Raw genomic sequence first — 144,179 nt, forward strand, 5'->3', positions numbered from 1 at the left:
ATATATTTCTCCATAGCCTCCCTTTCAGGAACCGAAAGTGAATATAACTTGCCTTTAGGCGGAGACTTTCCTGGCAATAAGTCTATAGCACAGTCGTAGGGACGGTGCGGAGGAAGAGAAGCAGCCCTAGACTTACTGAACACCTCCTTCAGGTCAAGGTACTCAACGGGCACGTTAGACAGATCCACTGCTTCCTCCTGTAAAACAGAAACAGAAACGGACGGACAGGCAGAGACAAGACAAGACTTATGACACTGCTCGCTCCAGGCCACGATGGAGTTCTGGATCCAGTCTACCCGGGGGTTGTGTCTGGTGAGCCATGGGTGGCCAAGGAAAACGGGGGTCTGAGGGGAATCAAAAATGAAAAAAGAAGTCTGTTCTGTGTGATTTCCGGCGGTGATCAGGGTGACGTTCTCTGTGCTGTAAAAAATAGTGGGGAGAATCTGTCCATTGAGTGCATGCACGGCGATACTGTTGGTGAGAGGTTTGAAAGGAATGTGAAGTCTTATGGCGAGAGATTTATCCAAAAAGTTACCCTCAGCACCGGAATCCAGGAGTGCACTGCAGTCGTGAAGATGATTGGACCATCCCAGTCTCACCGGGAGGAGGGTGGATGTGGTTGAGGGCTTTCCGGCGGAGATCCCACCCGACAGTAGCCTCAAACTTACTGCCGGGCTTGCCCCTTTTAATGGGCAGTTGTAGGCGAAATGACCGGCTCCACCACAGTACAAACACAGTCCTTGGGACCTCCGCCTCTCCCGCTCCTCCCGGGAAAGCCGAGCTCGACCCACCTGCATGGGCTCATGATCTTGAATGGGGCTGACCGTGTCCGCGCTGCTGGAGCGAATCCCCTCCGCGCTCCTCTGGGCTGGAATCCTTCGCTCGACCCTGGTCAGCCGAGCGTCCACCCTGAGCGCCAGGTCAATGAGTTCATTAAACGTAGCCGGAAGGTCCAGTGTGTAGATCTCCCGCTGAACACGGTCAGCCAGCCCATGAAGGAACATGTCCCACTGCGCCTCCTCGTTCCAGTGGCACTCAGCCGCTAGTGTACGAAATTCGATGGAATAGTCAGACACCGACCTCTCTCCTTGACGAAGTTCCGCCAACTGCCTGGCGGCTTCTCTCCCAGCGACCGACCGGTCGAACACCCTCTTCATTTCCGCGGCGAGTGACTGGAACGAGGCGCAGCATGGGTCTTGATTCTCCCACACCGCCGTCCCCCAAAGAGAAGCCCTCCCCGTAAGGAGAGTGAGCACAAAAGCCACCTTACTCTGTTCCGTATTAAATGTGCGGGGCTGTAGAGCGAAATGCATAGAACAACGTGTCAGAAATGCTCTACAGAAATTAGGTTCACCTGAGTAGGCTTCTGGCACCGGAAGACGAGGTTCGGGACTGGCGGCGTTCTCTGGTGTAGGTGGGAGGACGGCCGGTGTGGGCGGCGCAGCGGGACCACGGAGAAGCTGGAGCTGTTGGGTGAGCTCGGACACCTGCGTCACTAAAACCTGCACAGCTCGCCCGGTTTCATTCAGATTTCTCTCCTGGGAATCCATACGACGCATGTTGCTGTTGATAAACTCCTCTAGGGTAGTTTGCTGGGCGCTTGCTGCTTCCGTAGCGTGGTCAGATCGTTCTGTCATGATGAATCACAGGAAGCAATTGCAAGTTATGAAGATTTATTCCACGAGAAACAGAGAGACACAAACAGTCAATGAATAGTGCAGGCTTCCAGTGACGCAGGGACTGAGATGATCCGTAGAAGGTGAATGATAGTGACGAGAAGTGACGTGAAGATTAAATCCAAGGTCCAGACATGGAACGAACAACGTAAACAACCAACTGGAACTGAAGACGAGATGAACAGGAACTCCGGTCAGGAACAGACGAAAAACACTCACGACACAGGACACCAAACAACGATCTGACAATGGAGATGAGAATGAGATGAGTATATATATGGTGAGAGAATGAGTAGCAGGTGATGAGATGATGAGCGGCAGCTGGATCCGCTGATGAGCCGCATGGCCTGGACACGCCCACAAACACACTCACACACACAAGCACAAACACACCCACAGCTGTCACAACACAGAGCACGCGACAAGAAGGAAACAATGTATCTGTGAACCGTGACACATCCAGCCTGCAGCCACCCCCCCCATTTCTGGAGAGGAAATCGGCCACAGCCATCTGAACACCCGGCCTGTGGACCACCTTGAACTTAAAAGGCTGTAAAGCCAGATACCAACGAGTGATCCACGCGTTGGTATCCTTCATGTGGTGGAGCCACTGCAGGGGAGCGTGATCCGAACAGAGGGTGAATTACCGTCCCAGGAGATAATAGCGGAGGGTGAGGACGGCCTACCTGATGGTAAGACACTCTACACTGTACTTAGCTTCTCTCTTAGAGAGCTTACGGCTAATGTACAGCACCGGCTGTTCCTCCCCCTCTATCTCCTGGGACAGGACAGCACCCAGCCCCCTGTCCGACGCATCAGTCTGCAACAAAAAAGGGAGAGAAAAATCAGGAGAGTGAAGCAATGGCCCGCCACATAGAGCAGCCTTCACCTGGGTAAAGACCTGCTGGCACAGCTCCGTCCACTGGACCGTATCTGGTGCCTCCTTTTTAGCTAGATCAGTCAACTGGCTGGTGAGGTCCGAATAATTAGGTACAAACCTTCTATAATATCCCGCCAGCCCGAGGAACTGTCTAACCTCCTTTTTGGTCTTAGGGCGCGGACAGGTCGCAATCGCTGCTGTCTTATCAATTTGGGGACGCACCTGTCCATGTCCCAAATGGAAGCCCAGATACCTTACTTCCACACGCCCAATCGCACACTTCTTCGGGTTGGCCGTGAGCCCGGCCCCCCTCAGCGATCTCAGTGCGGCCCTCAAATGCTGCATATGCCGCTGCCAGTCATTACTGAAGATAATAATATCATCCAGATAAGCAGAAGCATATGCACCATGGGGCCGCTAAATTTTATCCATGAGACGCTGAAAGGTGGCCGGTGCCCCGAACAGCCCGAACGGAAGAGTAACAAATTGGTGTAATCCAAACGGCGTCGTGAAAGCTGTCTTTTCTTTGGATAATGGCGACAAGGGGATCTGCCAATAACCCTTTGTTAAGTCCAATGTCAAATAAAAGCGAGCCGTACCGAGCCGGTCTAGCAATTCGTCCACCCGTGGCATTGGATATGCGTCGAATTTCGACACAGCGTTCACCTTGCGGTAATCCACACAGAACTGAACTGAGCAGTCCGTTTTGGGAACCACAACTATCGGGCTCGCCCAGTTACTGCTGGATTCTTCTATTACCCCCATTTCAAGCATCGCCCCTAATTCTTCCTGAACTACTTTTTTCTTGTGTTCAGGTAAGCGATATGGCCGGCTGCGAACCACCACGCCTGGCTCTGTCTTGATATGGTGCTGAATGAGATTTGTACGACCAGGTAGGGGAGAAAATACGTCAGCAAACTCTGCCTGTAATTTGGTTAAATCAATGAGCTGGGAGGGCGAGAGATGATCTCCCCCTTTGGCCAGTGCGAGAGATTCTTTTTTTATTTTCACCTCTGGCCCAAGATCATCCTCTCCACTAATCACCATCGCCAGCATCACTGATTCTCCCTCATTCCATTTTTTAAGGAGATTGAGGTGGTAAATTTGACGTGCTCCCCTCCTATCTGAGCGTATTACCTCATAATCGAGCTCTCCAACTTGCTGTGTGTCCTCAAAAGTCCTTGCCACTTTGCAAGTAATTTTGAACTTGACGTTGGGAGCAATACAAGCACTTTATCTCCCGGTGCAAAATTACACAAATTGATCCCGCTGTTATACAGCCGGCTCTGTTTGTCCTGGGCCTGTAACAAATTCTCCATAGAAAGCCTCCCCAAAGTGTGGAGTTTTGTTCTCAGGTCCAGCACATACTGAATTTCGTTTTTTGATTGAGACGGTCCATCCTCCCAAGCCTCTCTTATGACATCTAACATCCCCATAGGCTGACGACCATAGAGAAGCTGGAAGGGGGAAAACCCTGTGGAGGCTTGCGGGACCTCTCGCACAGCGAACAACAGAGGTTCCAACCATTTATCCCAATTTTTGGCGTCTTCCTGTACGAATTTACAAATCATTGTTTTAAGCGTGCGATTAAAACGTTCGACCAGCCCATCCGTTTGTAGGTGAAAGTTGCTGGTACAAATCGATTTAATGGCCAATAATTCATAAAGTTTGCATAACGTCAGTGACATAAGCGCCGTGCCCTGATCAGTGAGGATTTCCTTGGGAATCCCCACTCGGGAGATTAAAGAAAACAGTGCTTCAGCAACACTCTTAGCGGAAATGTTGCGGAGAGCCACTGCTTCGGGATATCGTGTTGCATAATCCACAATGACTAATGCAAAATGCGATGTCCTCGTGCTGATCGCTCTAATGGCCCGATGAGGTCCATGCCAATTCTCTCGAAGGGGACGTGCATTAATGGGAGGGAGCGCAAAGGCGCTTTTGGGGTGGCCGGTGGGTTTACCAACTGACATTCACGACTAGCCGCGCACCATCTGCGCACATTCTCGTGAATGCCCGGCCAAAAAAATCGGGTCATGAGGCGATTTAGTGTCGTCACCTGTCCTAAATGACCAGCCATTGGATTAGAATGAGCCGCTTGAAAAAGCATTTCCCTGCGGCTCCTAGGAACTAACAACTGGGTTGTATCTTCTTTTGTCTGAGCATCTTGGGTCACTCGATACAACCTATTTTTTATAATTGCAAAATATGGATAAGTAAGCGGTTGTCCAGGATGGAGAGGCTGACCATCGATGGTGGTGACCTGTTCAAACGCACATTTCAGCGTCTCATCCTGGGACTGCTCCAGGGGAAAATCATCGCGCTCAGAGAGAATAAGTCTCTCGATTTCGCTCTGTTCCCCTGAGGCGGTACCCTGTGGTCCCGGTTCAGTCTCTCCCGCCAACACACTTGCGTTCCTCTCCAGTGCATTTTTTCCCCAAGAGGCATCCATACATAAAGCCCCTAATAATTCAGTAAACGCTGGCCAATTGGTTCCCAAAATTAACGGATGCCGGAGGTGCGGGTTAACTGCCACCTCAACACTATGCTTTTGACACCTGAATTGAATATTATCTGGTACCATAGGATATTCCACCAAATCCCTGTGCACACACCTCACCCTAACCATGCAGCTTGCCCTGGACGAAATCAGGCTTTGATGAACGGAGGTTTGGTTACAACCTGAGTCCACCAAAGCCTGATAGGTACCCTCCTTGATACTCACAGGTATTTGGTACCAGCCAGCTTGACCAGGGGCAGTCTGCGGGTGGTCCGGGACCCGGATCATTGTCCCCACCTCAATGACAGGAGACCTGTCCACGAAATGCTCCGGGTCATGGCAACGCCAACAGACCGGCCCAGACCTACCCGCCGCTCTCGTAGCAGAGAGTGGGTTAAATTGTTGGCGCGGAGAGAGGGGAGAAACAGGAGTGGGGTCCAGCCCGACAGCAGACAGTCCCGCCCCCCTGGGCAGGGCTCTAGGTCCAGAAACTGATCCAAGTTCAATTCCGCCCCGCCCCCGGAACACGAAGCGGGCCGGGCGGACAAGACCTGGGGAGAGGGACGGGTCTAGAGAGAGAGAGGGGAACAGAAGGGAAGAGAGAGATTGATGGTATAAGTTCGCCGATCCCTGGGCATGCCACCATATGGTCCTCTGCCAGATGGACACTGGACCCACTCGGCCGTCTTCTTCGGAAGCCGAGTGGTAAACTATTCCAGTACCACCTGATCGATGACTTGCTCCACGTCGCTTCCGTCGGCCAGCAGCCATTTGCGGCAGGAGTCCCGGAGCTGTTGGGCCATCAGGAATGGCTGGCTGGACTCCCCCAGCCCCAGTGAGCGGAAGCACTGGCGATATTGTTCTGGGGTCCAGCCGACGCGCTGTAGAATAACCCGCTTGAGATCGTCGAAGACCAGGAGGTTCTGTACAGGGAGCTGCTGCACCGCCACCTGCGCTTCTCCTGATAACAGGGGGATCAGGCACACCGGCCACTCCCCCCAGGGCCACCCAAAAGCCTCCGCCGATCTTTCAAATAAGTCCATGAAGGCCTCTGGGTTATCTTGTGGCCCCATTTTATTCAGTGGCAGGTGGGTGGGCGCAGCGAGTGTGCTGGTGGTCTTAGCACGAACCTCCTGGTCAATCCAGCTCTGGAACTTCTCGCGGTCTTCCTGCTGGACCTGTATGATGGTCTCAAAGTGGCGCTTCTGATCTGTACGCAGCAGGGCTTGATGATTTTCCTGTTGCATGACCGCGAGGGATGAGATGATCTCCGCAAACGGCTGGGCAGAGGTCGAGTGCATGGCGGCGGCTCCCTTCTTCCTACCCGGGTTTCGGCACCAGTGTAATAAGTTCAAGTTCGCAGGGAAGGAAGAGGACAGGGTTGACTTTGACTGCTGACTGAGTTTTTATTTCAATAACAAGATGTCCAAACAAAAGTCTGTGCAACGCACAATAATAAATCCACATCCACAGACGGGCTTCACTCCAGTAGTGCTCTCCAGCTCAGTCCCAGTGTCTCTCAGTCAGCAGTCCCTCTCTCTCTCACACACTCCTGCTTCTCCTGGTGTTTTATCCTGTCTCCGTGCCAATTACTGGAATTAGAAACAGGTATTCGTGATTTACAATTAAACCACTCACTCACCACGCGTCTCCCGACTCTCTCTCCTGCTGCAGACTTCACTGAACCACGCCCTCCCTGCCACACATATTTTTGTTGATCACAGAGCTTATTTTCTGTAAACAGCCCAATGGAAAAAATCCTTGGGATTTTGGGATTATGGGATTGGGTTTTGCTGATGCTAGCATCCAAGTTGTCCAACAAAAATATGTCACCACTGCAGCACACATTCTCTTCTCACCCTATCATGGATTTCGCTCTTTCTAACCAATTGAGGAAGCCAACGCATCTTGGCAATGATTTCCAATCCTGCTCCTGGAGGACAACTTTCCTGCAGAGTTTATTAGAGTTTAGCTCCAACAAAAAACTGCCTGGAAATTTCTAGTAATCCTGAAGACCTTGACTATGTGGTTCAGATGTTTTGAATTAGGGCTGCCAGAAAGTGGCCCTCAGGAACACAGTCACGGTTCATGAATCTGCTGTCTCATTCTGGTGTCTGTGTGATGGTGTGGGTGTGTCACCTGATTGTTTTGTGTGGGCGTCGCCGCTGATTGTTGATCAGCGGCAGCTGTGAGCTATTACCATCTGCCTATATAATGCCTTGTCTTTCGTCTCTTGTTTGTCAGATCATTGTGTGGTGTCCGCGTGTTGTTTCCCGTGTTGCTTGTTGTGTGTTTCCATGGACTTTGATTCGTTGCTTCCTGGTTTTCGTGTTCTCATTGGATTACTCTCTGGACTTCACACACGGATTATTACACGGACACTTCTCTTCGGTCACCACTCATCACGGATCTTCACCGCCCATCAACGTCCCTGTGTTACCACTCTCCTGCTGACTGCTATATGTTTTTGTGTATGTTGTATCTGACTACCTTCAGTGTGAAGCTCTATTAAAGAGATTTAACTTGCATCTGCATCCTCCCTTCATTCCGTGACAGAACGATCTGACCAACATGGATGCAGCGAGTTCAGCAGCTTTAACGGAGTTCATCAACCACAGCGTCTCCCGCATGGACCAGCAGCAGGAGAGCATCACTTCCACCGGACGCGCTCTCCAAGCGCTGGTAACACAGGTGTCCGAGCTCTCCCGGGAACTTCAACAACTTCGCGCTCCCACTGCGCCACCTACACCGCTTGTTCCCCCCGCGTCGCTGGAGCGACGTGATCTGCCGGAGCCCCGCCTTCCTGTGCCCCAGAGTTACGCCGGTGAGCCTGAGTTTTGCAGAGCCTTTTTGAATAAATGTTCCTTGCATTTTTCACTGCAGTCTCGCACCTTCGAACATGAGGAATCCAAGGTGGCGTTCGTCCTTACCCTCCTGACCGGGAAGGCGGCCTTATGGGGAACGGCGGTGTGGGAGAATCAAGACCCGTGCTGCACCTCGTTCCTGGCACTCTCCACGGAGATGAAGAGGGTGTTCGACCGTGCGGTTGCGGGCAAGGAGGCCGCTCGTCAGCTCACCGAACTCAAGCAGGGCAGCCGCACGGTCACGGACTACGCCATCCAGTTCCGCACCCTCGCGGCAGAGTGCCGATGGAACGAGGAGGCGCAGTGGGATGTGTTCCTGCATGGGCTGGCCGACCGTATCCATCGCAAGATTTACGCCCTAGATCTTCCTCAAACCTTCAACGGGCTAGTCGACCTCGCTTTACGGGTGGATTCCCGTCTCCAGAGACTGAAGTCCTTGGAAGCTCCCAGCACTAGAGCGCTGGGAGCGGAGGGCCGTACGGCCAGTGTTGCTGATACGGTCGGTCCCACGTCAGATCCTGAGCCCATGCAGGTAGGGAGAGCTCGGCTTTCCCGGGAGGAGAGAGAAAGGCGGAGATCCCTGGGCTTATGCCTTTACTGCGGTTCATCGGGACACTTCCTCAGGTCTTGCCCTGTAAAAGACCAAGCCCGATAGTAAACTTGAGGCTACTATCGGGCGGGATCTCCGCTGAGAAGTCCTCACCATCCACCCTTCTCCCGGTAAGACTGAGATGGGCGACTCACAACGTCACCTGCGATGCACGATTCCGGGGCTGAGGGGAACTTTATGGATACCATCTTTGCACGACAGCACGAACTACCCATCTCTTCACTCCCTCACCTGATTACAGTCAACGCACTCAATGGTCAACGTCTCCCTAACATCTCTCAGACTACGGATTATGTCACCCTCATCACCTCCGGTAACCACAATGAAAGGATTCAATTCATGCTCATGGACTCACCACACGCACCTGTAGTTCTTGGACATCCCTGGCTCACTAAGCACAATCCCCGGATCAACTGGCAGCTCAACACCATCACTGAATGGAGCACTTTGTGTCACAGGTCTTGTCTTTTGTCTGCTTGTCCCACGGTGTCTGTTTCTGTGTTACAGGAGAAGGCAGCGGATTTGTCTAACATGCCCGAGGAGTATCTGGATCTGAAGGAGGTGTTCAGTAAGTCTCGCGCTGCTTCTCTCCCTCCACACCGTCCCTATGACTGTGCCATAGACTTAGTTCCGGGTAAGTCTCCACCTAAGGGCAAATTATACTCTCTATCTGTTCCCGAGAGGGAGGCCATGGAGAAATACATTTCTGATTCTCTAGCAGCGAAGTTCATCCGCCCTTCCTCTTCTCCAGCGGGGGCGGGGTTCTTTTTTGTGGGGAAGAAGGACGGATCTCTGCGACCTTGTATTGATTACCGAGGGCTGAACAACATCACGGTAAAGAATACTTATCCTTTGCCGTTGATGTCCTCAGTCTTTGAGAGGTTGCAGGGACCGTCCGTTTTCACTAAATTGGACTTGAGGAACGCTTATCACTTGGTCCGCATTAGGAAGGGGGATGAATGGAAGACCGCTTTTAACACCCCCAGAGGGCACTTTGAATACTTGGTCATGCCTTTCGGGCTGTCCAACTCGCCTGCGGTCTTCCAGGCACTCGTTAATGACGTGTTGAGAGACATGGTTGATCAGTTCATATATGTTTACCTGGATGACATATTGATATTTTCGTCGTCTCTCCAGGAACATGTTCAACACGTCAGACGAGTGCTCCAGCGTCTGTTAGAGAATGGGCTTTTTGTCAAGGCGGAGAAATGCGAATTTCATGCACAGTCTGTTTCCTTCCTAGGGTACATCGTTTCGTCTGAGGGAATTCGCATGGATCCTGACAAGGTTAAGGCTGTGGTGGATTGGCCAAGTCCAGATTCCCGTAAGGCCCTACAGCGGTTTCTGGGATTCGCCAATTTTTACCGGCGTTTTATTCGCAATTTCAGCCAACTAGCCGCACCTCTGACCGCCTTGACCTCCCCCAGAACGACCTTCAGGTGGTCAGATGCAGCTGAGGCTGCATTTGCCAAACTGAAGGGCCGCTTCGTTTCGGCCCCCATTCTCATTGCCCCTGATCCTTTGCGTCAGTTCATGGTGGAGGTCGATGCGTCAGAGGTGGGGGTAGGCGCAGTTCTATCCCAGCGGGCGCCCTCAGACGATAAGATGCATCCCTGCGCGTACTTTTCTCATCGTTTGTCTCCCGCTGAACGCAATTATGACATTGGTAACAGAGAGTTGTTGGCAGTCAAATTAGCGTTGGAAGAATGGCGTCATTGGTTGGAGGGGTCGGGGGTACCCTTCATCGTTTGGACTGATCACAAGAACCTAGAATATATTCGATCGGCTAAAAGACTCAACTCCAGGCAGGCTCGGTGGGCACTTTTTTTCGGACATTTTGATTTTGCTCTATCGTACCGCCCGGGCTCCAAAAACATCAAGCCCGATTCTTTATCTCGTATTTTTGATCCATCCGAGCGCCCGTCTACTCCCGAGTGTATTCTTCCTGAGACATTAGTAGTCTCCACTCTTACATGGGAGGTCGAATCGAAGGTCCTGGCGGCCTTAGAAGGGGTAACGCCTCCGCCCGGGTGCCCACCGAAACGTTTGTTTGTGCCGGAGGGGTTAAGGTCCTGCATCATCAAGTGGGGTCATTGTTCCAACGTGGCTTGTCATCCAGGGGTTAATCGAACCAGATTTTTGGTTAAGCAACGATTCTGGTGGCCTGCTATGTCTCGGGACATCCGCAGTTTTGTTTTGGCTTGCTCGTTTTGTGCCACTGTTAAGACGTCCAACCGCCCTCCAGATGGGTTACTCCAACCGCTGTCGGTCCCTTCGAGACCCTGGTCCCACATCGCTCTAGATTTTGTCACCGCCCTCCCACCCTCCAAGGGGTACACGGTCGTTTTGACCATAGTGGACCGGTTCTCGAAGGCGACCCATTTCATTCCCTTGACCAAATTGTTACATGACCTCCCGTTAGATGTGGTGTCCGACAGGGGTCCCCAGTTTGTGTCCAAATTTTGGCAGGAGTTTTGTAGACTGCTGGGTGCGACGGCTAGTCTTTCCTCTGGGTTCCATCCCCAGACCAATGGACAGACCGAGAGAGCCAACCAAGATTTAGAGCGTATGTTGCGATGTTTGGCGTCCAAGAATCCTTCCTCCTGGAGCCAACAACTCTCTATGATTGAGTACGCACACAATTCGTTACCAGTGTCTTCTACGGGCCTCTCTCCGTTCGAATGCAGTTTAGGTTACCAGCCACCTGTGTTTCCCAGTCTGGAATCCGAAGTCGCGGTCCCCTCTGCTCACGCCTTTGTCCAGAGGTGCCACCGCACTTGGAACAGAGCCCGCGAGACTCTGTTGCAAGTGAGGGCGCGCACCAAGGCTAAGACTGATCGCCACCGGTCAAAGCCTCCCGTATACGTCGTGGGTCAAAAAGTGTGGCTTTCTACCAAGAACATTCCGCTCCGTTCCGTTGCCAATAAGTTAGCTCCCAAATTCATTGGCCCGTTTCCTGTCACTAAAATTATTAGCCCTGTGGCAGTCCGACTCAAATTGCCTCCGGCGTACAGGAGGATTCATCCCGCCTTCCATGTTTCCAAAATTAAGCCTGTTTTTCACTCACATCTTAATCCGCCTACTCCGGTTCCCCCGAAGCCGCGGCTCGTAGACGGGGAACCAACCTATTCGGTTAATCGCATTCTGGACTCGAGGCGGAGGGGACGCGGATTCCAGTACTTGGTGGACTGGGAAGGTTACGGTCCGGAGGAGAGAAGTTGGGTTCCTGCTAGAGACATTCTGGATCACTCCCTTATCGATGATTACAATCGACAGGTAAGGAGTTCTGGGAACACCGTGAGGCGTTCCTAGGAGAGGGGGTACTGTCACGGTTCATGAATCCGCTGTCTCATTCTGGTGTCTGTGTGATGGTGTGGGTGTGTCACCTGATTGTTTTGTGTGGGCGTCGCCGCTGATTGTTGATATATATAATGCCTTGTCTTTCGTCTCTTGTTTGTCAGATCGTTGTGTGGTGTCCGCGTGTTGTTTCCCGTGTTGCTTGTTGTGTGTTTCCCTGGACTGGACTTTGATTCGTTGCTTCCTGGTTTTCGTGTTCTCAATGGATTACTCTCTGGACTTCACTCACGGATTACTACACGGACACTTCTCTTCGGTCACCACTCATCACGGATCTTCACCACCCATTGACGTCCCTGTGTTACCACTCTCCTGCTGACTGTTATATGTTTTTGTGTATGTTGTATCTGACTACCTTCGGTGTGAAGCTCTATTAAAGAGATTGAACTTGCATCTGCATCCTCCCTTCATTCCGTGACAAATTGGACACCCCTGCCCTACAACATGAAAAGTGTTGTTGTATTTCAAGCAAACAAAGAAAGGTGCACTAAGTATCTTGCAATCCACATACATTGATGTCCATTGCTAGGCAGTATAGCTCACAGGAAGCTGGAAGTGACTTCTGAGGTCAGAGAGGAGGACCTACTAGATCTAGAACTCCTTTTCTATAGAGTAGGGGTGTCCCTGAATACGAATCGAATCAGATTGCCTGTATTTGACTGATAGTTGAATCATATATGTGTGAGCGGGGGGATGCTTGAAAAACAGCAGTCCACTAGATAGCGTGCACAAACTCTTTCCAAGCTTAATGCCATAGGAGTAGGCTATACTTTGAAAGGTTTGTGCGCTCAAATTTCACATAATATATGTGAAAATGCTTTAAAGATGCCTGTAAGAATATGAAGAAAGAGTTTGACAAATGTTTTGTGAATTTATTTTATTTCTGAAAGTTTGTGTATGAGCCAATCACAGGTGAGGTCAAGATACAAGGAAGTGAGAGACGAAAGCGGGTGGTTTGCGGAAAAAAAAAATACGGTTACTGTTAATGTAATGCACCAGACAAGGAAAGTGTTCAATAAGGAGTCTTATACAAGACATTAATGGTGATATATCTGTCTGTGTGAGTGGTAAACTCATCACAGTAAGACAGACATAAGTTTAACTTATCCGCTGATTTAGTGGCTAGTGTTTTGCATGGACTTGGCTAACAAGCTAGCGGTCAGCGACCTCGATTAGTTAAGCCTGTGTGGAAATGTGAGACCGACGATGATCAAAGACCCTGACGGAGCCGGATAGCATTATCGAGTGGTGGACTTTGCTGAGATCGTCAACCATGTGTATCTTTTCTTCAACCGTCTTCTCTTTATCGCAAATCCTCTTGTCCTGTCTTCTGCTGCTGACACCTTTGATCCTGTGCACGTGAGGTTACATTCACATTGAGTAAAGGTACCATTTTTTGTTTGGCCTGTGTGGTGAAGCAGCCATTTGATTTAAAGGGTCATGAAACCCCAGAACACATTTTTTGAATTGTGAACAGATATGTATAGGCTGCACATCATTGAAAACACTAAAGGTACTCATTAATTTTATTTATAATTTGAAATTAGTTAATTTTGCATTTTTCTTAGCAATTTCTGTCTTCCGGTTTGAAAAGCAAAGTCAGAGCAACGTCACAAAATCTGACGTCATCGTTTACCACCGGCAAGATCCGGAGTGCTGATTGGCACATGCACACGCGAGCCGTGTGTATGTTTCCCTCAGCACAGAAAGCACATGAGTGTTGTTTGTATTTTGCCCGCGATGAGGTCAGAACTGGAGTTTGAATACGAACACATCTAAAATACAATTTTTATGCTATACACGCGGAGCGCGCATATGATCGGTTTCAGCGCGGAGCTTCGCGTTGTGTTTAACAACACTAGCCATGCGGATCGTAGCTCATATACAGAATAAAGTATCCATGTTTAAAGTTTTTTATGGACATATTTCACACATTCTCCTGCACCAAACATGAACCAGCATGGTGTATGCACACATATTTCATCAAGTCTTCTTCAAATGAATTATATGTGCAAACTGGACACTGATACAGTGGTCTATCTAAAATTAAACTATGTCTTTATTCTTTCTCTGTTAAACTGTGTGTCATTTATCATGAGACTGCAGCGCTCGTAAACGTAATGAAAGTATTATTAGCCCTATTATTCCTTCGCATTTCTCTTTTGTGCTTCATAGACTGTGTTCCAAATTATTATGCGTGACATATCAGTAAGATTTCAGTACAATAAACATTCAGATTTTAGGTTTTCTAAAAAAAAAGTTTGTTGATTTATCCATGTCTTTTTAGATAACTGGTATCAGTCTAGAGGTTGTTCCACATTATTAAGCAAGTCACAGTTCTCATGCAATATGTACTATGCACTATCCTCCTTTTTATAACAAAGCTGAAAATGGCAAGTTATGCACTCCACATATCTTGCAAAAGTCATTTTAATACCCTCCATCTCACTTCCCAGTATTCCAGCCCAAATCATCACCCACCAGCTCCTTGCTGACGTCGCAGTCTTGTTGGAACGTGGTGGCCATTCACCAACCATCCAGAAATCCATCTATTTAGACCATCCACTGTAGTACGGCATTAGTAAGTGAATAAAACTATTTAAAAATTACTCTTCATGTATTTCTACACCCACTGTAAATGTTTCTCTTTGTGAGGTTTGGTTTGGAGTGGCTGAAATGCATCTTTACGCACAACTGCCAGCCTGCATGGAGAGCTTCTTGAGACTCCAGAGACACCAGAAGCTTCAAATACCTGTTTGCTGCACAACACTGGCTTTTTTATAGCTGCCCTTTTAATACAATTACTTTTTGACAGGAACTTTCCTCAATAAGCCTTTATCTGACTGAGTTCTGCTGTGCTCTAAATCTCCATTCAGTTTCACACAATATTAGTTGTTTTCATGCCTTTTGCACATCATTGCACCATTTCATGCTTTTCATCTTCAGAAAGATCTTTCTTCCTCCCCATATTTCATGATAACTGTGACTTGCTTAATAATGACGAACAACTTCTAAGTAGGGTTTCCATAGATCTGGCAAATTATTTTGATTGATACCAGTTATCTAAAAAGACATGGATAAATAAACAAACAAACATTTTCTTAGAAAAAATAAAATCTGAATATTTACTGTACAGAAATCTTACTGATTTGTCTTTTGCATAATAATTTTGAACACAGTGTAGTTTGTTGTCATTTTTGTGTATAATGAGTGTGTTGTACAGTATGTCTCTGTTTCATTGGTTGTTCTCTCCCCTCTTCCCCCCCTCTACACTCCTACTTTTCCAGAGCTTTACACGCCCATTTTTACAGACTTTTTCCAGCTCAGAGGTGTGAATGACCAGGCTAAACAGGGGAGTTTCATGACCCTTTAATGCTACAACGTACCTGAGCTACATTCAGGCCTGCATCATTTGAATATTTGAAGGCTATTCCACATTAATTTCACATTGCCGGCTGTTTTATTTTCTTGGGCCCTTATGTGTTAAAGGTGAATTTGAATGCATTTGTGATCTGAAAGTGAGTTTGACCAGACATTTAATTTCTGACGTTCCTTTTCTAAGTAAATCTGGTATACTTTTTATAAAACCGTTGTGGTAACTGACTCTTTTGAGTAATTTCAAGACATTTCATTTCCTGTTAAAGAGTAAATATTACTGCTTAAATAGTGATTTAAAAGTATTTAATTTGATAAGTTTTTAATTACGCTCACACATGCAAGTTAAACACTGATAAGTTTATTAGTGAAACCTCACATATTTGATTGGATAGATATTTAAAGAACTCAGGATAGCCACCTCTAGATAGCCACGCTAGAGAGGCGCTACGTAATAAAGCGACCAAACTGCCTTTCATGTGATAGACGCAACTGAAAATGATTTTTTTTTTTTTTTTAAACTGAAATGAAAGGCAATGTGGATAAACATTCACAGCCACAATGTACAAAACACCACACAAAGATATAGAAGAAAAACATTTTGGATCAATAAACCTTAAAAATATGCATAAATTGCAGAAAGGCCACAGTCAAAAAATCAATTTACAGAATTGAATAAGAACAGAATATACCATTCTAATAAATAAAATTATTATTATTATTATTATTATTATTATTATTATTATTATTATTAATAATATATATATATATATATATATATATATATATATATATATATATATATATATATATATAATTTATATATAATTTATATATAATTTATAATAATAAAATAGTAATAATCAAGTCACAAATGCTAAATGCCTGAAGTGCAGGGGAACATAGGCTATATTCAAAATACATATATTAAATTAGATAACCCAGAGTGATCAATAAATAAATTAACAAGGGTCTTACAAGGGTATTTGGGAACTTACAAGGGTAAATAAAGAACTAGTTGTTTCAATAAGTACTGTACAGTGTTTCCTTTACTCCTTATTTTAAAATTACTATGTCTATAATGGGTAATATTTTATGTATTTGAGGTCTGAGATGTGACAAACAGTGCCGTCTAATTGTCTTAAATATCCTGCATAGCACTTCGTCTTTTATAACATGAGATTTTAACCAAATGTTGATTTTGGTAAAATGTTGCAACAATATGTTAAAATTACAGTTTTGGACATGTAGGCTACACTGTAAAAAATGAATGTGATTTTAACAGTAAAATATTGTAAAAACACTACGGAAAAAATTGTAAATAGGTTAACAGTTAGTTAACAGTATTATATACAGGGGAAAAACTGTAAAAGCTCTAACCAGACATTTATGCAATTTTCACAGTAAAATGCTGTAAATTTTACAATTATTATAAGTAAAAAAGACTAAATCAATGTATAATTTACTGTCAAAATCTGTAAACTGATATTCCCACAATTCCCTGTGTGACACTCCACATTTGAAAGTATTTTGTTTAAATAATCATGTTTCTTAATAGTTTTTGTTATCAGTCATGTACATTAGGGTTTTATGTTACATCTTCTGTTGTTTAATGAATGTTTATTGCATTGTTTAAGTGTTGTGGGTTACCATGGTGGTGTTTTGCGTTTGCGTGAATGACTCTTTGCACCTTCTTTATATTAGTATATATACTTCAGTTTGTGGAAAAGCTGCTTGTGATGAACTCTGATTCTTCATGTGGCTTTCTCTTTTACCATCTGCATTATTATGATGCTTGTCAGTATATGTTAAAGGTACAAAACAGATTTTAGTAATGTGCATTGTTGACTTTATTGGTTTACATTCAAATTTTATTAAATTACAGATTTATACTGTAAAATTTACAGTTTGTTCTGTAAATGTTTGCACAGTTTTTGTGTATTTTTTACAAAATTATTCTGACAACCAATTTATTTTGTAAAAACTACGGAATTTTTTTACAGTGTAATAAAACTGATTTATTCACGCACATTAAACATATTTATTATTACTTTTCGCATTATTCTTTACAAAATTATCATAATAGGTTGTATATTAACCTATTGGGAGAGAACCGGTATGTCTATGTAAAATCAGATATTGAGCTGCACCCCCATATCTCGTTTCATAACACCTCTGCGAAGATTCAACTGTGAGATTTATAGTCGAATCAGGCTCCTCCTATCGAATCATCGACTATTCATGGCGACCCCTACTATAGAGCATATGCAGAAAACTTCTTCTGAACTTCTCTCCCACAAAGGCGTACAGCACCGGGTTCACACAGCAATGCAGAAGGCCAAGGTTTTGTGTTGCGAACATGGCGATGTCCACCGATGTCCGTGTCAGACAGTTGAATTGAACCACTTTGGCCCTGAGGAGGGTGTCAACTATCGTGGAAACATGGAAGGGGGTCCAGCACAGAAGAAAAGCCATGACCACAGCTACGATCACCTTCATGGCTCTGTGCTTCTGGAAACCGCGCGTACGCAAGAGCCGCACCACCGTCACGCTGTAGCAGATCAGCATGACCACCAGAGGGAGAAGGAAACCAAGCAGATGCCTCATGATACGTGTGGCCAGTCGCCACTCATCAGCATGGTCCGTCTCGAAGCGTTCTGCACAAATAGTCTGATTAGAAAATTCCTCGTAAAATGCCTCGTTGTAGAATGATGGCAAGGACAGCACACTTCCCAAAAACCACACCAATCCACAGACAACCCAGCTGCACAGTAACCTCTGAGCCTTCCTGGACTCCATAGCCCGTACGATGACCAAGTAACGATCCACGCTGATGCACACCAAAAACAAGATGCTGGTGTAGAAGTTCACTTCCTTCACCAAATCACCAGGCTAACCAACTTGCATAAAACATCACCAAACACCCAACCGTGGATCACAGAAATCGCAGAAAAGGGCAGAATAAGAGCCAGTAATGTGTCGGCCAGCATCAGGTTGAATAGGTAAATATCCGAAGCAGAAAGCGAGCGTCTGTTAGAGCCGATGACCCAGCCGACGATCAGATTCCCAGGAACAGCCATCAGAAAGATGAGCATGTAGAAGACACAGAATGAAATGTTGATGGCTTTCCCCATAGTGATGGAGGAGCAGAGCAGCGTCGTCTCATCCAGAATAAATTCTGTATAGTCGAAATCATTGTCGAATTCGTCCCCGATAGTCTCCATATAATGAGAGGTGTTTGAATCTGTCGAAAAACAAATAGAAATTATTAAAGCAATATGTAATAATATTTATATTATTTATTATTAATAATTTCTGGCAAGAAACATAGTTTAGAAGCTTAACTGTGTTTAAGGTTGAGATGTGTACAGTAGGAAATAAAAATGTCATCAAATTAAGACAAAAGTTTTAGTTCCCCTGTGCATCCCTTTAAGAAAAAAAAAACACCCTTATATTTTTAATATTTTCCATACAGCCATAAATGTTTTTTCTTGCAGTTTTTATTAATGAAATTTGCAATAAAAGTTTTTTTTTTAAATTTCTTAGATCTAAAAAACTCAAAAAAGAAAAAAAAAACACATGAACAAACCAAACAAATAAATAACATAATAAATTAATTAAGATTTTTTGGAGGATTTAACAAATGTAGACATTAACAAGTTTTCCCGCAATGTGAAATGCTATCTCAAACCATTGAAAATATTATAATTAGACTATTTGCTTTTTAGGCCCATTGCATGCAGTATTTATTAGCTCATATTAATATAAGGTCTACATGGAAATATTTGTACTATTTAAAGTAAATAAATAATGGCAAAAGATGATTAAACATTTTGAGGGGAAATTAAAATGGTCTAATATACATTCATATAAATTTGAACTAAAAATCATGATGGACATGAGTTTAATAAATTTGATGTGTCAACTACTTAAAAGCTTTTGATAATCACATTTTCAAACGATTGAATTCTAAGTTAATGATGAAATTAAGATATTCATCGTAACTTTTTAGTGATAGTGATCAAGGCCTGTACACCAAGATGTGTGCTTATCGAGGGTCTGCTAATCGTCACACCTTTAGTACGGTGGAGGAAGTTGTTATTTGGTCAGTTTGCTAACATTTTACATACATGCTGGATACAATTATTGGTCCATCTATTTTGTAACCATTTCAAGTGTAAACATAACCAGTGTAGCGGCAAAACAAGCTTCAAATTTCCAGTTTTGTTCCCCATTTCTTTGCCACTATGAGAGGTGATGGTGCAATCTGTCTGACGCGTGCAAAATAGAATGAATATATCCAACGAGGCTTGTTGATGTTTCCAAATGATAACTGAAGTTTATTAAATCAAAAATAAAGATGCATTGTAGCATAAAACAAACAAACAACTCCCAGGCCGCTTTCCATGTGCACGGTCAAAAACTGTGTGCTCTTGCACCAGCGCCCCCATCCTGTCAGGGGTGGCATTTCCTTTTAAGCATTTCTCTCCTATAGAGGGCATACACACTCAAAGAAATAAACAATTAACGATACAACAACAAAATTATATTTAAATAAACAAATTGATAAAAATTAAATAAACCAGTAACTATGGCTCCTACACCCGGCCCCTAATTGAGGGCTAAAGCATCAATTACAACAAATTAAATGTAAATGGAGCCAAATGTTTCTATACAAGAAAATGAATACTCATCTTTATTCAGCTTTCACTTCTTTGGTTCAGACCTAATCTTTTGCATCTTCTACTAGCAGGCAAAGTTTGGTAATAGGTCTTTCCAAGAAACCAGTCCTTGTCTTAAGTTTAACAGTTCTTATGAGTCCTTTGGAATCAGGTAGAACTTCTGTTACTCTTCCAATAGGCCACGATCCACGAGGTGCTGAACTATCCACGACTAGCACAATATCTCCTTTCTGCAGTCCTCTTTTAACAGTAAACCATCTTTGACGTTCCTGCAGTAATGGTAAGTATTCTTGTGACCACCTCTTCCAAAACAGGTCTGCTAAATATTGTACTTGCCTCCAACGACGTCTGATGTATACATCTGACTTTTGAAATAATCCAGGTGGCAATGTAGGGCTAGACTTTAATAGGAGAATGTGATTTGGTGTTAGAGGTTCCAGATCTTGATGACAATGTGGTAATGGGACGACTATTCAAGATTGCTTCAATCTCACAAAAGAGTGTTTGTAGCTCCTCATCATCCAGGGTGTGTTGTTGTAAAATAGAGCATAAGATCTGCCTCACCATTCGAATGAGTCTCTCCCATACTCCCCCATGATGTGAAGCTGATGGAGGATTGAATGTCCACTGAATTCCTTTCTGGAGCATTGCCTTCTGGATTCTGCTTTGGTTCCATTCTGAAAGTGAATTCTGTAACTCTCTTTTTGCACCCACCAGGTTAGTTCCGTTGTCAGATCGAATATGCAGTACTTGACCTCTTCTGGCTATGAATCGTCTTAAAGCGTCAATGCAGGAATCAGTGTTCAGTGAGTGAGACATTTCAAGGTGAACTGCTCTGCTTGTCATGCAAGTGAAAATGACTCCATACCTTTTTACTTGACTTCTACCTCTTTTTGTCTCGAAAGGTCCAAAGTAGTCAACGCCAACATTGCTGAAAGGTGGAAGATCAGCTCGTAGTCTTTCCTTTGGTAAATCTGCCATCTTTTGTTCTCCAATCTTTCCTCTTACACGGTTGCACACAACACATTTAGAAAGAACTTTGCGGGCTGTAGAATTGGCATTTATAATCCAATATTTCTTTCTCAGGTGTGAGAGAACATGGTTTCTGCCAGCATGTCCAAGCTGTTCGTGTATGTGTTGAAGGATAAGTGTGGAGATGTGAAGATCTTTTGGAAGTATCATTGGTCGCTTTGACTCCTCAGGCATTGCAGACTTATCCAATCTTCCTCCAACCCTCAAAACTCCATCATCCATCACAGGATCTAGCTTGTACAGGCTGCTGCATTTATTCAAGCGCTTTCCAACAAGTGATGCCATTTCAATTCTTGACATTTCCTCTGAATACCTTTGTTTCTGGCAAAACTCCACAGTGGCCTTTTCTGCTTTCAAGAGATCATCCAGGGTTATGGATTGTCCTCCAAGTGATGTCTTGAATGCTTTAATTTCACCACATACCTTGTTTTGGCTCTGAGTGTCCTTATTCATGCAGGTTGCCTGTATTTCTTTTCATTTTGCACTAAGCAAACGAAGGATATTCTTGAACTTCAAGAACCATGCTACCGCCATCTTCAGCTTTGTCCAACTTGAGAAATAGTTGAGCAGTTGGCTGGTAGGATTTTCCTTGTCTTTAATGATAGTGCTATACACAGTGGTGTTCCTTTTAATTTCAAGATCATCGAGAGAGAGAGACATGGGTCCCACGGACTCTTTAGGCCATTCCTCTTCTTTCTTCCATAGAAAGTCTGGTCCATGGATCCACTCCTTGCACTTCACCAATGTGCTGGCACTCACCCCTCTTGATGCTAGGTCAGCAGGGTTCTGCTTTGTTCTGATGAATTTCCACTGTGTTACATCTGTGTTTTCTCTAATAACAGAGATCCTATTAGCTACAAATGTGCGGAATCTTGCATTCTCATTTGCAACATATTTCAGCACTGACTATCAGTCCAAAACGTTGAGTTTTTCAGATTTAGCTCCAATGCCTTCCTTACCATGATGTCCACTCTGACTGCTAGCACTGCGGCTGTAAGTTCTAGACGTGGAATTGTGACTTGCTTAATTGGGGCTACTCTGGCTTTCCCCAACATGAAAGACACATGTACAGTGCGGATATCATCGGTCAGTCTCAAATAACTCACTATGCCGTATCCTTGTTCACTGGCATCGGAGAAATGATGCAGCTCTGCTTGCTTCAACATTCCAAAACCAGTTGGTTTTACACAACGTGCCACACTGAAATCTTGTATCTCGTCAAGATCCTTTATCCACTTTGTCCACTTATCTACTGCAGTCTGTGGCATTTCCTCATCCCAACCACATTTACTCCTACAGAGGTCTTGGAGAAGTAATTTGGCAGGTAGAGTAAAGGGACTCAAAAATCCAAGTGGATCATATATGGAACTCACAACTGATAGTAAATTTCTTCGGGTGTGGGATTTGCACTTGACAGTGATGTTGAACTTAAACACATCATTCTCTACGCACCACAACAATCCAAGAGCTCTTTCAGTGGGAAGCTTTTCCCTGTCGAGATCCAATTCCTTTACATTCAGAGCTCTGTCCTCCTTTGGAATGTGCTCAAGAACAGTGCGACTGTTACCCACTTTGTGAGGTGGAATCCTCCTGTTTGACAGAGAGATGTAAGGTCTTTTACCAGCTCTACTGCTTTATGCTCTGTGGGAAGTGACTTCAAGCAATCATCTACATAGAAGTTGTTCTCAACAGTGCTTATCACCTCAGTTCGAAAACAGTCTTTGTTATCTTTTGCTGTTTGCCTTAGAGCAAAGTTAGCACAACTGGGGGATGAGACCGCCCCAAATAGATGTACCACCATTCGATGTTCCACAGCAGGCATACTGACATCACCACCTGGCCACCAGAGGAATCGCAAGAAGTCAACATTTGATCGTGACACTCTGACCTGGTGGAACATTGCTTTGATATCGGTCATAACCGCTACAGGCTCTTGGCGAAATCTGGTGAGGACATTGAAAAGTGTGCTGGTCAAATCAGGACCCTGAAGAAGTTCTGAGTTGAGGGATTTACCTTGAAAGGTAGCACCGCAGTCAAAGACTACTCTTATGGTCTGTTTTTGTGGATGGTATACACAATGATGTGGGATGTACCACAATTTACTATCTGATCTTTTCAGCTCTTGTTGCGGCATCACTTCAGCATAGCCCTTATTTATGACTTCTGTTAGAAATTCAGTATAGTCTACTCTGAATTGTTCATTCCTTTTGAACTTTCTTTTCAAACTTTGAAGTCTCTGTTCTGCCACTTGATAATTGTTAGGCAGCAATGTGTCATCTTTTCTGAAGGGTAGATCAAGAGTGTAATGTCCATCTTTCAACTTGATTGACTCTTCTGCAATCTTGATGAATCTTTTGTCTTCAACAGACATTTCAACCTTGTCTTCTCTTGACCTCTCGTTAAAATCATGGTTGTATTGTTGCATCAACATTTCTTCCAAGTTTGAGACAGAAATTCTGTTAACGACAACACTATCACAGGTACTCCTTTTTGCTGTGCCTTTGCCTTGTAGGGGACCATTAATAACCCATCCTAGCAGGGTCTTAACTGCGTATGGCCCATCCCCTTGGCTATTAAGGACTTTCCAAGGTTCAATGGCTTTGGGAGAATTGCTTCCAATCAACAACTCCACCTTGGATGGAATCCTAGGAAACTGTACCTGACTCAGGTAAGGCCATTTAGACAGTTCTTTCTTTGTGGGAATGTTACAGGTGTCAACGGGCATGCTCTGTTGTGTGTAGACTTCTGGTAATGGAATAAAGTTATTTTCTTCCAATGAAGAGACTTCCAACTAGGGCTGCACGATATATCGCATGAGATTTTCACGCGCATTTCGTCAGTAAAGCCGGTTCCCTGATTACCGTTAAATCTCCATCACCTGCTTTCAAATGGAGTGGCATTTAATAGACAGAGCCGTAGATCACTGAAAAGCCACGCAATATCGCGTTCATTATCGAAGGCGATTCATCTGCGATATGAACGCGATATTGCGTGGCTTTTCAGTGATCTACGGCTATGTGTATTAAATGCCGCTGCATTTGAAAGCAGGTGATGGCGATTTAGCGGTAATCAGGGAACCGGCTTTATTGATGAAATGCGCGTGACAATCTCATGCGATATATCGTGCAGCCCTACTTCCAACCCACTGACGACGTAAGAGGGCACAGACTTATCCTGGCTCATTGTTCGAAGAAGAATATTGGTCTTTCTTCCAGTGATGTTGAGTTTCCTCATAAGATCCTCTGTGCAGAAGCTTGCCGAGCTACCAGGATCAAGAAAGGCATATGTGTGCAGAATCTTACTTCCTTTAGAACTTTTAACCTGTACTGGTACAATCGACAGCAGACACTCCGTGTAACTGAGTGTTTCTGACTCCAATGTGCTTACCATCTTGAAGGGACACCTGTGTGCTACTCACAGGTGTTTTCTTTAATTGTTTTGATGATTTCAGTGGTTTGATGTGTAACACACTCGGATGCTGTTTGTTGCATATGGTGCAGGTAAGATGTTTAGTGCAGTCTTTACTCACGTTCTTCTTTTGTTAGACACCCGAAACAGATTCCATTCTGTCTTATGAAGTTTAACTTTTCCCTGTGTGGCTGCTTTTCAAACTGTAAGCATGACATCAACTCATGTGCATTATTACAGTAGAGACAACTTGATGATGGCTGTGAGTCCTTAGATGTGGTCTGTGGTGAGTTCACATGCACGTTGGTTGCAAAACTGCCTTTGGATTTGGGCTTCACTAAGACTTTGGGCTTTCCTTTACTTGGGCTTGAGTCTTGGATATCACCAAATATTGGGTCTGAGACAATGTTAGCTTGTTTTTCAATGAAGTTGACCATATCTACCATCTTTACCTTGTTACTCCTTTGTTCTTGTAACTCAAATGCCTTTGTGCGCCACCTCTCTCTGAGCTTGTATGGGAGCTTGAGAGCAATACTCCTCATATTGGAGACTGTGTCCAGTTCTTCCATGAACTCCAAGTTAGGGCTGCAAGGATTAATCGCGATTAATCGTTTGCAAAATAAAGTCTGTGTTTACGTAATATATATGTGTGTGTTCTGTGTATAATAATTATGTATATATAAATACACACACATATATTTATAATACATGCATATATTTCTAAACTCTATACCTGTATGTGTGTGTATTTATATATACATAATTATTATACACAGAACACACACATATATATTACGTAAACAAAGACTTTTATTTTGCAAACGATTAATCGCGATTAATCGTTGCAGCCCTACTCCAAGTCATTCCATACCATTGCAGCAGCTTCTAAGAAACAGTGCAAATGCCTGTAAAGCCTTTGGATCTTCTGATTTTATTGAAGGCCAGGAGAGGCTTTCTCAATATAAGCACATGAAATCCTATATGTATTACCAAAGTGTTCTTTCAATAGCTGCTTTGCCTTTTGGTAACCTCTGCTCAGTGACATGTGTTGGCAACTTCTTACGAGCTCCTGTGGTACTAGCCCCCTTGTGTACTGAATGAGAAAGTGCAGCCTGTCTGCATTATCATCAGTTTTACTCTCAATGAGGTGTTCAAAAGAGTGAAGGAATGACCTGTACTGCAGGATATCTCCATTAAAGATTGGCATTTCTCCTCTTGGTAAGGTGGAAAGAAGTTGTTGTTTCACAAGCATGTCTGTTAAGTTGTTTTGCCTTTGAAGAATTGTAGCAAGATCAGGCCCTTGAATGACATTAGATGAAATTGAGTGTCTACTTTCTAGTGGTCTTGCTTGAGCTGTATGAGAGATTTGTGCAGATGATTTGGAATCAGCAATCATAGAGGTGGGTTGATCAATTGCATTGCTGTTCTGAGGATAAGAATGTCTTGGTGCTGTAGAGAGTTGTGCATGAACAGTCTCTTTTGGACGTACCGCTTGTGTGTTTGTAGCACTGGATGGAGTTTCATTCAACCTCTCCTCACAATACACATTCATGGCATCTTTTGTGACTGCATTTCCATTTGTTACAGAGTTTTCCGCATTCTTGAGATACTCAATTTTTGCTGTGTTGGCTGCAATTTCAGCTTGAACTTCCCACATCTCCTTCATCTTTCTAAGTTCCTCTTTTTTCTCTATAGCATGTTTTTGTTGCAATGCGTTGGTTTTGGCAAGTAAAGCTGCCCTCTCTGCCTCTGCATAGATGCGCGCTGAAGCTGACGTTGACACACTTCATCTGCTTGAATTTGACCTGCCAGATCTACTGCTACGCACAGATGAAACCACTGAGATGTTATCTTCATCATTTAGCTGGTCAGTCACTTTTGAAGCAGAATAAACTTGAGTACTAGTTTGAGAGTCAGGTTCTTGAATGGTAAACATCCACTTCTCAACATTAGAAAAAAACATATCAACTTGGTTCATTTTTGGTTCATACCAGGTTTTCAAGTCTTTAACTTTATCCTCTTCACTTAACACTTGTACATAAGATTCTTGAAGTGACTTGAATTCATTAAGCATTTCATTGAACTTCAACATGTTCCCCTTTACTTTTTCAAGATATTCAACATCAGTCATCAAAGAGTTAACAATATTCATTCGCCTCGTAAGATGTGCCATTTTGCCCGCTCTGGAGGCTTTCAAACGAACAGCGACCTCATTCAAGTCTTTTTGAGCTGAGCTTGGGGATTGTTCTAGATCAGACTCATCCATTTTGTCTCAAACAAGCAAATCCCTTCTTTCCAAAGACAAACCTTTCAAATTTCCTTTGATTCTTCTTTAAAATCACATTAATTAAGACCTTTGAACTCTTCCATCAAATGAATCCTTTCATCCACAGTTTTCAGCAAACTTCTAAGTCTTTCCAGTAACATTCAAATTTAACTCCACATGTTGTTTCCACAAGCACATACCTCTTTAAGAAGTTTCCTTTGTTTGCTGCTTCCAATGCCATGTGGTCTCAAACAGTCCATCCATTTCTGTTCAATTTTAAGGATAATCCTCTTTTTCTCGAACATATTCCATGTTCAAAGCCAGTTTTTGACATTTTGTAGCGGCAAAACAAGCTTCAAATTTCCAGTTGTTCCCCATTTCTTTGCCACTATGAGAGGTGATGGTGCAATCTGTCTGACGAGTGCAAAATAGAATGAATATATCCAACGAGGCTTGTTGATGTTTCCAAATGATAACTGAAGTTTATTAAATCAAAAATAAAGATGCATTGTAGCATAAAACAAACAAACTCCCAGGCCGCTTTCCATGTGCACGGTCAAAAACTGTGTGCTCTTGCACCAGCGCCCCCATCCTGTCAGGGGTGGCATTTCCTTTTAAGCATTTCTCTCCTATAGAGGGCATACACACTCAAAGAAATAAACAATTAACGATACAACAACAAAATTATATTTAAATAAACAAATTGATAAAAATTAAATAAACCAGTAACTATGGCTCCTACAACCAGATATTGTCTTTAAACTCTTTCAATTACAAATGGTGTGCTAACTAGTTTTGATGCGGTATTAACTTTGAAGTGCAACCTTTTGCAATACAATATAGTCACACTATAGCAATGATCTCTCAAATATATTACTATCAACTGCTCTTATTTACACCATTGGTGCAAGTAGTGGATGGTAATTGTTACAGCCACTGCCATAACACAAAAGAGGGTTAACACAACGGCTCGATCAAAAGGGGAATTTATTAATGAAACGAAATATAACAACAAGTGGGAGAAATTAGACAGGAAAAATAAAAGGGATAAACACAAGAAGAGAGCGCAGCTCCGACTCGGGACGGCCGCTCAAGTTCCGCCCCCGAAGTGTGGAAACTTGACTTCCTTTAAGCACGCGTAAATAGTCCACAGGTGTAAAGGATCTGCAGAATCAGGACAGAGGTAAATCATGCTTTTCCTGCCCCTAGAGGGCAGGCAAATACGTAAATACACATGCATGTAACACCTTCATCCCCGAAAGGAAAAACCATCACCACAAGAAAGTGCATCTATTAAAAGACACCTTTCCAAAAACATACGTTACCCACAGGCCTATCCGATCCGGGATAGTGCGTCAGCGACCACGTTGTCCCGACCTCTGACATGTTTAATGTCAAGGTCGTATGGCTGCAGATATAAACTCCAGCGCATGAGACGCTGATTAAAATTGCGCATGGAGTTCAAAAAAGTAAGCAGATTATGATCACAATACACAAGGATCGAATAACAGCTGGACAAATACACCTCGAAATGTTGAATCGCAAGAACTAATGCTAATGCCTCCTTTTCAATAGTAGAATACTTTAGCTGTGCAGCATTAAACTTTTTAGAAAAGTAACACACTGGGTGTTCCACATCATCAGCACCCTTCTGCTGGAGGACAGCTCCCGCCCCAACATCGCTAGCATCCACCACGACACTGAACTGTTGTGAATGGTCAGGTGCGGCCAACACTGGGGATGAAATCAACAGAGATTTAACATTTTCAAACGCACACTGGCATGCATCAGACCACTCAAACCGAACTTTAGGACTCAGCAAGTTGGTGAGAGGAGAAACCACAGTTGCAAAGTTTCTGCAAAACGAACGATAGTAACCCACCATTCCTAAAAAACGTCTCAATTGCTTACGATCCGTTGGAGGTGGAAAGTCACAAATGGCCGCAACCTTTACAGCCACTGGCCGTACTTGACACCAATTCTGATTGCAAATGAATTCTGTGTAACGGAACCTCCTTAACTCCCATTTCAATACCTCGGACTAGAGCAGCACTACCCGTGGCAGTCTCCTGTGACAATGGCAAAATCCCCCCTCCAAATTAAAAGAAAGACTGGCCCCCGTATCCCGAAGAATACGAACAGGTACAGGCTTACACAAACTGGGAATAAACACAGTTCCACAATGCAGGAAAGGTCCATAACCAGTTTTAGGGAGACAGGCATCACCACCAGACTCAGGCGTAATGCAGTCAAATTTCGAACTGGAATCAACGGAGATCAAACCAACAGATTTTGTATAAAACTTCTTTTTAAGAACAGGGCAGTTTGCAATTAAATGACCAGAGGCCTTACAATAAAAGCAATATCACCATTCGAAACAGTAGGCTTACCATTAAACGATCTGCGAGGCGACACAACAGGTGGATCAACAGGAACTATCTCGTGGTTTTTAAACATCCTTAAACGTGACTTTATGCGTTAAAACGAAGTCATCGGCCAGAGTAGCAGCCTTGTGGAGCGTATCTACTTTTTGTTCGTTTACATAAGTAGCAAGGGCGGAAGGTACACAACTCTTAAATTCCTCTATAAGGATTAATTATCTAACCTGCTCTCTACTCTCGGCTTTTTGAGACGCGCACCAACGATCAAACAAAATTTCTTTTTCACGCGCAAACTCAACATAAGTCTGATTCGAAAGTTTCGTGTATTGTCTAAATCGCTGTCTATATGCTTCCGGGACTAACTCGTAGGCTTTTAATATAGCAGCTTTAACAATCGTATAGTCAGCAGATTCTTCAATGGACAACGAAGCATAAACCTCCTGCGCCTTACCGGTTATCACGCATTGCAAGAGCAAAGACCAAACCTTTTCAGGCCACTTTAATGAAGCTGCAACCCTCTCGAAATGACAAAAATACTTCTCAACGTCCTTCTCACAAAAAGGAGGGACCATCCTCCGATTTCGGCCGACATCAAAATCAGAGGCAGCGCGAGCAGCCTTAGAGCTCATCTCTAACTCCATTCGTTTCAGAGCAAACTGATGATCAAGTTCACGCTTTCGCAGCTCTAATTTGGCATTCTCTAACTCCAATTCTTTTTCTTTAACTGCCAACTCTCTCAATCGAATAGCATTCTCACTTACCGAAGGATCAGCCACTTCCTCCACAACACTAACGTTTTCTAATGGCATTTGTAAAACGCCTAACTCCACCAGACAGCCTTTAAGGACGTTTCGCAAAGTTTCCTTCAAAGTCTTATACCTAGGAGCGATTTCAATTTTATAAGACTCTGCAATTTGCAATAACTGCTCTTTTGTGCACGATAAAAGCAGTTCTTCAGAAGGAGACTCCCGAAATACATCAACTACCGAAGTCATTTCAACACATGTAGGCTACTCACCAAAAATAACGAAAATAATGGTTTCAACACAATTCAGAAAAATACTCATAAATGAAACCACTAAATCGTTTTCACAAATCCTAAGTTTTACCTGCCAAAACTAAAGAAAACAAAGTGAATTTGGCCGCTACACGAAGTTACCACGAATGATACGAATTAAGAATAAACTTCACTTACTGATTTAAATTTACGAAGTGAATAACCAAAAGCGATCCCAAAACACACGCGTATTTACCCCATTTAACATTAAATTAATTCCCTAGTCTTCAGTGGCGTTAGGGGCTCGAGGCCACTTTAAACGCTGAAATCATGAACACCTGCACACCGATCCCATTAACAAGATCAGCTGCCGGTGAACTGAAGCGTGCCTCCACTCCGAATAACCACTAAAAATAAAAAAGGCAAAATAACAAAGTGGCAGGTTCAAACCTACCCGACGACTACTTAATAAATAGGGCAAATACTCACCTGGGACGCTCGTAGTTACTCACAACCAAAAAACTAAATCAAACAAACACGACGAAAACACGGCCATACACATTTTCTCCCACACTAAACAGCTGAAAAGAAAAAACGACGGACGAGCCCCCAATTATGTTACAGCCACTGCCATAACCCAAAAGAGGGATAACACAACGGCTCGATCAAAAGGGGAATTTATTAATGAAACGAAATATAACAACAGGTGGGAGAAATTAGACAGGAAAAATAAAAGGGATAAACACAAGAAGAGAGCGCAGCTCCGACTCGGGACGGCCGCTCAAGTTCCGCCCCCGAAGTGTGGAAACTTGACTTCCTTTAAGCACGCGTAAATAGTCCACAGGTGTAAAGGATCTGCAGAATCAGGACAGAGGTAAATCATGCTTTTCCTGCCCCTAGAGGGCAGGCAAATACGTAAATACACATGCATGTAACAGTAATAGACAAAAATGTACAGTTTTATATCATCTTGCTGATAACGTTTCATGCAGCCTGAACCATTGTAGGGAAACCACCCTTACACACACTTCAGAATACTTCTCAGAAGCTGTAGGTCATATAAGCTATTTTTTGCCCACTCTTTTATGAGTAGGTCTACTGTGAATTCAAACATACTTCTTTCGTCACATACTGTTTTTTTTGCCTACTGTATAGTAGGGAAGCATGTGATTTCGGATACAGCCATTGTGTTATGAGACACATGGTTAAGACTGCAGATGCGTGTTGGCTGTTCCAGCCTTTTTTTTGTCATATTTGAGCATTTATAAACAGATCTATGAGACAGCTGCTGTCTGATTTCATTGGTGATTTCAAATATGAAATTTAATTGTAAGCTTGATGAATAGATTTGGTGTTTCTCCATTCGGTGCGAGAAACCAAACAGTATTTATGTCATTTTTTACCTCTAATACACCACTATGTCCAACTGCCTTGAGCATCCGGTGTGTGAGGTCTGAACGCACTCTGACGCCGGAATCTGACTCATTGAAGTATAAGCGCGAGACATCACTTCCTTCAACAGAGCGCGTTTTCAGACCTCACCAACCAGATGCTCAAGATAGTTGGACATAGTGGTGTATTAGAGGTAAAAAAAAAATTATATAAATACTGTTCGGTTTCTCGCACAAACTGATTGTTTCGTGTCTTAGGACATCAATGTGTCGTCACGAGCCGCAGGGTTTAATTTGGATTTGTCTGTGCATGTTTTTTTGACTCTCATAGATTTTGTTCCCATTGACATGCATTTTACGACTGACAGACTGCAACAGTTGGAGTTAAAAATCATCATTTGTGTTCAACTGAAGAAACAAAGTCACCTACATTTTGGATGCCCTGGGGGTAAGCAGATAAACTTCAAATTTTCATTTTTGGGTGAACTATCCCTTAAAAATATGATATTTCTCATTTTAATTCACTCCCACAACAACTCTTTGTTTCCTATAAATAAATACTTGTGGATTCCCACAGTCTTGGAAAACCTTGATGTATGTGGATGTGTGATTTAGACCTGGAATAGTCATAAGTTAATAAAATCTTAAAAAGCCATCAGTATTTTTTATAATGAATACACATTTTACTAGTTATGTGAAGCTCTAAAAGTTTTTTTTTTTTTTTTTTTTTTTAATCCTTGTAAAATTATGAATGATAGGAAAAGATTATAACTGAAGAACATTCAGCTCTTAAACAGGCTCTATGAAAGATTTTTACTGTAATGAAGCATAAAAATACCCCACACTCTAAAAAATGCTGGGTTAAAAACAACCCAATCTGGGTGAAATATGGACAAACCCAGCAGGTTGGGTTAAAAGGCACCTATTATGCCCTCTTTCACATGATGTAATATAAGTCTCTGGTCTGGTCAAGTTTCAGCTTAAAATACCCCACAAATTTGCCCCTATTTGGGGGTGAGTAAAAACACGCCTTTTACTATATTACTATATTGTTGGCTAAAAAAATAAATCGAAAATTGGTTGAAAAAAATGGCTGGGTGAAAAAAACCCAATCCCTGGTTTTGTCCATATTTAACCCAGCAGTTTTTAGAGTGCAATATGTTTGCAGATATTTAGGAAACATGCTAAGTTCACCTACTTGTTTCTCAGAAAGACAATGCTACAGCCAGATATTCTACTTTGAAAATGTGCGTTCCGTGTCGGAATGTCTGTCTTTGTTTTGGTCTGTGCGAAACGTGTGTCAGTTTATCCAATAGTATTTCGACATCACAGGTTGCCAGTTGGCGGAAAACAACGCATACTGCAACCATGGAAACCAGCAAACAAACTGGATCAGAGAATCACAGATTCTACCTAAAAAGCCTCTGCATCCATCTAAAAATCTCTATGAAGAACAGTATATTAACACTTTGGACTGCAGAACCTATTTTGAACACTGGGTGTCATTCCTACATAGAGCCCCTTTAAATTTTTGGAAATCCTGAAATGCAATTATTTTAATTAGAATAAATAGATTAAAAACAAAATTATGGCTAGGGGGTGGCAGAACCTGTTTTCTCCAAGTGCAATGTGTTCATGGATCAACATCTTTGTTGATCCTGGATCAAAATTCCAATCAACCAATCAGATTTGAAGGACAAGTCTACAGTTTATGTCAAGTTCAGGCTTACAGCCAGGGTTAAGTGCTTCTGCATTATAGTGTTATCTATAATTTTCCTCCGATTTACTAAAAAAAAACTATAAGTAACTAAAAATAAAGTCACATGTTTGAACATGTTTAAAATGTCACATATCACATGAAACATGGTAAATAACCCCTATAAAAATACCTATCAAAATAACCCCTAATTAAGAGTGTATTGATTGCCATTTCTGACTTGGCGCTGACTGTATATAAAAGGGACACATACAAAGAGTGTTCATAACATTTTTATTTTTTTTAAACAAGCATGAAAACAGTACATCAATTTTAAGTCCTTGAGAGGTTTTGCTGTCATTGCATTCATTTAAGGCTCATAAACCATTCCACCATACAATAATATAATGTCCCTCTCCAGAATGCCCTGAATAAAACGAAGAATTGTAACTTTCATAGAGTATAGAGGAAAACAGTACAGTAAAATGCATTTTGAAAAGAAGTATAATGCATTTTGATTAAGTGCATTTCAGACTATAATCTCATAAATAGAAAGAAAAAAAACATCTTGCTTACTGACCACATACTGTACAGACCAGCTGCATTGACCAAAAAATGACCATGACAAGCTCTTGAGCAAGCGTGTTGTGTTGAAAGGGGTTTTGCTAACTTCAACCTCTCTCCAATTATGCAATAGCATATTTGCAAATCAAGTTCATCAAAGAGTCTTTATGATATTATGGTTTCTCAGGTGGTTTGGGGTCCATCCTTCAATGTAAGTCTATGGGTTTCTTCACTTGCGTTATCATCCGCCAGGCAAAAATTGCAAAAACTCTGAAAGTACCAGTCCCTTTTATCAAAAAGGTTAGTTGAGGTTTTATTCTTGCCTGTAATGCACAACTTGCATGCCAATGTGGAATACTTAAGGCGCAGTCACATTTATCATTGTTCTGTGAAATTTCTTAGACACAATACAGTAGTTTCAACAGGAATATGCGATTGGAAATTTTGTGTGAGGGTAAAAGATTTCACAACAGATTTTTCGCAAAGATTTTTTCCAAGTTGACCAACAGAAAATTGCTTGGTTTGAAAGTAACTTGACTTCTGCATGAGTAGTGAGTCATACATCTCTAAACTTTTGACAATAGACCTTTTTTGTCTGCGACATTTGACCGCACCTTTAGATTAGGGGTTTTATTCAGATCATTAACCCACCCTATGAGCAATGACGATCCGTATATGATTCTTAAACATTTTGAAGCTCAGCCAAACAATAAACTGCTGCAGGGATGACTATTAATTTTGAAGGCCAAAACCTGGAAATGAGTTGCATTTTAGCACTTCTGCTTCCATTGACCCAAAATCAATTTTTTTTATGTGTTTTTGGTTAAAAGCCTGAAATAAGGTCTGAAGTGAACACAAGCTCAAGATATTTTCATGTTTTACTCTATGACCTAAAATCAGTCAACTTGTGATTTTTTAAAGCCTTTACTTGTCTTGAAAAAGGCGGTTGCTAACAAGTGGCTCAATGGGACTGTAGAGATTGTCGGGGATATTAAATATCATCATGCCTGACATGAAAACTCGTCAACTCACTTGTCAGTGACAACACAGCTTCATTGTGTTTATAGTTCTCACAAACTATTCTAATTCAAACTTTTGAAGAATCTTTAAACAGTTGCCGGAAACTGAATGTTGTAAGTCATGTGACCATAGTGTAGTTCATTAATAGCCTAACTTTAGCTTTTTACTTCTGCTGATTGTATTTAGGCTTCAAAATTCATAACAGTTGAGTTAATTTGTGAAGATTATCATGATGTACAAAACGTGTAAGAATCATATTTTTGTTGATCACAGAGCTTATTTTCTGTAAACAGCCCAATGGAAAAATCCTATTGGGTTTTTGCCGATGCTAGCATCCAAGTTGGCCAACAAAAATATGTCACCACTGCAGCACACATTTTCTTCTCACCTTATCAAGGATTTCACTCTTTCTGACCAATAGAGGGAGCCAACGCATCATGGGAATTAGCGTCTAGAAAAGGGGTTTCCAATCCTGCTCCTGGAGGACAACTTTCCTGCAGAGTTTATTAGAGTTTAGTTCCAATAAAAAACTACCTGGGAATTTCTAGTAATCCTGAAGACCTTGATTATGTGGTTCAGATGTTTTGAATTAGGGCTGCCAGAAAGTGGCCCTCAGGAACATAATTGGACACCCCTTCCCTACAACATGAAAAGTATTTCAAGCAAACAAAGAAAGGTGCACTAAGTATCTTGCAATCCACATACATTGATGTCCATTGCTAGGCAGTATAGCTCACAGGAAGCTGGAAGTGACTTCTGAGGTGAGAGAGGAGGACCTGCTAGATCTGGAGACGGAGAACCGATCCAGAACTCCTTTTCTATAGAGCATATGCAGAAACCTTCTTCTGAACTTCTCTCCCACAAAGGCGTACAGCACCGGGTTCACACAGCAATGCAGAAGGCCAAGGTTTTGTGTTGCGAACATGGCGATGTCCACCGATGTCCGTGTCAGACAGTTGAATTGAACCACTTTGGCCCTGAGGAGGGTGTCAACTATCGTGGAAACATGGAAGGGGGTCCAGCACAGAAGAAAAGCCATGACCACAGCTACGATCACCTTCATGGCTCTGTGCTTCTGGAAACCGCGCGTACGCAAGAGCCGCACCACCGTCACGCTGTAGCAGATCAGCATGACCACCAGAGGGAGAAGGAAACCAAGCAGATGCCTCATGATACGTGTGGCCAGTCGCCACTCATCGGCATGGTCCGTCTCGAAGCGTTCTGCACAAATAGTCTGATTAGAAAATTCCTCGTAAAATGCCTCGTTGTAGAATGATGGCAAGGACAGCACACTTCCCAAAAACCACACCAATCCACAGACAACCCAGCTGCACAGTAACCTCTGAGCCTTCCTGGACTCCATAGCCCGTACGATGACCAAGTAACGATCCACGCTGATGCACACCAAAAACAAGATGCTGGTGTAGAAGTTCACTTCCTTCACCAGGCTAACCAACTTGCATAAAACATCACCAAACACCCAACCGTGGATCACAGAAATCGCAGAAAAGGGCAGAATAAGAGCCAGTAATGTGTCGGCCAGCATCAGGTTGAATAGGTAAATATCCGAAGCAGAAAGCGAGTGTCTGTTAGAGCCGATGACCCAGCCGACGATCAGATTCCCAGGAACAGCCATCAGAAAGATGAGCATGTAGAAGACACAGAATGAAATGTTGATGGCTTTCCCCATAGTGATGGAGGAGCAGAGCAGCGTCGTCTCATCCAGAATAAATTCTGTGTCATTCTGGTATTCTGTATAGTTTAAATCAACGTAGAGTTCATTGTAGAATTCACTGAAGTCACTGATAGTTTCCATATAATGAGAGGTGTTTGAATCTGTAGAAGAACAAATTTATTAAAGCAAAAGAACAAATTTAAAGAACAAATTTATCAAATTTATTAAAATTTATTAAAGCAATATGTAGTAATAATAGTGATATTTATTGTTAATAATTTAAAGAAATTAAGAAAAAAGCTTTAGTTCCCCTGTTATCCTTTAAGAAAAAAAAAAAACTTATATTTTTAAAATTTTTCATACATTCATAAAAAAAATTCTTCACTAGTTTTTATTAATGAAATTTGCAAAAAAAAGTTTTTTTTTTAATTTCTTAGGTCTAAAATAACTCAAATAGAAAAAAAGACACAAGAAAAAACAAACTACCAAACAAATAAATAAACAAAAAATACAATCAGTCAATTAATTGAGATTTTTAGGGAGGATATAACAAATGGGTAGTTGACATTAACAGGTTTTCCCACAATGTGACATGCTATCTCAAACTATTTTACCGTTACCATTAAAAATATTACAATTAGACTATTTGCTTTTTAGGCTCATTGCATGCAGAATTTATTAGCTCATATTAATTGAAGGTCTACATGGAAATATTTGTACTATTAAATGTATTTTTCATGCTGAAGGACTATTTAAAATAAATAAATAATGGCAAAAGATGATTAAACATTTTGAGGGGAAATTAAAATGTTCTCATATACATTCATATACATTTTAACTAAAAATCATGATGGACATAAGTTTTTTAATAAATTTGATGTATAAACTAAAAGCTTTTGATAATCACATTTTCAAATGATTGACCTCTAAATTAATGATAAAATGAAGATATTGGACTTACCATTCATCGTAACTTTGTTTTTGGTCTAGTGCTACGTGAGAATCCACAGGATGAAATGGTAGACTTTTGCGCTGAAGGTTCCTTTATACTCTTTGAAGGGATGTTGATATATCCTGTTTGCCTAAGTCCTAAAAGTTACCTAAAGTGTACCATCTCAACTAAGATGCTCAAATTTTATTTCTCAAAAACTTCTCATGACACATCTGGAATAGTCTTTTCACAGGAGACAAGCGGATACTTACATGTCTGTCTTCGATAACTGAAGGGGATGCAGAAGACGAGGATGTTGGGTGATGTTGCTTTTAAGCGGCTACAAGAAAGCAGAAGATCAGAGATGTTTGGTTGGGGAATTTGAAACATTTGAATGGTCACAAGATACTCACTCGTGTTCACTCTAGGACATAAACATGATCAAAACACCAAAAGTGAAAATAAGTATCATGTGGACCAAAATCATCAACATATTTATGATACAAAGTCATGAGGTCATTTAATAGGAATTCTGAAACTCAGTTTCAAATCATTAATTTGTGTGTGAATATTAATGGGAATATTAACAGGTTTCTACATTTAAATGGCAGAAATAAAATATATTCTGTGATGCATATGCATTGCAAAAGAAACAAACTGATGAACATAAATTAATTTAATTTTAAGAGTAAATCTAAACAAGAAATCAAAAATAGATATAAGCTAATTAATAATTTTATAAGTCATTACATATTGTGTGACAAAAAAACTGTAAAAAGTCTAGTACATAATTTTTGAATTTTAAATTAATTACTGGAAAGTTATTTGGAATTTAAAATGAATTTAAACTCATCTGTACAAAGAACTATAAACTTCATGTAGAAAACCCTATTTTAGGTAATATGGAAGTGATTTTTCAACATCAGAGGAAAGACGTGTCACATGTGAAGAGATGCACTCAAGGAAATTGCGCAACTCTGTCCCACTGAGTTTGTCTCAAAGATACTGAAAACAAGTGTGTTGCTAACATGAGGAGCAACCAGTTTCATTTGATGAGCTATTTTAAAAGGCATGAGCCATTTAGAAAAAGTTACAAAAAATTGTAAACATACTGGATATTTGAGAAAAAATATCTACATATTTAGAACTTCATTTATGTATATTGATGTGTTGTATGTATGGGAATTGTTTTTTTGTAAAAAAAAAAAAAAAAAAACACGCTGAACAATCCTTTAGGGTGTAAATAACAAAATATGTAAACAAAATACAAAATACTCCATGTGGGCTTTCATGTGTCTTGCACTGAGGAGAGGCTTCCGTCGGGCCACTCTGCCATAAAGCCCCGACTGGTGGAGGTCTGCAGTGATGGTTGACTTTCTACAACTTTCTCCCATCTCCCGACTGCATCTCTGGAGCGCAGCCACAAATATTTTTGGGTTCTTCTTTACCTCTCTCACCAAGGCTCTTCTCCCCCGATAGCTCAGTTTGGCCGGACGGCCAGCTCTAGGAAGGGTTCTGGTCATCCCAAAAGTCTTCCATTTAAGGATTATGGAGGCCACTGTGCTCTTAGGAACCTTAAGTGCAGCAGAAATGTTTTTGTAACCTTGGCCAGATCTGAGCCTTGCCACAATTCTGTCTCTGAGCTCTTCAGGCAGTTCCTTTGACCTCATGATTCTCATTTGCTCTGACATGCACTGTGAGCTGTAAGGTCTTATATAGACAGGTGTGTGGCTTTCCTAATCAAGTCCAATCAGTATAATCAAACACAGCTGGACTCAAATGAAGGTGTAGAACCATCTCAAGGATGATCAGAAGAAATGGACAGCAACTGAGTTAAATATATGAGTGTCACAGCAAAGGGTCAGTTTCAGTTTTTCTTTTTTAATAAATCTGCGAAAAAGTCAACAATTCTGTGTTTTTCTGTCAATATTGGGTGCTGTGTGTACATTAATGAGGAAAAAGAATGAACTTTAATGATTTTAGCAAATGGCTGCAATATAACAAAGAGTGAAAAATTTAAGGGGGTCTGAATACTTTCCGTACCCACTGTATATAAATTTAGGTGTAATGGAGGCTAGCTAGTAAGAGCTGTGTGAGTAAACCTCATTCCTCTGGTCTCAAGAGGCTGTGGTATTTTGCGTCCTTTTAGTGCGTCTGCATCCCATGCTGGTCACGCTGGTTGAAATCCCGCTTTGGGCCGTGCTAGTAGAATCGGAGGGGTTACATTGTTGCCGTGACCCCAATGGGAGAGAGGTTTAGGGGTTGAGTGTAACTGAGGCTAGCTAGTAAGTGCTGTGTAAACAAACATCAATCCCCTGGCCTCAAGAGGCACACTAGCATGCTAGAGGCTTCAGTATTTGGTGTCCTTGTTAGTGCGACCGCATCCCATTCCGGTGATGCTGGTTCGAATCCTGCTCGTGATGGTGCAAATAGAACTGGAGGAATTACAATAAGTCTATGTGACGAGCAGGGAGGGTAAGAGCTGTGAGGGAGAGGACTCTTGTCCTTCACTGTCGTCGCTCCTCCTTTTATGCTTCCGGAGCTCCTCCGTGAGAGACTCGAGACCGGTGCAACGCGCAGCTGTTTCCGCACCTCGCGACCCTCAAGGCTTTCACCTGCCCTGCTCGTCACAGTCATTAACAAGAATTATTACATTATATCATTACTTAACTTACATTAAAATTGTTACAAAATCATGAAAGTGATTTGTATATGTGTGTGTGTGTGTATGTGTGTGTGTGTGTGCACGTGTGTATATTCATACATATTTCCCCAGACTTATTTGAATGTAATAAAATGCAAAGTTATTCTAAAATAAGTGTTAGAATTCTGCTTAGATTTATCTTATTATCAACAAGATGGTCAAGTACAATAAAACATGAGCTTAAATTAGATGACTTTGTGAAATTTAAAGCAGCGGGAATCTGGTCCAGCCCCTTTTGACAAAAACCCCTTTCTGTTGTGTTCAAGACAGGAAGAAACACGTCTCTCTGTGAAGAATAAGAAGGTGAGGAATGCAAGATGAGATATAAAGCATTCATATTCAAATATGGTAAGCACAAGATAACCCATATAGGGGAAGAAAATCTCAAATGAGAGATTTCAATATGAACACAAACATTTCTCATCTGACTCTTCTTCATTCTTTTATGTTGAAAGATCAAATATCTTTGTAAACTGTAAATATCTAACCTGTAAATAGAGAAATGTGGTATGTCTACCATTGTAAACCCCATTTCATTCCACGAAAGTACAAACATTTCATAGACAGAGAATGGAAAAAGAGTGTCCTTCTCAGATTACAGTCTGTGTAAATGCCAACAAAAAGAAAGAGGTGAAAATTCTTGCCCACAAACTCAGCCTCAGGCTACTTTCATCAAAGATTCTCCGAAGCTGATGCATGTTTGTGCTACTTGCCAATTAAAAATAAAGATCTCCGCAGTGACACACATAAATGCCAGTGAGCCAAATAAATAGTTTTTTTTTTTTTTTTTTTTTTTTTAAATGGGACTAGATAGAATAACAAAATTAAAATTTTGTAATTATTTACTTTCCCTTATGTTATTCCAAACCCACATGTTGGTATTTTTCCGTAAAACACAGGAATGGAATCTGGTAATCTAGTTAACACATTTTTAAAAATTAGGGTTCCAAAAAGGTGTTTACGCTACCATAGAAGAACCATTTTGGGTTCCACAAAGAACCAGGGGGTAATCAGAGGAACTCTTTTCAACTTTAAAGAACCTTTTGTCCAATGGAATAATTCTAAAGTTGTTAAAGTTCCTTCATGGAACCATCGCTGGCAACAAAGAACCTTTATTTTTAAGAGTGAAGGACACAAAATACACACATACACACACAAAATATTTTTTACTAACACACTGCCTTAACCATATTGGGTAACACTTTACAATATGGGGGCACTAATATGCATTAATTCATGCTTAACTAATGCACAGATAATCATGCGTTAATGTATGACTCATGAAGAACTAAACCATTACAGTTTTTTACAGACGCTAGGACACATTTCTCAATACTTAGGTCACTTTTGCAAAACTCTTCACACAGTGAGCACAACAGAAGTCTATGTGGGCTAAACTGAGGATCAATTATCATTGCTTTGGCACAAAATGCATTCAATGACTACATCTCTCAAATGTCATGAATTCTTTTCTCACTCAGACACAACAACTGCCAAAACTCTTTGTACGTACAGGCCAATTTGCACATGCTTACATACTGTTTTCAAAACTGTTAAACTTATGTTCAAAACAATAACATCATACAAAACTGAATAAGGCAGAAATATGCTGCATTTCTACAGTAATATAGTTATGAAATATATTCTGAATATAAAAATTCAAATGCTATCAGAGGAATTAGATGAAACTGAACACCTACACAAGCATTCGTTTTTCAGTTTCATTACCATACTATCATAGGAATATATTCAATATATACTATCAGAGGAATATATATTCAAAAGGGGAAACTTAGGAATAATTTTGTTCTGTAATGTAAACATGGACCATGTAACATGTACTGCGGTGAATTATAAGCAGTAGAGAGTGTCATTCTTGTTTTATAAAGAAATTTAAAAAAAGAAAACATTGTATAATGCTAACTGATGTTAGTGTTTTTAAGGTCGATGTTTTATGACTGACAAAGTGTGTTTGCTTGGTGAAAACCTTTGCTAGTGCTCTGGAAGAATGAGTTGATTTGAGACATGAATGAAGTGTTTTGGTAGATTTAGTGCATTTTGAATGTGAAATTAACTGCTGTACCAAGATGAAAGTTGGTTAGGAGAACTGTGTGAAGAGTTTTGAAAAAGTGACCTAAGTATTGAGAAATGTGTCCTAGTGATTGTAAAAAACTGTAAGTAATGATTACTGCATCAGCAACTAATAAAGAGTCTGTATGATTAATAAATTACGTAATTTATTAATTGTTAATAATTAAATGTGTCATAATGTATTAATTCCTTAACACATTTTATTAACTAATAGTGTAAGTTAATGTGTTAATTACCACAATGGTTTGAAGCCATGTACTTCAACTTCCAGCTGTCTGCTTTAAAGGTGCAATATGTAAGATTTCTGTCCGCTAGTGGTCGCTAGAGGCCTATTCAAAACAAAGGCGTAGCTTGATGATGGCAAGTTTGAGCGCGGAATCTTGGGACATGTGGTCTTCACATCACAGCCGGTGGAAACAATCGGGATAGGACTCAGGAAGAAATAATGTTCATGGATGTGATTATTAATGTTAATGTAGTATGAAGCAGAGCAGGGCCGAGCGTTGTGGAGCTGAACGAGGCACACTGGAGCGATTGATCAACACACGCCTCACGAGCAGCAGAACTTTTATTATGACACAGTCGCCGGCGCTGCTTCCTCTTTTCCGGTCATGAGTATGAGGTAACACAGCTCTGTTTATCATATTAGATACATTTGAGTGTGTTGAAATTGTTATAATGTTACTCTGTGCGTTCTCTCGGCGGCTGCTGTGAGACTCTGTTACACACTACAGTAAGATAGATCGATTTTAGAATATCATATTAAATGCTGGATGGCTTGTGTTGATAAAAGGCATGAAATTAATTTTAAAACGTATTGTATGATGGAGAAAATTCTGTATTACTGTTACTAAAAATAAAGCTGGATCTGATTATGCTATGTTAGCTACTTCACAAAATAGTGTTTTTCTCCGAGGCATGGTAAAGCATGGTTCCTCGCAAAAAATCAAGAAAATTAGATTTAAACAATAAGAATAAACATGTTGAGCTATATAACAATAATTAGTTTTCTGTCTATAAATATATCAAAACAGTAACATTCCATTGTCTATTAAAACATGTAATATATTAAAGCATCTTTGGTGTTTCCATGGTTTATACAAAATAAAACGGGAAACCGAGGGTAATGCGGGTATGACGCAATCAACAGGCGACTCCTCACAAATATCAATTGTCTCACGATTTAAAATAGTTGCAAAACATTTGGGATGTTGTACTCAAGTGTATATAAAAAAATATATATGACTGCACACTCAACTTGCGAATAGTTTATTTATCAACATTTCGGCAAAGAGCCTTTGTCAAGGTTTGTGTAAGTACTCAAGTGAACAAAATATATAACACTGGCCTAGTGGTTTTTGGATATTTTACTGCAAAAAACTTACATATTGAACTAATTAACTTGCAATGATGATTTGCAAATGTAGCATCATGTTATGACTTTACTTGTTGTTTTAGTTACTAAAATATGTTATTAAGGAATGAATACATTATGACACATTTAATTAATAACAATTCATATATTACTTAATCTATTAATCATATAGACTTTCTATTAGTTGCTGATGCAGTAATCATTACTTAATGGTTTAGTTCTTCATTAGTCATACATTAACGCATGATTATCTATGCATTAGTTAAGCATGAATTAATGCATATTAGTGCACCTGTATTGTAAAGTGCTACCCATAAATATCACTCAAATTGAGTCAATAAAACTGAACTGTTTGTTTTATGCTTATTCAACTTTGCAACTTTATAACAAATACAAACGTCATTGCCTACTATACACTTTATCAGTGTTATAACACAGCTAAAGACCCCATGGGGTAAAATACATTATTTCTCAAAAGACTAAATGACTAAACAATCTCAATAATAATCACTACACTTTCCTAAATTTTCCCCATGAGGTATAAAAGATATAATTTTAGACATATTGTTGCGAAAGATATTTCATTTTCAGTTTTCTTGAATGCGATTAGTTTTTCAGTAACTGGACAGTATAGCTAAAGTAAGGCTATTCGGCCTATCAATATCAATGCACACTCAAAACCTGGAAATATCAGAGAATGGGTGATTTCAATAAACTAGCAAATGTAAATCCTATAATATATCTAAAATATTTCAGAAAGAATGAATAAAGAAGTAGAAATCCCTCTTTGTGAGTGCAATGTTTAAAAAACTCTTTATTTAGTTTCAGTGTTTTGACTAGCTCAAACGAACAGGCAGTGACGCGGGCAGCCCGCGGGTCTTTCGAGTCAATGCGGAAGCGGCCAGAAGTCTAGGAGCAGGAAAACCAAAACGATTGTAGTAGGATTGTAGAAAAGCAACATTTGCTCTTATATTTTTAATTCCACATAGCCATTAAACATTCATTTATATCATCATGATTTTGTTGGAAATCAACAATCGGATCATAGAGGAGACTCTCAGCCTCAAATTCGACAGCGCGAGCAACGGGTAAGATCTTCCTGTCTGAGTCACAACTCGCATCAAACATCGCTCATTTAATGCATGTATGCGTTGACAAGAGCCATATTTTCTTTTGCACGGATAAAATAACATGATAACACATGCGTTTGTGTTTTGTGAGATGATTTGTTGATTGTTCGTGTTCGAGTAATGAAGTGTCCTGTATAATGGGGTGTGTCCAGCAGTTCAGGTCACATAGAAAACCATTAACGATACATTTATGTGTGTTTGTGAACGCGGCATCAACGTAATTGCTTAAACAAGTCTCTTGAGTGATTCTGACCATTGCACACACGTCGCTTTCGGCTGACCCGATTTCTTGAATTGTTTAGTCCCAGTGAAGACTGAAGACACTTCCTGTACATAGCTTCTGCCTAAATCAGTCGGATGCATGTCGCTGCAAGATCAGCGCTTCTTTCAGACCCGTCCATGCAGGATGAAGTAGCTCTGTAGGTTCCTCGGGAATTTCATTTTCCTCCAGTATGTGACTTTGCGCGTGCTTGCGCTCGTGCTGGAACGTCCACGCGCCTGCTGTGACTCATCTTGTATCATTAAAGCATATAAATAAAAATAAATTCTGATCTGTTTCCGCTTTTTAAGTTATTTTACTTTAAATGAGAGTTAATTAAACGGTTCGTTATTGCTTTTAAAGAAACAGTGCGTCAAAACATTAAAGTTATTGTTTACATTATTTACTTAATTCTGATTGGTCAATTACGACATTCAGGTAAAATATTTCTGAATAATGACCGCTGTTAATCACCACACCGTATAAATAACTTATTTTAGTATTATATAAGTTAATAAAATTATTTCAGCAATGAATATTTCATTTATGTATTTATTTATTTGGCGCGTAGGTGTGTAGTAAGTGGAATAATGTACAGTCATTATTGCATAATAATAATAAATCACTTCTGCTTGCAGTCCTAGTCATTTTAGATGACTGTCCATTATCCTTTAGGGTGAATTCAGGGTGATTGGGACACTTTTTGCCATTGAGATGAATTGTAAAAAGTATCCCATTCAACGTGAACCTGGAAGCTTTTTAGTCTATGGGCTTTTTCTAAATCGTCTGAAATAAGGTCTGTGGTTAACAAAGCCTCTAAATACTTTGACGTTTTGATCTATGACATAAAACACACCAGTTATAACCAGTTATAAACCTTTATTATGTCTTTAAAAACGGCGGTTGCTAACAAGTTGCTAAAAGGGACTACTTCCTTTGGCGGGACTTTAGGCGTCATCACGACAAACAGGACATTTGGACAGCATGTCTCATGAAAAAGTGGACAAGTATTCACAGCACAGATCATAATCAGCGAGCATGTTTTTAAATAAAATTGTTTATTAAATAAAGTTTGAGGATGCTTTTGGTGACGTTGATCTGCGACCATGGTGTGCTGTTGTCCATTTATAGCCTAATGTTAGCTTTTTATACATCTGACGGCTTTATTTAGGTTTCAAAATGTATAAATGTTGTGTTAACTTGAAAAGATGATCTTGATAGATAAAACGTGTAAGTGTCATAACCCTTTGTTAAACACAGAGCTTATTTTTTTGCGTTTTTTCCAAAAGTCTTTGGGAAAAATGCATTGGCTTTCGATCGAGGAAACCCGTGCGCCGCTAACTTCCGGGTTGGCGTACAAACACACGTCATCTCTGAGGTACTCTATAGAATAACAAAAGACTCATCACTCGTATTGTTTTGAATGGGAGAAAGTGCAATGCGCAATATGGCGGAATAAGAGCCAATCGCTGACTGGCGAAGTCTTTGCGTCACTGCAGCGGCTGTTAGAGGCTCCGGTTCATATAGAAACAGTCAGACGCGCGCCTCCGAAATGAGGCACAAGAGACGCGCATTTAGTTGTGCGCATGAGCATTAGCTTGATCCAGCCTGGAAAAATACCATTTTCTTGTCATGATTTGAGCGTTTAGAAACAAAATTTATGAGACTGTTGTTGACAGATTTCATTGGTGATTTCAAATATGAAATTTAATCAAAAGCTTGGGGAACAGTTTTGGAGAAATTCATGTTTCCCCATTCAAAGATATACTTTGCCTGAGAGGTGTTTCAAAGATGGCCGCCGAGAATACTGTCAATGGGATGAACTGTTCTTTTAAAGATTAAATCATTCATGTTCCTGCTCAGCCTTAATGAGGCTGAATATTTTGATAATAGCGATTTATTTTCCTCTTATTATTGTCCCGTATTTAAAGTGACTTGATTTTCCTATCTTTGTGCACACACAGCGTATAGAATGTCATTTATTTCCATATAGCAGACTCACAAAATGCTTTTTGTTGTCGTTCAGGAACAAGCCTGAAGCGGTAGACGTTACATTTGCAGGTAAGGTTGAAATATGAATGAGTGGAAGTCTGTGTTTCTATTGTCCAAACTGTGTTATTACTATCATGCACATATTTTAATGTGTTCTCTTGTGCTTGCACATCCACTGTAAAGGATGCTACATTAACAGTAATGTTTATTATTTTACACTGATAAAAGCAAAATGATTGACATTGATTGTTTTTCGATGGTAGACTTCGATGGTGTGCTCTACCACATCTCCAACCCCAATGGAGACAAAACTAAAGTAATGGTCAGCATCTCTCTCAAGTTCTTCAAGGAGCTTCAGGAGCACGGCGCCGATGAGGTACGAGCAGAAAATCACCAAACCTGTCAAGAACATGTCTGGGTTGAATTTCAGTGAGCCTAAAAATTGGCTTTTATCTTTTATCTTTTTTTTTTTTTTTAATTTAACATGTACACTACTGTTCAAAAGTCCAAAAGTCTTATGCTCATTAGGGCTGCACTTATTTGACCGTACAAAACTGTAATATTGTGAAAATTTATTACAGTTTAAAAGAACTGATTTCTATTTTAAAATATAATTTATTGCCATGATGGCAAAGCTGAATTTTCGGTCTTCAGTGTCACATGATCCTTTAGAAATCATTCTGATATGATGATTTGCTGCTCAAGAAACATTTCTTATTATTATCAATGTTGATTTTTTTTTTATGAATAGAAAGTTCAAAAGAACATTATTTATTTGAAATAGAAATCTTTTGTGACATTATAAATGTCTTTTAATCAATTTAATACACCTTTACTGAAAAAAGTATAAATTCCTTAATAAAAATCTCATTGAATCAAAACTTTTGAACGGTAGTGTGTTTTTATTACTTTTTATGAAATATGACCTGGATATGTTGTTGTGAGTTTTACCTTTTTACATTGCCACATTATGTTCAATACAGTTTTTCACAAGAACATCGTCATAGCTTACTGAGCAATAGGACTAGTTGGTTGCAAGATTGCAGCTGTTTTTTTTGTTTGTTTGTTTTTTTTATGTTTGTAGATAGGGCTGGGCGATGTATCGAATGCTTTTGTCACGCGCATTTCTTCAGTAAAGCCGGTTCCCTGATTACCGCTAAATCGCCATCACCTGCCTTCAAATGAAGCGACATTTAATAGACAGAGCCGTAGTTCACTGATAAGACACGCAATATCGCGTTCAATATCGATATGTATCGCCGTCGATATTGAACGCGATATTGCGTGTCTTATCAGTGAACTGCGGCTCTGTCTATTAAATGCCGCTTCATTTGAAAGCAGGTGATGGCGATTTAGCGGCAATCAGGGAACCGGCTTTACTGAAGAAATGCGCGTGACAAAAGCATTCGATACATCGCCCAGCCCTATTTGAAGATTATATATTGTAATTATCACCTGTTATGAAAATACAGTTCAGATTTCCTGTGGACAATTATGCCTGTTTCACACTTGTAGCATTTGTCGCTCGCAGTTGAACCCCGACTTACTGCAAAAACATATTTTATTAACTAAAACAGCAAGTGAAGTCATAACATAATGCTACATTTGCAAATCATCATTGCAAGTTAATGATTAGTGCACTATGTAAGTTTTTTGCTGTAAAATAACTAGGCCAGTGTTATATATTTTGTTCACTTGAGTACTTACAATATCCCAAATGTTTCCAACTATTTGTAAATCGTGAGAAAATTGCAATTTTAAGCAAGGCTCCGGGATGTGTGAGGAGTCGCCTGTCAATGGCGTCATACCCGCGTTACCCTCGGTTTATTTTGTAGAATCCATGGAAACACCAAAGATGCTTTAATATTTACATGTTTTAATTGTATCGTCCATTCTGTCACGTTTTTCAGGTATTCTCCTCCGACCATCATGTCTGTATCATGCTTTGATTTATGATGGCCACTATACTCTGCTGCGATCGACCGTGTTCCCCTCCTACTGTCCCGTACACATCTGCATATGACATGCTGTATAGTTTACATGATGAAAGTAATCTTAAAGTCCCCCTGTGGTGAAAATCAAGTTTTTAATGTTGTTTATATGTCTTTATGGTGTTTTTAATATGCTTTAAGACAAACCATGTGCAAATTCATAAGTCAACACCATTGAGTATTTTCTTTTTAAAACTGCAGTGATCTAAAGACAGTTTCAAAAACGTGGTTTGAAATCGCTGGTGTTTCTGATGTCACAAACTACCTTGTAACCAATCACATCAATGTGCCGGCGGGCTTTGGCATATCATTAACAGTGAACTAGCAGGGGAGTCTCGAGAGAAGCCAGGTTTTCTGTTGATATTAAAAATTGGCTAGATTTAGCAATATAGGGGGTGTATGATGTATATAACGTTGTTATGATGAACTATATGCCTTTCTCCACTGACGTTCTGGCAGTTGTAAGGATAACGATTGTTAGAAGGCAGTTGTCCGACTCTGAGATGGCGAACGGGAACATGGTTTGTGTGTAACATTAGCAACACATGATTAGCTGTTTGATAACAGTCAAGCAAAAGGCTAATCATATGAATTACTGTTATGTGTCCGACGTTGTAAAAAAGCGATACCTCAGTAAGTTGACCGAGTGGATCACTGAGCTGGTCTGAGCGAGTGGAGGCGGGGCTAATTATCATATTCATAGATCTACATATACTAAATGAAGCAAGGGTGTAGAGTTACATTCAAGCTATTTTAAGACATGAAGACATTTTTTTTCAGCAGAAAAAAAGGTTTAAATATGATATTTTAGTGATCAAAGATGAGTTTTAAGGAATAAAAATATTGACTCCGGGGGACTTTAAAGTTAAGATATACCTCTAGTTTTAATTTTAAAGTTTAGGGAAAAACTCATGGCAATGATGTGTTTTCATGTATTTTTATTTATTGTTTCACTGCGCTGAATGTCAAATGGTGATTGTGAACCATTTAATGGTTGAATTAGTAATTTTTTTGTGCTAACTCAAAAAACAAGAACAATGCACCGTGGCTTTAATTCAGCGTGAGCGGTGCAGTAAAAATAAACTTTGCACTAAATGTTCACGGCACCGCCTCTGTTACCATGGGCGGCGAAAAAAATATACGCTGCTTACGTGTGCGGTGTGAAACAGGCCTTATGCAACGTGAAGTTGCAGAAAAGTCACTTTATTTCACTCAGGCTTTTGTGTCATTATCTCTTACTGTCCTTGTCTTGTGATTTTGCATTCAGTCCAGGGTGATCACATTTAATCACCATGTAAGGTTTTAAATGGCTTGTGGTTTCACGATGAAACAGGAAGTGTCTATGACTCACTTTGGATGGAGGAAGTCACGTTGTAAAAAAAGAAACATTGGTTCCTTGTCCTTTTTTTAAGCCAGTGTTCAGTTAATTTAGTGATCTGCTGTTTTCAATTTTAAATTGATATATTTCAAGATCAGTGCAGTTGCTTCTGCAGGAATTTGAATCAGTGCTTTGAGAAAATTAATTGTTTTAGGGCGGGATTATCATGGGTCTGTAGGGTTCACGGAGTTGAGGTTGATGGGTGGCCTTTTCCCTGCCAATGCAAATAAATATTCAAAGTATGTCCCAGCCCCATTCAGGACTGCCAATGTAAATCAATTGAATTACCATTGCAAAATAGAGGAACCAGTAGAAACAGCTCCCGGCTTCCTGTCTGCCCTTGACATCCACACAGAGACAAAATTAAAATGATGATTTTTTTCTTTTTTCAACTCTTTTATCTGTTGAATCTTGACTATATACTGACATTCAGGCTAAAAAAGGTGACAAAATACAGAGAAAGCATGTTAAAAATGCCAAGAATGAAACAAGCCAGTGCCTGTCATTTTATACATGGTTAGTTGACATGAAATAGGTTTTTGGAAGTTAATGTGCCCTGAAATGTATGGAAGCTTGTTTCCGCCATGAGTTTACGTCATTATTCAGTTTTTTTTTTTTCCTTAGAATTGCAAGATAACTTGCATTTCTGACTTTTTCTCACAAATGTGAGAGAGAAGCTCGTAATTGTGAGTTTTAAAGTCCAATTTTGAGGGAAAATGAAGACTTTTTTTTCCTCAGAATTATGAGTTTATATCTCACAATTTTGACTTGCTATTGCGAGGTTTTATTATAATATTTTATAATTCTGAGAAAAAAAGTCAGAATTACCTTTTTTATTTTTTATTCAGTGGCAGAAACAAGCTTCCATAGAAATGTGACATGCTATAGTCTATTAAAACTGCTTCTTATTAATTATTTTACAATTGTTACACCTGCAGATTCGACATTTCAAAGACCTGATGTTTGTATTTTTTAATGAGCTAGTTAAGCCAAAAAGTGGAAAATAGTAACAAGCTGTAGGGCCTAAGATATACACTTTCAAGATTTAATCATCTTTGTTGAAGTTGTTATAATTCTTATAGAATAATTCAGTGTTTTTTTTTTTTTTAAATAGTCATTGACTTAAGATTTAAATTTTTATATTTTTGAATTTAAATTTGTTTGTTGTGTTTCAGTTGCTGAAGCGTGTTTATGGAAATTTGCTCGTGGCACCAGAAGATGGTAAGCCAAATGGCTGCTGTTTTAATTTGTGTTATTTTTACTGTAAGAATTTTGGTTTGATGGTTCGTTGCTGTTCCTCTCTGAAGGGTACAACATTTCGCTGCTCTTTGACCTGGATGCTCTTCCACCGAACAAAGAGGAGATGATCCACCAGGCTGGCATTCTCAAGAGAAACTGCTTTGCTTCTGTCTTCGAGAAGTACTTCAAGTTCCAGGAGGAGGGTCGTGAGGGAGAGAAAAGGGCTGTTGTCCATTACAGGGATGACGAGTCTATGTAAGCTACTTGAACTTTCGTCAATAGGACTGCAATTAACAACTAATCTAGTGATCATTTGTCTGATTAATTGCAATTGCAATTACATTTTTGAATTTAATTGATAAAACATATTATCAATGTGCAATTTTTAGGTGAGGAAAATGTAGAATGCATTGAATGCACGTAACACGTTTCATGTAGAACAATTTAAATTGTTACAATGTAAATGGCAATATATATTTAAATACATTTTCTCACATTATCACAAGTATTGCCACAGCTTGAAATCAGCATGAATAACCAAATAAAGAATCATAACTAGATTTTCACATTTTCTGAAGAAATTTTAAGCGACTCAAATCTTTTTAAATCCAAAATTTGTTAATAATTAATTCAGGTTAATTAGGATAGTTGATAGTTCACCCAAAAATAAAAATTGTTATCATTTACTCACCCTCATGTTGTTTCAAACCTGTATGAGTTTCTTTCTTCTGTTGAACACAAAAGAAGATATTTTAAAGAATGTTGAACAGTCGACGGTAGCCACTGACTTCCATAGTACTTTTTTTTTCCTACTATGGAAGTCAATGGCTACCATCAACTGTTCTTCAACATTCTTTAAAATATCTTCTTTTGTGTTCAACAGAAGAAAGAAACTCATACAGGTTTGGAACAACATGAGGGTGACCATTTTTTTTTTTGGGTGAACTATCCCTTTAAGATATATTCTCTGAAAATACATTTTATTAGACAATTTGATTTAAGGCTTAGTATCTTTTTTCAAACATGTTTTACACACAGTTTGTAATCTAGCTCACATCTCATCTGAATTTGTTTTTGTTTTTTCAGGTATATTGAGGCAAAGAAAGACCGAGTAACTGTTGTGTTCAGCACAGTGTTCAAGGATGACGACGATGTTATCATCGGGAAAGTGTTCATGCAGGTTCGGTCTTTTTGTCCCATTTCTCTGGAATAGTTCTCAGGTTCAATCTTGACCATTTCTGTATTGCCTCACCCTACAGTCGTTTCTGTATGCTTAAAATGTCAAAACACATGCCCTCTCTGTGTTTTGCAATCCATTTTGTGTCATGGTTTCCCATTGAAATAACAAGGTTAAACTACTGTATGTCAACCAAAGCTGTCATTTCTGTATTTACAGAACAAAATGCTGCCACTCTGACCTCAAAACTGACCTCAGAGCTGTACTGTATGCATTTCTCAACATATTGAGTCATTGTATAGCACTGTAACATATGCATTTCTGTAACGTATGCATTTCCCTCCAAAAAAATATTTGGACAAATAAGCCACAATCACATGTTTTTGCTTTATATAAAAAATAACAACGCAAGTGGCGTTTATTTAAAGAAATAAGCAAGCAATAATTTCATTCAAAACAAAATGAAGTTTATATGTAATGTAGCGAACTTTTTAAGTGTCCTGAAGTGTCCAAATATGTTTTGGGGCTATGTATGTATGTGTGTATATATATATATATAATTTATAATATTAGACTCTTTAATGAAATTCAGTCATTTAATAAAATAAAACAATTACACTTTTATTCAAAGTAACACTAAAATTGGACAGAAAATATGTTAATATTAAATATCAGTTATTCTTTATTCAGTTCCATGCAACAATATCAAATTTAACAGATTTATGTATTTATTTATTTATTTATTTTTACCAATGATCCAAATAATGTATAGTCCTACAAAACTATTATTATCTATTACAAAACAATTATTAACACTGGCAAAAAAGAGAGAATTAAATATTAATAACTGATTGTTATTATGTATGCTTTTTTGTGTGCTTTTTGTTTTGCTATGCTTTTTTTTGCATAATAAAATAAAACCTGTAGCTATAGTTTGCCTTTCTTGTCAAAAATTTGTCAGATAAACACCTTAACCAAGTTTAGTGTTTTGTTCCTCCCTCAAATTTCAAATATTTAAAAAAATATATAACATTTTTCTCATAATTTGATTGTTTAATGAAACTTTTTAGGGTCATAAAAATCATCTGGACATCGCTTTAAGCCAATGTAAATTGAAAATGAATAATGAATGGCCATGTAATAATATCTGTTTGGGATAATCCAATGAATGAAATACTTTACAAATGAAAGACACTTCTAATGTAATTGGACAGTCTTCACAAAATCACCTACACATAATGATGTCAGCAGTGCAAACCACCACCAGAACAGCTGCTGTGTTTGTTACAGTGATGTTTGACAGTTGTTACGACGACAGGACAAACCGATGACTGTTTCTCTCTGTGTTCAGGAGTTTAAGGAGGGCAGGAGGGCCAGTCACACGGCTCCGCAGGTGCTGTTCAGTCACAGAGAACCTCCTCTGGAGCTGAAGGACACTGACGCCACAGTGGGAGACAACATCGGCTACATCACTTTTGGTTTGTACCATGAGGTCACATACACGTAAACATAAATTTAGTGTCTCAGAATAATAAGAATGGTTATTTTTCCTCACAAATGACACTTGTTCATTTTAGACACTGGTTGAAAACTATCATCAACCACAACTGCTAGTTGGAACAAAGTTAAATATAGACTTTGGTTAGGTTTACTTTGGTGAAGACTTGTATGTTAATGCGAGGCCAGAACAAAGCACTGCTGCTTACCTGTGACAGGTGCGCTGTTATTTGCATTTGGTTCAAGAGAGCAAACACCCAGCCTTTCTTCATGGCGGTTACACAAACCTCTTAATGAATTAAAAAAGCACCACACCCTTTCATCAAACCCACCAACGTTTGCCAGCGCTACTAAACTTCAGTTTTTCATGCAACCAGGAAGTATTTGGAGACATGCAGTGTTTACTAAGTGCTTATTTAGTTCTGTTTTATTTGTTCATTTTACTCTGGTAGCTTGCAGCAGTAACTGAAAATACTAATCTTGTAGTGTTATCCTATGCAAACCTCATGTTACAGATTATTTTATTCTGTAACAAATGCTTTTAGTTACTCAGATTGATGTAGGATTACACATCAGTTCAGGTTTCAAGTTTTATAGATTTATGTATTTTCCCTCATTGAATTGCAACTACACTGCAAAAATGATATTTCTAACAATTCTTGAAACGGGATAAATTTACTAAGATATTCAGGATAAATAAGCAACACTGCATAAGACTTGGTAGGAAAACAAGTCTGAATATCTTAAGTTTTTTATATATATATATATATATATATATATATATATATATATATATATATATATATATATATATATATATATATATATATATATATATAAAATATATATACAGCTATGGAAAAAAATTAAGAGACCACTTAACATTGATTTCTGAACTTGGAGTGGTCTCTTAATTTTTTCCATAGCTGTATATATATGATTTTGTTTTAAGACATAAAATATGATTTTTTTTTTTTTTGCAGTAATACATAATAAAAACATACTTATTTATATATTTTTATAAATAATAAATATGTATTATTTGTATATTATATTTAGAATAGTTTTAAACAAAATGTTTAGAAGATGATAAATGTTTAGATACCGAAATATGGTAACACTACATTAGTTAACATAACTAACTATGAGCAATATATTATTACAGCATTTATTAACTTTTATTAATGTTTGTTTATAAAAAATAAAATTGTTCATTGATTATTCATGTTAGTTCGCAGTGCATTAACTAACTTTTTAAAAATGTATTAGTAAATGTAGAAATTAACATCTTTAATTCATGTTCACGAATGCATTAACTAATATTAACCAACAAAGTGTAAATCTAAATACTTTTAGAATAATTTTTATTTTTATTTATTTATTTTTTTTGCAGTAATAAAAATTAATTGTATTTTCATAATACACTCTATAGTTCAAAGTTGCTGTTTGGATTTTAATAGGCAAATACTTACGAATCTATGAATGGATCATTATTACAGTGATTATGATGTTTCTAGCATGTTATATGTTTGGCAACGGTTCTTTTAACCCTAAATGATGGAGTGTGTAACTTTTCGTTTCTTAAACAACCAAGTTGTAAGACACATCATGGCCATATTCCAGGATGACAATGTCAAGATTCATCAGGGTTAAGATTGTGAAAGAATGGTTGTGAGGGAGCATGAAGAATCATTTTCACACATGAATTGGCACTGACCTTAACCTCAGTGTAAGTTTTTGGGATGTGCTGGAGGAGACTTTACAGAGTGCTCACCTCTTGCATTGTCAATACAAGATCTTGACCAAAAATTGATGCACTCTTGATGGAAATAACATCACAACATTTATTTCCATCGAGAGGTGCACCATTTTTTTTGGTCAAGATCTTGTATTGACAATGCAAGAGGTGAGCACTCTGTAAAGTCTCCTCCAGCACATCCCAAAAACTTACACTGAGGTTAAGGTCAGTGCCAATTCATGTGTGAAAATGATTCTTCATGCTCCCTCCCAACAATTCTTTCACAATTTGAGCCTGTTGAATCTTGACATTGTCATCCTGGAATATGGCCATGATGCGTCTTCCTACATGGTTGTTTAAGAAATGAAAAGCTACACACTCCATCAGTTAGGGTTAAAAACCATTGCCAAACATATAACATGCTAGAAACATCATAATCACTGTAATAATGATCCATCCATAGACTCTTAAGTATTTGCCTATTAACAGGATTGTTAACATGTTACCTAAATGTCACATTCAAATGTCTTATTCAAGTTCAAATCCTAAAATTATTTGAAATTATTTCCAACCAGTGCTGTTCCCCCGACACACCAATGCCAACACCAGAGACAACACCATCAACCTCATCCACACCTTCCGGGACTATCTGCACTACCACATAAAGTGCTCCAAGGTGAGACCCTCCTCAGAAATGCCTCAGTCGACCCAACAATGAGTCTTTGTGTTGATGAGGGCTCGAGGAAGGCCCTTGAATTTGTAAAAAGCTTTGTAATGGGCTTCTTAGTTTGCATACTTGCCATTCAACCATTCAGCCCTTTGTTTGGTGAGATGAAACAAATATGCTGGGTGGTTTTGACAGCAGGAAGAAAAATGCTTTAAAGTTAATGTATAATCAGCAGAGGTGTAAAGAGTACCTGAAAAACATACTTGATACCTTACAAATGACTCTATTACAAGTTACAATTCACCAATTCCAATACGACTTGAGTAAAAGTCTTAAAGTATCTGATTTTAACAGTACTTAAGTTTACTCATACTGAATGTAGACTCAAGGATGCATTAGTCCTCGACACCTAAGAGACATGCCAGTAAAAAACAAGAAACTGATTTTTTAGGAGAGTAATCATGTTTATTTTCTAAAATCAAAATAAAACTGAACACCTCAAAATTGCCTCTTAAATGTCTACAAACTCTCAAGTCTTAGTTATGCTCAAAAAGGGCAGAAGTAAACCAATATCCTTCAAAAAGGTCTCTTCAATATAACAGATAAACACTTGTGATTCACAACTACCCGCTAACGCACTCAAATTCACATAAAGTTGCCTTGTTGACAAGTTTGGGTGGGTAAGGGCAAAAGGCATTACCTTCAATGCCCTGTAGATGGCGATATCACTTCTTTTGTAGCTGAAATAAGCTGCTGCAGAACAAGTTAGGTGCCATGCAAAATGTAAAGAGTAACTGCATTATTTATAACAAATGTATTGGAGTAAATGGATACTTATTCAAAAATGTAGTCAAGTAGAGAATAAAAGTTGCTAATATCTTTGATACTCAGCTACAAAGTAGCCAAAAAGATACTTAAGTACAGTAACTGATTACTTTTACTCCCTCTGTTTTCTCCCACATTAGGCCTACATCCACACTCGTATGAGGTCCAAGACCTCAGACTTCCTCAAGGTACTCAACCGAGCTCGCCCAGATGCTGAGAAGAAAGAGATGAAAACTATTTCGTAAGTGCTGTTTTCACAACCTTTGGCATTTCACACTTTATATGAAACCGCAGATCAATGTCTTTAAAAAAGAAATCTTTCTCATGGGCTTTTTTCCCAGTGGTGGTGGTTGATTTGTGCTGATGTTGGTGCATGTCTCTGGGTTTTGTTCAATACTAGAGGCACATAGTTGCAAAAGATTAATTTGTGATAATGTGTTTAAAACTGGCTTTGACTCTTCGTTTTTATTAATTACTCCGAGGTGTTGCACCATCCGCTGTCTCTTAGAGGTTGATCTTATCAAAGCAGATTAGCGTGTACTTTTTAAACATGGTTGTTGTTTGAGCTTGTTTAAACTGAAACTTGGCCGAATGTTGCAAATTCTTTTTCTCTGTAATCAAAGGCCATTTCTTGTCTTCTACGACGCTGGTAGGACAGAACCCAAGGAAAATTGATTATCAGTAGCATAAAAACCTTTCAAAACTAACCGACAATGAGCTTTGATTATATTTGTCGGTGTGATTTTAACTAAAAAAAAAAAAAAAAATGTTTAATTGCTGAATTCCTTGTAAAGAATCTGTAAAGTACAGATTTTCATGAAAAAAGATCAATTGGAGTTTGTTACAAAAAACAATCAGAACAAAAATTGTGGCAAAAGAGCTTAGCAGCAACCACTTACTCCCATGAATCATTGCGAATGAAGCTTCTCTCTCAAACTTGTTATATTTGAATGTTTTGCCATAAATCTCTAATAATTATATTTTGTACTTGTATTAATATTGTATAAATCATTCAATTGTGATGCTTCATGGGACAAATAGTTCAGATATTGAGTTTCATCTCAGAGCTGGTTAGTTTGGTTCATGGCTTTGAACTTTGTTCAGTTTTTAGAAATGTAATGTATTTATTTTTTTATAACTTAAAAAAGTGTCACTACAGCGCCCCACATATGATATAGACAAAAATATATATTGTGGCCACAAATTAAGATTTCATTCTCTTCATTCCCTTCATTCTCTTCATTTCATTCCCTATATTTACAAAACTGTGGCCACATTGTTTTAATTTGTTAATTCGTCTTGATTTAATTAAAACAAGAGTACAACTTATTACAATGTGATTTAGTAAAATAAAGGAACAAATTATTATATCTTGCATACGATTTACTTGATGGAATGATTTAGTAAAATGTGCTAACGTATTATTTGGTCCTGGGAACAAATTCTCAATTCGTTGCCACAATGTACACAAACTTTTTTTCCTGCATGTCAAATTAGGGGCTCTATAGTTCATAAAGTTGAACGCAAACAAAAATAATTAACTGAACAGTTAGTACTTGTTTGATACTTTTTTTTTTTTTTAAAGCCAGTAGAGGTGTTTTAATTTTGAATTTTACACATTCAACCCTCAACCCTCATTTGCATTTAATCAGAAAATCATTTGTTTTATTTAAGTCCCCACAAATTCAGAAACTAGATGTTTTCCTCAATCAGACTGTTAATATTTACACAGTAAAAACAACCTCCTTAGTCAAAGAATTCACAATGGCTGCAATGTGAAGTGCTTCCCTTTGTCATCAGACGTTGAGGATTTCTTGGAAACGCTTTTCAATATAGTTTATTTTGTTGACAGTTAAGGCATTAAGTATTTTGAACTAAAAATGAGCACTCATCACAGAATTTATTTATTAGGTTAATTTTTATTTCTTCATAATGTTTATTGTTAATTCAGTGAACTAATGTTAACATATTGAATCTTATTGCAAAGTCTTGTGACATTTACCAGCAAAGTTACTTATAGTCAATGCAGTGTCTGTTAAGGCTGGGTATCGTTCAAAAATGTTCGATACCGAGACGATACCGATACCTTGACTTCGATACCGATACCTAAACGATACCTTTTTCGATACCAATTTTATAAAAAGATTACATAACCTCAAAAAAATCGGTTTTATATTTTAACTTTGTTGACTTTTTTTCAGACTCAAAGACTCATCTCCTGAGCCACTGCGGGGAATAATAAAAAAGCACAAATTAACAAAATTTACCCAACACAATAAATCAGTGCAAATAGTTTTAATAAAGTTTAGTTTTCAATGCAAACATTCAGTATGTGAGGCTCTTTTTAAATCACTCAGCAAATGTTCTTCAAAAAAAATTAATTATTATTAACAAGATCAAAGCGGAAGTAAGAGTGACGCAAGTTCGTTGCGTCTTACCGTGAAATAAGAGTTCTGTGTCTTTAATAAAATCAACACATTAATGATTCATCTCTCATCCACCCGCAATTAATTTGAATGTTATTTTTTTATTACTTGGCCCGACCCGCAGATTTTCCGCGGTATCAGGAGGACGCGGATACCCCTTTTTCAGCAGAATTGTTCGCGTTCTGGAGCCAGAGGCAGAGCCTGTGCTCGTGCAGGCGAACGATCGATCCTGTCACGAACCGGTCGCGTGTTTCCATAGACTTGAGGGAAGAACGCTGATGTAAAGCTGCTGTGTGTTGTACCTGTCCATAACTAGTCTAAAAAACATTGCGCGTTCCGCTGTTTCTGCAGGCAGTGCGACACTTTTGTTTTCTGTTAACAGTATCTGTAGTGAACCGGCTGCTCACATAAACAGCCGTTTCTCACCCGTCCATTCGGAGATAAACTGAAAACGAAACCGTTGATTCACGCGCCCTCTCGCACATAGGGTCTCTCTCGCGCGTATAGTATATATTTAGATTTAAATAATAATGTAGCGCAACGTTTCTTGCTCCTCAACGAGACAGCGAAAGCATTTCTCCGCCCCTCTCCTCGGCTCCATTCTGAGGTACCGAATGACAAGACACTTTTCGATACTCGATAGTATCGAGGCAGTTCGATCGGTACCTAAAAAGTATCGAGTTCGGTACCCAGCCCTAGTGTCTGTTGGGGGAGCATCAAAATAAGGTTTTAGCAGATATTAAGTTGATAGTTTAATAATGAGAGTTAGTTGACATGTAGTTGCCAATTTTCTTATAATTAGTAGAATGCCTGTTGGGGGAGCATCAATATAAGGTTTTAGCAGATATTAACTTGACAGTTTAATAATACTATAATGAGAGTTATTTGACATGTAGTTGCAAAGTTTCTTGTAATTAGTAGAATGTGTTGGAGAAGCATCAAAATAATTGTTAGCAGATATTATGCAGACAGTTTAATATTATAAGGATTTAGTTGATATGTAGTTGCAAAGTTATTTGTAGTTAGTAGAATGTGTTGGGGAGCATAAATTACGTGTTAGCAGATATTATGCAGACAGTTTAATAATATCATAATGAAAGTTAGTTGACATGTAGTTGCAAAGTTACTTGTAGTTAGTAGAATGTGTTGGGGAGCATATAAATAATATGTTAGCAGATATAAAGTTGACAGTTTAATAATACTATAATGAGAGTTAGTTGATATGTAGTTGCAGAGTTACTTTTAGTTAGTAGAATGTCTGTCGGTGGAGCGTCAAAATAAAGTGGTAGTAGATATTAAGCAGTCTACTAATATTTGACATGTAGTTGCAAAGTTGTAGTTGGTAGAATGTCTACAGTGGACTATCGAAATAAAGTGTAACTCTTATTTTTACTATTAGATTGACTATTTTTGTTAAATGTGTATGCACATTTTCTTGGTATCATGTGTCTGTAAATTTTGCCAATATAGAGTATAAAATTATGATTTGAATCTATATTTTATCACATTTATTCCACTGTTTTGACCTGGGAATATGAATCTAACCCTCTCACGATCTTTCCAGGGGCAAGACCTTCTCACGTTAAGGACATGATGTGCAATTACGAGACCAGCATCCGTGGACTCCATTATACACCTCTGGCCAGTGATGTCGATCCTCCACATGGAATTTGCACCTCAACAGGGAGACAAATAAATTCCTCGCTTTGCATTTATAGGATAAATGTTATTTGTATGTTGGATAAACAGATTTTTTGATACACTCTTATGTTTCACTGTGTAGCTCTGTTGTCTGACAGTGTTTTATTGACATAGTCATGCAGTATTTTCCCTTTCCTCTCTTCCTTTTGCCTTCGTTTCGCCAAATGCATCAATAATGGACATCATGAAATGGTCATGAATAAATCAGTCTTCTATACGAGATTTTTTTGTCTGTTCCTTGGGGTAAAATCATTTCATTTGGGGTCTGTAAGATTTTAAAAAAAAAATTGTTTTTGAAAATTTCCATGCTTAAAAAAAAAAAAAAAAAAAAAAGTAAAATTAGTAATATTGTTTTATATATATATATATATATATATATATATATATATATATATATATATATATATATATATATATATATATATATATATTACACTTCAAAATAAATGTTTTTTATTTGAAGATATTTAAAACTGTAATTTATCACTCTGATGTTTTTCAGTATCATTACTCCTCTTCAATGTCACATGATCATTCTAATATGCTGATTTGCTGTTCAGGAAACCTTATCAATGTTGAAAACCCTTGTGCTGTTTCACATTTTTGTAGAACATTTTCCAGGAGATCAAAAGAACAGAAATGTAGATTATGGCAACACTTTATTTAAAGCTTTTATGTATAATGCATTAAAAAGGTATTCATAATGTGCATATATAATGCATTATACAGGCTTTAACTGTTACTGAAATCTTATATAACATTATAAATGTCTTCACTGCTTTGATCAATTTAATCTGCCTCACTGAATACAAGTATTAATTTCTTATATATTTACTGGCCCTAAACTTTTGAACATAAATGTACATTATAAAATAACAACACTGACCAGAAAATGAGTCTCATGTTTTAATGTGGCACAGGAGATTGATAAGGTCTTCACAATGATAAACTGAGCAGGAAGAAGGAAAGAAAGACAGAGATAAAGAATCACTGAGGCTGTAAGATTAGGAAGACAAATGTAGGACATAGCAGTAGAAAGTCACTCGTTCTCCACATTTGGAGAAGCTTCCTCCTCGTCATGTTCCACAGGTTTCTTTCCCTCCACCAACACCTCTTGATCTACTAACTCCTGCTTTTCGGTTATCTGCTCTTCCTCCACAAACTCCAGTTGTTCTGTTATCTTCTTTTCCTCCACAAACTCCAGTTGCTCTGTTATCTTCTCTTCCTCCACAAACTCCAGATGTTCTACTAACTCCTCTTCCCGCCCAAAAATGCCCTGGCCGTTGAGATAAGTAGGATTTTGCTCAAATTCGCTCTGAGAGACCACCTCTCCGTCCACTATTTCTTGGGTGATGATGATGGTTTTCTTAAGATTTACGGAAGACGGAGGAGGAGCTGGAGACAGAACATAAGCTGGATGTTATTGACAGTCTTTAGTAATTTATGACATTTATGTAACATACAAAATGAAATTAGTCATTTTCTCTAAAAACAGATGCAAACAAATCATGCAACATTTGTAATTGGCTAGTTTACATTTGGGTCATTCTATGAATCACGTGCCTACTGCAGTTTGATAAGGTAATTTTGGAAGTGATTTTTTGTAAATTTAAATATAAAAAAATCTGTGCTTTGAGAATTTACTTTTTACTTTTAATTTGAGAATAACTCAACTAAATATTAATTTCTTTTTGTATATACATTTCTCTTCAAACATTTGCGGTCAGTAAGAAATGAATACTTTTATTCAGCAAAAGATGCATTAAATTGATCAAAAATTATTTCTATTTCAAATAAATGCTATTCTTTTGAACTATATATCAAAAGAATTGTGAGGAAAAAATGCATCACGGGAGTTAATTACATTCAAATAAACAACAGTTCTAATTCCAAAGTTATTTGTAGATAGCAGAATGTTGGGGAAGCTTCAAAATAAAGTTTGCAGATAATTTAATAATACTATAATGAGAGTTAGTTGACATGTAGTTACTTGTAGTTAGTAGAATGCCTGTTGGAAGCATCAAAATAAAGTGGTAGCAGATATTAAGTTGACATTTTAATAATACTATGAGTTAGTTGACATAGTTGCAAGTTTTTGTAGTTAGTACAATGTCTGGGGAGCATCAAGATAAAGTGTTAGCAGATAGTTTAATACTATAATGAGAGTTAGTTGACATGTAGTTGCAAAGTTACTTGTAGTCAGTAGAATGTTTGTTGGGAGCATCAAAATAACATGCTAGCAGATATTAAGTTGACATTTTAATACTATAATGAAAGTTAGTTTACATGTAGTTGCAAAGCTACTTGTAGTCGGTAGAATGTTTGTTGGGAGCATCAAAATAACGTGCTAGCAGATATTAAGTTGACATTTTAATACTATAATGAGAGTTAGTTGACATGTAGTTGCAAAGCTACTTGTAGTCGGTAGAATGTTTGTTGGGAGCATCAAAATAACGTGTTAGCAGATATTAAGTTGACATTTTAATACTATAATGAGAGTTAGTTGACATGTAGTTGCAAAGCTACTTGTAGTTGGTAGAATGTCTGCTGGGAGCATCAAAATAACGTGTTAGCAGATATTAAGTTGACATTTTAATACTATAATGAAAGTTAGTTGACATGTAGTTGCAAAGTTACTTGTAGTCAGTAGAATGTTTGTTGGGAGCATCAAAATAACGTGCTAGCAGATATTAAGTTGACATTTTAATACTATAATGAGAGTTAGTTGACATGTAGTTGCGAAGCTACTTGTAGTCTGTAGAATGTCTGTTGGGAGCATCAAAATAACGTGCTAGCAGATATTAAGTTGACATTTTAATATTATAATGACAGTTAGTTGACATGTAGTTGCAAAGCTACTTGTAGTTGGTAGAATGTCTGTTGGGAGCATCAAAATAACGTGTTAGCAGATATTAAGTTGACATTTTAATACTATAATGAGAGTTAGTTGACATGTAGTGCAAAGTTACTTGTAGTTGGTAGAATGTCTATTGGAAGCATCAAAATAACGTGTTAGCAAATATTAAGTTGACATTTTAATACTATAATGAAAGTTAGTTGACATGTAGTTGCAAAGCTACTTGTAGTTGGTAGAATGCCTGTTAGAAGCATCAAAATAACGTGTTAGCAGATATTAAGTTGACATTTTAATACTATAATGAGAGTTAGTTGACATGTAGTTGCAAAGCTACTTGTAGTTGGTAGAATGTCTGTTGGGAGCATCAAAATAATGTGTTAGCAGATATTAAGTTGACATTTTAATACTATAATGAGAGTTAGTTGACATGTAGTTGCAAAGCTACTTGTAGTCGGTAGAATGTTTGTTGGGAGCATCAAAATAACGTGTTAGCAGATATTAAGTTGACATTTTAATACTATAATGAGAGTTAGTTGACATGTAGTTGCAAAGTTACTTGTAGTTGGTAGAATGTCTATTGGAAGCATCAAAATAACGTGTTAGCAGATATTAAGTTGACATTTTAATACTACAATGAAAGTTAGTTGACATGTAGTTGCAATGCTACTTGTAGTTGGTAGAATGCCTGTTAGAAGCATCAAAATAACGTGTTAGCAGATATTAAGTTGACATTTTAATACTGTAATGAGAGTTAGTTGACATGTAGTTGCAAAGTTACTTGTAGTCGGTAGAATGTCTATTGGAAACATCAAAATAACGTGTTAGCTGATATTAAGTTGACATTTTAATACTATAATGAGAGTTAGTTGACATGTAGTTGCAAAGCTACTTGTAGTTGGTAGAATGTTTGTTGGGAGCATCAAAATAATATGTTAGCAGATATTAAGTTGACATTTTAATACTATAATGAGAGTTAGTTGACATGTAGTTGCAAAGCTACTTGTAGTTGGTAGAATGTTTGTTAGAAGCATCAAAATAACGTGTTAGCAGATATTAAGTTGACATTTTAATACTATAATGAGAGTTAGTTGACATGTAGTTGCAAAGCTACTTGTAGTTGGTAGAATGTTTGTTAGAAGCATCAAAATAATATGTTAGCAGATATTAAGTTGACATTTTAATACTATAATGAGAGTTAGTTGACATGTAGTTGCAAAGTTACTTGTAGTCGGTAGAATGTCTTTTGGAAGCATCAAAATAACGTGTTAGCAGATATTACGCAGACAGTCTATTAATACTCTAATGACTGCTAGTTGACATAGTTGCAAGGTACATGTTAGTAGAATGTCTATAGTGGACTATTGAAATAAAGTGTAACTTTCTTTCTATAAATGCTAGTTTTTAACTAATATATATATATATATATATATATATATATATATATATATATATATATATATATATATATATATGAAAATGCATCACTGGAGTAAATTACATTTTAAAATATATTCAAATATAAACAGTTCTTTAAAATTGTAATAATATTTCACAATATTACTTTTTTCACTGCATTTTTGAACAAATAAAAGTCTTGGTGAGCATAAAAGACTTCTTTCAAAAACATCTTACTGAGCACACTTTTGAACAGTATATATATATATATATATATATATATATATATATATATATATATATATATGTATTTGTATGTGTATATATATATATATATATATATATATATAGAAATCAGAGTTCAAAACAGGTGGCTAAAAAAAGGCACATACTGTATGTATATGAAGGGCACAAATGGCACTTGTTTTGTAGAATGACCCCTTTGATTCTTAAACAAATTGTACAGATGATTATCTTCAATCATATTTGCATGAGGTTAGCAGTGAGAAACACAAGCAGTGTGACCGATGCACGTACAGCGAGGGCTCAGGCAGCACAGTTTACTCGTCTGTGTTAGACCGTAGAGCAGTGAGTGATAATTAGTATGAAGACAAACTTGATGTGGGTTAGGCAAGCGTTTGTTAACTCACACCGGACGATGCCTAAAATCTACTCATCACGTACTCACCTGCATACATCGCTTGCTCTAAAGAAAATTCCTCTCTGTGGGAGGGAAGAGAAAACATGAGATAGTGGCACAAATGGAGGTACTAGATGGGAACGGATACAACTATTTAATCAAGACTGGAGTGGATTGAAGTTGAGATTTTAAGAATCGTTCCCATCTGGAATCATTGAAACATTAAGCAACCACTGCATATCAGGGGGCGTGCATCCACCTCATTGTTTATGGTGTTTAAGTGGTGTCTGTTTTAAAGGACAAATGCTTGCTGGGACATGTTTCTCACAAGCCTGTAGGGAAAGAGTTTGTGCCTTGTGTTTGTTGCTATAGCGTGACTTCCTCATGGAAAGCTGTGCTTTGTGCACACTAGATTTGCATGGGCAGCTCACAAGGGAAAATGCTATATGGAAACAGCAATACTGCGTGATGTGCACATTGCAATCTGTGACCAAATGATTCTCAAAATTGAACATGCTTTTTGTATTTGTTCTGAACTACTCCAAATCATTTTAACAAACAGCAATATTTACCTTCGTATACCTTTTAATGAAACATTTTTAGAGAAAGTTAGTTACATCATAGTTTTGAATCGTAATGCACTGATGCATGAAAATGAATCATGAAAATGCACTTTATTCCAAATTTGTCTACATAATCTTATATTATAACAATACTTTTATATCTTTAAAATATAGTGAATCTTTGATATATTGCCTATGACGTCCTAATTTGAACACTCGGCTGCATTGTTTGAAATACATCCACCCTCCATGAGCAGGTCAAGCATCCCAGGCAGGATGCACCCTCCCGGGTAAGATTCGATCTCAGGGGCCCTGGAGGAATGTCATCCTCCAGTCAAAATCGACATATTGGGCCAAACAAAAAAAGGTTCTTTTCCCCCATAGAAAAAACATTTTTGTTTCCACAAAGAACGTTTCTTGGAACCTCTTAAAGAACCATTTTTTTTTTTTTTTTTTAGTGTAAATAACTTTTTTTCCAAGGTAAAGAACCTTTTGTGCAATGGAAAGATTCTAAGGATGTTAAAAGTTTTTCATGGAACTATAAATGGCAATAAAGAACCTTTTATTTTTAAAAGTGTAGTACTGATTCTTTTTAAGGACTTGGTGACAGGCTTCACATTCTCAACATTTCTTTTCTTTTTCTCAATCTGTCACTGGGACTGTACCCTTTCAGAAGGTTGTAATATGTACCATTTAGGTACTAAAATATACACTTTATGTACTAATATGCAAATTTAAGGTACTAATATATACCCTTTAGGGGTAAATAAGGTACAAAGGTGTACCTTTTGAAACCATCCCAGTGACCGCTTTTCTTTTTTTAATTAAAAACAAATGATTCAGCCTATTAAGGACTTAATTAATTACTGTTCACAAACTTTCTTTCATCTTACCTGTTTTTGTCCCCCGCCTTGTCGTCAACAACGCCCTCCAAAAGGCGATGATAGGTGGCGATCTCTGCCTCGAGTTTGGACTTGATGTTGAGCAGCGCCTCGTACTCAGCCGTCTGGCGCTCCACCTGGGCACGCACCTGTCCCAGCTCTCCCTCCAGCTGCATGATTTGAGAGTTGTGTCCGCTGACTTCCTGACCGTAGTGTGCTTCCACTTCATGCAGCGAATCTTCAAGAGAACGAATCTGCAAGGCACCAAGCAGAATAAGTAGTTTGTGGACACTCTTGACAGAATTTATGTTTCTCATGATCTTAACCTTTTGAAATAAGGTTTTTTATTCATTGTATTTTTTTTTTATTATTACCTTTTCATAGATAACTATTATTCTAAAATGTGGGAAATGAAACAGTATTTATGTATGGAACATATTTTCAATGCATTAGTTGAAACTATCAGTTAAAACTGATAAAGAATTAGTAATAAGTGTGTGCGTCAATATTTTTTTTTTAGTTATGCAATCATTTTTGTGCAGAATTGTGCTTCAGCTAAGTGCAAAAAATCATCTTGACAAAAAATATCTTGATGAACCACTGTATAAAAACAGCTTCTATTTTCCCATGGTTAAAAAAAACACTTGGGTGCACAGGAATAATGTGTAAATTCAGATGACATGCATGCATGGAGACAGGCTGGAAACATTTCATAATCGTTTGAAAGTGCTGACTGGGTAGAATGAAGAATGATTTGTCAAGCACATAATCACTGTAATTTGTGTACCATACCATGTTGTGAAGCGCCTGCAGGTCAATTTCTAGAGATTGTCTCTGCCTGCGCAGCTCATTCAGCTCTGTCTTTGCTGTCTGCAGAGCTTCTGTGTTCTGAGTCACCTCAGCTGTGATGTTGTCAAACTGGATGGAGAGGAACAAGATATTCAGGTCTCATGATAATATAGGTCCGCCTTATAATTATGCACAAAGCTCTCCTAAGTAAAGGGCACTTTCCCATAGGGTACAAAAGTAGGGTCACAACTCATGGAGATAAAATGAAAGGGTGCGTTTAAGCTTCATTTCTTTGGAAGTGCAATTTATTTTATGAGATCTGCCATTTTTGCTGAATTTCTAAATATAGTTTAGTACCCTTATTTGTGAGTTTATTTTGCAGCATGGATAAATAATTAAATAATGAATCATTAATAATTAAATAATAAAGTAAAATAATAAATCATTAAAGAATAATATCTTATAAATAAGATTTAAAAAATATTTATTTAAAAAAAATGAAAAATAAATAAATAAATAAATAAATAAATAAATAAATAAATAAATAAATAAATAAATAAATTGGATGGATTGATTGAATTTGAAAAATAAAAAAATAAAAAAAAATCAAAGAAAACTAGGTCAGAAAGGGTAATAAGATTCCAAGTGCTAGTTGGTATGTGAGCAAATGTTTGTTTTGAGATTAATAAGACAGCAAACAGGCCAAAATCTCCAAATGAATGGGAGATACAGACATTTTTTGTGTTGAAAATTATATGACGTTCGTGCCATCTCATCTATCCTCTTCGGTCTCATCCACACTTCCTCCCGCTAACCAATTCTCATCAATGGACACTAACACTGCTACTGACACTCTCTGCACCACTCTATCATCTTGCTTAGACGATTTCTGCCCCCTTTTAACCAGACCAGCCCGCGCCACCCCCTCTGCCCCCTGGCTCTCTGATGTTCTCCGTGAGCATCGGTCTAGACTCAGGGCTGCAGAGAGGAAGTGGTGCAAATCTAAAAATCCTACTGACCTTAGCTTATATCAGTCACTCCTTTCTTCTTTCTCTACTAATGTCACCAATGCTAAAACCTCCTACTATCACACTAAAATTAACAACTCAAATGACTCCCGGACACTTTTCAAAACCTTCTCTTCTCTTCTTTGCCCTCCTCCCCTCCCTCCCACATCAGTTCTTACAGCTGATGACTTTGCCACTTTCTTCACACATAAAATAACAACCATCAGCAGCCAATTCTCCACACCACACACTGACAAGAACATCTTAATTGAAAACACACAAATTCTCCCCTCCTTCTCCATGCTATCTGAGGCAGATGTTTCCAAACTCATTCTTTCCAATCACCCCACTACCTGTCCGCTAGACCCTATCCACACTCATCTTCTTCAGGCCATCTCCTCCTCAATTCTACCTGCACTCACTCACATTATCAATTTCTCCCTTCACACTGGAACATTTCCCACAGCTTTTAAGCAGGCTAGGATTACCCCACTGCTTAAGAAACCCACTCTGAATCCAGCACTTTTAGAAAACTACAGACCAGTATCCCTTCTTCCTTTCATTGCGAAGACACTTGAGAGAGTTGTATTCAACCAACTGTCTACTTATCTCACACAGAACAACCTTCTTGACAACCACCAGTCTGGTTTCAAGAGTGGCCACTCAACTGAGACTGCCCTGCTCTCAGTCACTGAAGCCCTGAGACTGGCACGAGCATCTTCAAAATCATCAGTACTCATCTTGCTGGATCTGTCTGCTGCCTTTGATACAGTGTACCACCAGATCCTCCTGTCTACACTCATGTCGAAGGGCATCACGGGAACTGTGCTCCAGTGGTTCGAGTCTTACCTCTCAGGTAGGTCCTTCAGGGTATCTTGGAGAGGTGAGGTGTCCAAGTCACATCATCTTGCTACTGGGGTACCTCAGGGCTCCGTGCTTGGACCACTTCTCTTCTCCGTCTACATGTCATCACTAGGATCGGTCATTCAGGATCATGGTTTCTCCTATCACTGTTATGCTGATGACACACAACTCTACCTCTCATTCCAACCAGATGATCCGACGGTTGCTGGTCGCATCACAGCCTGCCTGACAGCCATTTCTGCCTGGATGAAGGACCACCACCTCCATCTCAACCTTGCAAAAACGGAACTGCTTGTGATCGGTGCAAACCCAACACTTCATCACAACCTTTCAGTTCAACTTGGGTCTTCAACCATCACTCCTTCCAGGACAGCCAGAAACCTTGGAGTGGTGATGGATGATTGTCTAACTTTCACAGATCATGTTGCAGCAATGACCCGGTCCTGCAGATTTGCCTTGTACAACATCAGGAAGATTAGACCCTTCCTATCGGAACATTCCACACAAATTCTTGTCCAAGCTCTTGTTCTATCCAGACTGGACTACTGTAATGCTCTCTTGGCTGGCCTTCCAGCATGCACTATCAAGCCTCTGCAACTGATCCAGAATGCTGCAGCAAGACTGGTCTTCAACGAACCGAAGAGAGCGCACGTCACTCCTCTCTTCGTCAGTCTGCATTGGCTGCCAGTAGCTGCTCGCATCCAATTCAAGGCTCTGATGTTTGCCTACAGAACGACCGCTGGCTCTGCACCGTTATACCTTAACTCACTACTTCAGACTTACGCACCCTCCAGAAACTTTGTTCTGCAAGTGAACGGCGCCTTGTGGTGCCATCACATAGGGGCACAAAATCACTATCACGGACCTTCTCCGGGACTGTTCCTGGCTGGTGGAATGACCTACCACGCTCTATCCGAGCAGCTGAGTCTCTAGCCGTTTTCAAAAAAATGCTAAAGACGTATCTTTTTCGTCAGCACTTAACCCAGTAGTAGTAGCACTTACCTTGACTAATATTCTTCTCCTATCTATTTGTGTATTAAAAAAAAAAAAAAAAAAAAAAAAAATTCGCTATGAGCACTTTACTGACATAACTGTGACTTCACTCAGCACTTACATATTGTTGTTCTCATGTTGATTTGATTGATTTTACTACTCTCATTTGTAATTCGCTTTGGATAAAAGCGTCTGCTAAATGACTAAATGTAATGCTAGGATCATTTTAATTTTTAAATAATAGTTTAGCTAACAGATCTAATAGTACCAACAAAAAAAGTACCTTGTAATGGGACACCAAAGAGTAGAGTAGCCTATTAATAGAAAGTCGCAACAATTTGGAAAAACAGAGGGAGACAACAAAAGAATGCAAAATACCACTGACTTTGTTTTGGTACCATGCTTCAGTTTCCTCGCGGCTCTTCTGCACAGCTCGTTCGTACTGCGTGCGGATGTTACTAATGGTGTCATTGAGATCTGGACTGTTTTTATTCTCCATCTGCACATTGACTTGACAGTCGCTGATCTGGCTCTTTAGGTTGGCGACATCCTGTGAAATAAAATGATAAAAAACTTTAGTTATATGGTTTATAATAACAGGATCTGGCAACAGTGCGGCTACTAGAGAACTGAGTGTGTTTAACGCTTGCCCCAAAGCGTTGAAAACCAGGTGGGAATATCTGTTGACAGCAGCTGAGATAATAGGTTTGTTTGACTTGAAACGATTCCTCAAATCCAGCCCTGGAGGGCCACTGTCCTGCAGAAATTAGCTCAAACCTTGATCGAACTCACCTAACTGTCATTTTCTAGTAAATATGAGACCTTGACTAGCTTGTTCTGGTGTGTTTGATTAGGGTTGGAAACTCTCCAGGACTGGATTTGAAGGACCCTGGTGTATGACATCAAAGTCCTGTGAGAGTGATTAGAGAGCAGATTGGTCTACGCAGCTATATATTTTACGGTGACCACCCACTTTTTTTTTTTTTTTTTTTTTTTTTACACAGTTTGGAAAGTATTTTATTTCATCAGGAATTTCTACATTTCTAAACAAGAAAAAACAAAAACAAAAAAAAAACAACATTTTAAATAAATACATTTCTAAATAAGTAAATACATTTAAATTAAATATTAAATTAAAGGGCTATATGAAGAATTTTCATGCATGAATCACTTTTTTATGGCCAATGTGTGAACAGCTCGTATTACGGAAGATGATTAGGGCCAAGCAATAATAAAAAAATAAAACCATAACGAGATTATAAAGTTGTTAAATTTAGAGAAAAAACTCGTTACATTTCTAGAAAAAAGTCAAGATAAAATTTTGAGAATAAAGTCATTAAATTACAAGAAAAAAGTCGTTAAATTACGAGAACAAATTCTTTAAATTATGAGAAAAATGTCGTTAAATTTCAAGAAAAAAGTCGAGCTAAAATGCTGAGAATTGTCAATAAATTAATGAATTTATTCTCGTAATTTAACAAATTTGTTCTCGTAATTTAACGATATTTGTCTCATAATTTAATGAGTTTATTCTCATAATTTAATGACTTTATTCTCAACATTTTATCTAGACTTTTTTCTCGAAATTTAACGAGTTTGTTCTCGTAATTTAATGACTGTATTCTCAACATTTTATCTCGAAATTTTTCTCGAAATTTAACGACATTTTTCTCATAATTTAACGACTTTTTTTCTCGTAATTTAATGACTTTATTCTCAACATTTTATCTCGACTTTTTTCTTGAAATTTAACGAGTTTTTTTCTCGTAATTTAACAAGTTTATTCTCAACATTTTATCTTGACCTTTTTCTCGAAATTTAACAAGTTTTTTCTCGTAATTTAACGAGTTTATTCTCAAAATTTAACAACTTTAATCTCGGGATGGTTTTATTTTTTTATTATTGCTTGGCCCTAATCCTCTTCCGTAGGGCTTGTAATTAAAACAAAACAAAACAAAACAAAACAAAATGTTTTTGCCGGGAAACACAAAATGATGTGATTTACGCACACTATGACACATGAAATGAATGCTTCTAATGTTCAGGATAATGCTGAAAGAGCTATTCTGTACTGTCAGTGTGTCATGCAAAGGAAATGGATTAATTTAGTTTCATCACCGCTGTCACTGTTTGTCATGTGTTTATTTTGTTTTGAGAGGAAAGCGCGCACAGCACATATTCATCTAACCGTCGCTCTCAGCAGCGTGGACAGCGTGTGGATGTTCGTTAATAGTTTATTTCCGCAAAGGTATTTCCGACTTCTTTTTACTTCTAAGCAAAAAAAAGAACTTCACAGTGAGTATATCGAGGCATTGAATCACGTTCAGTCGCTACATAAAGTGTGCACGTGTGCACGCACGAGCAATGAGTTGCCGGCTGCAGTTCACTTAACAGCCACCGGTGTCACTAATAACAAGGGTTTTTAAGCTCTACATAGCCTATAACTCCTTTTTAATAGAAGAGCTTAAATGAAGCCTGGGATATACTGCACGATTTTTGGTTGTCCCAGACGAAAGATTGCCATCGTGAAATAATCGCGGCGATTTCTGTGATCGTGGCTCTTAGTCGGTGGTCCTATGTCGTACAGTGAGAGAGGTTCAAATTTGGGCCGTTTTCCCGATCTTGCGACCAAAGATAGCCTACGTCCTGATCATCGCAGTGTGTAACGTCTACTGACCAGCCAATGAAAATGCAACACGAAATCAACGCGACATGGCGCTAAAACTTAAAACTGCTTACCTGAAACTCTTTTCCCTTCTTCTTTCACCGCTTCCTTTTTATTTTCAGCACACATAAAAACTACAACTGTTAAAGTGTGATTCAACATGGTGTTTTGTTTACCACTAGGGCATGCTGATGACGTTTTATTCTTCTATAGAAACTTGCATCGTAGCCTACGAGTCAATAGTTGTCATGATCGTAGTCTACATGCATTTCGTACCCAAGTTAATCCATGTCGCATAGTGTGATAAAGAAATTATCTTATAGGATTGCTAAAATCCTGCAGTGTATCCAGGCAGTGTTGACAAGTCCGCTGTTTTCCCGCAGAATTGGGCTACTTTTACACTGTTGCCACAGTTTTTTTTTAATGTCCGCGAGTTGAATCGACCCAAAATAACGCAATATTTAGTCCCTGGAATGCGAATTTTAGAGGGAAGCCTCACCAAAAAAGCGAATTTTATCCCCCAGAACGCATTTTTACTGTGGGACACCCTTGAAATGAGAGTGGGCTAGTTTTGGGCTAGTTTTGAGGAGCAATTGGGCAGGTTTTGTTGTGAAAACCTGGCAACCCTGTATCCAGGGCTTAAAGGCCTGGTTTCACAGACAGGGTTTAGTCTAAGCCAGATCCGGCCCACATGTAGATCATATGCGGACCAGATGTGGGCCAGATCTGGGCAGACACTATGTTGCTGTCAGAGATTTCAATGCAAGTTGTTTTAAGTTAAAACAGCTCAAACGTGCATTTTAGTCTAGGATTAGATTAAGCTTTGTCCATGAAACTGGGGGAAAGAGTTATTAAATCAAGCCAGATAAATCAACCTTAGATTTGAAACATAAAAGTCAGAAATCAGACAAAAGTAGGCCTAAATGAGTCATATAATGAATCATTGTGAATGACAGATCCTAAAAATGTTGATACAATTTACTTGATTTTTACATATATAAGAATGTATTTTAAGCTTATTAAATATGAATGTTAAATATCTATTAACTACTTACTGCTGCTGCATGTGACTAGAAGGCTGTTGGATTCTCATACAAACACATCAAACAAACCACCATAGGTGTCAGGTGTCATAGTGTTTAATCAGTGTTGAATAGTGTGTTTAAGGCGTGTACCTCATCGTGGCTCTTCTTTAGGAAAGCCAGCTCTTCTCTCATAGACTCGATCTGGCTCTCCAGCTGCATACGGCCCATGTAAGTGTCGTCCAGCATCTTGCGGAGACGTGCCAGATCCTGCTCCACCCCTTGTCGCATACCCTGCTCTGACTCAAACCTGCCCGGACGGGACAGTTCATTTACATGAGAGACTATAGGGCGTATGTCACATTTACAGCATATAGACAGGTTTATTTATTTATTTGTTTTCATGAAATGGACTAAAAGGGAATAAATAAAAATCTCAATGAATGAAAATGAAAGGGAATAAATAGAAATCTCACTTGACTTTGAAATCGTCAGAAGCCAGCCTCGCATTGTCTATCTGTAGAAACAGTCTGGCATTGCCCATAGTCATTTCCTGGATCTACAAACACACTGATATCATTGGCTTGCACTGACTGTCTCAATACAGCAAATATTTTTTATGAAATATTTATGTATCTCTTCCATGAATGCAGTTCCCATAGTAGTTTTTGTGGCTTTCCTTTCAATTTTATGATTAATATTTCTTCCATTTTACAACAATTGTCTTTTGTCTGTCTTTTGGCGAGGCCACTAATGAAAAATATGTCTCTATACCTGGTTAAATAAAGATTACTAACTTTTTTTATTGAACCAATTGAATATTCAATTAAATTAATACATTCTAATTAAAAGTTTAAAGGTAAAAAGTTTAAATGTGAATTTTAATGGATGAGTTGGAGCAGATATAGAAGGAAAAGCATCAACAAGTGTGCAGTATTAACTTGCAACTCATGAAGTTGAGAATATCCAGAGTAAGCAGAGAACAGGGTGGAGCGACTTTGCGCTTTTTTTTGGTCCCACTGTGTTATTTCATAGTTTTGATGACTTTACTATCATTCTAAAATGAGGAAAATAGTCATAATAAAGAATAAGCAGGTGTGTCCAAACATTGGCTATGTACATTATGATAAAAAAGCATGCATGGATACTCAACAAAACCTTTTATTTGCTCACCTGGTTTCTCAGATCAGCGATGATCCTCTCATAGGCGCTCCAGTCTCTGCCGCTCTCAGCTCCTTTTCTCATCAGAGCCTCTTTGATTTGCTGCTCCAGTTTAGTGTTGGACTCCTCCAGCAGTCGCACTTTTGACAGATAATCCCCCAGACGGTCATTCAGACCCTTCATGGTCTCTTTATCATCTACTTGGGGAAAATTGCTGCTGTTGATCTGCACATACGGACGCATTGTGTTTGCCAGATTCCCTATGGCCCCAAACAAATTGCCCCTTGAGCCCATGCTGCTAGACAGACTTGAGCTGGAGAAACTCCTGGAAGCGCCCTTGAACGACATGGTGCGGATTAGAGGTGCCTTTGAAGGTTCTTGCGAGTCACTGTGTTTTGTTTTACCTGCAGCAGGTAGTAGTGCGAGGGGGGTTTGGGAGCAGCTATATATAGACTCAGCTCTCTTCAGTGATTGGTCTGTGGGATGTAAGTCTACACCTGCACCTCTCTCTCATTTGTTTGCAAAATCATATAGACTCTCAAACTAATTTTGTTGCCAAATGAGCAGTGCTGGCTAGAAACTGATGTAATATGTAGGCTATTACATATTCAGATTCCAAAAAATTAAGTAGTTGTAATTATATTACACTCTAAAAATGCTGGTTAAAAACAACCCAAGTTGGGTTAAATATGGACAATCCCAGCGATTGGGTTAAATGTTTGCCCAACCTGCTGAGTAGTTTTATTTAACTCAACTATTGATTAAAAATGACTATACGGCTGACTTAAAATAAACCCAAAATGGGTTGGAAAATTAGACACATAATTACTAGAGGCAACAGTAATAATCAAAAGGTGAAGATTTATTAATAAGCAATTTAATAAATGTTTATTATTTAATCATTATTTATTAAACTCATTAATAAATGATAATTTCCAGCCTATTTTTGGTTCATTTTAGGCCAGCAGTACAGTCATTTTTAAGCAATCATTGAGTTAAATAAAACTACCCAGCAGATTGGGTCAAATACTTAACCCAGCAGCTGGATTTGACCATATTTAACCCAGCTTGGGTTATTTTTGACCCAGCATTTTTAGAGTGTACATTTATAATGCTCATAATCAGATTACAGTTACTTTTTATCAATTACATGTTATTTACGCAATGGCAGCAAATTGTTCATAATTTATTGATTTTCTGTAATTAATCTTTTCTATTTTATACTTTTTTCATTCTAAAAAAGCCTATTGCTTTTATACATACGTTAAAGTGTTTGTTTGTTTGTTTGTTTGTTTTAGATGGGGAAATTGCAGACCAGCCACTAGTTAGTTGACTGTTAATGGTCACATGGTCACATCAGTTTGTATTTTATTTTGATTGTTTTTATTTTTAAATTATTTATTTTTATTTTACATTTTTATGATTTAATTATTAGCTTTATCAACTTACGAATCCCTTGCAGTTCCTTCACGATTCCCAGTTTGACCTGTCTAAAAGTAATCAAAAAGTAGTCAGATTACATTACCTAAAATGTGTTATGTAATTATAATTACTAATTACAGTTTTTGAAATCAGTAACAGGCTACAATTTTTAAGTAATCAGCAGCAGAGTCTGCAAAGCGTCACAAGAGACGGCTTTAAATAACCTCATGTCTCAAAGTACATAACAACAACAACAACAACAACAACAAAAAAACAGTATAACAAAAAGTGTTAATAAATTGCCTACTCTACCTTTAAATTGAAATCTCTCCAGAAATACATAGAGAAATGAATGTAGGCCTAACAAGCTCCTAGTGAACTTATTTCATGAACTTTATGAAAGGGTTAGTTCAACCAAAAATAAAAATTCTGTCATTAATTACTCACCCTAATGTCGTTATTTTTGTTTTGTTTTTGTGCACAAAAAGTATTGTTGCTTCATAAAATTAAGGTTGAACCACTGCAGTCATGTCAACTTTTTTAACAATGTCTTTAGTACCTTTCTGGACCTTGAACGTGTTGGTTATTGCTGTCTATGGAGGAATCAGATACATCTCAGATATCATCAAAAATATCTTAATTTGTGTTCTGAAGATAAACGAAGGTCTTACGGGTGTGGAACGACATGAGGGTGAGTAATAAATGACAGAATTGTCATTTTTGGGTGAACTAACCCCTTAAGGCGGAAAATCTTAATCATAAATGTAAATATTATAAAATGCTCTTTGAAAAGTAAATACAATCATGCTGCTTATCTCACAAAAGCTGTCAAGAAAACGTTTATATAAATATGTAAATAAAGAAGAAATTAGATTTTGCTTCATCTTTTGTGAAAACATCTTGTGGGGTAAGTTGTCACACTGGGAAGCAAACAGCCAATAAGCCTTTCATCAAAATATAAACAGTAAAACAATTATGAAACACAAAACAATTAATTAGCAAAAATCTAAAATGTTAAATATATAAACATTATTTGTTTTGTATATGACAATGACTGTATATTACATTGTCTACAAAAAACTTGACGCATTTACACTGTTATAGCAGGGGGAAGAAGTGTTAACTGAACACACTCTGGCTTTTTGTGAAAACAAGCCCCAATAGCAATAGCTTCTGACATTTATGAAAAATCCTCTTGTCCTTAGTTCAACCATTTAGTTCAATATAAGGCTGACTTGTGTTTCAATGTATATTTATGGCACCTATTCTTTTGTGATTTCAAATAATTCAAGTGCATTTTATATTTCTAATAATCTTTAGAATTATTTGATCAAGATACAAGAATTTCCCAATTCTTTATTGCATCTCTTGAAGTGTGACATTTCTTATTATGGCCACATGAGGGCAGTTAATAGGCCTCATTGACTTTCATAGTATGGAAAAAATACTGTGGAAGTCAATGGGGTCCATCAACAGTTTGGTTTCTGACATTCTTCAAAATATCTTCTTTTCTGTTCAGCAGAAGAAAGAAATTCATGCAGGTTTGAAACAACTTGATGGTGAGTAAATGATGACAGAATATTCATTTTTGGGTGAACTATCCTTTTAAGGTGAAAATTCAAAAATGCTCTTTGAAAAGTTATGGCCACATGAGGGCAGCAGAGACCACTTAATATTTCTTACACAAGCCATGTTCTGCTGGAATCATGTAGACTGTGTAGGGATCATACAGGAACAGGTTCCTACCGGATTCATGTAACATTAGCCTAAATATTCCTACAGGCTCCTTAAAGGGTTAGTTAACCCCAAAATGAAAATAATGTAATTTATTACTCACCCTCATGTCGTTCTACACCCATAAGACCTTCGTTCATCTTCAGAACACAAATTAAGATATTTTTGATGAAATATAAGTCTTTTTTTCAACATATAGGCTATCTAGTGATGGCCGATTTCAAAACACTGCTTCGGAGCTTTACGAATATTTTGTTTCGAATCATGATTCGGATCACGTAACTGCCAAACTGCTGAAATCACGTGACTTTGGTGCTCCGAACAACTGATTCGAAACAAAAGATTCGTAAACCGTACTGGTAAATCCTGGGTTTATATTATATCTATTAGCTACCTGTAGGAAAACTTAGGAACCTGTAGGAATATTTATGTTAAATAGGCTATTTGCTCTGCCTTCATTGTTTTCTTTTACAAGCAGGTATACAGGAATCGATTGTTTTTTAATGAATCGTTTGAACTGGTTCTCAAAAGCGGTCTGAACAATTCGTTCATACTGAATCAGTAAATGCGGTTCTCGAGTCCAAAAAGTCGACTCATTGAACGGAAAACATTTGAAGTCAACCATCCGAGAATTTGACTGACAGGACGAAAAGTAAGTTTTGATAGTACTTTTTAATAGCAAAATAACTAATAAATATTACAAATAAAATATTTCAACAACACGGATAACATTTATTAAACATGCAGAAATCAGCCTTTTCAACCGAGTGATGTAAATGAATGTTAATAGGCTACCGATTAGATCAGACTACGTTACAGATTTTTAACGGTTTTTCAGGGCAGGCCTAATTACTTAATTTGAAATGGCTGACTGATAAGGGAAGGCGCGGCCATTTTCGCGGCATTGCTCATTTATTAAAAGTGTGGAATAATGAAAGAAAGACTTTTCTTTTCTCTTTTCTTTCCAGTAATTCTTTTTTATGCTTTTGTGTTATCTGACCTCAGAGATCCCTAAGATGCAGTCTCACACAGTTTCACAGTTCTTTACAGCTTTCTGACACAGTTCTGTAGCTTCATTATTTTTTACAGTCTATGGTAGCTTCCCATGATTATAAATTAATTTGTAAATATAACAATATATTTTATGAAAAGAGAAGTAGTTTAATGGTATGTAATATGACTACTGAATGCGTGATAAACCATTGTTTGCATCCCATAAAAGCCATAGGTCACAAATCGTTTGTCACAGGTGCGGAAAAATCAGGAGTAAACAAAGCACTGAGACTAAACATTGTGGAGCTTTAGCCTCACAATTTCAACAAAGATTAGTTTGTTATGAACTGACAAACAACATGGAAAGGTCTATGAATACTTATGACAATATTATGGACTTCTGATAAGAACATGGATCAGACTTTCAAACTCCCACAAGCTACTGTTTGAATCAAAAAGCAAAACACATAGTAGTTCATCTATCATGTCTGTGCACATAGAGAGATACTAATGCATGCTCTCCTCAAAATACAGGCTCCATCTATAAGAAAATGCATGATTATCATTTTGGGAAGTTGTCTGTTTTAATACAGATCAATGCAAAGTGCTATCCAGTTCTGCTCAAGCGGGATAAGCTTATCTCAGAGGTGTAGATCCAACAGTTGTAGGCATTTGGTTGTATAAATCTATATCAGACTAGCGTAAATCATTCCGACTCAAAGGATCCCAGATGCACAGGCCAGTCGAGATGTGCTGTTTCTCAGGGAGATAAATCACATCCGACAACTTTTCCACCTGTTGATTCCTCATAATGGCAAAAATCACCATGCACTTTTTTAATGTATATGCAAAACAGCAACTTGAATGTGCACCTAAAGGTTTGGAATGAAATGAGTGTGAGCAAATGAGTGAACTATTTCTGTCTTTAAGCAGAAGATCTGCTGAGTTTCAATCCAGAATGTTCTGAGCATGGAGACCCAGAGACGCAGATAACCAAGAGAGAAAGATAACATCCTGAAACTGACGGCTCAGTATGAGGTTGCTGCCACTTGCAATAAAGATGATGGAGAGCAGAACAAACAGGAAAAAAAGATGAGTATTGCTTTAGTCTGATTTTAATCTAGTTACATTTTCAGTGACAATACACTCATTCTTCTCTGATATGTAAAATCTAATCTTAAATTCTGGTTTGTGGCTACACCTCTGCTGTCACTGATGAAAGCACCTTTACAATATTGGATCTTATTGGATTTGGTTTTCAGAATAACCTCATAGCACAATAGCACAATAAATGGCCTGAATTAACCTGGCTTATAGGATGCACCTGGGGGTGCAGATGGATTTTATGATGCAAGTGTTTATAATATACAGTTCTCAACAGATGAGAGGAAACAGTTGTATTTATGGGGGAATCTTATGAAATCCTTTAAGCTCTCTGGTCACTGACATAAGAAAATCTCACCAGTTTTTATTACCATGATGCAGTGTTTCCCACAGGATTTTGTGAGACTGTGGTGGGTGGACATCGGTTCCTCTAGGGGGGTATATGTAATTATATATATTTTAAATTTAAATGCATAAATCTGGTGCATTCTGAGAGAAAAATTAAGTGACTAGATCAATGAAGAAATTTGTTCTCATGTAAAAAAATGTTGTGCTCTAAAAGTAATTTATTTATTGCTGATGGTAGGGCACAATAGTCACATACACAACATATAGTAGGCTAAATGATAGTTCATAAGTGGTCAAACACGTAGAGTATACATTAAACCATTTAAAATATGTAGCAAAAGAGGTTACCTTTGTTGAATTAATTTATTTCTAGAATAATTACTGGGGGCCTGTATCTATACATCTGTATTTGTGGAACTAATGGTCAATCTTTGATTTATTAAACAATCCAGAATGCACTAAACACACTTCTTCATTATAGAGAAAAACAACAAATGAATAGAAATATATAATCATAAGCTGACCAATAAATAAACTAGGTGAGTATATAATTCAGCATCAAAAAGTATGCTAGGCTAATTCTTGAAAAAAAACTTTACACAGTAATTTTATAAAATCTAAATCTGTTAATAAAAAGTTTAAAATTGCTATTTGTATTCTTATGAAATGAAAATAGCTATTTATATTATATTTATATGTGAATGTAAAGAATTATATGTATTTAAAATAATGGAAGATTAAAAGACGTTTATTTTAGATGTATTGTGCAGCTTTTTAATGGGGCAACAAAATATGATACAACGGAACAAAATAGGCTATTAATAATCTTTCAGTGTGCAAAACCATGATGAACACCTTGCAGAATCTGTGAAAATATGAATAATTTTAACAAAATAAGATGGATCATACAGCAGTATGATACATAAAGTCCCCTGTTTGTCCTGAGCAGTTAAACTGCCCAATATTCTTCAGGAAAATCCTCCAGGTCCCAAAAATTCTTCAGATTTCCACCATCTTTTGCATATTTGAACCCTTTCCAGCAGTGGCTGTATGATTTTGATATTCATCTTTTCACACTGAGGACAATTGAGGGACTCAAACACAACTATTAAAAAAGGTTCAAACATTCACTGATGCTCCAGAAGGAAACACGATGCATTAAGAGCCGAGGGGTGAAAACTTTTGAACAGGATGAAGATGTCCAAATTTTTCTGATTTTGTTTATTTATTTTTTTTTTTTATTTAGTACCTTTAGAAGCAACAGAAGACACTTAAATGTTTACCAGAAGACAAATTAAGTACAATATTCCTTGATCTTCAAATTCAAAATGTTTTCACCCCTCGGCTCTTAATGCATCGTGTTTCCTTCTGGAGCATCAGTGAATGTTTGAACCTTTTTTAATAGTTGTGTTTGAGTCCCTCAATTGTCCTCAGTGTGAAAAGCCGGATCTCAAAATCATACAGTCACTGCTGGAATGGGTTCAAATATGCAAAAGATGCTGGAAAACTGAATAATTTTGGGGACCTGGAGGATTTTTTTGAAGAATTTTGGGCAGTTTTACTGCGACTCATGAACAACCATCACAAAACATAAAAACAGTCGTGGATCATCCAGTTAACCACACACAGTATTAAGAATCAAGGGTTCATGAACTTTTGAATTGGGTCATATTTATAAATTCAGCTATTATTATTATTTTTTTGTCTTCTGGACTTTATGTAAACATCAGTCATGGTCTTTGGGGTCCAACCCCACATTGAAAATGGAAAGCCAGAAAATAAATTTTTCAATAAAATAAAAAAATCTGGCATAAATCTGAAAATGTTCATACAGAAATGAAGGCATCACAGCAAACATTGGTCCCTGGCCAAAAATAGTCGCAGTAGGACAGCATAACATATGTAACAGAACTTTAGTATGTAACATATGTAACAGAACATTTCCTGAAAATGCATTCAGACACATTTGTACATGTCTACAGTTCTTTGGGATGCATGTATTATTGTTACTTTGACTTTTAGCTATGTAGCTATATAATAATTAATTTCATTAATTTTCATTTTGGAACTTTTTTACAACCATAATGGGACGTGTCGGAGGGACGTCTTTTCAACGGACATTAAACATCCAAATGTTTGCTGGTCTGGTAGTAGAGCACAAATGCAATGTGGAACATGTTCACACACACACACACACACACACACACACACACACACACACACACACACACACACACACACACACACACACACACACACACGTGACCGCAACAGAAAGCATTTAGAGTTTGGCAAACAGGATCAGCCACAATTTTTTTTAACATTTCTTTTTCTTTTTTTAAACATTTTTTTACATTTGGTTTATTTAAATAAATAATTTATAAATAATAATAAGTGGCATTTTTGTCATATTTTTGCAAATTTATGTGGGATTATTGCAAAAATATATGCTTAAGAATACAACAACAACAAATTCTAACCTTTCACAAAAATATATAAGGTTTATATATATATATATATATATATATATATATATATATATATATATATATATATATATATATATATATATATATATATATAAAGTTGTGATATGAGCGGTTGGCCACATCCAGAAAAATTAATGGATCTCAATGGCCCTCTGCTGGATATATATGGTCAAAACAACTTCTAAAATGTAATTCCTACAGATTTTCTTCTAACCACGAGATGGCAGGATTCTGCTTATAACACTTAGATCAATATCCATAAACAACTCATATTTAATTTAGATCATCATTAAAGTAATTTTTTTCTGAAAAATATAATATTTCATATGCAAGCTTATGGTGTAGTTGAGCAATTTTGTGGTAAATAGATAAAAAATTGCCACATATTCCCCAAAACACAGCATAAAAAACACAGCCTTCACATGTCACTTTCATAAATGTATAGGTGACAAGTACATAAAAACAGACATTTGTATAAATCATTTGTATAAACTGTAAATGTGACCATGAGGGTAAAGGGGAAATGAGGAGAATATAGGTAAATTCTTTATCATACCATTGTCAGAAATCCAGGTCTGTCTCAATATCCTTTAAATACATTTTAAATAAGCACTGGCAAGGTCCACTACTGTTTATTATAGCTCTTTAAAATGCTTTTAAATTAAAATTTTGAGAAACAGACATAAAATAGTTTTACGCTCATGCATTCTGACATTTGAAATGCAATGCATTTAATGAATCTGAGTGTCTCCCAGATACTGAAACAATGGGGTTGGTGTTTATATGATGCTTTTCTATACTAACATATCTTATGTGCTGTTTATATTTATAAACCTACCATACCTTACACAAACATCCACAAACAAAAGCAGAGTGACTGTCCTCCCTTAGCCCAGAACAGCCACTCTCATCAAAACCTCAGAGACTGAAGGGTCAAAGGCTAAATAGACTATATTAGATTTTTTTATTATTATTTGAACTGTTTGTATTATTTTAGATTTATTTTACATTTGAGTATAGTCTGGACACTGTCCTATAAAGATATTATTTCTTTCATAAAAATGTAATCATATATTGTACTATGTGTGCTTCACATTATATTTGATTTATGAACCAGTAAGTAGGAGCAATAGTAATGATTTGTCTTCTGATAGCTGAACAGAGCGCTCTGTGAGTAGCAAGAAGAAAGAAAGTGTTGGGTATCGAAAGTGCAAGAGATAAATTTGTGCATGAGAGTGTGTGTGGGTGGGGGGAAGAGGGTGTGTTTGTGGTTTTTTACTCTACACTATTGACCTTCCTTAGCTTCTGTTTCAAAACTATGGGGAACAAAGAGTCAGACTTACAAACTAAGAAGTTAATCAAATACTTTCTTCTTTATATAAATGCACATGTGAGTAATGATCAACATTAGAGAGTATTGGCAGTGTTTTTAGTGAAGATGCAGAAATGTTTTCAAGGGACATGTTTCACATTTTACCCTACAACACAAACCATCGGGACAGCTCGATTTGTCTTTATATCTCTTGTTTACAGTTGCTTTGTAATTTTAGTTCTTTGTCTTATGGGTCACACAGACAGTATGCAAACACACAATATTCAAAAGACTTTCTCCAGACTCAGTGTATCATTTAACAATTTCCCACAGTGATGAATTCACTGTTAGTGCATTTGGCAGCGGAAGGACAGTTTCTGGGAATGAGCGTAAGAGTAAGGCCTCTGAAAAACACTTTTATCTCAGTCACAAAAATATCTGACCACATCTATGATACCACTGGTCAGTTTAAAGTTCCCATATTTGTTCATGTTTTTACCCTTATGACGTCAAATGTATGTCATTGTAAATGCTTTATCTCAGTGAGAAATGTTTAGATTAAGAATGGTAAACAAATACATTGTAGCTGTCCTTATTGTCCTCAATTTGTAATATAGATAGATAGATAGATATATAGATGGATAATATAGATAGATAGAAAGATGGACAGCTCAATGATAAAGATTTATTTCTTTTTTCTTTCACACAAAAAACAATACATATTTAGTAATGTATTTCATACCTTTAAAATAATATTTATAGTTTTCATTAAATGTAAATGTATTTATTTTTATTTAATACATGCTATTAATGTTATTTTTAAAAATCCCTCCATACTTAAAAAAAGAAAAGAAAAAAATAGATTAAGAATGTGCTTAAATATACAGCTTTAATATCATTCCGTAAATGTATAAACACATTTATGCTGTGTAAAACATTTACTAGTATGTAGTTTTCAACATTTGTACTGATGCTTCCATCAGTATGACAAGTCATTTTTGCAATTTATGTTATCTTGGTGACAAATCAGCACAATTTGCAACAACATTTGCAAAATTTATGTTTGCAAGGCATAAAAACATATGTACAAGATGAACAAATGTAAAATTCACAGTGGCAACACAAAATTCTCTGTCCTAAACCCCGGGCCAACAAGCCATCCATATTGTTGAGCCTGGGATAGATAGATGTGATTACTAGCTAATGGAGTGTTTTGTTATTTTTGCACTACAGTTCAAAAGTTTGGGGTCTGTAAGACTTTTTAAAAAGAAATTATTACTTTTATTTTGGAACGACATCTTTTGAGCATTTTATTCATCTAAGAAACCTTAAAAAAAATGTAACATGGTTTCCACAAAAATATGAAGCAGCACATCTGTTTTAAACATTGATAATTTTTCTTGAGCAGGAAATCAGCATATTAGAATGATTTTTGAAGGATCATGCGACACTGAAAACTGTAATGATGGAACATGATAATGAATAATGATGCTGAAAATTCAGCTTTGATCACAGGAATAAATTATATTTTAAAATCTATTAAAATAGATATTATATAATTGTAACAGTTCGTATATACGGGAAGAAGGAGGCGGGAACCGGCGAACATTCAACGTAACTTTAATTTAAAATAAACAAAGAACAAAACTAAAGTAATGCCGGCAGACCCTCGCGGACGTCTGCCGGCCACACAAACATAATAAAACATAAAATAAAGTCCAGGCCTGGTCCTCTCTCTTCCTTCACTGACGTCGCTCCTCCTTTTATGCCTCCAGAGCTCCTCCGTGAGAGACTCGAGGCCGGCACGCCTCGCAGGTGATGCTCATTATCACTTGCGTCACCGGCCTCGCGCCGTTCCCTCACGGCTCTCGCCCGCCCTGCTAGTCACAATAAATATTTTAAATAGTAATAATATTACTGTTTTTACTGTATTTTTGATCAAATAAATGCAGGCTTTATGAACATAAGAGACTTCTTTCAAAAACATAAAAAAACTCATTTAGTGTACCGTTTAAAAAACAAATTTTTAAACGGTACACTAAAAAAAATAATTCTGTTAAATTTACAGTAAAAAACTGGCAGCTGTTGTTGCCGAAAAATAAATACAGTAAAGAATATGGTAGCAACATTTTAGGTTTTACAGATTTAACTTAAATTTACAGTAAAATACCATATTTCATTAATTGATATAATGTTAATTTACCAACCTATTGAACTAATATCTATTTTCTACCTGTATAATACACTGACAACTACCAAACATAGTGGATTGCATAAAAAATGCAATAAACATTAATTTAACAACATTAGATGTAACAGAAAACTCTAATGCACATAACTGATTATAAAAAAATAAAAAAATAAGAAGCAGTTATTTGAACAAAAATACACCAAATGTGAAGCTTAATATGGAATTCTGGGAATATCAATTTACTGTAAATTATACAATGACATTCTTTTTCGCTTCCAAAAACTATCAATTTAACGGTATTTTACTGTAAAACTACATCAAATGTATGGCTAAATCTATTACAGTTATTCACTGTATATAGTACAGAAACTTTCTGTTAACCAATTAACAGTTTTTCACTGTAGCATCTTTTACCACTAAAGATGCTAAAGAGGATGTTTTGTTTTATACATTTTTGCAATATTACTTGAAACTGTCTTTACTAACTGATAAAATACTATTTATTAGGTGCACTGAAAGTAATAATATTAATATACATCATCTGTGCACGAGTAGGGCCTTAAAAACATCAGCCAATCGTTTACGCGATCATCGCATAAACGATTGGCCTTCTGGCTTGTCAATCACTGCCGTGACGTTCCTTTTGAGAGATGGCCACAGCTGCGCGCTCCAGTAACTTTCCACACTCCACAGGCGCTGCATGCAATGTTTTTGTCAGGAGACAGGAGTAACAACTGCAGATTATGAGTTACCTGCGGTGAGTCCGACATAATGAATCCACTAACACGACACAGCGAATGCCGGTGGTAAACACTCGTGTTCCAATACTCGTGGCACGAGTTTTGGGAGGCGTTCCCTCGAAAGGAGGGGGCTGTTCTTACGCATGCGCTCATTTCAAAAACTCAGTAACAGTCTTTGGTTTCTCAGTCGACGAAAAGATCCTCTTTATCACCTTTAAAGTTTCAAATCATTTTTACAGTGTAGTGTCAATAAAGAATTTAATGAACAACAGAACTTTTATTCACACATTCAATTTAAACATCCTATGGCTCACTGTCCAAGTGTCAAAGCGTGATATCTCTATTGTTCTGTCCTCCTCTCCAGCGGTTTCTCAGTTTATGGATCACCCTGCGGATGGGCTCAGTGTACTGCTTGTTGGCCAGTCCCAGTATCAGCGGAATGATGGCCATGCTCCCGATTCCCGTACAGGACATGATGATGTACAGAGAGGAGCTTGGCAAGCTCACCCCGCTCTGCAGAGCTGTCACGGACATGAGCTGGTAGATGATGTACGGAACCCAGCAGACCAAGAACGTGAGGGACACAGCGGCCACGCATTTGGCGTAACGCAGGTTAAGCTGCTGCTCGTGGTCGGTCGGCTGCTGTTGAAGACGGTCCACAGCGCGGTGGAGCTTGCAGATGTTCTGCAGCTGCTTGTGTGCGATCCACAACACCCGTCCCGTCATGCCCATGATGGACAGCATGGCCGGCAGCACCAGTCCGCACACTTCCAGATAAATGAAGGCCTTTGGAAAAACCTGTTTGTAGGAGCAAACCTCATCCACTTTGGAGGAGTTACCAACTGTGCTTTGCATCTTATTTGGGTTAGAGCTCTTGTTGGCATTGGGTTCCACCCAATTATTCCATCCAAAGGCAGGAAGTGATGCGTAGAGCAACGGCGGGAGCCAAACTGTTAACAAGGCCAAGGGGAAGCAGCGGTGAACCCAGAACTGACTGTGGTGGAGCGGGCTGACGATGCACAGGTAGCGCTCGTAATGCACCATCACCAGATTGAAGAGGAATGACAAGAACAGAAAGTTGGGGAAGATGTACATCACCAAACAATGTTTGAAGTCCAGCTGCCGGTCGAGTGCCATGCGGGGAATGAAAGGCAGGGTGATGCCGGTGCACAAGTCGGCCACCAGCAGACTCAAGAAGAAGTAGTTTGGAGTGTTGTGCAGCTGCCGGTTGCAGGCGATGCCCACTATAATGAAGAGGTTGGATAAGATGATGATTGAAGACAGTGGAACGGTCAGATAGAAGATCAACTTCTCTCTGCTCGGCTCGTCGAGTGGATCCATGATGGAGAGCTGTTCCCCTCTGGACTAAACCAGACTAAACCTTCTCCATCAACTGTGAGGGTGAGTCCTGAAAACATAAGAAATATGTAGTAAACAGGTCTTGCCTAATATATCAGTTCAGTTGCTTGGAGACATAATCATTCATCTCTGTGCTACCAGTTTGTTTCACTTCCTTTTTATGTGAGATAGAGTGAGAGTTAACATCTGACCCACCCAAAATGAATTAAAGGAATAGGTCACACAAAAACATGAAAACTCTCATGATTTACACACCTTCGTTTCATTCCTAATTTACATGCTTTTATCTATTTCTGTGTTAAATAGATGTTATAACAGCGTTATTTTAGTGTCTTTACAATCAGGGTTTTTTACAACAAAACCCGCCCAATCGTGTTTCCGGGAAGCCCCCAGTAAAAATTGTGTTCCGGGAGATAAAATCAACATTTTTGGCAGGGTTACCCTGGTAAAATTCACATTCCAGGGGCTAAATAACATGTTATTTGGGGTCGCTTCAACCCGCAGACATGAAAAACAACCTGCAGCAAAAGTTTAAAAGTAGCCCAAACTGCAAACTTAGCATCACTGATTACAATACAGTTTTTTTTATAAATATTCTGAATTTTTATATTTTCATTTTAAAATTTTAGTAATTGTGTTGTGTTTGTCATTTATTAGCTTTATTTATTTGGTATTTTTGTTGATTTCATGTCGCATTTTCATTGGTTGGTCAATGAAACATTGATCATGCTGAATTTCTGACACTGTCAGAAAATGATCGTAGGCTATCTTTGGTCGCAAGACCAGGAAAACGGCCGTCTTTGAACCTCTCTCACTGTACGACATAGGACCACTGATTTCACAATGCCAATCTTTCGTCTGGGACAAACAAAAATTGTGCAGTGTATGCTGGGCTTTTAGCAAAACATGGTCAGGTTAAAGTGTCTGAATAATTTTTGGTTCCAAATTTGTTATCAATTTTACTGGTAGTCCACTGTATGAAGAATTTTTGGGTATAATATGAGTACTTTATTTTGCTATCCTCACTTACATGAATGAACTATAGTGTCCTGCACCCACTTTTAAAAATATATCAAAAATATCAATAATGTCTGAATAATTTTTGGTTTGACTGTATAGATTGATTACATTTTTTAAAGTTTTATATAATTTAATATATATTTTTTGTATTTAATAATTTATTCATTTATACATTGTCATGCAATAAATTGGTGTGAAGAACAGAAGATGCTGATAATCTTTCCCACCAGCGAAGCTGTGAAATTGCTAAAAGTTTCTACTAAAACAACAACATGTGGGTTTGGAACAATATGAGGGTCATTACATAATGTTAATTTTCATGCCTTTAACATCTGATTAGTTTGAATCCCATATCTTTAAGCATTTTACCTTTCCACTGGTCAAAACAACTAGTAAATCAGACAGTTTTTTTATCATGACGCACAGATGTCACTCAAAATTACTCTAGCCTCTAATGCTGGATGCTGTGAAGATACAGAATTCGGATTAAAAAACACAACCAGAGCTTCCTGAGTATCACAGAGAACACGTTAAACTTTCTTGTAGGTCTTAATAAGCCAGTGCTTCACAACTGTATCCAGCTAATGTTTAAATATTCATAAAGGTTCATGTTTCCATTTGTATTAAACAATGGTGGCATGACCGCTATCAAATATCCATCACTTGCACCAAGCAAACTTTCCTCCTCATTCAAGGTGTAAATGCACTGAAGCCCAATGATGCTTTCTGTTGAATTTGGTGTTTCATTTTACTTTTCCCTTGAAGATTATGATTCACTCACTGGAAATCAACGCAAACAATCTAATCATATTAACTTGAAATGCTTCGGCAGACTTAAATGAGACAGTCAAACTAAAAGAAACATGTCTGCCAAACACTCACCTTACAAATAAAGTTGTTAATCTTCATACAGTAGACTTGCATAAGATGTTCCAGCCATGTGTGAATCAGTGATCCTGTGAGGTCCCTCTCACATCTGAACTCTTCTGTGTTCCTCTCCTCTCACCAGGATTTTGCGGACGGAGATCGGAGTTCACAGTAGTCAAAGAGCAAGAGCTTGAGCAGGATGCTTCTTAAAGAGACAGTGACCTCATTCTGACTTCGGCCGTGAAGCATCAAGAGAGGTATTTCAACTCAGGAAGCCACAGTTTACACTCAATTTATGAGATAGATGTGGGAGGCTTGGAAACATGCGATGCTGATATCTAATTGTATATTTCTATCATAAAAATGGACAAAGTTTAATTACATTTAAGAGGTAGTTTGTACAACTAGTATAAACTAAAAAGAGTGCTGCACATAACATCTGTACTACTTCTAGGCAGTAGAATATACTATAACATTTCTATTTTTAATGACATTAATGGGTTAGTTCACAAAAAAAGTAGAAGAATTTGTCATTTGCTCATCCTTATGTCATTCCAAACCTGTAATTTCTTCTTTCTTCTTTGAAAAACAAAATGAGATGTTAGGAAAAATGTAAGAGTTGTTCTTTCTGATATTCAATAAAATTATGCTCACTAAGGCTGCATTTGTTTGATCAAAAATACAGTAAAAACAGTAATATTGTGAAAGATGATTAAAATTTGTATATTCAAATATATTTTAAAATATAATTTATTCCTGTGATGCAAAGCTGTATTTTCAGCATCATTACTCCAATCTTCAGTGTCACACAATCCTTAAAAAATCATTCTAATATGCTGCTCTGATGCTCAAGAAACATGTTGAAAACTGCTTAATATTTTTGTGGAAACTGTGATGCACTGTTTTCAGGATTCTTTCATGAGTAGAAAGTTTAAAAGAACAGGTTTTATTTGAAATATAAATCTTTTATAACATTATAATTGTCCTTACTGTCAGTTTAATGCATTCTTGCTGAATGAATATAATAATTTCTTTTAAAAACTAAATCTTACTGACCCCAAATTTTTGAACATTAGTTTATACTTCTAAAAGGGACAAAAATACACTATTAAAGTATCATAAATATAGTTCATATGAGATTATTATATGAAAAATTAGGTCATTGTTCACTTGTTCTATGTGACATGAAAAATGGCAATTGCTGTCAGTGCGTCAAACCTGGTGTGACGTGTCTAAAATCTGTCATTTTGTAATTGAATTTTGGTTTGAATTTAACAAAACAATGGTGGTGAGAAGATGATGACAAAATGTTCATTTTTGGGTGCAATTTGAAATGCACAATCATTACTTACTGTACATATTCAGACTGCACAGCTTCTACTGTACTCTAACAGTAGTGATGCATGAGAACAACATTCAGTTTGCTGAGAAAAAGCAGGCGGTAGTCAGCCTTTCTTTGCCTGGTGCCACAGCAAACACATCTATCAGTCTCTGTGTCATTTTCCAAAGCTTCCCCTTGGATGGCCTCATCCCTGAGATATGCAGCGTCACAAGTGCAGAAACATACAGGACCAGCGTATACACACACTCCTAGGAAAAACACATTAAAAGAAATGCCTGTGTTACGTAATTAAATACGCATTGTGCTAGTTTAGATGCGATGAGGACAGGAAATGGACACTTGGACTTTCTGTGGCTGTTTTCCCGAGTGGTCAGAAGTGAAACAGTTATAGATGGAAGACATCGCTTATCTGATGTCAGACACCTGGACAGAAAGAGTTATGGCCACATAACAAACAGTTTCCAAACTTGCATGATTGTTAGCAGTGTATTTTTGGCCATGTGAGAACATGTAAAGTTCTTAAAGGGACAGTCACCCAAAAATGTAAATATTGTTTTCATTTATGTCTTCTGTGAAACACAAAAGAAGGAAGTTTGAATGCATGTTTGGAATGACATGATGGTGAGTAAATGATCACATAAACTATTTTTTTAAAAGCTTGTTTGTTACTAGATATATTTAAATTAAGTGTTTCTTGTTTGAGGCAAACTTATGCTCACAATTAGGGATGTGCCCTAAGCCAAATACTATGTTCGGAAAGGAAATTATGCAATCTACTGAGCCCTTATGATTCATGATTCTTTGATGAATAGAAAGTTCAAAAGAACAGCATTTATTTGAATGTAGTTAGAAATAGTTGACATTTATAAGAAGTATTTAGTTTTTAAACAGTTAAAAAAATATATGATTTTGTATAGCAAAATTAGTGGAAAAAAAATCAAAACTCAGCACATTTCAGCTTCATGACCTTGTAATGCCAAACTAAACTGTAAATCTTCACCTGAAGACATATCTCAGAATATATTAAAATGTATTGATTCAGCTGGAGATGGTGGAAATAGGCTTTACTGTCACTTTTGAACAATTTGAGTCCTAATTTGAGTCAGTTTGACAATTTGAGTGAATTTGACAATTTGAGTCCTAAATGAACAAAAGTCTTTCTTTCTTTCTTTCTTTCTTTCTTTCTTTCTTTCTTTCTTTCTTTCTTTCTTTCTTTCTTTCTTTCTTTCTTTCTTTCTTTCTTTCTTTCTTTCTTTCTTTCTTTCAAACAAACAAACAAACAAACAAACAAACAAACAAACAAACAAACAGTATTAATAAATAATGTTGCTATATCAAAGTTTAATATTTAGAGTTAGGAGTTTTTAATAGCTAAATGCAACACCACTCAATATAATTTGACATATAGTAATATTCATATGTTACTATAAAACGGCTTTGATCTAATACAAATAACCTACAAAGTGTGAAGATGTCACCTTTTTGACAAGTTGGACAACACAGAGTTACTGTGTATGATTGGCCTCAGAAACGGCAGGAGCACAAAGGTTGATGATCTCATCTCATAAAGCCTATTTTTATTCCCAGTAGTCTTTTCAGTGGACCTCTGTAGATATACGCCCAGGAGCTATAAAATGAGAAAAATGTTTAACCACAAATTTTATACATGCCAAATGCTACAGTGACAAGCATTAAGAGCAGGAAATAGGGTAAAGGCCAATCACTTCATGACAGCCAAATGACTTTACCATGGCTTTTTGCAGTAGGATAAACCCATTTGACAAACACAAAAATAAGTAATTACTATAAAAAACCCATCATATAAAATATCCACAAGTGCAGAAACAATATATCCTACTGTTGTTGTTAAATCACATGCTGGCAGTGTGTACACTGTATGCTTTGATTATTTGTTTACAAGATACTACACTATGATGTCTGTTTGTAGTGGGTTGCATTTGAATGTGAATCTTTACACCAAGGAAATAACAGGAGTTGTTGGCTAGAGGTTGCACAAGTTACAGAATTAACCCCCATTTACCGATAATGATATCACATCTGTGATGTAAGTGATTAAATTATCATCAGGGCACCTTTAACAAACCTTTTTATGTTGGAGATTTTTACTTATAAGTACATTGACTTCATTAGTAAATATTTAGTATTTAGTTTCTAATGGTAGTTATTTAATAGACTTTATACCCAAAGCTTCTGAAAGAACTGATTTTGATGAGTGTACAGCACCATCTAGTGGATAGTTTAATGTTCGATGGTTGAAGGGTGAATAGAATAATGTCATCTCATTGTATCCAGTTATAGAAAATGCTTATTATTGTTGTGTTCATGAAGTGAACCTTTTGCTGATTGTTTACAGTTTCACAGACGTTTCTCCCATAATTCACGCAGAGTGTCATTGGGTGTATAAAGAAGGTGGAAAAGATTGTGGCTTTATCCAAACACTTAAGCAGCTGACTCGTTGCCTTACTGCCTTATGAGCAATGACTTTGCAGGCAGCTTTTACGAACAAAGGTACCTAATGAAAATGATTTCGGACAGACTTCTGAGGTAGCGTAATGGTTTAATGATCTAGAGCAAAGTAAAGCAAAAAAAAAAAAAAAAAAAAAAAATTGGCAAGAGATTACAAGCAATATTATTAATTAAATTTAACAAATAGAATTGAGCTAGAATTAATCAAATTAATTCCTTAAATGATAACCATTTAAAATGAGTAAAATAAAAATATATGAATAACAGACAGACGTCAAAGATGAATTAAGACCTCTTTATTTTTATTGCCAACAGTGAAGACACCTGATGATAACGAATCACTGAAGGAAAGAGAAACACAAGAATTAACAGAGGTTTAGATGTTGATGTTGATTTTATTGAAAATGTTTGGTCACCATTATTGTGATCAGTGTTATATTTAGTTGGCCAGTTTGACTCTTTGCTTTTTATGTCAGTTTGTGTTTTTTATAATGGTGCTTGCTAATTTTACACATTTTAAATGGTTGACTTTTAAAGGTGCCCTCGAATCAAAAATTGAATTTTACTTAGCATAGTTAAATATCAAGAGTTCAGTACATGGAAAATACATGCACTGAGTTTCAAACTCCATTGTTTCCTCCTTCTTATATAAATCTCATTTGTTTAAAATACATCCGGAGAACAGGCGAATCCCAACATAACACCGACTGTTACATAACAGTCGGGGACTCCGCCTCCCATATTTGCATATGCTCATGATCCAGGCCAGGCGGAACCGCCCAGCGGAATCATCGGAAGTTCTGCAGGCAGAGTGAAGAAACAAGCCAAGCGAGGATAACAGCGAAAATGGCAGATCATGAAAATAAATGTTATGTTCCAGGTTGTGCAGGGGATGTGAAAACTTTTCATAGTCTTCCTCCAGAAAAAAACAGTCAAAAGGCATGGCTGATGATGTTTATCTTTAACCGGATACGGAACAATTTAACTCAAAGTTGTTAGTTTGCTCTGCCCATTTCACCGCGGACAGCTTTTCTAACCTGGGACAATATCAAGCAGGCTTCGCTCAGCGTTTGACACTGAAGAAAGGGGCAATTCCAACTATATTCCCGCAAGCAGTAAGTAGTGCTCTTATCCACATCTTGGCTGTAGAAACTATTTCTGATTAAATGTAAAGTTTCTTAGTGAGCTAACAACACGACCATGTACCCAGTGTTGTCTAGATCCAATGCAAGATGCTAGTACAGTAATTACTATTAACGGTGAGGTTAAAATGTAGTACTGTCTTTGTTATATAAATCTATAACATAACCGTAGATACATATGCCAATTCTCTTTTGTCGGATATAATTATAATTTTACCTTTATTTAACCAACAACACATTACACCATAGCTAACTATGTTAGTTTATTTGCTTACAGATAGCTACTCGATCCTTCTAGCTAACTTCCTACACCGTTCAAGCTGAAACGATAGTCATTTGACAAGACATTTAGTCACTTTTTTCAAATATTTTTATTTTTGAGAACTTGTATGACAATTTTGCACGCTTGTATTTCAGACTCAGAGTACATCACCGCGTACAAAGGATGTAGGCTATAATACATAATGGCACTGTTATTTACAGAAACCTTCCATACTACTGAAGTAGCAGAAATCCCACACATAGGTTTAAAAAATTACTATCCAGTGTGGTTTTAAAATACCTGTGGTATTTCCCTGCAACATACTCTCTCTCTCGAGGGCCATACGTGCACAATTTCCACACGTAACGTACACCTGTGGAAAAAGATATTTATAGACGATGTAAGTTTTTGTTACTAATAGCTAAATCGTAATCACACTACAGCAGCTGAGTAGTAAACATGACACTGCCTTTTTGGAATGTCTTCTATGCTTTACTTTGGTTGGCTAAATAAATCAAATTTAAAATCATATCGGTAATGTCAATATATTAGAAACAAATTTTTCGTGCTACACAGTTCGTTGTTTAGAGTTGTTATTGCAAAGTGAAGAAGCTATCATTGTAAAACCATACAGCGACACATTATTACAATTTTTTTTTTTACAATGCTAAAAACAAAGTTGCAAATACTGACGTTATGAGTTATAGTGTAAAGTTAACGCTATATGCTAGTTCCATTGACGTAACAGTTACGTTTTGCAGGTTCATACTGAAAATAAAGACTAACCACTCAGAAACGTCCATGGCCAATCGCAACAAAATTGGTTGTTCCTCTACATCTGCATCTTCTTCAGAAACAGGCTCAAACATATAAGGTTGAATACCAAAACTCTCCATCGTTCACGCCGTACAGTACAGATTTGTTCGCTATCAGTGTGAGCTACTGGAAGGAGTGAAACAGCCAATCAGAGCGGAGCACCATATTACTATTCATGAGCCTTCCAAATAAGGCAAAAACAGACCTTTTCATTCTAGGGGCTATTTGTGGGGTTATAAATGGAGCTATAAAACCATATCTGGACGATTTTCGACCATAAAAAAGCCACATACCTTCTATGTAGATATCAGGGAACAATTTAAAATGTTTTTTCAAATCACTCAAGGGCACCTTTAAGGAATTAATTTGATTAATTCTAACTTAATTCTTATATGTTAAATTTAATTAATAATATTGTGTGTAATCTGTTGCCACAATTTTATTGAGTAGAGCATATTACTTTTTACTAATTTCTCACTAGAAATAATATCAGAAGTGAAAACGTTGGACAAAAATGTACATTTACACACAAACTAATCAGCAACCACAGCTTTTACACACCATATTTATTTGTCTTTATCTTTACTGTCACGAATGGAAAGCACAGGATTGTGGGATATCGAAGGCAGTGAAGGTCATGCCTATCCTGTCATAACAAAAGACAAAAATTCCCCCAAAAATAAATCTTTAAACTGATTATGGTTACGCTTAAAGGGGTCATATAATGGTACATGCACTTTTATAAGTTGATGTGTGTTGGCAGTGCCTGTACACAACCATCCTATAATGATAAAAATCCATCCAGTGTTTTCTACTGAGCCGTCTGACCGTATGATGTCACACGGTCAGACGCCCCTCCCACGATTGTTAATTGACAGTAGTGTTTCAACACAGACCCGCCCTAAGCGAGCCATTGTTGATACGCTGGAGCACAATCCTAAGCGATTGTGGCGTTCTGTTCTTGGGTGTAATAACGAACACAGCAGTCATTTTGATGTTCCTAAATCCAAACCACTGAAGACGAAGTGGCTGAGTTTCGTTTTCGAAGGGAATATTCCCCCCGATCAACGTCAAAGTTTTCATGTTTGCGCGAATCATTTAAACGAGGGTCAGTATAAAGCTGGTTTTGCTAAGAAGCTGCTCCTGAAAAAAGGATCGGTACCAACTATTCGTGTTCCTGCTGCACCTCCAGAAGAAGTGAGTGTAACGTTTTATTAACCTTTATATTAATCTTTGCAAATCGCTTGCACGCTTCATGATGAATGCGGCTAAAGTTTACACTCAGGGTACATTACGGTATGCTTTCTATATACGACGTTCTCAATATAATTCATAATCCCACGTTTATAATGAACATTGCGTTATGGTTATTGTGTTATTACAAACTGTGTACGCAGGTGGTAAAGTTATCGTAGTAACACTACACTAAGCTTACTTTTGTAGATGGTTTGTAATGGTACCTGTTACTGATTAAGAAGTAATGTAAAAAAAAATAAAAATAAATCATGTTGTAACAGTTATTGCTGCATGAATCACTTATCACTGACAAGCCTACATTTACCGAAAAAAGGTTTTCATGACCATTAGCTGTAACATCAATCTGTTACAGTTTTTTCCAATTGCTAACACACAATTTTTCAAACTAGTCTGGTTTTATCAAAACACTTAACACAATTCACAAAACCACACACCCAAACTGCAAAATACCTCATATATCCTGCAAAATGAAGCACTGCAACCGAAACTACACAGAGCATTATCAAAATCAAACTTTTGCATGAAATGGCACACACTTCATTCATATTACCAGATTTTTGCCTAACCACCTACACACTGTTGAGCATAATGAAAAGCACACCCATCTTTAGTATGCTTTGCCATAATACTAAAATATGTATCAGATTGTTCACATGCACAGAAATATTTGCAGATACACACACATGCTGTTGCAACATTTTTATTTTTTTTCCTTCACTACAGTAAACAAGTCAGTACAACATAAGCACAGCAGATATATTTACATGGGACTGAACAAAAATATTCTTACAAAAAAAGTAAACTGAAAAAAAATTTCTGAAAAAAAATATATTACAGTAAAAAAAACAAACAAAAAAAAAAGGCAAGAAAAATAATTAGGCAGAATCTTGCCGCACAGCCGGGTCTGGCCACAACGCCTCGTCAACATCACAGGCAATATCTTCCCTTGCCAGACATCGAGGGAAGAAGCGCCTTGAGTGCCTTATCCATCCCTGAATTGCACCCACATCAATCTCATCACATGCCTCTTCCATGGCCTGCACAAGAGGCATGCGCACAAAGGGCTGCCGGTCGTATACCTTCCACCGCCATGCCGAAAAGAATTCTTCTATGGGGTTCAGAAATGGTGAGTATGGTGGGAGGTATTGCACGAGAAATGTTGGGTGGTCAGCAAACCAGTTTTGGACTGGGGCTGCACGATGAAAGCTCACGTTGTCCCATACTACAACGTACCGGTTTCTTTGATGGTCTGCATCATTCATACGCTCTGGTGGTATGAGAATGTTGTGAAGTCTGTCCAGAAATGTGAGAATATGGGCTGTGTTGTATGGTCCAAGTTTGGCATGACGGTGGAGGACACCATGCATATTGGAGATGGCAGCGCACATTGTGATGTTCCCACCACGTTGGCCAGGAACATCTATAATGGCTCTGTGGCCAATGAGGTTTCTCCCTCTTCTTCTGGTCTTTGCTAGGTTGAACCCAGCCTCATCTATAAAGATGAACTCATGTGGGATTGCATGAGCATCCATTTCCAGTACTCCCTGAAAACAAAGAACAAAAATCACTCAATATGGTGTTATCCAGTACACTGGGAAACAATGTTGTGTGTAGTGTACTGCAGTCAATATAGTACTTACATCCACATATGCTCATCTGAACTCTTTGTTTCTTTGAGAGTTTCTCTCAAACGGCACCTTATAAAGTTGTTTCATTCTGATTTGGTTTCGCTTGAGAATGCGAGCCAATGTGGACAGACTAACTCGTTGAATGTTGTTGAATAAGGTGTTGTCTTGGATGATGTGGCTTTGAATTTCTCGTAATCTGATTTCATTATTTTCCAAAACCAAGTTTACAATGGCAGCTTCCTGTACCCCAGTGAACATTTGTCCCCTTCCTCCACCATGGTGTCGTCTCTCAGTCCTTTAGAAAAAATAAAATAAAAATATATATAGGGCTTGGACAATGCAGCCTAAATATTTTCCCCCACAGTAGAGTACATTGTACAGGAAACTTGTACAGTTCATGAATGGCTGATGTCATACACTAAGTAAACAGGTGTCACCCAACTGATACACTATGACATGGGGTATACTACATGTGTACTACATGAAATTTTGGTTACATACCTGTTCTCCAGTCTAAAGGTCCGGATGACAGAGGCGACAGTAAAACGGCTCAAGTTTGGCTGCACTCTCTGTCCAGCCTCACGCATTGTCAACCCATGGTTGATGACATGATCTACTAAGGTTGCTCTGATTTCATTTGAAAGTGTTTGTCTTCTTTGGCCATGAACTCCTCTACCTGCTCTACCCCTACCTCTCACTCTTCCTCCCCTCTTATTCTCAACCTCCCTCTTCCTCTTCCTCTTCCTCTTCCTCTTCCTCTCTCTGCAATGTCTTCCATTGTTGTTGTAAAAAAAAAGGTTCTCACCTGTGGTCTTTTCATAGTGCTTACATCCTGATTGAAGTGTTAACAATTAACCACTGAGGTGTTTGGCCAGGTGGCACATGTAATTGACCAATTAGCTCATGTAGTGTCATTTTGAATGGCAGTGTTTTGAAATGGCAAACATGTGACTTTATGTCAGATTGTTGTGTCTTATGCAGAGAACTGTATTTAGTGAATTTAAAAAGTGCTATTTTGAAATGCAAAATGTGTGTAAAACAGAAAAGGTGTTTAGACTTTTGGAGACTTGAGAAGAAGTTTTGCTCTCTGTGTGTCAGTTTAAATAATTGTGCTGTGCATGTCATTTTAGTGTGTTAGCAATTGGAAAAAACTGTAAGGAAGGGCGAGTATGGTGGGAGGCACACATTTATAAAACGTGGGTTATTTTCAACCCACTCATGAATTCTAGGACCACGGTGAAAGTTCACATTGTCCCAGATTACCACATACATGGGATTCTCTGCCTGCTCATCACCTCTCCGTTCACGTCTCAGTAGTGCTTCCTGTAGAGCATCCAGAAATGTTAGAAGATGGGCAGTGTTATAAGGCCCTAATGTCACATGGCGGTGAATAACCCCGTAGCTGCTGATGGCAGCACATATGGTCACGTTGCCACCATGTGCCCTGGCAACTCTACAATGGCACGTTGACCAATAATGTTGCGGCCTCTCCTTCTCCTCTTGGTGAGATTGAAGCCAGCTTCATCCAAGAAGATGCACTCATGAGGCCTCTCCATGGAATCCAGTTGAAACATTCTCTATAGAAATTAACGAAAATTAATTTTTGAAGTAACGTAAATGACATAGCATTCCAGGCTTCATGCCTCTGTATACATGTGCTACATTACATTCAACACAGTAAGGATGTACAGTAACTCAATAATGCTGTATAATCGCTGGACATGATTACTTACTTGTACATATTGATATCGTAGCTCTTTTACCCTTTCAGAATTTCTCTCAAATGGTACTCTGTAGGCTTGTTTGAGACTGATCAGGTTGCGTTTGAGACTGATCAGGTTGCGTTTCAGGACACGGTCAATTGTGGAGAGACTCACACTGTTGATTCCTTCAAAATTCACGTTGTCTTCCTCAACTCGCTGTTGTATTTCACGCAGACGAATGAGATTATTTTGAAGGACCATATTGACAATAATGGTCTCCTGCTGTTGTGAGAACATACCTCTCCTTCCACCGGCATGTGGCAGTCTTTCAGTTCTATCAAATAAAACCTCTTGTTAGAATTGTACAGACAGGCCTAATGCATTGAAATGTCACCAAATATGTACAATCTCCTCCTCCTCCTCCTCCATCTCTTCCTCCTCCTCCTCCTCCGTCTCTTCCTCCTCCTCCTCCTCTTCCTCTTCCTCTTCCTCCTCCTCCTCCTCGTCCTCTTCCTCCTCCTCCTCCTCCTTCTCCTCCTTCTCCTCCTCCTCCTCCTCCTCCTCCTCCTCCTCCTCCTCCTCCTCCTCCTCCTCCTCCTCCTCCTCCTCTTCCTCCTCCTCCTCCTCTTCCTCCTCCTCCTCCTCCTCCTCTTCCTCCTCCTCCTCCTCCTCCTCCTCCTCCTCCTCCTCTTCCTCCTCCTCCTCCTCCGTATCTTCCTCCTCCTCCTCCTCCTCCTCCATCTCTTCCTCCTCCTCCTCTTCCTCCTCCGTCTCCTCCTCCTCTGTCTCTTCCTCTTCCTCTTCCACTTCCACTTCCACTTCCACTTCCACTTCCACTTCCACTTGCTCCTTCTCTCCTGCCCTTCATTGTGAAAATCACACATGCCATTTGGATTTGACATGGCTTTATATCCTGATTACTGATTAGGTGCAACACATTACTGATTTGAAATAGGTGTGTTCAATTTTGAGTGCTTGTGTGTTACCGATGACAACAGTGTGTTGCTCGTGTTTCACTTTCGGGGGCTGTGTTGTGCCATTCTGAGTTAAGTGCACCACAATGCTACATGTGCTTTGTGAATGACAATGTGTTTACAGTTTTGCACAAAGAGTGATTCCGATTTGCTTGTTGTGTCTAACCACATGATAAGTGTTTAAAGTTCTGCAAACTGTGTGATTCAATCAATAAAGTGGTTTGTACACTTGCAACTTTGGTTTTGAAAATGGATTTTAGTGTTTTAGCAATTGTGAAATACTGTAAATGAACGACTACTGGTCGACTAGAAAAATCTTTAGTCGAGGGCAGCCCTACTCACTACGCTACCCTGCCAGTACATGCAAAGACAGGTCAAAGTGACATTACATTAACCAACCATTCAGAAACGTCCTATTCGAGCCTTACAGTTTTTTCCAATTGCTAACACACTAAAATGACATGCACAGCACAATTATTTAAACTGACACACAGAGAGCAAAACTTCTTCTCAAGTCTCCAAAAGTCTAAACACCTTTTCTGTTTTACACACATTTTGCATTTCAAAATAGCACTTTTTAAATTCACTAAATACAGTTCTCTGCATAAGACACAACAATCTGACATAAAGTCACATGTTTGCCATTTCAAAACACTGCCATTCAAAATGACACTACATGAGCTAATTGGCCAATTACATGTGCCACCTGGCCAAACACCTCAGTGGTTAATTGTTAACACTTCAATCAGGATGTAAGCACTATGAAAAGACCACAGGTGAGAACCTTTTTTTTTTTTTTACAACAACCATGGAAGACATTGCAGAGTGAGGAAGAGGAAGAGGGAGGTTGAGAATAAGAGGGGAGGAAGAGTGAGAGGTAGGGGTAGAGCAGGTAGAGGAGTTCATGGCCAAAGAAGACAAACACTTTCAAATGAAATCAGAGCAACCTTAGTAGATCATGTCATCAACCATGGGTTGACAATGCGTGAGGCTGGACAGAGAGTGCAGCCAAACTTGAGCCGTTTTACTGTCGCCTCTGTCATCCGGACCTTTAGACTGGAGAACAGGTATGTAACCAAAATTTCATGTAGTACACATGTAGTATACCCCATGTCATAGTGTATCAGTTGGGTGACACCTGTTTACTTAGTGTATGACATCAGCCATTCATGAACTGTACAAGTTTCCTGTACAATGTACTCTACTGTGGGGGAAAATATTTAGGCTGCATTGTCCAAGCCCTATATATATTTTTATTTTATTTTTTCTAAAGGACTGAGAGACGACACCATGGTGGAGGAAGGGGACAAATGTTCACTGGGGTACAGGAAGCTGCCATTGTAAACTTGGTTTTGGAAAATAATGAAATCAGATTACGAGAAATTCAAAGCCACATCATCCAAGACAACACCTTATTCAACAACATTCAACGAGTTAGTCTGTCCACATTGGCTCGCATTCTCAAGCGAAACCAAATCAGAATGAAACAACTTTATAAGGTGCCGTTTGAGAGAAACTCTCAAAGAAACAAAGAGTTCAGATGAGCATATGTGGATGTAAGTACTATATTGACTGCAGTACACTACACACAACATTGTTTCCCAGTGTACTGGATAACACCATATTGAGTGATTTTTGTTCTTCGTTTTCAGGGAGTACTGGAAATGGATGCTCATGCAATCCCACATGAGTTCATCTTTATAGATGAGGCTGGGTTCAACCTAGCAAAGACCAGAAGAAAGAGGGAGAAACCTCATTGGCCACAGAGCCATTATAGATGTTCCTGGCCAACGTGGTGGGAACATCACAATGTGCGTTGCCATCTCCAATATGCATGGTGTCCTCCACCGTCATGCCAAACTTGGACCATACAACACAGCCCATATTCTCACATTTCTGGACAGACTTCACAACATTCTCATACCACCAGAGCGTATGAATGATGCAGACCATCAAAGAAACCGGTACGTTGTAGTATGGGACAACGTGAGCTTTCATCGTGCAGCCCCAGTCCAAAACTGGTTTGCTAACCACCCAACATTTCTCGTGCAATACCTCCCACCATACTCACCATTTCTGAACCCCATAGAAGAATTCTTTTCGGCATGGCGGTGGAAGGTATACGACCGGCAGCCCTTTGTGCGCATGCCTCTTGTGCAGGCCATGGAAGAGGCATGTGATGAGATTGATGTGGGTGCAATTCAGGGATGGATAAGGCACTCAAGGCGCTTCTTCCCTCGATGTCTGGCAAGGGAAGATATTGCCTGTGATGTTGACGAGGCGTTGTGGCCAGACCCGGCTGTGCGGCAAGATGCTGCCTAATTATTTTTCTTGCCTTTTTTTTTGTTTTGTTTTTTTTTACTGTAATATTTTTTTTTCAGAAATTCTTTTTCAGTTTACTTTTTTTGTAAGAATATTTTTGTTCAGTCCCATGTAAATATATCTGCTGTGCTTATGTTGTACTGACTTGTTTACTGTAGTGAAGGAAAAAAAATAAAAATGTTGCAACAGCATGTGTGTGTATCTGCAAATATTTCTGTGCATGTGAACAATCTGATACATATTTTAGTATTATGGCAAAACATACTAAAGATGGGGGTGCTTTTCATTATGCCCAACAGTGTGTAGGTGGTTAGGCAAAAATCTGGTAATATGAATGAAGTGTGTGCCATTTCATGCAAAAGTTTGATTTTGATAATGCTCTGTGTAGTTTCGGTTGCAGTGCTTCATTTTGCAGGATATATGAGGTATTTTGCAGTTTGGGTGTGTGGTTTTGTGAATTGTGTTAAGTGTTTTGATAAAACCAGACTAGTTTGAAAAATTGTGTGTTAGCAATTGGAAAAAACTGTAATTATCGAACTTCGTTGGGGCCACCATCTTGTTCCAGGTCCGACTCCGACTCCGGTTCAAATTGATACGGTTGCACAGATGTGTCCTCAGAGACTCCCGCTGCCATTCTTTCTCCAAAATATACCCTCAGCTGTTGTGAAGGCAATACTCCTTAGGCGTCTCTCAAAACCAAGTTTGCAAAGTTCAGACTTGCGTCCTTGGTAGTTCGGACTTTCGGATATTTCAAAAATATTAAACATAATACTATTTGTGAAATCTCAGATTATCTTCACTGTAATGAAATTAAATAGGCTATAACATAAAACACAACCCTGTCTCTTTTTGTTAAATGTCAGTTTTAGTGATCAATAATTAGCCATTATAAAGGTATAAGAATATACAATAAGAAATAAAGCAAACAATTCAGTCAAGCGTATGAAATCAGCACTTTAGTATGATACAAAAGTTAAATAGCCATATATAAAGTTATGAAACGTCAAAATGGAGCCAGCGGCAAACGTCAGAAGGACTAGCCGAGTTAAGGCTGCTCTCGGCTGGGTACATGAGCGCTGAGCGTCCAGTGATTGCCTGGATCTCACAACTCTGACAACATCAGATTAAATTTTCAGAAAGGTGATATCTTTATCAATAAACCACAAATTTGAGCTTTAAACCACATTCTCACCTGAAAAACTCTTAAAACGACATATCATGTCATAATAACAGTAAAATGTTTAAATTATGCGGGTTTTCTCCTTTACTATTGATGCTTGCTGGTTAGTGTGAGATGCATTCTGGGATACCTGGCTGTCTCAAGTCTCCACAAGTCACCTCTCGATGCATCCTCGATAAAAGAGGCGGATCAAGAACACATCCAGGGATTTGAACTGTACTTGGCTAGATGCGAACTTTGAATTGGAACAGTACTTGGACAGCGACTGATGACGTTTCACAAGTCCACAAGAACACAAGTACAGACAAGAACGCATATTGAGAAACGGCTCATGTGTGTTGTGTCAAAATGCCACACAGGACAGAGGGGCGGGGTGAGCAAAGCCCATTATCATTTAAAGACACATGCATTGAAATGGCTTGCTGAAAACAGAGCTGGTTTTGACCAGGTAAAATGAGTGTTTTCTTACAATAATAATGAGAATTTTTAATTAAAGTTTATGACAAACTTTTCATTTTGACCCTAAAGAATCATATTAACTTGTACAAAAATGGCATTATATGACCCCTTTAAAGCTTGAATATTAGAACCACACAATGAGGTTCTAATATTTATTAAACTGATCCTGGTTAATCTCCACTCTCAGAATCACTGCATCAACATCTCTCATCATATGGGTGGGGGAACGGATTCTGACAGCTGGATTGTTTGCTGTCGGATTCAGTTTCCCCCATGTTTCTTACACAATGAGGTTCTAATACTTATCAAATTGGATTTGGTTATTTGGCACCGATAGCCTTGTGGGCAGCACGCTGACATATTGTGCCGTTGTTCTTCGGGCGACCCAAGTTCAAGTCCAAGCTTGTGGACTTTTCCTTATCCTGTCCCCCTTTCTCTTTCCCACTATACTTCCTGAAGTAAAAGCTTGTCTGTTACAGTGAGGACTGGTCAGTATTGTTTTTGATGTTTCATTGCCCCATCACAAATTTCTTAAAACAACCAAGCAATTTTCTGTCATAAACTCACAGATGTTGTCAGGTGTGGATACTGTCAGTGATGGCTGTGACACATTGTTCTTTCGTTGTTTTTTTCCCCCTTTGTTTTTTCTCCTTAATAGTGTATGGGTGTGTCATTTAGAGTTCGCAAATCATGTGTGTATTATCTCAGGCACATAGACACATATCTGTCCGACACTAGGTGGCGCTAAAAAAAGGTGATTTGCGTCTTGGACCACAAGAAGCACTTTTTTATGGCTGTCACTCAACTCACAGACAACATTCACTTATTCATTAATTCATTATTCATTATTCATTAATTCCTTTGAAGTGATGGTGCTTTATGTAACATTATGTAAGTTGACATTTGTGCTGGCTACTGTATACAGGCCACCAGGGCACCATACTGACTTTATCAAAGAATTTGCTGAGTTTCTATCAGAGTTAGTACTGGCTGCGGATAAAGTCCTTGTTGTTGGTGATTTTAATATCCATGTAGATAATAATAAAGACGCATTTGGATTGGCATTTGCAGATATTTTAAACTCTATTGGAGTTAAACAACACGTGTCAGGACCCACTCATTGTCGCAATCATACCCTAGATCTAATACTGTCGCATGGAATAGATATTGATGCTGTTGAAATTCTACAGCAGAGCGATGATATATCAGATCATTATTTAGTCTTGTGTATAATACAATTAGCCAAGGCTACAAAACCACCACCCAGCCATAAATATTGTAGAACAATCACGTCTGCCACTAAAGATTGCTTTATAAATAATCTCCCAGAGCAGTTTCATCGCCTTAGTATACCTGACAACTTAGAAGAACTCGATGCTGCAACAGAAACTATTGGCTCTCTCTTTTCCAGCACATTAGATGCGGTCGCTCCTTTACGTCTAAAGAAGATTAAGGAAACTAATCCAACGCCGTGGTATGATGAGCACACTCGGGCTCTAAAACGAGCTGTTAGAAAAGCTGAACGTAGTTGGAAGAAAACAAAACTAGAAGTTTTTCGCCTTTCGTGGAAAGAAAAAATGATTGAGTACAGAACAGCCATAAGAAATGCTAGATCTACTTATTTTTCAAATCTCTTAATAGAAAACAAACATAATCCTAGGTATTTATTTGACACAGTGGCTAAATTAACTAGAAACAGAGATTCAACTGCTGACGTTTCCATAGAGCACAGCAGTAATGACTTTATGAACTTCTTTACTTGCAAGATTGATAATATTAGAGAGAAAATTATAAACATGCAACCATCTACAGTTTCTCTTCAGACAGTGCACTGTAGTGTCCCTGAGGTAAAACTAGAATCATTCGCCGCTATAGGAGAGGAAGAATTATCTAAACTTATCAAATCATCAAAATCAACGACATGTATGTTAGACCCAATGCCGACTAAACTACTGAAAGAAATGCTTCCAGAGGTCGTAGGTCCACTTCTTGATATAATTAATTCATCTTTAACACTAGGACACGTGCCAAAAACCTTTAAGCAGGCTATTATCAAACCTCTTATTAAAAAACCTCAACTAGATCCGAGAGATTTAGTAAATTACAGGCCAATCTCGAATCTACCTTTTCTGTCAAAGATACTAGAAAAGGCAGTTTCAACACAACTGTGTTCCTTTTTAGAAAGAAATGGAATCTGTGAGGATTTCCAGTCAGGATTTAGACCATACCATAGTACTGAGACTGCTCTCGTTAGAGTTACAAACGATCTACTCCTATCATCCGATCGTGGCTGTATTTCTCTATTAGTGTTATTAGATCTCAGTGCTGCTTTTGACACTATCGATCATAACATTCTTTTAAAAAGACTTGAAAACTATATTGACATTAGTGGAATTGCTTTGGCATGGTTCAAATCATACTTATCTGACCGTTATCAGTCTGTGGTAGTTAATGAAGAGATGTCGTATCGATCACAGGTTAAATATGGGGTACCACAAGGCTCAGTATTAGGACCGTTGCTTTTCACTCTGTACATGCTGCCCTTAGGAGAGATAATTAGGAAGCATGGTGTTAGTTTTCACTGCTACGCTGACGATACTCAGCTCTATATTTCCTCGCGCCCTGACGAAACCTACAAATTCACAAAACTAACAGAATGCATAGCTGACATTAAAAACTGGATGACAAGAAATTTCTTATTATTAAATTCAGAAAAAACTGATTTCCTAATCTTTGGACCAAAAACTTCCTCACGAAAAAACCTTGAATACTCTCTAACACTTGACGGGTGCTCCATTAAACCTTCGTCCTCAGTTAGGAACCTGGGTGTGCTCTTTGATACCAATCTTTCATTTGAAAGTCATGTTTCTAGTATCTGTAAAACCGCCTTCTTCCATCTAAAAAATATATCTAAATTACGACATATGCTCTCAATGACAAATGCGGAACAGTTGGTTCATGCATTCATGACCTCAAGACTAGATTATTGTAACGCTCTACTGGGTGGTTGTTCTGCTCGGCTTTTAAACAAACTACAGTTGGTTCAAAATGCGGCAGCTAGAGTTCTTACTAGAACCAGAAAGTATGACCATATTAGCCCAGTTCTGTCAACATTACATTGGCTCCCTATTAAACATCGTATAGATTTTAAAATCTTGCTACTTACTTATAAAGCTCTAAATGGTTTAGCTCCCCAGTACCTAAGTGAGCTCTTAATGCATTATAGTCCTTCACGTTTATTGCGATCTCAGAATTTAGGCCAGTTGATAATACCCAGAATATCAAAATCAACTGAAGGCGGCAGATCATTTTCCTATTTAGCACCTAAACTCTGGAACAATCTTCCTAGCATTGTTCGGGAAGCAGACACACTCTGTCAGTTTAAATCTAGACTAAAAACACATCTCTTTGCTCTTGCATACACATAACACATTATCAATACATTAACATTTTTCAAATCCGTTAAAGGATTGTTACGCTGCAATAATTAGGTCGGCCGGAACCGAGAACATTTCCTATAACACTAGATATACCTGTACATCAGAACAAGAATGGCATCTACGCTAATATCTGTCTCTCTGCTTATCCTGAGGTTTGCCGGGTGCTGGATCCAGGCCGTATCCAGGTCAGATGGAGAACCTGCGTCTGGACCTGACTACAACGTAGCCCAGGATCCCTGTATCCGCTTACGTATATTTATATATAATAGATTTTTAATCTCTAAAATAAAAATGTACAATTCAGATTTTGATCTCCATATACATTTACATATAAATATCTTCCAAGGGGTTTTTTCCCTCCTAGGACTTTTTTCCCAGTGCTAGCACGCTGGGTTTTTCTCCTAGGGGGTTTTTTCCACCCCTGGAAGTCAGCCGACATTGGCTTAATGTAGCACCATCTTGTATATGTTACATATTACCACGCTTGTTTGTACAGTTTTAACCACTTCCCTTTTTTTCTGTGCTTCTAATATGTAAAGCTGCTTTGAAACAATTACCAATTGTAAAAGCGCTATATAAATAAAATAAATTTGAAATTTGACTTACTGTGACTAGTTAAAATATCATGATCTTGGTAGCAGTGCCAAGGTCATGGGTTTAATTTTAATGGGGAGCAAACTGTTAAAATAGAGACCCTAAATGCACAGTAAGCCAATGCATATGTCAAATCCATGCACATAAATAATTAATAACACACAATCACTGTACTTTTAACCTTTTTCCTAGTTTTATTTTTATTTTTTTTTCACAATAATACTGTTTTAGGCTCTATTTTTGACCTAGAAAAAAATCAACCCCAAACCAGATTGCTATTTTGCAATCAATTTAATTTTAATCATAAAGCTATAAGTCTGAACAAGAAACTAGCACAAAAGTTCATCAGGATACTCTTAATTATTATTATCATCTGCATGAGCCTCAGCAGGATGTTTTCTTGAACAGCTTGTTGGGTGTTCAGTTTTGCAGAAATTCACTGAGGTGACAATTAGTGATTCCCTAAAGAAAGAAAAAAGAAACCAATTTAGAAAGAGCACAACATTCATGGATCTTATGAATACGTGTTCATATCCAGTTTTATTAAAAAAAAACAACAAAAAAAAACTTAATACCGCGTCTCCAAACTGGCAGGGGCAGGGTCCTGCAGGGTTTTGTTTAAGATATTTAGATTGTTTAGTCTTTACCAGATCATGGAATGTTTCTGTTTCAAAGTCAGCCTGTGAATATAAAGACAAATACACACACTTGTCATGTTTACTTCGTGGCCTTACTGAGTTCAGAGTGTTAACCTATAAATGCCATAAGCAGTTTAAAGTTCGTTGACAGAAAACACATACCTTATCAAGGTAATTCAACCAAGTAGATGAGAATTTATCAGAGAGGAAGACGTCCCTGGTTTCATCGAAATTAGTGGGACAGATTTCGATATTTTCATCACATGAAGTCAACGCAAAGACTGTGTGACAGATTCAGAACAGATCAGAACCTTTTTTGGAAAAGGGACTTTGGACATGCAACTTTCAAATAAATCCAGTGTGACTCTGGTTACAAATAAGGCAGGACCATTAGTTGTGGTTTTCATATAGCATCTTACCATTTACATTCTTGGGAAGGTCTTTGAACATTGTTCCAGAATAACTGCTGTCCATGTATATCACCATCTGCAGCACATGTACATGATGAGGAAATAATAAGATATTTAAATATACTGCAATTTATACAGCAATTCATTCCCTTTACTTAAACTGTTTTATATCACTATGGGTTGTTTTTGCTCCTTTCAAAAGCATTGCGGTAACTGTTGGGAAAGCATCAGGCCTACTGATGTGACTGTTGGGTAAGATAGACCTGCTAGAAATAGAAGAGTAGCAAAAAGAGTCACAAGGTCTGAATTTAAGATTTTGATTTGTAAGTATGTAAGGTGGAAGAGGGAAAGATTTGTCAGAAATGTCACATTTGGACATTTAGCAGCAAATGATTTTTTATTATTAAACAGACCCCCCCAATCTCTCTCTCTCTCATGTATATATATATATATATATATATATATATATATATATATATATATATATATATATATATAGGGATGTGCGGTATACCGGTACTGGAAAAATACCGGTATTTATTACATTTCAAACGGTACAATATCATAATTTTGCACATTTCGGTATTTTATGCGCTGCTGTTCCGAAGTTCACCGCTAGGTGGCAGTGTGCTGCTCAAACAGACACAAACCCGGCAAATGCGACAACAGAGCAACACACGATGGATCAGATATTAGTTCTACACACCCGAAACTAATCGACAAAGACAGCTGTATGAGTGAAATATGACTTTACTTTGCCTTCAGAAGTGATAATAAAGGTGAAACAAAAGACCTCCATGCACAAATCTGCAAATGCTGCTTTAAATCATGTGTTGCCACGGGAAGCAACACATCAAGTCTAGCAAAGCACTTGTCACTTGCTCATCCCGAAAGAGTTCGGAGATCGATAGGTGAGTCAACTGATTTAATTTAGACTTTTATTCACAACACTGATCAGCACACGCACATAGCTATCAAACATTAAACACGAAAGCTCAAACGTGCGTGCGTGACACTAGAATCAATGAAGTTTAGTTGTTATATGTGCACTTGTGGCAAAAATCATATTTTAATTGAATTTGAATGAAAAAAGAGATTAGTAATATTAATTTTAGTATGAATGGCATATTACTGTCGCTGCGACGACACCTAGAGGAAGCAGCCGAGAAAGAACGAGAGAAATAGTAATAGACTATGAATATTACTAATATGAACACTTTACAATAAATCTACATTTGCAAAGTTCATGAGGTAACCTGACCTAACAGTATTATAGCATTTAATCTATCAGTAATTATTTATAAATAGACTAATACATGTTTAGCATGTTAACATTACTTTGTGCATTAAACTAATATGAACCCAAACACAAACCTTACAATAACCAATATTAATAAATATTATAAATGTCAGGAGCTGAAAATTTTAATTTAATTGGGTTATTTTGTTTGCACTATGTGATAAAAGAAAGAGATAATATATATATATATATATATATATATATATATATATATATTTTTATTTTTTTTTATTTTTTTTTTTTATTTTTTATTTTTTTTTCAAAAATCTAAATTTAAGCCATATTCCCTGAATGTAGGTTTTGTTACATTATATTTGCACATTTGTTACTGCAGAGTTTTAAGCATTTCATTAATAAAATTATTTCAACTCACTTATCTTTTGAGGCTGGTTATTTTTCACCTATGGTATCGATTTGGTATCGATACCGAGGTATTAGATTCTGGTATCGTACCGAAGCCAAAATTGTGGTATCGGAACATCCAAAAAAAAAAAAAAAATATATATATATATATATATATATATATGTACTATAATGTGTAAAAAATTATGTAAACATTACTGAATACACACCTTTGCAAATTTTTCCCCATCATGCATGCTCTTGAGCGCTCCAATGAGATCCGCAGGATAAAGCTGTCAAAAACATACTGAATTAATGGTCTAGAAGTCAGCAGGTTGTCAGATGAAACACAACAGTTCCAATGTCCTTATCCGTATCTTGAATTTATTGTTTTTATCGAAATTATACAGAGTAAATTCTAAAATCCATACCTACAGGGTAAATAGAGTCATTTTTAAGATTATCACTTATAAACAACCATTAAAAGCAAATAATTAAATAATACAAAATAAATAAGATAAAATTGTATGTTTAGTTATCAATTGTGTATCTATAGCTACTCTTATAAATGATTTTTTTTCTTTATATATATATATATATATATATATATATATAGATGCGCATATTCATGTTGGTAGACAGAAAGCTGCTCGGTTTAAAAGTGAATTGTGTGAGCTTCATACGTTGCTACACTACTGAGAGTAGAGAACTAGCATTTTTATATCATAACATTTTGGCTCATCCATATACTGTTTATCATGTCCTTTCTGATAATCTCTTGAATCTCTTTATACTTACTGACTTCTCAGGAAACTCAAACGTGCCTTGGTTTCCTAGACCACTCATGTAGATGTAGATGTTGTCATCTCTTCCACTGCATTAATAAAAATAAAAATGTTTCTTTATTTTAGCTGCAAATTCATATTAGGCTCAAGCAGCAATTACAGGGCCAAGCACTGAAGCGGCAGATCCATTACAATTATTTCATTGTACATCGCATCCCTGGTGATAATTTTAGGCAAAGCAGTTTCCAAAATCCACATTTAGAATTATTTTTTTATTAATTAATTATTTACTGTTGCTTTTTGACCAGTAGGTGGTGCGGTCACCTAAAAATATTTTGACAAACACATTGGCTGCGTCCGAAAAGTACGTTCTATATTGTAAGAATATATGTGTAGTATGAATGTACTGCCATGTTGTCCTTATCACATGACCTACAATGTCAGTTGTGTCTCTTCATTGCTATTCATAGATCCTCTCCTGTGGCCTCATGGGATAGTAAAGTGTCTATCATATGCACACATTGGCTGCATCTGAAATCGCATACTTCCCTACTATAAACAGTACATGACAAAAGAAGTGTGTCTGAAAGAATAGGCAAAAAGTGAAGTCATTGTTCAAAATAAGTACTTAATCAAGAGAGTATGGGATTTCGGACATAGCCAGTATTTTGCCTTAAGAAGTAGGTTTCTACTTTTTCATGAGTACTGTGAGTTCAGACATACTACTTTTGTCACATATTGTTTTTTGCCTATAGTACTGGCCATCTTTTCAGGGTGCTTTCCCCTGATTTTGGCCTGGAAAGTGGAATAGGCTCCAGCTCTATGACTTAGAAGTTGTATAAGGAATAAAGAGAGATATAGGGAAGTATGTGATTTCAGATTCAGCCATTGACAAATTTTACAAAAAAAGTTACAATTCTAAGCACATGTGCTGCTTCCACACATTCAGTGGTTGGCTCTTTGTTAACTCAACAAAAGTTAAGGTATTAATAATAATAATAATAATAATAATAGCCTAATAATATTAAAACATGATATATTGATATCATTGAAAGATTTCTTCGTAACAGATAAACAAACCTTCTTATGACTTTTTTGTTTATATTGTTTTGCCCTTGAAGAGCAGTCAGGAAGTTCTCTGGGGTCAGATCCTATAAGATAATATTTGTTATAATTGATCATTATTGTTCTAAGTTATAATTGTGCTCAAACTTAGAATAAAAACAAAATTAAAAGTTACTATGTCAAAACAGAACAAATGTTACCTTTCCAGTGTAGTCCTTTGGAACTCCGAGGTACACGTTTGAATCATCAACTACACTGACAATGTCTCCATTAGCTGGGTTTCTGCAGGCAGAGAAGAAAAGGAAAGTGTTAAATGCAGTCAGCTCCAACAGTCTTTTCTGTGATGAAGTGTTTCTAGAATTATTCAAGCAAAGTTTGCTAGCAAATGCTGTTATGAGGGTGTTTGTAATGCATGTCTGAGGAAATGACAGTCGATTTGGAATTTTCTCCCTTATTTTTTATTGTGGCGAATGCAAAAAATCATTTACTGTATTCCAGTCGTCCCTCTATAACAAACTCTATTTTGCTTTTGAAAAGCCCAGAAATGCAGCTCCACTACACCGTTGTGCACCGTTGTCCATCCTGCACTACTAATTAGCGGTATGTTTAGCAGAGAAGATTGAGATCCACCATGAAACACATGATACTCAAAGCATCAGGAAATTACTCACTTTTGATTGTAAGCGATGTCATCATACATCATCACCACGATCTGCTCATCAGGAATTCTATGTTTCTTAATTATCTGATATAAACCACAGACACTGGCCTGAAACACAAATGAAAAAGATGATATCAATCACTGTCATCATTTATAAACTGAGGCACAGCACAACTTATTAGCAATATGTCTTGAAAATAATGTAAAAACAAACACAAACCTGGTGTTTATAATTTTCCCAGCCCTTTGAGCCAGCGACAAGGAGAATCCATTTTTTTCCAGACATTTCTTGAGCTTTTTCAAAGTATATTGGAATCTAAAATAATAATAAATTAACATTATTGTAATGCTTTTAATTGGCTAACATGCACTTTGTGATGCTCATACATTTATAATGTGCTTTAAAACAGAAAAGAACACAAATATGTTATAAAGTTTAGGATAAAATAACAAGAGCTCAAGTTTTAAACTTAAGTGTTACTTTCTATTCATAAAGTGCTGAAATGTCAATCACTCATCATGATGTTAAAAATACTGGTCAAAAATGTTTGTTTCTATTTTACACCACTATCCACATAATTAAACAATTGCTAAAAGTGTTTAGTGATTTAGATTATTTATGTAGATGGTTGGATCATAGTCCGTCATACCTGTGTTGAGTATCAGGAGTTCCTGTGTGCCGGTGCTGCCAACTTCTGGTGGTTTTAGTCAGAAAGTCTCTGTCTTTATATAGGCAGTTATTCCTTTCATTTTATGCTGCTGGTGGGCGTGTGTATTTCATATTATGCAATATTTTCACATTTACTTAATTGATGGCAGTTGAAGGGGAAAAGTAGCTACTCCCCCTTTTTTTGCACGTGTCATCTATTTTCAGCAAAAAAAAAAAAAAATTAATTCATTTTTGAATTTTCTGTTAATGTATACAAAATATACTTATGAATTTGTTAAAAAAATGAGTCATGTTATTTTTATTTCATTTATTGTCTAATGAGTTTACAGCGTGCTGTCAGATTTTTTCTCTACATAAGACTCGTCATTCAAAACTTGTACAAAAAAAAATGCAAAACTTGTTTGTTGACTTAGAAATCAAAAGAAGTTAGGGCTATTTTCCTTCAGATTTTCTATTTGTAGTGTAAATATACAGTAATAGGCATACAGTATTTGTGCACATTTATGTGTAAAAGCTATGACAAACGGCTATGCATTCCACTGCATACTGAAAACAAGATAGTGGTGTTTTACATTCGTCACATCTGTGTGTAGTTAAGAGCGAATCGTTTGATGGATTGTGTGTAGATATATGATGCAAATACACCATTTTGAGAAAAGTTCAAATAGTAGGGTAAAGATTTTTTTTATTATTTCTTGTTTGTTTTTTAATGAGAGGCTTATTAACAGCTAGCTTGAACGATTTGGGGACATATCCTAATGATAATGATGAATTAATAATATTAAGGATTGAATTTATGACTTCCGGAAGCATCTATATTGCATCTATTGTCCTATAGAACAGAACAAAACGAATGAAGAATGAAATGTTCCTATAGAGCGATGTCTGATGCAATACTGTAGTAGGCGGTTACACAGTCTCTCTCTCTGATATTATCAATCATGTAAAGTGAAGACATTCATATGGCATTACTCACCCCACCAAAAAAAAAAAAAAAAAAAAAAAAAAAACTGTAATTCTGTGGAATCAAATTGTGGCTTGTATTTGCCCTTTCAAAAAAGGGTGCAAATGACATTCAATAGATAATAATAATAATAATAATAATAAGAGAGAAAACCTGTGGATAAACTTCATGACTTAAGACTCATATTTCTAATTTGATTACTTGTATGTTGTAAATGTAACACAATGTACCCACCTCAAAATTTGTACATTGTTCAGAACCCAAATCAACGCAATTCTAATTCAAAACTCTGTTTCCTTTGGTTCACAAAGTCACCAAAACCTTAAAAACACTGAACACTCACCCTGCATGATTAATTAAAACTAGTACGTCACAGGCCTCCTTTAATGAGTGAGGTTTTTCTGAGCAGCCTATTTTGAAATGTGCAACATACTGTAATGATACGGTAATCTAAATAATTTGAAGTCCTGTAAAATTTACACATGATTCCAACAGTATTGCTTTGGGAAGTCTTTTTTTGGGGGAGTCTTTTTAAACCTGTACAGTACAATCAGTCATGTTAAAGTACATGAAAACTGTATATAAAAGATAGATCAATTATACTTTGATGTTATCGTAAAATGTAGGTTTTTCCAAAATAAAAATTTAAGTTATACCAAAGTAAAAATATTTGGTCTCTACAAAAAGCAATATTTTTACTTTGCATATATATTTTTTTTTAATCTTGGGCAGAACTATTTTGATTTTTATTAAATTAAATTTTAAAGTTTCAACCAAATCAAGAATATAGTTAAAAACTAATAAATTTAGCTGTAACAAATTACAGTAATTTATTTTAGGTTGGTCCAAAGTAGAAACCTGCAGGTATTTTTATTCATAACTACAGCATAATCTTTAGGAGTGACTGGAATATTATATTATATCTGTGGAAATGTGTAGAATGTTCCAAATTATTCATTGATTAACAATTAAGATCAGATGAATTAAAAAAAACTGACAAATGTATTAAACTGAACCAGATGCAAATGAAGTTTGATAGTAATAAGCATTATGAAAGGCAGCTAAATTAATAATTTATATAGATGAAATATATGTTTTAGGTATTGTTCAAAATAAATTATTTGAAGAAAAAGATTACAGCATTTTTTGATTATTTTTTTTGAGGTTAGCTTTTTGAGTTTACTATTTAGTAATATCAAAGTAAATAAATCTTTAAAAAAAAAAAAAGATAGATAGATCATATAAATGGTAAATATGGTTGATGAAGTTCACAGTTCACAAATTCACATTCACATATTTTCTTGTTTTTCCAGAAAAAAAAAAAAAGGTTTGACATGTTAGTGTTCTCATTTCACAAGGAATGCTTTTACAGTTTGCGGGCTGCTTCAGTTTAGTTTCACTGGAAATAATTAGAAATCCAACTGATTTGCAGTGTGTCAATCAACAAATGCAATTCCTAAGAAGAATATGCTGTATATACTGAGATAATAAAAACAGCCGTTTTGATTCCACAAAATCACAGGGTTTACAAGTTTTACAAGTTTGAGACTTTTTGTTTTGGGAACATTTTGTTCCCAGAATATAGATATATATACATTTTGTTCCCGAGCCTATACGTGAATAAAAAAAAAGGGAGTGTTTGCTGAAATGCCTTATTGTGTATCTTGGGGAAGATGTGGACAAACTTATCAAGGAGTATCTGATAAGTAGTTTTGCATTAATCATTTTGCATTAATAAGTAGACTACATTTGTTTAAATGTCATACATCTGTCCAGGCATCATTGTACCCACATTATGCTGGTGCTCCTTAATGCTTCCATTGTCCCCTCAAGTAGCACACACATGCCTGGCTTGGGCTAGCTGGGACCATCCAGGGTTAATCATGATTAATCGTGTCCGAAATAAAAGTCTGTGTTTACGTAATATATTTGTGTGTTCTGTGTATAATTATGTGTATATAAATACACACACGGGTCATAATATGGATATTGTATCCAAACATTGCATTTTGAAAAATGTGGCCAGATTCTGAAATTAATGAAAATATGAGCACACAATGCAGTTGTATCATTTAACATTATAATCTTGGTTGAAGATTGTATACTACTGTATTAAACTATTTAATTTTTCTGGTCACAGCATGTTATAACTTTTTGAATATAGATATTATATAATTGTACCAATGCTTTACTTGTGATAAAGTCAAGTCAGGTTGCTATGGGAAAAATATTTGGAAGAGCTGACATTAAGTATCTGCTGGACTTCGCAAGTCATTACATTTTTTTTAAAATTATAAGTAGACCAAATTTGATATTTGATTGGGAGAATTTTTTGTGTACATGTTTTCTATATAGACACTGATTTTATCAAAATAACTTAAGTAATAAAAATCTCATGTTAAAAGCTGCAGAAAAGCAGAGCAAATAAATTGTATTATATTGACCTGCATTAAGAAAAGTTTTGTCTTGACAAAAGAAAATAAATTGATTAAAGTATTATTAAAAATATACCTTGTACTGAATCAGAAATTCAACTTGAGTAAATTTAATAAAATTGCTTGAAACAAAATGACAGCAGTAAAAATTATACTTTGATGTTATCGTAAAAAGTAGGTTTTTCCAAAATAAAAATTTAAGTTATTTGCGTATTTTTTTTAAAATCTTGAGCAGAAGAACTATTTTGATTTATATTAAATTAAATTTTAAAGTTTCAACCAAGAATATAGTTAAAAACTAAGAAATTTAGCTGTAACAAATTACATTAATTTATTTTAGGTTGGTCCAAAGTAGAAACCTGCAGGTATTTTTATTCATAACTACAGCATAATCTTTAGGAGTGACTGGAATATTATATTATATGAGAGAAATACAGAGCAGATTAACATAAGTCCATCATGATTAAAACACTGGATTAAAAACAGTTCTCAAGAAATAAAGATTTACACAAAATGTGCTTATTATTCCAGATAAAACACTTTTTTGCTGAAGTTTGTGTTAAAAGATTCAGTTCCAACAAAGAAGCGTCTGTTTGTCAGGATCTGAGAGGAATTTTTTTTTAACACTTTATGGGGTACACGTGCAATTTTAAGTATGACTTTTCCCTCAATAAACTCATAATTTCTGCTTATTAATAGTTAGTAAGGTAGTTGTTAAGTTTAGGTATTGGTAGGATTAAGAACACTGTAAAAAATTAAAAGTTGAGAAAACATAAGTTTAAGGCAACAAACTTTAGAGTTCTCTCAACTTTTTGTTGTATAAACTGAATACAAGATGAGAACTCAAAAATCTGCTGAAGTTTGTTGCCTTAAACTTTTAAGTTTTCTCAACTTTTCATTTTTTACAGTGAATGTAGAATAAGATCATGTAGAAAAAGGCATTAATATGTGCTTAATAAACAACCAATATTCTAGTAATATGCAATCTAATAAGCAACTAGTTAAAAGACCCTAAAGCGTTACCAAAAATTTATTTTGCTTCTCCTTCATTTTAATACATTTGTCCTTCATTCAGCTTCTCTTTATTTGGAAATGAAACAATTCATTTAAATAGATAAAAAGATAATGTCTGAAAAAATACATTCAACTAAATTAACAACTGATAGTTTAGTACGTTTTTTTGTTTGTTTTTGAATGTAACCAAAAATAATGCTAAAGTGGGGGAAAAATGCATTGACATAAATAAGGAGAACTAAATTATTAGTGACATTAAATGTATGTTTTTTTTTCTGTGCCCCAGTATTTTCTTTTGAAACATGTGTTTCAAATGCAGAAATTGACAAATTAATTCACTGTTTTAAACTCCTCTAAATTATCTTCAGAAACATTCCGTGTTAGTGTTTTGTGTGTGTGTGTGTGTGTGTCTTTTTCCTCAGAATCTTATCTTCCTTTGGTGATTTCTTAATACTCAATAATGTAAATGGAATGCACTCAACGATTGCTAAATCTATAGGTATCAGAGGTGTGAACAAATGCAGTCAAGACAAAGATCACTTGTGCAACATCCCACAGGGTTTCCATCCAAACGTTAAGCGAATCTGAAACTGCTGATCATTTCTTTTTTCCATTGTATGTATAGTATGTAGATGCTTTATGGCTTGGTATTCATGAGTGGCTTTACCCAAAGGTTCCTCTTCTTGGAGTCTTCTCTCACAAGGACATTATTTATGGACTCAATATGATCAGCAACAAAGATGATAATGAGATCCCTATTCTAGGGAAGTTTTATGCACACAAATCTAAATATCTCAAAGCGAAGTCTAAGTTTTGTGTATTACAATGATGCCGTAAAAATGATGAAAATAAAAACGCCAAAAAAAAAAAAAACGCAAAAAAAAAAAAAAAAAAACTGCAGCAGAAGAGTATGACTTGAAAATTAAACCCTTGCTCCTTTTTTTTCTTTTGACATTGTTCAATAATAATAATAATAATAATAATAATAATAATAATAAAACAATACCCACAACACTCCAGTACAAAAGTGTGCCTTGCCTAATCACGGAAAGCTCCGAGGGGAAAATGCATTACACATACACATATACAACGAGTTCCTGTTCATCCAGAATTAATGCATCATAACAGAATCAATCATAAACATGTCTGTTACAACATTTTTTAAAATGTTTTATTTAGTAACAAAACACACAATAATTAAATACAAAATGACAATAATAACAGCAAGAAAATCAGTAAAAAATAAAAAATACAAGTAATAATAATGCAAAATAAATAAATAAATGACGAAATAACACAAAGCTGTATTACATGGGCTTTGAAATCAAATCCGTATCTCTAATTCAAAAATAAAAACAAAGATTCTTAAAAAGAATGAAATTTCAAGGCTTTAAAACAGTCTTTTTTGCCTTGGTGTTCCTCACGCCCTCCAATGATTTAAGATAAGCATTCGCTCAAACTTAAATTGTGTAATAGGTGATTGTTGCCCATCGACACACTGTAAAAAAAAATGTTGTTTTAACTTAAAGTAGGTTATGGTTACCTTAAAATTTTTAATTCATTGAAATAAAAAAAAAAAAAGTGAGTTAATACAATGAATGCAATTGTTTTAATCAACAGAAACTCAATATATTATGTTATTTGAACCACATTACTTATCTTAAGTTGATTTGACAAAAGACAAAATGTTGTGATAACAAATCATGAAAATATTTACAATATTAGTGCATTTATGAATGTGATATTCCTTAAATTAAGAACAAAACAAATTTTCTTTTCAAAAGGCATATCGTAAAAAAATATAATATTTTTGTCCTCCAGAGTAATGTCAGTTCCAGAGATCACACCAGAACAATTTAGTTCAAATACAATAGAAAAAGATGACAAATAGTCTCGTCACTCAAATTACAAACAATATCTTTCTTAAATCATTTTATGACCTGATTTACTGGACAAATACAACTAATTTACCTCATGAATCTTAGAAACATTTTGCTGGGGTATCCTAAATGAACGACAAATCAGTCTAAGGAAATTCTTGATCCATTTCTTATCAACAATACTTACATCTAACCTTGAACTGAAGTCAATAGCATCAAAAACAATTGAATAATCCTTTGCAGATACTGAAAGTTTGAATTCATAGAAATTCTCCATATGAAATTAAGTGACCATTATGACGGAGCAACTGTGTCACCAATAAAATATTGTTTCTAAACTAATATTAAAATAAGGTAACACTTTATTTTAGGGTTAATTCTCTATAGTTGCCTATTAGCCTCCATATTACTAAGATATTAGCTGTTTATTACACTGTTAAAAATTGTCCTGTTAAAAAACAGTAAGTAACTGGCAGCACGGTTGCCAGCAAGTTACTGTTAAATTAACAGTGTCTTGCTGTTGTTGAAATTTACAGTTTGTTACTGTTTTTGTAAATACAGCATAAAGCTGTTATTTTCTACATTAACAGTAAATTACTGTCAAAAGTATTAACAGTTAATTAATGTTTATTTGCACTTTTTAACTGTAAGCTACAAATGTTATTATATTGAGAAATGGACTGCTAAGAAAAAAAGGTGTAACTATTTTTCTAGATATTTCTTTGATTTTATTAATTACCCCTTAGACGTCTTGTTTTAAAACCATAATACAATGTACAAATATATCCTTTGAAACATTACAAATTTAACACAATGCAGAGTAACTTCAAAATGTGCTTTATTAAAACTTTGAAAAACTTGAAAAATAAAGCCACTTTAAATCACAAAATATTCTCAAAATTACTTACCCCCATGCCGTTCCACACCCGTAAGACCTTCATTCATCTTCAGAACACAAATTAAGATATTTTAGTTGAAATCCAATGACTTAAAAGAGGTCTACGGTTATCATTGAAATCCGATGGCTCCGTGAGGCCTTCATAGGAGCAATGACATTTCCTCTCTCAAGATCCATTAATGTACTAAAAACATATTTAAATCAGTTCATGTGAGTACAGTGGTTCAATATTAATATTATAAAGCGATGAGAAATTTTTGGTGCGGCAAAAAAACAAAATAACGACTTATTTAGTGATGGTCAATTTCAAAACAATGCTTCAGGAAGCATCAGATCATTGTGAATCTGTGTGTCGAATCTGCAGTTCGGAGTGCCAAAGTCATGTGATTTCAGCCATTTGTCGGGTTTGAACTGCGATCTGATTCATGATTCGATAGACTGATTCATAATGCTCCGATGCTTCATGAAGCAGTGTTTTGAAATCGGTCATCTCTAATTAAGTCATTATTTTGTTTATTTTCCGCACCAAAAATATTCTTGTCGGTTTATAATATTAATATTGAACTGATTTCGATGTGTTTTTAGTACATTATGGATCTAGACAGAGAAAGTGTTATTACTCCCTACGTAGGCCTCAAGGGCCATTGGATTTGAACTAAAATACCCTAATTTGTGTTCTGAAGATTAATGAAGGTCTTACGGGTGTGAAACGACATGAGTGTAAGTAATAAATGACAAAATTTTCATTTTTGGGTGAACTAACGCTTTAAGTCCATTAGCTTCTTAAGTAGACTGGCAACAGTGTGATAAGTCTTGTCCACCCATGGTGCCTTTTTCAGGATTTATTCCAATGAAGTGTCTGAAAAACAAATGCATACATTCAGAATTAGTGTGGGTAAAAGTTTACATAACGAGAATGTGAATAGAAATTAAGGTAACACTTTACAATACGGGTAATATGCATTAATTCATGCTTAACTAATGCACAAATAATCAAGTTAATGTATGACTTATGAAGAACTAAACCATTAATTAATGATTACTGCATCAGCAACTAATAAAGTTTCTATATGTTTAATAGATTAAGTAATCATTATATTGTTATTAGTTAAATGTGTCATAATATATTAATTCCCTAATAGCATATTATATTAACTAATAATGTAAATGAACGTGTTAATTACCACAATCGGTCAAAGCCATGCATTTCAACTTCCAGTTGTCTGCTTTAAATAATCTTTAGCTAATGATTTACAAAGGTATCTTGTTAAGACTTTACTTGTTGAGGCACATGACTATTAACTAATTCAAAATTAATTCAAAACCCATAACCACAATGACATATTACTTAAACGGTAAGTTCACCCAAAAATGAAAATTCTGTCATTAATTACTCACCCTCATGTCGTTTCACACCCGTAAGACCTTTGTTGATCTTCGGAGCATAAATTAAGATATTTTAGTTGAAATCCGATGGCTCCGTGAGGCCTTCATAGGGAGCAATGACATTTCCTCTCTCAAGATCCATTAATGTACTAAAAACATATTTAAATCAGTTCATGTGAGTACAGTGGTTCAATATTAATATTATAAAGCGATGAGAAATTTTGGTGCGGCAAAAAAACAAAATAACGACTTATTTAGTGATGGTCAATTTCAAAACACTGCTTCATGAAGCATCAGATCTTTGTGAATCTGTGTGTCAAGATCCATTAATGTACTAAAAACATATTTAAATCAGTTCATGTGAGTACAGTGGTTCAATATTAATATTATAAAGTGAAAAGAATATTTTTTGTGCGCCAAAAAAACAAAATAACGACTTATATAGTGATGACCGATTTCAAAACACTGCTTCAGGTAGCATCGGAGCATAAATGAATCAGTGTGCGGAATCATGGTTTGGAATCGTGTGTCAAACCGCCAAACTGCTGAAATCACGTGACTTTGGTTCTCTGAACTGCAGATTCGACACTTTGATTCATTTATGATTTTGAAATCAGCCATCACTGAATAAGTCGTTATTTTGTTTTTGGCGCACCAAAATATTCTCGTCACTTTATAATATTTAACCACAGTACTCGCATGAACTGATTTAAATGTTTTTAGTACCTTTATGGATCTTGACAGAGGAAATGTCATTGCTCCCTATGCAGGCCTCATGGAGCCATCGGATTTCAACAAATATCTTAATTTGTGTTCCGAAGATGAACGAAGAGGTCTTACAGGTGTCAAATGGCATGAGGGTAAGTAATAACTGAAAGAATTTTCATTTTTGGGTGAACTAACCCTTTAACAATTAGTCATGTGCCTCAAGTAAAGTCATAACATAACAAATATTAATAAAAGTCTTGAGGGCTTGGAATGACATGAGTGTGGGTAAAAGATGGCAGCATATTTATTTTGTGTGAACTGTCCCTTTCAGTGTTGTACAAAAGCATTTACCATGTTTGCTGAAATACAAAAAGAAAAAAAGAAGAAAAAAAAACACCCTTAGAGGCTTATGTAATAAAATAGACTAGTTCTATACATACCAAGGAGTATCAGTCGAGGAGTTGCAGGTTGTTCAAGTGTCCTTTCTACATCAGCTGCAGTGGAAGAGGCCTAAGACACAGTTACAATGATGAGGACAGACTCAATACACTAACAATAATGCCTGTAATGTATGCATTTAATTTTTAAATTAGGAAAGAGCATGTCTATTTCAGTTGTTAGGACAATAATACCATGATAGAACATAAACAACAACAGCGAGTCAAATTGGACAGTCTTTGGGCACGAAAATCTCAACAACAACAAAGTCTCCACTGAAATAAAATGTCATTTAGCCTACTGTACTGGGCAAAGTAACATTACAATACAAACCATCAACATAATAACTTACTGAGTAGTAACGCGCAACTTATTCTATCAAGCTAACCTTGGTCGAAGTAATCCAAAATACACCCAACGCTAAAGAAGCAAAACAGGAACAAAAGAAGAACTCCCCTCATAATACAGTTATGTACAAATTAGAACAAGCTTACCCAAATTTGCAAGCACAACGTTATCGAAATCAAAGTTTTGTCTAATATAAACTAAATGTAGGCTATATTATCCAATAAATGAAAAGATCTTAAGCTAAAATTATCAAACGAGATGACGACAATTTCAGCGCGTTAGAAATAACTTACATCGATATTACTTTGTTGCTATGATGTTAAAGGCTTACTTTGCAGAAGAGTTTATAGTATATCATATTTGAAAAACTTGTATAGGTATACATAGTGAACTCACCTCGTACTCGGGAAATATATGAATCCGAAATTCAGCTCCACTCTGTGACGCAGTTTGCACGGTTGGCAGGTTTGGCACTGAAATGGACGTATAAAACAGTTACAAGCTCAGCATCCACAATTATTACAGTTATTTGCACAGTTATTTGCAATTGCAAACGTGTAGCCTATCTTGTGTAAAAGGAGCAAGGCAAAGGTGCACTCACCGGTTAAATCACAGTGTAAAGACGGATAAAAATCCAGATGTGTTCGCTGCAGTTTTCAGTTCCAAAAATACTGTTAAGTACTGTTTTCTTTCCTTTGTGGAATAAATACGGTAAAATGCTGTTAAAATTTGTGTATGTCATTTCACCAACCGTAAAAAAACAGTAATGCGCTGCTTTTTAATATAACAGGATTATACTGTTAAAATTTTGCCGTAAATTAACAGCAATTTTTAACAGTGTAGTTCTTATAAAGCACATATTAATGCCTTATTCTGCATGACCTTTTTCTACATCCCTTAATCCTGCCCAAAACCTTAACTTAACAACTAGCTTACTAACTATTAATAAGCAGTAAATTAAGCATTTATTAAAGGGAAAAAATCATAGTTAATAGTTTATATGTGTTCCTATATACTAAAGTGTTACCATATATTTAATATATTTATTATTCCATATCAAACATCTGTGGGGGAGAAATTGTGTTTGTACGCCAGCAACCAAGATAACAGAGCTTGCCTATGACAGTTTGACAGCTTGACAGTCTTTTGCACAAATGAGATTTACATAAGAAGGAGGAAACAATGGTGTTTGAGACTCACTGCATGTCATTCAACTCTTGTTATTCAACTATGCCAAGGTAAATTCAATTTTCAATTCTATGGCACCTTTAATTTTGTTAATTCAGTAAAACCTGCATTCCATTTAACAACAGTTTCAGAGAATAAAATCCAGAATACCATAAAATATATAGATGGTTTGGACTGTAATTTCTTAAAAAACTATTGTAATTTTTTTTTTTAGCACCAATCACTCATTTTGTGAATTCATTGGAAAACTGGGAAAGTCAGAAGGCAGGTGATCCATCTAACTTAGCAAATTATTGATCAATCTCAATTCTGTTAGTAATGTCTAAAATAACAGAAAAAGTAGCAATTAAGCAAATTGTTCCACAGGGGTACCTCAGGGGTCTATACTAGGGCCCCTACTTTTTAATTTGTACTTGAATGATCTCCCAGATGTTTGTCCTGACGTATATATTCAAATGTTTGTAGATGACACTGTGATTTATGTACATGATAAAACAAATGAACAGGTATCACAAAAATGATCTGTTGTCATGACCAAAATGACCTTAATCAGTGTTGTTTAACATTAAATGTTTAGAAAACTGCCTGTATGTATTTTAAAATTAGAAAGGAGGAGTAGATCCAACCAGATATATTAGTTAATAGTGAAAAAATACAAACTGTCAGATTTTAACCTTTTTAACCCTTTTTAATGACTTTTATTCTTGATTTTAATGTTTGTATCCGTTGCCTGATTTGGGTATAAATTAACAGAATGCTTGTTTGGCAATGCTTGTTACAACATTTTAGCCATATTTTTAAAATGTATTCTTTCATAACTTAAACTAAACTTTCTTTGTAAAATTCTGTTGAACAATAAGTATAATGCCTGTTTATGAATATATTGTATAATGCTCTATGATATTTAATATGCACATTTCTAGGACCTACCTTATATAAACGTGCTATAAAAGTATTCAATTAGAAATTCTGACAGATACTGTATCATCGTCTTATAATTCAAAAGTACAATTTTTTAATGAGTGAATATATGAAATTGAATGCCTGAATCATGTCAGGGAGCCATATAAAATTCACTTTGAGACTACTTCTTAAAATGACTGCATTCCATGATGTTGAAGTTCAATGAAAATATTATGTTCATTTAACTTAATTAATTCAAGTGGGACCAATGTAAAAAATTAAATCATGTAAATCCAACAAACCTTTTTTTTTTTTTTTTTTTTTTTTTCCTTCAGTGAAGTTTGTGTGTATGTGGTCCTGGTATTTCCTATGTTATGGGGATCATATGTCCTAACAAAGATATTAATACAATTTTTGACCTTGTGGGGACAATTATTTGGTTCTCATGAGGAAAACAGCTTAAACATCATACTAAATAAAGTATTTGAAAATGTAAAAAAAACGCAGAAAGGTTTGTGCGAGAGGTAGGTTTAGTGTTAGGGGATCGAATATACAGTTTATACAGTATAACAATCATTACATACATGTCCCCATATATGTAATGATTGTTTACATATATGGGGACATTATGTAAACAATCTTGACGAGGTCCAATATGTCCTCACTATTCAATAATTTCCTCATTAATATGTGAAACACCAATAAATCTGTTAAATCTCAAATCTAGGTTGCTTTGTATGTTTAGGGGTAGCGATCGAGTTACATTGGATGTTAATATGGGATGTCCTCATTAATGTAGTGAAAAATGTTTGTGTGTGTGTTTGTATGTTTATGTTCAGTCACATATCTTCACCTCTAATTCCACCTGTATAGGCTTAAATCCTAAAACAAATTAACAAAATGAACAAACTCTGTATATGTTTAAATCTTGGTTTTATCTGCATCACTGCTAATTTTTGAGATTTTTTTTTTTTTTTTTTAAATGCATATGGGCTTAATGATCCTTGTGCCCTGAGGTTCACAGCAGTAATTTTGCACATCACGGACACATGGTTTTACTGACACCTACAGTCTGTGATAGCCTGTATTCTTGTTGTCTATGATGTATATAGTTTTGAGTAGAAGAGGCCCAGAGACTTTCCCAGTCTGTCTGAGAATAATAACACCAACTAAAGGAATTCTTGTTTCTGTAACTTTCTTACAATACCTTGTAGTCATAACTGGGGCATGTTGTCACAAGTGCTTGTTTTAGCCTATTTATTTCTGGTTCAAACCCTTCCCCCATCCCATAGTAACAAAATGATAAAAAAAAAACAATTGGAGAATTGAAGATGTACACTGTAAATTGTTGGAGTATATTTTACAAGAAAACACTATTTCAGTCTTTATACTTCAAAATTTAATGTGTAATTCAATGTGTTATTTGCTGTTTCTTTAATTATTTACACCTTTACATCAAAATTATTTACACCTTTTTTCAGTGTATACTGTTAAAAAAAAATATATATATATGACACAAAAGTATGTCAGTAATAAAATCGTCTCCAAAGTTTCCTGAAATAATATATGTATTATAATTAAAGCAATTTTCACATTAAAAAAATCAAAATGCCAAATTCGCTCGCCATAAAAATCAATGCCCAATTGTCAACTACCACTTGTATAACATTAGTATATTGGTTGCATATTTTACTCTTTGACCAACAGAGGGCAGACTTTGACCATATTAAAATTTAAAGTGACTAAGAAAGAACAGCTGACACTCTTACAAGTGACTACATTTTAACACAATAGAATAAAAATTGTGTCAAAATTAATAATGAGAGCTTCCCATATAAGCTAGCAAGGTTCACATTATTGAGATATTAGAGGTGATTGTGGTATTAATGAATGTACAAAAAACATGTATGAAAGACACATTTGACTTAACCCAATTTTATCCAGTGTTAATTAAAAGATGAGACAACAGAAACCACATTGTCTCAGTCTGAATAGCATTTGCTTTGTGGCTTAAGCACATTCCCAATGTCCTCTTGAAAGGCGAATTATATATCTATAGAGCATGAGGCCCTCGCTACAACCCATGCCTTTGAACGGGCTGCCAAATGTCGGCTTTGAGTCAAATTCCTCACATCATTGCCGCCCCTGGCTTTTGCATTGGGATTAAAGGGATGATGGTTATTGCTGCAAAGCCCCTGGACTTTAAATGTCAGCTTTCTTAGCACCAAACCCAATTGTGTTTTAATGTCCACTCGTAACTTGAGCTTGACCTTTGACTGGCCAATGCCTGAATTTGTTTTTGCCTAAAAGTATTTTCCTTCTGTCTCCTCAGGGAAAAAGTGAAGGTCTAAGGGAGCGTTCCTGCATTAAAACACACACATTCGCACACACACACATATATATATATATATATATATATATATATATATATATATATATATATATATATATATATATATATATATATATATATATATATGCACACATATCTGATCCTGATTAAGCTTTTCCTGCTATATCTCTTTCCCTTTGTCTATTCATATGTTTCTTATAAAATAACATTGACTGATGAGGAAACATGCTGGGATTTTCCCCAAGATGTAAAGTATTTCCTCCTCCAGAAATCTATTGTTAGTCTTAGAGACAAATTAAACTGAGATTTTGTTGAGTATGTTTGCCCATAAACTATAAAACTGTTCACACAGCTTTTGATCGGTGCAATGCTGTGTAAATGCATCTATCTATCTATCTATCTATCTATCTATCTATCTATCTATCTATCTATCTATCTATCTATCTATCTATCTATCTATCTATCTATCTATCTATCTATCTATCTATCTATCTATCTATCTATCTATCTATCTATCTATCTATCTATCTATCTATCTATCAGTTTTGATCACGTTGATAATTTAAAGGCCTTAATTTATGTATCAAATATGATACAGAAGGCTTTATATGGTTAAGTATATATGGGAAACATATTTATTTTCATGGTCAGAACGGTGGTCACTGATATGAATCCAACTGGGATAAAATATATGTGACTGCTGAGCTGTGGAATGAGTTCAGTGTAATTCAGTCATCAGTTACAGGATGTTTTAATTCACGTCTGTATCAAATGGCACCCTGGGAATGTTGGGCAGTCAGAGCGGTCCGCTCAGACGTCCCCTCTCAGCACCTGTGGATTTAAGTGACCGAGGAAACCCAGACATGAAAGCAGCACTGGCCCGACCCCGGATCTCTCTTCCACAGAGGCCTTTTTGTGGTCCTTTGGCCCCCAGGAGTTCTGGCGATGGGCATCGGCCGGGTATCTCCGAACCATTTCCCGCTTTCCTTGTTCCCTCTCAGATTACAGCTAAGAAGAAAGCTGAAAAGTGTTGGATTTGTGTAAGACGATGAAGTCTGTGTACAAGTATGTAAGTCAGAGGATTATGCTTAAAAAAATATAATATTCATTACTAAGGCTTTATATTTGCAGAAGAATTTTTTACTCAGCATATGTAATGCTATTTTATATATATATATATATATATATATATACATGCCACATTGTGCAGACATAATTTTTGGCCAGGCGGCCAAAACATGAACGAACCAACAAAATATTAATAACTGAATCGTAGTAAATGCATTATTTTTCCCTTTTTTTAATGCATTTTTTTTTTTTTTTTGCATAGTAAAATAAAACCTGTAGCTGTAGTTTGTACCTTTATTTTTTGCTAAATAATTTTGTCAGATAAATACCTTATAATTTAAAATATAAAATATTTTCCTCATATTTTGATGGTTTAATCAAACTTGTAAGGTCATTAAAAAACAATATCCCCTCCGGACATTATTTTTTTTGGCTACTATATATTCCTTAATGTCTTATCTGTATTTTGAATTATGCATTGCATTGTGTTTTGTTTTATGGTTAAAGGAAATGTCCATAAACTTAAAGCTTAAGGACTTTAATAAAGCGCTGCCATTGACGACTGGGAATATCTTAATGCTGGATTTAACAGTCTGTCTGATGGCTCAGTTGACCAGTTTAATTTTATATATCAATTTATATATATTTATTTCAAAGCAAAACACTTCAGTTCAATATCTTGTCCTCATACACAATTTCATAGGTTGTTGTGTAATATTGTTCTAATATTAGAAGCACATTAATCTAAAGGCATGGTGGAAATCATTTTTATTGGTTTTATTGTTCAAGAAAGCATCTTGGATAGGAAGTCATGAGAGTGACGTAAAACGTTACACGAACATCAGCTTAACGCTACCTAAGTTTGGCATTGAAGCACAATGCCTCTCTTGTAGCCGGTCTACCCAAGGGATAGACTGCTTTCAAGCCCTATTGTTCTCTCAGGGCACATTATCGGATTATCCCGATTCCAAATGAAGGGGAAGAGTGAAGAGTATTGGAGCAATGCATGATGGGACATAATGTCAATATGCTGGAGAGGAAAGAATCCAAAGTCTATCAAATCAGATGCCCAAATGCATAACAGCCATAACAGCCCCATTCCAGGGTGATAGGATTCCAGAGAACGGGATGGAAAAATGCAAGCTCTGACTGCTCAAGACCCCAACACAAAACAAAACATGACGAGGCCTGTCATTCTCCACTGTTGTAGTATTACCATCTCTTGGAAAAGTCAGGCAAAAGAATGTACACAAAGATCAATGACAACAACTTCAATCCTGCCAGCCTAACCTTCCCTAAACATGTCAGGAGTAGAAATGAAAGGATTTTCCAAGCTTCATTTTCTCTCGTGGTGCAAAGAAAAAGGAATATTGCCTGCAGGACCAACATACTGGCTCCAAAGCGCCAACAATAACCACCTGACGTTTGACAGTAAAGGGCAAAGCTCATATTAGGTATTGTGGTCAGATAATGATTCCAGGGCCCTCTGAAATATGAGCAACTTACATAACCTGTTCTGTTAGAATATAATAGAATAATTACTGCAAATTAATATCTCCTATGACTAATCCTTCAGAAATACAATGTATATCACATAGGTATCATTCTTCCATCAGTGTGTGCAACAGTCTAGTTCACAGGACTTTGCTCTTTGCCTCTCAAGATGTCTTTTATCTGGGACATAAAAGGCCCTGGAAGGTGCAAAAGAATGAAACCATGAAATAAAAGGTACTGCACATTTAGGTACACCTCCAACTAATCATTCATTGTGTTGTAATTTCAGATTTATGTTACAATTTCACATTTTCTTAGCAATAATTATACTGCAGACTACACAGAACAATAACACTGAAAAAGCAGCATATCTCCACCGCAATCTTTTTAGGGACCAGACCAAAAGATTACTTTCAAGCTGTGGAATGTGAAGTTTCATCTACAGCACCTTTATTGCTTTGAAAACAGCATCAACAGGTATGTTTTTCTCTCTCACGCTCTCTCTCTCACACACAGTATTGGCCTATAAACACAGTATACAGTCGGGAACATCGTAAAATGTGGGCGTGGTTTAGCGGGGAAAAACAAACACTGTAGTAGCCATAGTTACCCATTCTATGAAGAAAAGACAACAAAACTTTGCAGAGTAACTTTTTTTTAAAAATGTGAAATAAAGCTAATAATAATAATATAAAATAGTAAAAATAAAATCCACAACAGAGGTCAAATAATCAAAAAGTCAATAAAAGAAGACGACTGTGGATAGTGTGCGGAAACACATCTGTAACAGACTTTACTTTGCAGATTTAAAATAAATAGTAAATAAGATAAATGTCTTTATGTTATAGTGTTATATTATCCACATAATTATTGAGTTTAACTGTTGGAATCATTTGCTGATGATGATCATACATATTAATATACTGTACATTACGTTCAAAGGTTTGGGGTCAATATATATGATAAAAACTAATATTGTAAAATATTGCAATTTAAAATAACTGTTGTTTTTTTATTTTAATATATTGTAAAATGTAATTTATTCCTGTGATCAAAGTTGAATTTACAGCATCATTACTCCAGTCTTCAGTGTCACATGATCCTTCAGAAATCATTCTAATATGCTGATTTGCTTCTTATATATATTGTATATATGTTTAAAAGAAAAGAGACACAATTATTATGGAAATATGGATTTGTTTCCCCCCACTGGGCCCTCTGCTGACGGATCAAATTGACATGCTCTTAGATGTTCTTAGAATTAATTTAATATACAATCCAAGATATGTTACACTTAGCCACATTGCCAGTGAAGATCACTGGAACACGTCCATCAGAAGAAGATGATCTACTGACCCAGAATCAAATCATTTAATACACAAATCATTTGACAGCTTTCACTGTTTATGCACTGTTTTTTTCCATGACTACTCACATTGGAAAGAATGGGTTATATGGATAGCTTATGGCTTATCTTTAAGATCACATGCGGAAGTGCTGTGTTCAAAAAGTGTGAACACATCCTCAAAAACACAGCGATTAAAGGAAAATATTTATTTTTCTTTAAAGATTATTTCTCTTACCCCTTTGGAAAATAGCTTTTTTCTTGTTTTATGCAAAAATTAAATTTAGCAAGTAGAGATGCACCAATGTATCGGCCAACAATCGGTATCAGCTGATAAAAGCTATTGTTATCACTATCGGCCGGTTATTTAAAAACTGCGGAGGATCAGGCCTGATTATATCCTGTCAATCAAAATGGTGCGGAAAAACCTGTTCAGACTGCAACTCATACTGTGTGTGAAGAAAATCACTCTTGTGTTGAATTTAAACGCATTAACTGATTAAAAATAGTGACGTTAAAGCAGGCTCTTTTTGACCCCATGAATCAACCGTTCAAGCCAGGGTTGCCAGGTCTGCGGGTTTTTTTTCTTTTTCTACATCAAATATTATTTGTAGCGCCTCCCATCCAATAATCACAAAAAGCGTTGTGCTTTGTTACTTCTGATAAGAATAAAAGTTTCAGTTTACAAATTCCCATTTTATCATGAAATTCAAACAATAAATGGTGTCTAATATTGTAGTGTACCAAATCAGAGGGTTCCCTGTATAATTTACAAAATTATTTGGGAGAGATTTCCTGAAGAAAAACCAAACTATCGGTATCAGTATCAGCCGATATCATTCTGAATAATCAGCTATCGGTATCGGCACAGAAATTTAATATCGGTGGACATCTATTAGCAAGGTTTATCATTAAAATGAGAGAAAAAAAACACAATTTGCTAATTAATAATAATTAAATTTTGTTGGAACAACAATAGCTATGTTTTTTTATCCAAATTTGTGAATTTAACTTATGCACAAAAATTGGAAGATCGAATACAATATTTGCACTGTTTCCATTCCATGTGTTCAAGAGAACAAAATCGTCACTTCCTGGGAAATTGGTGCAAAATATCTGTAATAAAAATGGAAGTCACTGCGAAGCCACTGTGGCTCCTTTTTTCTACGTCATAAGTGACTTGCGTCTTTGAATGTGCAGATGAAATGCTGTCATGTTCTCTTGCATTCAGATGCTGGTGTTTGGGAACATAATCATGCGAGTCACTTCTGGGAGGAAATTAAACCAAATCATTTTGATTTCAGACTTTGGCTCAGGCAGAATGATCAAACCAACATTTGAGATGATGTACAAAGAAATTGGTCTGCTGGTTAGTCCAGTTATCCAATCACATCCACTGTTGAGGCAAAGTCACACGAGTTTTTTGTTGCACATGAAGGGATTTATTCGGTAAATGTGTTTCCATCATAGTTTATGCACATGTCTTCTTATTGGATAAAAAAAATGAGTTTTTAATGCACATTTTTAGAATTTCTGCACATCTTGGCATTTCCATCCAGTGTTTTTTTATGCGATATTAAAAAATGTGCATAAAATAGGTGGATTGAAACACAGCTAATGACAATGATAAAGACTGGAATAACACTCTAAAAGAGAAAATTAGAGAAAAAGTATTTTCTATCTTAGATAATCACATGAAAAAAGACAGGCCGTTTTGATTTCTCTCAATTATCCCAATGTCATTCCTCTCAGTTAAGAAGACTCAAGCTGACAGCCTGAGCGTAACACTAATGGAATCAATGGTCAATGGAAAAAGGACAGAGACAAATTGGACTCAGTAATGGGTTGAAAGAGGTGCTTTGGTCCTTGACCCTGGCTTCTGTGGCACTAATGTAGTTATCCTTCATTACTGTATGTGTTATCCCACCTCTACACTAATTTGGTACATTTCCTTAAAAGTGCCAACAGCAGTAGAAAAACAAAACCCTTGTGATCAGCACGAGCGGCATCAAAGTTAAAAGGCAAGAACTAAAAGCCCATTTTTTTCTTCACTTTAACAGGTGAAAATGTATCTGAAAGCAGGACATATTACATGGCCTATGCATTTTATGAAGCTGGTTAGCTTCAGATTGATGGGTAAGCTTAGTCTGAACCATAATCAGGAAATTTGGTCTTGACATAGAGGTAGTGTAGCACTAAAACAGACTCATAAAATTTGGGCTTTGCTCCAAAGATAACACCCTCTCCAAACCGTTATCTGCTAGCACTTCTATTTCAATCCACACAAACACTAAAACCAATCACATGCTCCTGTAGATATATTGCATGCTTGCCCATAACTAAAAGGCTTTCAAATTGAGTCATGACCAAGCTTAAGCTTACAACATCAATGTTGAGAAATGTCACACATTTTATTCACAAACTTAAACCCTCAAAAAATGCTGCCTTCATGTAGGGATAGGAATCAAGAATTAAAGAAAGAAAGAAAAAAAAAAAACTATAGCTGAATGATTTGTGTTCATACAGAGCAAAGAGTGTAGTTCAATTCAAACAAACAACTCTTATGAACAGATTCTTTTTGATGAATCAATTTAATGAAACACATGAATCAGTCTCAAACTCAAAGTGTGACCCACTCATTAAATTAATCTTTGTTTACCTCAGAATAATCCAGTTTTGTGTTATTTCATGCCCTCAGAATTAAGTAAAACAAATGCTTTTGACAATCCTGACACTAACTGAAAGCAGTTTGGGATGCACTTTATTTCGATGGTCCACTATAGATATTCTACTAACTATAAGTAACTTTGCACCTACATGCCAACTAACTCTCATTAGAGTATTACTGCTTAATATCTGCTAACACTTTTTTTTATTGGTCTCCCAAAAGACAATCTACTGAGTCTAGTAACAACTTATTCTACTAACCTGAACCCTAACATCTTACCCTACAAACAGTCTATTAATACTCTAATGTGAGTTAGCTGATTTATAGTTGCAAAGTTACTTATAGTTGAATGTCTAAAGTGGACCATTGAAATAAAGTGTTGCCCCATTTTGTTCCCACGGATAAAAAGAAACCTCCTACTGCAGAACCAAATGAGCCGCTGAACAAAATACATGCAAACTCTCAAGGAAGGAAGTCATTATTTAAGCTATTCCTTATCAGTCCATGCATTTCAGCCAGTCGGCCTGAGCTAGCAAAGTCTAACACGACTGCACAAAATCAAGCACTAAAGCTGCTGGGAATAAATTGAGTATGTTTCCACTCACATGCACTTTATGCCCAAAAGCTTTTATCTGGTCCACTTTGCTTGCCGAATCAGTGATGTATTGATTCAGGGATTTTAAATCGTCCATTAAGTGCAATTAAAAAAAATGCTCTTTCTGCTGGTAAAGGCAGACCAGGAACGCACGTTTTTAATCATGACACTGTTTATCTATTTTTGACCACTTGAGTAGCGATCAAGCTTTCAGCTATCCTACAAACAACAGAAAGTCTTTAATTAAGTCAGACAAGGCTGCGCTCTCCCAGCAAAATCCACTGTATGCTTTGAACGTACTAGCCAAATATTGGTTATGATGTAATATTCACATATGCTTAATATATTTGTTTGTTCTCAAATACTAAACAGACTCTTTGGATTTAATTATATTAAGACGATGATTACATTCAATGGGAAATGAAAAAAATACCCTATTTACTTACTGAATGCACAATGCTGACTTATTGTGAGCGATTCAACTGTGTAAATTATTCCAAAAAGAAAGCAATTCAATAATGTGTTCCACCTCTGAAGTGACTTTGATTTTCCACTGATGTCACAATCCCTCCTCTCCAACCATCTGACTCCATTCTAGTATCTAATACTCACTTTTTTTACGATGCAATCAATTCCAGAGCGATAAAATCGAGTTTAACTTTGAAATACGTCCCAGTTACAGAGATAAAATGGCTGTGAACATGATTTTATGTTGATTTAAAGGTGCACTAGAGAATTCTGGGCTGCAACATAAAATTGCATGACTCTCATTCACTAAGTGTGTGTATGCACACATTTGTGCATGAAATCTGTGTACGAACATTTTTATGAACAAGTCATGATTTACCAATAAGTTATGTACTAAAGGTTTTACATTTATGAAAAAATGTAGGCACAAACATTTAAATCACATACTCTCGGTGGCCTCATAAACGTGTTAAACTAAAGGATTAGTTCACTTTAAAATGAAAATTACCCCATGATTTACTCACCCTCAAGTCATCCTAGGTGAATATGACTTTATATAACCAAACGGCCATACGGATTTTACTTTAGTCTAAAGCGTAACTTGCACGTTATGGAAGTTATGGATATTTTTCTTACACAAATGCATCACTTCTCTTCAGAAGGCCCCGGAGCCGTGTGGAGTATACGTTTATGACGAATGGATGCACTTATTTGAGCTTAAAACAGGTGGTTTCCGTGCATTGCCATTATAAAGCTTGGGAGCATCAGGGTGTTTATAACTCCGATTGTGTTCGTCTTAAAGGGATAGTTCACCCAAAAATGAAAATTTGATGTTTATCTGCTTACCCCCAGGGCATACAAGATGTAGAGGACTTTTTTTCTTCAGTCGAATGCAAATTATGATTTTTAACTGCAACCGCTGCCGTCTGTCAGTCAAATAATAGCAGTGATTGGGAACTTGAGCAATAAGAGTCGAAAAAACTTCCATAGAAAAATCAAAATTAAAACCTGCAGCTCGTGACGACACATTAATGTCTTAAGACACGAAACGAGCGCTTTGTGCGAGAAACCGAACAGTATTTATATAATTTTTTACCTCTAATACACCACTATGTCCAACTTCGTTCAGCTTCCGGCTAGTGAGGTCTGATCGCGCTCTGACAACGGAAGTGATGTCTCGCGATCATTGAAGTATATGGGCGAGACATCACTTCCGTCATCACAACGCGTTTTTTGACCTCACTAACAGGAAGCTGAACGAAGTTGGACATAGTGGTGTATTAGAGGTAAAAATTATATAAATACTGTTCGGTTTCTCGCACAAACCGATCGTTTCGTGTCTTAAGACATTAATGTGTCGTCACGAGCCGCAGGTTTTAATTTTGATTTGTCTAAGCAAGTTTTATTTACTGTTATAGTTGAAGTTCCCATCTACTGCTATTATTTGACTGACAGACGGCAGCGGTTGCAGTTAAAAATCATAATTTGCGTTCGACTGAAGAAAAAAAGTCACCTACATCTTGGATGCACTGGGGGTAAGCAGATAAACATCAAATTTTCATTTTTGGGTGAACTATCCCTTTAAAGAAGATAGTCATATACACCTAGGATGGCTTGATAGTGAGTAAATCTTATACATAGATATTTCATCTTAAATATATATCATCATATTCAGTGAAAGACTAAAGCGGCATTTACATGAAACCGTTTTCAACTGAAAATGGAAAAATGCGTTTTGGCCATTCATTTACACGACAATGGTGTTTTGGGGGCCCGAAAACGCAAACTTTTGAAAATGTGTTTCAAAGTGCAACGTCTCCGTATAAGCTGCAAAATCACACATTTGTGATAATGATGACGTCATGCGCATGCAATCTATAGTTGTGTAGTGGCATTGCCATCTACTGGCCTGAAATGTATAATTCAGCGTTTTTAGTCATTTTTGCGGATACGTGTGAATGGAGATAATTTTGACAACATTGTTGTCAGTACACAAAACTTTTCAAAAACGCAAAAGAAAAACATTTCCGTTTTTAAGTACATCGTTGCCATGTACCTTCAAGCCCAAAGTATACTTCATTTTTCATGTGTATGCAAGGGTCATTTGCGTGTGGTGCAAATTTCATTATCAGAAGAGTACGTGTGTACTGTACACACACCGCCGGATATTTGTAACCGCAAATACTTGTGGATAAATGCTGTAAAAGTAAATGTTGTGTGGAAAGCCCTTATATGGAGAAGGTTTGGGCATGTTTTATGCCGGGTTCAGACTACACGATATCAGCCTGACTCTGGAATTGCTTCAGCAACCCGGTAAGTAGTCGAATTAGTATTAGATGATTAGTTCACTTTCAAATGAAAATTAGCCCAAGCTTTATTCACCCTCAAGCCATCCTAGGTGTATATGACTTTCTTCTTTCTGATAAACACTCTTGAGCATCCAAGCTTTATAATGGTAGTGAACAGGACCCATGAGTATGAGCTGAAGAAAGTGCATCCATCATAAACGTACTCCACATGGCTCTGTGGGGGGTTAATAAAGGCCTTCTGAAGCGAAGCGATGACTCTCGCAGTTCAAAACGCTTACACTACGTCCTACGCCTTCTTTATACATCTTACGGAAAAAACTTTACTGACGTGATGCCAGTTTACCCTTTCTTTGTAACTTGAATACTGAATGTGGTCTTGGTGGAAGCTAGATATTTCACTTCATAACTTGTTATTTATGGATAATTTTTTACACTAATGCTTCGCTTTGCTTCAGAAGGCCTTTATTAACCCCCTGGAGCCATGTGGAGTACGTTTATAATGGACGGGTGTGGATGGAAACACTTTCTTCAGCTCATACTCGTGAACCCTGTTCACTGCCATTATAAAGCTCATATGCATCAGGATATTTATTAATATATCTACAAGAGTGTTTATCAGAAAGAAGAAAGTCATATACACCTAAGATGGCTTGAAGGTGAGTAAAGCTTGGGCTAATTTTCATTTCAAAGTGAACTAATCCTTTAAGCTAACATGCCACTTCGGTAGTTTGTTTTCACTCTTGTTTCTGGTTTTGTGCCGAATTCTGACCCCTGCTGAATTATTACTTCCCGAGTGTTGGTAGGTTTAGGATTAGGTGTGGGGGTGGGTTAGGTTAGGATTAGGCAATCAAGTAGCCACTTCAACGAGGGGGGTAATAATTTTGCAGGGAGGTTTATGGCTGCGTCCGAAAACCTAGGTAGCTGTCTTGCTGCCTTGCTATCTTATAAGGGAATGACTTGTACGGCAGCATTTGTGCATTAAGGTACCTCACGAAATTGATTTCGTACAGACTTCTGAAGCAGCGTAACAGTTTAATGATCTACAGCAATATAGCGCGAGCTTTGGTGAGAACTAAACAAATATTTAGTTATTACAGTAGTAATTTCTCGATAGAAATTATATCAAAATTGAAATATGTTGAGCAAAATCGTACATTTATACACAAACTGAGCAGCAACCGCAACTTTCGGACGCCATCTTTATTTTTCTAGCTCAACTGTCACAGAATGGAAAGCACAGGATTGTGGGATATCAAAGGCAGCTAAGGATACATCTATGCTCCCTTCAAAAATCGATCAGATGAAGGTATCTCATGAGAGAGGAAGTGAAGCTAACATTGGATTCGGACGTGCCTTGATGCCTTACTACCTTGAAATGTGTCCTCGGAAGGCAGCATTTTCCAGTTTTCGGACGCAGACGAAATTTGGCACAACACCGGAAGTCAGTCGCTAGTTCTGCCTTCTTTATGACATCATGCACGTTGATAAAAATGGCAAGCAATGATTGGTCAGGAGACAATGTGTAGTCTGACATGTTTCTTGTCCACAACACAACAAGAATTTAGGAGTAAAAATCTGACAGAGTGACTATTGTAATAGACAAAAATATTGTGTAGTCTGAACCTACACATCACTAACCTCAGACATGCACTCGCTCATTAACTTCAAATGCATTAACATTGAAGTCCGTGTGAACCGGAAGTTGCAAACGTCTTTTTTCCAGTGTTGTGACGTATTTCCAAGTGAAACGGAATATTGAATAGAGGGCAGAGTTTTACTTTAGCGCTCCTCCTCTCCATCTCTCGCTCATAGCAGACAAATGGTTGCAGAGGAGTGGTTTATGCATTTTCAACCCAAGCCATCAAACTGATGTTATCAGAGAAGGAACGCCATTACAGACCGGAAGTAACTTTTCAGATTTTGATTAAAGATTATCGCAACAAGCAATTTTTTTCTGTGATTTAACAGCACTTAACAAAGTAAATAAGCTCAATTTTGATTTCATGTGTACTTTAAGAAAAAAATCATGCACGTACATGTTGTCAATTAGGTGCCATTTTTTGAGAGAAATAAGAAATACAAATAAGCAATACTCCATATAATAAAGTATATTATAATAAAGTATTATTATTATAATAAAGTATAAAATAAGCAATACTCTTAATATAAACAATTATTGTACACTTACTGTAGTGATACATTTTACTTGCTCAGCTCAGTTCATTTCTAACAGAAGTTTAAACAAGATATTTTATGTAGTGTGTTTTTATAAATAGCTGTTCGCCATGTGTTCGAGATGACATCACAGGGTGTGAATGACATACATAAC

At 37.1% G+C, this 144,179-nt stretch overlaps 5 protein-coding genes and 1 pseudogene across 6 annotated transcripts; 1 reads left to right on the plus strand and 5 right to left on the minus strand.

The window, feature by feature from the left end:
* Positions 1-12,378: 12,378 nt before the first annotated feature.
* LOC137035991 (C-X-C chemokine receptor type 1-like) lies at positions 12,379-21,442 on the minus strand (annotated as a pseudogene).
* An 11,939-nt stretch (positions 21,443-33,381) lies between these two features.
* Positions 33,382-37,591, minus strand: LOC137035505 (C-X-C chemokine receptor type 1-like). The gene is made up of 2 exons (XM_067408870.1): positions 37,336-37,591; positions 33,382-36,535 (listed from the first exon to the last, which is right to left on the minus strand). The coding sequence occupies exons 1-2, from the start codon at positions 37,340-37,342 to the stop codon at positions 35,433-35,435; spliced, it is 1,110 nt and encodes a 369-aa protein (XP_067264971.1). The 5' UTR covers positions 37,343-37,591; the 3' UTR covers positions 33,382-35,432.
* Positions 37,592-44,343: 6,752 nt separating this feature from the next.
* Positions 44,344-61,712, plus strand: arpc2 (actin related protein 2/3 complex, subunit 2). The gene is made up of 10 exons (XM_067409241.1): positions 44,344-44,563; positions 46,891-46,925; positions 47,120-47,232; positions 51,401-51,446; positions 51,533-51,719; positions 52,551-52,644; positions 53,993-54,119; positions 56,452-56,552; positions 57,509-57,609; positions 61,359-61,712. Exons 1-10 carry the CDS (start codon positions 44,490-44,492, stop codon positions 61,378-61,380), a joined length of 900 nt encoding a protein of 299 aa, XP_067265342.1. The 5' UTR covers positions 44,344-44,489; the 3' UTR covers positions 61,381-61,712.
* A 368-nt stretch (positions 61,713-62,080) lies between these two features.
* zgc:92380 (uncharacterized protein LOC445086 homolog) lies at positions 62,081-76,730 on the minus strand. The gene is made up of 8 exons (XM_067409240.1): positions 76,345-76,730; positions 75,648-75,730; positions 75,325-75,481; positions 71,870-72,034; positions 68,624-68,749; positions 67,844-68,085; positions 66,436-66,470; positions 62,081-62,890 (listed from the first exon to the last, which is right to left on the minus strand). Exons 1-8 carry the CDS (start codon positions 76,678-76,680, stop codon positions 62,535-62,537), a joined length of 1,500 nt encoding a protein of 499 aa, XP_067265341.1. The 5' UTR covers positions 76,681-76,730; the 3' UTR covers positions 62,081-62,534.
* Positions 76,731-86,567: 9,837 nt separating this feature from the next.
* On the minus strand, positions 86,568-92,147 carry gpbar1 (G protein-coupled bile acid receptor 1). Of its 2 annotated transcripts, none has more exons than XM_067409522.1 (2): positions 91,932-92,147; positions 86,568-90,073 (listed from the first exon to the last, which is right to left on the minus strand). In XM_067409522.1, exon 2 carries the CDS (start codon positions 90,004-90,006, stop codon positions 88,990-88,992), a length of 1,017 nt encoding a protein of 338 aa, XP_067265623.1. In that variant the 5' UTR covers positions 90,007-90,073; positions 91,932-92,147; the 3' UTR covers positions 86,568-88,989. The 2 variants fall into 2 exon arrangements, with proteins under 2 accessions (XP_067265623.1, XP_067265622.1); XM_067409521.1 differs by having other exon boundaries at positions 91,927-92,146.
* Positions 92,148-111,773: 19,626 nt separating this feature from the next.
* On the minus strand, positions 111,774-112,640 carry LOC137035429 (legumain-like). Its single transcript, XM_067408684.1, has 4 exons — positions 112,575-112,640; positions 112,318-112,436; positions 112,093-112,197; positions 111,774-111,979 (listed from the first exon to the last, which is right to left on the minus strand). The coding sequence occupies exons 1-4, from the start codon at positions 112,627-112,629 to the stop codon at positions 111,938-111,940; spliced, it is 321 nt and encodes a 106-aa protein (XP_067264785.1). The 5' UTR covers positions 112,630-112,640; the 3' UTR covers positions 111,774-111,937.
* Between the last annotated feature and the right edge of the window lie 31,539 nt (positions 112,641-144,179).

Source organism: Chanodichthys erythropterus, chromosome 14, assembly GCF_024489055.1.
Source record: "Chanodichthys erythropterus isolate Z2021 chromosome 14, ASM2448905v1, whole genome shotgun sequence".
NCBI classification, from domain to species: Eukaryota; Metazoa; Chordata; class Actinopteri; order Cypriniformes; family Xenocyprididae; genus Chanodichthys; species Chanodichthys erythropterus.

Coding starts and splice junctions, on each gene's coding strand:
- arpc2 (XM_067409241.1), top strand. CDS start 44,490: ATGATTTTGTTGGAAATCAACAATCGGATCATAGAGGAGACTCTCAGC. Junction 44,564..46,890: donor TTCGACAGCGCGAGCAACGG/GTAAGATCTTCC, acceptor GTTGTCGTTCAG/GAACAAGCCTGAAGCGGTAG. Junction 56,553..57,508: donor ACCACATAAAGTGCTCCAAG/GTGAGACCCTCC, acceptor CTCCCACATTAG/GCCTACATCCACACTCGTAT.
- zgc:92380 (XM_067409240.1), bottom strand. CDS start 76,680: ATGTCGTTCAAGGGCGCTTCCAGGAGTTTCTCCAGCTCAAGTCTGTCT. Junction 68,750..71,869: donor AAGCATGGTACCAAAACAAA/GTCAGTGGTATT, acceptor CTCTCCATCCAG/TTTGACAACATCACAGCTGA. Junction 62,891..66,435: donor AGAGCAAGCGATGTATGCAG/GTGAGTACGTGA, acceptor TTCTGTCTCCAG/CTCCTCCTCCGTCTTCCGTA.
- gpbar1 (XM_067409522.1), bottom strand. CDS start 90,006: ATGGATCCACTCGACGAGCCGAGCAGAGAGAAGTTGATCTTCTATCTG.
- LOC137035429 (XM_067408684.1), bottom strand. CDS start 112,629: ATGGACAGCAGTTATTCTGGAACAATGTTCAAAGACCTTCCCAAGAAT. Junction 112,437..112,574: donor CCTTCCCAAGAATGTAAATG/GTAAGATGCTAT, acceptor TCTGTCACACAG/TCTTTGCGTTGACTTCATGT. Junction 112,198..112,317: donor GGTTGAATTACCTTGATAAG/GTATGTGTTTTC, acceptor TTATATTCACAG/GCTGACTTTGAAACAGAAAC.